The following is a 144,179-nucleotide window of genomic DNA, read 5'->3' on the forward strand; positions in this document are numbered from 1 at the left end:
TTGGATTGAGTGTTCTAGCCTCATAGCACCTTGCATGCACGTAAAGTTAGCAACTTTACGTGCAATGCTAGCATTAGGAGTCCAGATCTATGAGTTGGAAGTGTTGGAATGGACTATAATCGACAGAATAGAGATGTCACAAGGTGGACTCGACGGGTCCGTTCATGGACTCGGCGAGTCGGGTCGTAAACCCAAACCCTTCTGTTATGATTCAGATCAGTGGGTGGAGTAGTGAAGGATTCAGCCAGACTGGGTCCGTAATGGACATGAAGATCATAGTACTCGACGAGTTCGAAGAGGAACTCGGCGAGTCCAAGACAATCTTCTTAGTTATGAAGATGAACTCGACGAGTTGTTCATACAACTCGGCGAGTCATGGCCTAGATATTCATACAATGATGATGAACTCGACGAGTTCAAGGATGAACTCGGCGAGTCGGTTGAAGATAGTCCCGAAGTGTTAGATGAAGGAGAACTCGTCGAGTTCTCGCTAGACTCGACGAGTGGAGTCGGGGTTGTTTTGGGATTTGAAGAGCATGGACTCGACGAGTTGGCAGAATAACTCGACGAGTCGAGTCAACTGGAAGGTTGACTTTGACCAGGACCTTGACCTTGAGAGGGACTTTGACCAGAGTTGACTTAGTTGACTTCTTGAGGACAGTTAGGCTAAGTGTTTCTTTTATTGGTATCGGTAGCTCGGGGAGCTAGAGGAGCAGCAGTTCGTAGAGTTGTTGGATAGCAGTCAGAGGGTTATCAGCAGCTTCAGCAGTACGAGGTGAGTCTCCTCACTGTTTGTATGGGTCTACGGCCACAATGCTGGCCCATTTAGTTTATGTATGGTAGGAAGACCCGGGGGTTAGCCCTAGGCATTATGCATGAAAGACCAGGAGGAGGCTCCTGGCACACAGTATGTTATTATGTATGGTAGGAAGACCCGGGGGTTGGCCCTAGGCAACATGTATGAAAGACCAGGAGGAGGCTCCTGACACACTGTATACTATTAGGAATGAAAGACCAGGATGTGGCTCCTGGCACACTGTATGCTGAGTAGCCTAGTACAGTAGTATGTATAGTTGTCTTTGTGATGCTTGCATGGAAGACCAGGGGGTGGCCCTTGGCACTTGTCTGTAAGACCCGGGGAGTGGCCCCCAGGCTTGACAAGAAAGACCACGTGCGGCCCGTGGCAATACTGATGGGTTTTGAGCATTCTAACACTTCCTAAGTGTACATGCAACCCTAATAACCTTGGATCTATGTTTGTCTAATTATCATGCAAAGTTGAATTCCAAGGTTATATTCCTATCTAGCATACATGGGGAACAAATTTTAACTTGCATGAAAGATAGAATAACTTACCTTGTTGTTGCTTATGATCCTTGAAACCTTGTGAGCCTAGCACCCCAAGTGTGATGCCTCAAATGTTTCACACAACACCAAATGCTTTTGGAATGACTTTAGAGAGAATACACACTTCTAAAATCGGCCTAGCCCTCTTGTTTCTTATTGTCGCCGATTTTGGTGGAGAACATGTTGCTTATATAGTGTGTCACATCTAGGGTTACACCATGTAAACCCTAATGTGGCATGACTCTTCATTTCCATGACCCATGGGTTTGTAACTCCCATTGAGCCTCCATGGAGCATTCAATGGGTTTAACCCAACTTGATAATCCATGGAGCCTTTTAGCCCACTATACAAGTTATGGATGATTTACATGATCAACCCATATATTTAATTAGTCATCTTTTGATCACTTAATTAATCCTAGATTAATTCTTGATCAATACTAATTAAATAATACTATTAATATATTAGAACTTATAATATATTAATAAACCACAAGTGTTATTTCTCTCATTTAGTCTATCCAAATGCATGATGCCATGCAACCCAAATGGACCACGCCGGGTCGGGTCAAGTACATACCAGAAATAGTTATGGACTTAGACACCTTATCCAACAGTCTCCCACTTGGATAAGTCTAATAACTATAACTGCAAGTATGACTTCAGGAACCGATCAGCAATCGTAGCTCTTTCAAGGTCTCTCGGAACTGAGAAGATGATGATACGCCATTTAAGATAAGTGATCATATAATCCTCTGTTCTAGATATCAGCCGGACAAATACATGGAACAATGTCTTACTTATTGTCCAGCAGTTTGTTTCCCGATTTCCGATTTGTTTGACAAAGAACTTAATTGAACACATCAACTTAGTTCTGACCGGGCCCGGTACATAGGTCAAAACAAAATCATCGAGGGGCCCATATATCAGCTTCTAATCCAAGAAGGAATAGATAAACTTCGACTCATATGTTTGTTCTACTACTCATTGAATTATACACAAGAGCACGTTTTATAACATCGAGTTACCAATGCGTTTTCGTACAATCAATGCATAACCAACTCATAAGTAACAAATCATATATCTAGGTTTGAAGACTTATATGATATTACCGTCTCACGATCACTCGAGATAAATTCCATGAAGTGATTCTAGTGAGCGTGGGTTGAGTCCAATGCTCAGAACTTATGAGCACTCATGAATATTGTAGCCATGTCCAACAACTTAGACCTCTGCAACCAATCATGACAGTCTTGATTCATACCTACTTCCGACATATGACCGACTGTGGAGGTTCGAATAATATGATATACCAAACATAATTATTCTGGAAGTCAAAACATGCAAAAGAAATATAGTAAACGATCAACAAGAGATAGCAACACTTTAGTCATAAATAAAACACCTTTTATTCATCATCTAATGTCAATTACACTTTACAAATTTCAAGGTTATCTAACTACTAAATCTAATATCATCCTTCAGCCCTATGCTCCGAGCATGCTGGAGATGCTTAACCCGAGTCAATCCCTTCGTGAGGGGATCTGCTGGATTCTCTTCCGATGATACCCTCTTTGCCACGAGGAGTCCTTCTTCTATTCGATGTCTGATGAAATGGTATTTTCTGTCGATGTGTCTGGATCTCCCGTGATCCCTTGGTTCCTTGGCTAAGGCAACTGCACTTTCACTATCACAGAAAATTTCCATTGGCTCTTTAATAGCTGGTACAACTCCAAGGTCTCCAATGAAGTTCTTCAGCCATATCGCCTCCTTTGCTGCCTCGCTAGCTGCTATATACTCTGATTCGCAAGTTGAATCAGCCACTGTCTCTTGCTTGGAACTCTTCCAAGAAATTGCTCCTCCATTTAAGGTAAAGACCCAGCCTGACTGAGAGCGGAAATTATCCCTATCAGTCTGAAAGCTAGCATCACTATACCCTACAACTCTCAAGTCTTCACTCCCACCGAGGGTAAGGACCCAGTCCTTAGTCCTCCGTAGGTACTTGAGGATATTCTTTACCGCAGTCCAGTGTGCCTTGCCAGGGTTCCCCTGATACCTTCTAACCATGCTCAAAGCAAAGGCTACATCAGGTCGAGTACACGTCATAGCATACATGATCGATCCTACAGCCGAAGCATAAGGTATTCGACTCATTTCTGCTATCTCAGCCTCAGTACTAGGGCTTTGTGTTTTACTCAATCTGGCATTACTCTGGATGGGTAACTCTCCTTTCTTGGAGTCCTGCATGCCGAATCTCTTCAACACCTTATCCAAGTAAGTACTCTGACTAAGTCCAATTAGTCTTTTACTCCGGTCTCTCAAGATCCTTATCCCTAGAATATAGGCAGCTTCTCCTAGGTCCTTCATAGAGAAACACTTCCCAAGCCAGGACTTAACTTCCTGCAGAGTTGGGATGTCATTTCCTATGAGTAGTATGTCATCCACATACAATACCAAAAAGCTAACTATACTCCCACTAGCCTTGACATATACACAAGAAAAGCCAAATTCCTTGACTTTCTCCTAGTATGTCATCTTCACTCCTAGAAAAGCCAAATTCCTTGACTTTCTCATCAAAGCAAAGATTCCATCTGCGAGGTGCTTGCTTTAACCCATAAATGGATTTCTCAAGCTTACACACTCTATTAGGGTACTCTGTGTTGACAAAACCCTCTGGCTGACTCATGTAAACATCCTCAGCCAACTTTCCATTAAGGAAAGCGGTTTTGACATCCATTTGCCATATTTCATAGTCATGAAATGCGGCTATGGCTAACAGAACCCTAATAGACTTAATCTTGGCCACTGGAGAAAAGGTCTCATCATAATCAACTCCCGGAGTTTGTGAGAACCCTTTGCAACCAGTCGTGCCTTATAAGTGTGTACATTACCATCCATTTCGGTCTTCTTCTTGAAGATCCATTTGCACCCTACAGTCTTACGACCTGGTACATTCTCAACCAAGTTCCAAACTTGATTGTCATACATGGACTGTATCTCGTTGTCCATTGCCTCTTTCCACTTGGCTGACTCAGGGCCTGCCATGGCTTCCGTGTAACTGTTAGGTTCATCCAGACCTATCAGTGTCTCATCACTGATAAGTGTATCACCTTCCGCAGTAATATGGAATCCATAGTAATGCTCAGGTGCATTCCTAACCCTTGTGGAACGCCTTAGAGGTACAGACTTGTCAATTGGCTCAACAGAAGTTTCCTCCTCAAGTTGAGTGCTAGGGTTTGAAGTTCCTTCACCACTTGACTCTTGAATTTCTTCAAGGTCAGCTTGCCTCCCACTGTCTCCTTGGCTTATGAACTCTCTCTCTCTCGAAAGAAAGCCCTCCTAGCTACAAAGACCACATTCTCACTAGGTCTGTAGAAGAGGTAACCAAAGGATTTCTGTGGGTAGCCGATGAAAATACACCTCTCACTTCGAGGTTCGAGCTTATCATGAGTCTCGCATCTCACGAAAGCCTCGCAACCCCAAATCTTAATGTGGTCTAGTTTGGGTACTTTACCAGTCCACATCTCATGAGGAGTTTTGGCAACTTTCTTTGTGGGAACTAGATTAAGGATATGGGCGGCAGTCTCTAAGGCATACCCCCAAAATGAGATTGGTAGCAAAGCTCGACTCATCATGGAATGAACCATATCCAACAAGGTTCGATTACGCCTCTCAGTTACACCATTCAACTGCGGTGTCCTGGGAGGTGTCAATTGTGAGACAATCCCACATTCCCTAAGATAGTCGAGGAACTCTGAACTAAGATACTCACCACCTCGATCGGATCGAAGCATCTTAATGTTCCTTCCCAATTGATTCTCGACTTCCTGTTTAAACTCTTTAAACCTCTCAAAAGTCTCTGACTTATGCTTGATTAAGTAGACATATCCATATCTACTGTAATCATCAGTAAAAGTCAAATAATAACGATTAGCATCCCTTGTGGCATGTTTGAAGGGCCCACACACATCCGTGTGTATAAGATCCAACAAACCTTCACCCCTCTCACAAGAACCTGTGAAGGGTGACTTTGTCATTTTTCCAAGTAAGCATGATTCGCAACTATCATCTGACTTTAGGTCAAATGACTCCAAGACTCCATCCTTTTGGAGTTGGCCTATGCGTTTCTTGCTTATATGTCCAAGACGACAATGCCATAATGATGCTTTATCCAAGTTATTATCATTAACATAATCAATACACAATACATTATTTCCTAAGTTATCAACCACAGATACAGTTTCATACACACCATCACAAGGTAATGCTTTAAAATAAAGAACATTATTAAAGAAAGCATTAATCGAACCAACTTCATTATCAAATGAAAAGGTGAAACCTTGTTTATACAATGCATGAAAGGAAATAATATTTCTTGCCATTTCTGGCGAATAACAACATTTATTCAAATCTAAACTAAACCCACTACTTAGCGATAAAGTATAAACTCCAATCTTGGTGACAGGTAAAGCTTTCCTATTCCCCATGATTAAGTTTATTCTTCCATGCTCCACATTCTCACATCTTCTTAGTCCCTGCAAATCAGAACAGATATGAATACCACAACCGGTATCAAGGACCCAAGAGTTAGAATGGGGTGAGTTATTAGATAAGATAGTGTAAATACCTGCATGGTTGGGTTTAACTTTCCCATCCTTCACATCTTGCTGGTACTTTGGGCAGTTCCGCTTCCAATGTGACTTTTCATGGCAATAGAAGCATTCAGCCTCTTTAGGGTTAGAAGAAGGAGTGACAAAACCTTTCTTGGTTCCACTTGAAGAAGAGCCATCAAGGGTCCTAGCCTTGGTACCCTTCGAAGAGCTCTTCCTCTTCTTCCCTCTACCTTTCCCGATTGCCAAAACCGGGGCGGAGTTTGGAGTAGGAGTGTTAACAACCGACTTACCCTTAAGACCTGTTTCTGCGGTCTTGAGGAGTCCCTGAAGTTTGCTGAGTGTGACCTCTTCCTTATTCATGTGATATGTCATGCGGAATTGATCATAGCACGATGGTAAGGAGTGCAAAATGATATCTATTGCAAGCTCCTCAGGGAAGTTCACATTAAGCTTCAGCAACCGATCCACATACCTTTGCATTTTCTGCATGTGGCTCGTGACGGATTCCCCGTCCTTCATCATGGTTGTTATGATAGAGCATATGATTTCATACCTCTCCTGTCGTGCACTTTGATGGTATCTTTCCATCAGATCTTGGTGCATTTCAAAAGGGTAAAAGTCCTCATAGGACTTTTGGAGTTCCGCTGTCATGGTGGCCAACATGATGCATGCCACTTTTGTAGCATCCCTTTCATGTGCCCGGAAGTCAGCGATCTCCTGGGGAGTTGCAGTGGTCTCATCAATCTCCTTAAGCTCCTTGTCAAGGACATATTCTTTTTCCTCGTAGCGGGTAATCATCCTGATGTTTCTGATCCATTCATTGAAGTTGGATCCATCAAAAGTGACTTTCCCACACAAGTTCATAAGGGTAAAGGAGCCATTAGGATTAGAGCCAGAAGCATCATTGTTTGAAGACATCTGAAAGAAGAGAACAAGATTAGTTTAGATATTAAGAGAGTCCTTAATAAAACACCCAAATGTAATATTAAGGCTAGAATCCAATCACAATATATTATAACTTAGAAGAGGTATGCCGTAATCCAAGCTATAACATATTTGAAAGGTAGGTGAATGATGATTCACCAATTTCCACCATGAAAAACGAAATATAGATATTAGGTTTTTAATTGGTTCTTAGAAATTCCTAGATTCTTTTGAGATTCAATGAACTTTTCAAAGGCATGTTTCAATCTCGAGTGTGCCCTCCAAGTTTTGTGACTGGGATACCGAGCATCACAAAACGAGGTGTGAAGTAACCATGCAAATCACTTGGTACCCTCAAGGTTTATCACTCAATCGATGTGCCGGTAAACCACACACGCTCCACCGATGCTATGGTAAACCTTAAGTCACCCTTTACCTACCTTGTTAAGTCCAAGTTAGTGTGCCGGTTAACCACACACGCTCCACCAACGACTTAAACAAAGTGTAAAGTGTAATTTCATGGATTAGCACCTTATTCACATTTTCCTAAAGTAACTAAGATTGGGAATTTAATAAAAGCATTTAGTTACTTTATAATATTCATCATACTTTTAATGAGAATTTATAAGTCCTTGTCTTACCCGTTCGGCTAACGACCCTCTACCGATCAAGGAAGCGGTGGGTGAGAGTGGACACCCATTAAGTTGCCATTTTTATAGACAACAACCTTATACCCCCCTTATAGACCGGCTTCGTGAATGAGGCGTACTAGCGGTAAGACGACTTGACGTTATACATATATATATATTAGTAACTTATAATATTATAAAGTATAAGGGTTGAATTTTAACTTTTAAAATTCTAAGGGTTGGAGCTAAAGTTTTAATCAAGACTTTACATGTTCCAAAACTTGAGGGCAAGTTTTGTAAACTTCCAAAACTTTTCATTTCTTATAACTTATGAATTAATTGAGTACTAAAAATGAAGACTCTTCATTTTTATAACTCTTGTGTTCTTTTAATGGCTTTAATAAAAGTGAGACTTTTGGTTTTCCTTGAGGACAAGTTATGGACTCCATTAAAACACATTATGATCATGAATTAAACTACCATGAAGGTTACAAACAATTCCTATGATCATCTAATCTACATAAGTTCAAGAACATGAATATGAACACTTTCAAGAATAAAAAATTACACTTAAAAAAAACTTGTAATTTTAATAATTGCCATTGTAAATGGATTAGCATAAACATTACACCATCTAAAACAAGCTTTAAAACATCAAAACAGTTTAGGGTAATGTTTCTAGTCCATTTCCAGCAACAAATGTGCAAACTTTCATACGAGCAGAAAACAGAAAAAACGAGTTTTTTTCAAGCTGTTTGCACAAAAAAAACAACAAACAAACCTAGGCTCTGGTACCACTGATGGGTTTTGAGCATTCTAACACTTCCTAAGTGTACATGCAACCCTAATAACCTTGGATCTATGTTTGTCTAATTATCATGCAAAGTTGAATTCCAAGGTTATATTCCTATCTAGCATACATGGGGAACAAATTTTAACTTGCATGAAAGATAGAATAACTTACCTTGTTGTTGCTTATGATCCTTGAAACCTTGTGAGCCTAGCACCCCAAGTGTGATGCCTCAAATGCTTCACACAACACCAAATGCTTTTGGAATGACTTTAGAGAGAATACACACTTCTAAAATCGGCCTAGCCCTCTTGTTTCTTATTGTCGCCGATTTTGGTGGAGAACATGTTGCTTATATAGTGTGTCACATCTAGGGTTACACCATGTAAACCCTAATGTGGCATGACTCTTCATTTCCATGACCCATGGGTTTGTAACTCCCATGGAGCCTCCATGGAGCATTCAATGGGTTTAACCCAACTTGATTATCCATGGAGCCTTTTAGCCCACTATACAAGTTATGGATGATTTACATGATCAACCCATATATTTAATTAGTCATCTTTTGATCACTTAATTAATCCTAGATTAATTCTTGATCAATACTAATTAAATAATACTATTAATATATTAGAACTTATAATATATTAATAAACCACAAGTGTTATTTCTCTCATTTAGTCTATCCAAATGCACGATGCCATGCAACCCAAATGGACCATGCCGGGTCGGGTCAAGTACATACCAGAAATAGTTATGGACTTAGACACCTTATCCAACAAATACATGAAGACTATGTTTGGCACATAACACCTTACTTGATTATGGATATGTTTGTTATGTATGGCTCATGGTTACGTATGGCATGTATGGATCAGTTGATATGTATGGTATGTGGTATCTGGGGGAACTCACTAAGCTTCGTGCTTACGGTTTTCAGTTATTTGTTTAAGGTGTTAACGTTTTTCCAAGGAAGGAGCTCGGGGCGATCGCAGCGCATTACACCATGTTTTCCGCACTAGATGATCTTTGGGATTTAAAACTCTCATAATTGTTTTATTAAGAATGTTATTAAATGATTGAGCAAGATTTATTAAGCGGTTTTTAATTAATCAAAACGAAATTTTTGGTCTTAAATGTTGGGATGTTACCATAAAGCTAGGTTGGTTGCAAAGGCTTTACTCAAACCCAAGGGATTGACTGTGATGAGACATTCTCACCAGTAGCTAAGATAAAGTCTATCAGGATCATGCTTGCCATAGTTGCGTTTCATGATTATGAAATATGGCAGATGGATGTTAAAATCGTTTTTCTTAATGGGAAGTTATACGAGGACGTTTACATGAGTCAGCCAGAGGGTTTTGTACATGCCAAATTTCCTGATAGGGCGTGTAAGCGTGAAAAATTCATTTATTGATTGAAACAAGCATCTGGCAATTGGAATCTTTGCTTCCATAGGAAAGCCAAAGAGTTTGAGTTCTCTTCAATTGAAGATGATTCATGTGTATCTGTCAAATATAGTAGGAGTATAGTGAATTTCCTAGTCTTGTACGATGATGACATACTCCTTATAGGAAACAACATTCCAACTTTGCAAGAAGTTAAGTCTTGGCTTGGAAAGTGGTTCGCTATTAAGGGTCTAGGGGAAACTTCCTATATTCTAGGAATAAGGATTCATTGGGATAGAAAAAATTGTCTTATTGGTCTTAGCCAGAGTACATATTTGGATAAAATACTGAAGCGTTCCAATATGGAGAATTCAAAGAAAGGGGAATTGTATATTCATAGTGTTGGATTAATGTCTAAGCCCGTAACTATATTTGGTATGTACTTGACCCGGTTGTGCATGGTCCTTTTGGGTTGCCTTCACCAGAGCAACTTGACAGAGTGATTTATGAAGAGAGAGGTTATTATGGTTTATTAATATATTATATGAATAATATATTAAAGGATAAATCATATAGTTTAATTAATATTAGACAATAATTAATTAGGAATTAATTCTGTGGCTAAAAGACATTAATTAAATAAAGGGGACTTAAACTGTCAAATGTGTGATAGTTGAATATTGGGCTGGGGAGCCTTATGGACTAGGCATGGACGAAATTAAGGATGTGTCCATCTTAATTTCGGCCATAAGGGCCCTATTCCAGAAGCTTCCTTGGATTGCTTAAGGTCTAAGTTGTCCATTAGGGTTTTGACTAAAACCCTAGCAGCACAAGTATAAATAGAACCCCTAGGGCATCTGTTTTCGACCACTTGAAACCATAGAAGAGTTCATAGCCGAAAATTGTGTCTCCCCCTCTCTCCAATATCATCCTCTTGCTTGTGTGGTGTTTGTAAGCCATTAGAGGAGTGACATTTGTGACTCTAAGCTTCAAGACAAGAAGATTCAAGCCATTGCTGAAGAGGTAATCATCTAGATCTGTTTTCATATGTTATTTTCGAAATATACATGCTAGATCTAGGGTTCTTAAGTCTTGGATGAATTGCATGTACAATAGAGAAACCTAGATCCAAGCTTTAGGGTTTGCATGAGCATATAGGATGTTCTTTTGTATAAAACCCATCAGTGGTATCAGAGCCTTGATTGGTTTCTATTGTATTGATGCTTTGTGTTTTCATTCTTGCTTTAAAATCGATTTTTTGGCCCCCTGACTGACAGACTCGGCGAGTCCCAAAGTGGGCTCGACGAGTAGGATGAACTCGACGAGTCCATAAGGGGACTCGATGAGTCGGGACGTCAGACAGAGGGATTCTCGGGATTTCTTACTGTTTTGCTGAAGGATAATTACCTAAACTGTTTTTGACTAATAAAATCCGAATTTTATTATTATTATGTGATTATCCTTACCAAAACAAAAGATAATTACCAATTATTTGAATAATAAATTCCTTATATGATAAAATTTGATTATTTGAATTATTTATTGAATTATCTTGTGAATAAAATGGAATATGTCAAATTTAGATAATCATTTAATTAAATGTTTAATTTATATTATTTGCTATTTGATCCTATGTGTTTTGAAAAGTTCAAAACTTGCCTTCAAGTTTTTAAATTTAAATTTTTAATTAAAAGTTTAATTTGAATTATTTAAATTTCAAACCCTAGAATTTTACAAGTTTAAAATTCAACCTTATACTTTATAATATTATAAGGATAACTATTATATATGTATAACTTAGATGCTAGTCTTACCGTTAGTAGGCCTCATTCATGAAGCCGATCTATGAGGGGGGGTATAAGGTTATGGCCTATAAAATGGCCGTTTAATGGGTGTCCACTCTCACCCACCGCTTCCTTGATTGGTGGAGGGCCGTTAGCCAAACGGGTAGGATAGGGCAAAACCCTTCCTCATTAAAAGTATAATGAATTTATAAAGTAACTAAATATTTTTCAAAAATTCCCAATCTTAGTTACTTTAGGCAAAAGTGAATTGATGCAAATTCCATGAAATTATACTTTGTACCATTGCTAAGACGTTAGTGGAGCGTGTGTGGTTAACCGGCACACTAATTGGGCTCTAAGCAAAGGTGGCAAAGGGTGACTCGATGTTTTGTCATAGTTCGATGAAGCGTGTGTGGTTAACTGGCACATCAAATAGGCGACTGTAACATTGGGGGCACCATGTATATTTGCATGGTTATTCACACCCGCTTTGTGATCCTCGGCATCCCAATCACAAACTTGAGGGGCATATCGAGATTTAAACATGCCATTGAAAAGTTCAATGAATCTCAAAAGATCTAGGAGTTTTCAATACATTTAAAATGTAGCTTTAATTTGTTTTTCATGGTGGAAATTAGTGAATCGTCATTCACTTACCTTCAAATTATTTACATGTTAGATTATGGCATCCCTCTTCTAATTTGTAAATAATGTTGTTGGGTCCTAGCCCTAATTTCTTATTTGGGTGTTTAATTTGGGATTCATTTCTAATCAAACTTGTCTTTTTTCTATTTCAGATGTCGAACGTCAACAACAACGCTTCCGGCTCAAATTCCTCTGGCTCGTTCTCACTCATGAACTTGTGTGGGAGAGTGATATTTGACGGGTCCAAATTCAATGATTGGATCCGCAACATCCGAATGGTCACTCGTTACGAGGACGAATATTTATGTCCTCGATGAGAAGCTGAAGGAAATCAACATCAACACTGCCTCTGTTGAAGAGATCGCTGCCTTTGAGGCCCATGAGCGTGATGTCACGAAAGTCCATTGCATCATGCTGGCGACTATGACTGCAGAACTCCAGAAGTCCTATGAGGACATGTATCCCTATGAGATGCATCAAGATCTGCTGGACCGATACCACCAAAGCGCTAGGAAAGAAAGGTACGAGATCATCACTTCGATGATCACTGCCAAAATGGGTAATGGAGAGTCCCTTACTGCTCATCTGCAAAAGATGCAGAGATATGTCGATCGCCTGCTAAATTTGAATGTGAACTTGGATGAAGAGCTGGCAATTGACATCATCCTTCACTCCTTGCCTCCCTGCTACAACCAATTCTGCATGACCTACCACATGAATAAGGAGGAGGTTACCTTGAGCAAGCTTCAAGGCTTGTTGAGGATTGCTGAGAGCAACCTCAAAGAAAAATCTGTTGCATCAACTCCTACTCCTACTGTTGCCCCAGTCTTGGCAATTGGGCAAGGGAAAGGTAAGAAGAGGAAGGCTCCCTCAAAGAGCCACCATAAGGGAAAGTCCCATGATGGCACCTCTTCTAGTGGAACCAAAGTTGGTTCTGCTAAACCCAACTCCAACCCCAAGGAGGCAGAGTGTTACTACTGCCATGAAATAAGGCATTGGAAACGAAGCTGCCCGAAATATCTGCAAGATATCAAGGATGGGAAGATCAAGCCGTCCTACGCAGGTATTTACACTATTAAATCTAATGATTCATCACATGCTATTTCTTGGGTTCTTGATACAGGATGTGGTTTTCACAGGGCCTAAGAAGAAATAGGGATGTGGAGCATGGGAAGATAAACTTGGTCATGGGGAACAGAAGATCGTCGCATGTCACCAAGATTGGAGTTTACTCTTTAGTGCTTAGTAATGTATTAGGATTAGATTTAAATAATTGTTGCTATTCGCCAAATATGGCAAGAAACATCATTTCTTTTCGTGGTTTGTATAAACAAGGGTTTAGATATTCATTTGATAATGAAAAGGGTTCTATTGATGCTTATCTTAATGGTGTTTTCTATTTTGAAGCATTGCCTTGTAATGGAATATATGAAACTGTGATGGTTGTAGACAATTTAGGAAATGATGTGTTGTGTATTGATTCTTCCAATGATTTGGATAAAGCATGCTTGTGGCATTGTCGTCTTGGACATGTCAACAAGAAACACATAGCCCAACTCCAAAAGGATGGAGTATTGGAGTCATTCGACCTTAGGGACGATGACGTGTGCGAGTCTTGTTTACTTGGAAAGATGACCAAGTCACCCTTCACTGGCACTTGTGCGAGGGGTGAGGGTTTATTGGATCTCATACATACAGATGTATGTGGACCCTTTAGATCCACCACAAGGTATGCAAGCCGCTTCTATGTGACTTTTACCGATGATTATAGAATACATGGCTATATCTACTTAATCAGGCACAAGTCAGAAACCTTTGAAAAGCTCAAAGAGTTTAAACAAGAAGTGGAAAATCAGTTGGGCAGGAAAATCAAGATGCTTCGATCCGATCGAGTTGGAGAGTACCTAAGTCTTGAATTCCACGACTACCTCAATAAATGCGGAATCGTTTCGCAATTGACGCCGCCTAGGACACCACAATTGAATGGTGTGGCTGAGAGGCGTAATCGAACCTTGCTAGACATGGTTTGTTCCATGATGAGTCATGCTTCGCTACCTATCTCATTATGGGGGTATGACTTAGAGACTGCCGCCCATATCCTTAACTTAGTTCCTACAAAGAAGGTTGCCAAAACACCTCACAAGATGTGGACATGGAAAGCTCCCTCGTTGCCATATATCAAGGTTTGGGGTTGCGAGGCTGTCGTAAGACGAAAGACTCACGACAAGCTCGAACCTCGTAGTGAGCGATGTATTTTCATCGGCTGCCCGCATAAGTACTTTGGATATCTCTTCTATAGACCGAGTGACAATGTTGTCTTCGTTGCGAGGAGAGGGGTATTCCGAGAGCGAGAACTCATAAGCCAAGGGGACAGTGGGAGGCATGTCGATCTTGAAGAGCTTTAAGAGTCGAGCGATGAAAGAACCTCTAACACTGGCGCTCAACCCGAGGAGGAAACTCCGGTTGAACCGATTGACGAATCCTTACCTCTTAGACGTTCCAGTAGAGTTACTGTTCCGCCCGTGTTGTATGGTTTTCATATAACAAGTGAGGGCGATACGTTTATTAGTGATAGTACACTAATAAATTTGGATGAACCTAACAGCTACAAGGAAGCCATGGCAGGCCCGGAGTCTGCAAAATGGAAAGAGGCTATGGACAGCGAGATTCAGTCCATGTATGACAACCAAGTTTGGAATTTGGTTGACAATGTGTCAGGTCGTAAGACGGTCGGGTGCAAATGGATATTCAAGAAGAAGACCGACATGGATGGGAACGTACACACCTATAAGGCGCGATTGGTTGCGAAGGGTTTCACTCAAACTCCAGGAGTTGACTATGATGAGACCTTCTCACAAGTTGCAAAGATAAAGTCTATCAGGGTGATGCTATCCATTGTTGCATTTCATGACTATGAAATATGGCAGATGGATGTCAAAACCGCTTTCCTTAACGGGAAGTTGGTTGAGGATGTTTACATGAGTCAGCCAGAGGGTTTTGTCAATGTGAAGCATCCCAATAGAGTGTGTAAGCTTGAGAAGTCCATTTATGGACTAAAACAAGCATCTCGCAGATGGAATCTTTGTTTCGATGAGAAAGTCAAAAAGTTTGGTTTTCTGCGAAGCAAGGATGAATCATGTGTATATGTCAAATCCAGTGGGAGTATAGTAAGCTTCCTCGTATTGTATGTCGATGACATACTACTCATAGGAAACGACATCCCAACCCTGAAGGAAGTTAAATCATGGCTTGGGAAGTGCTTCGCTATGAAGGACCTCGGAGAGGCTGCCTATATTTTGGGTATAAGGATAGTGAGAAACAGAAGTAAGAGACTAATAGGACTTAGTAAGAATACTTACTTGGACAAAGTACTAAAACGTTTTAGTATGTAGAATTCTAAGAAGGGAGAGTTACCAATCCAAAGTAATGCCAAGTTGAGTAAGACTTAAATCCCGAGTACCGAAGTCGAGATAGCAGAAATGAGCCGAGTACCATACGCTTCCGCAGTTGGCTCGATTATGTATGCTATGACTTGTACTCTCCCCGATGTGGCCTTCGCTTTGAGCATGGTCAGCAGATATCAAGGGAACCCAGGCAAAGCACATTGGACCGCAGTCAAGAATATTCTTAAGTACCTTCGGAGGACCAAGGAATGGTTTCTAGTCCTCGGTGGGAGTGATGACTTAAGGGTGCGAGGGTATAGTGACGCCAGTTTTCAGATCGACCGAGACAACTACCGTTCGCAGTCGGGATGGGTCTTTACCTTAAATGGAGGAGCAATGACTTGGAAGAGTTCCAAACAGGAGACCGTAGCTGATTCAACGTGCGAATCAGAGTACATTACGGAGAGCGAAGCGTAAAAGGAGGCAATATGGTTGAAGAACTTCATTGGAGACCTTGGAGTTGTGCCAACCATAAAGGAGCCCATGGAAATTTTCTGTGATACTGAAGGAGCGGTTGCCTTGACCAAGGAACCGAGGGATCATGACAGATCTCGACATATCGACAGAAAATATCATTTTATTTGACATCGGGTAGAAGAAGGACTCCTCGTAGTGAAGAGGGTATCGTCGGAGGATAACCCAGCAGATCCCCTTACGAAGGGACTAAGTAGGTTTAAGCACTTGCAGCACGCTAGGAGCATCGGGCTGAAGGACCATATTAGTTTAGATTAGATAGTTTAGAAACATGTAATAGATAAATGTAATTGACATTTGATGATTAAATAAAAGAGTATTATTTATAAGTAAAGTTACTGTCTTATGTTAATTATTTACCTATTGTTTCATTTTGCATGTTTTGACTTCCTGAATAATAAGATTATTCGAACTGTCCACAGTCGTTCATACGTTGGAAGTAGGTATGAAAGAAGACTGTCATGAATTGGTGTGTAGATTGTCTAAAGTGTATTAGACATAACCAAGGTTTGCTGCAACGTTCATGAGTGCTTATGAACAGGATTTGAGCATTGGATTAGACCCACGCTTACTGGTATCACTTCATGGAATTTATCTCGAGTGATCGCAAGACGATGATATCATATGGTCTTAAAACCTAGATATATGGTTTATTGTTTGCAAGTTGATTGTGTATTGATAATGCGTAAGCGTATTAGTAACTTGATGTTATAAAACACATTGTTGTGCATGGTTTGATGAGTGGATGATAAATGCATATAAGTCGAAGTTTATCTGTTCCTTTTATCCTAAGAGGGTAAAAGCGATATTTGGACCCCTCGATGATTTGGTTTGACTTATGTGTCGGGCCCGGTCAGGACTGAATTGATGTGTTCAATTAAGTTCTATGTCAGACGAATCAGAGATCGAGAAACAAACTGCTGGACAATAAGTATGATCATGTTCCATGTATTTGTCAGCACGATATATAGAACGGAGGACTATACGATCCCTTATCTAAAGGACAGGTTACTGATATGATTAGAGTTCGACAGCATCTTTGAGAGCTACGATTGCTAATCGGATTGTACTTACACTATAGTTACTAGACGTATCCAAGTGGGAGACTGTTGTATTAGTGTCTAATCTCGTAACTATATTTGGTATGTACTTGACCCGGTTGTGCATGGTCCTTTTGGGTTGCCTTCCCCAGAGCAACTTGACAGGGTGATTTATGAAGAGAGAGGTTATTATGGTTTCTTAATATATTATATGAATAATATATTAAAGGAGAAATCATATAGTTTAATTAATATTAGACAAGAATCAGTTAGGAATTAATTATGTGGCTAAAAGACATTAATTAAATAAAGGGGACTTAAACTGTCAAATGTGTGATAGTTGAATATTGGGGTGGGAAACCTTATGGACTAGGCATAGACAAAATTAAGGATGTGTCCATCTTAATTTCGGCCATAAGGGCCCTATTCCAGAAGCTTCCTTGGATTGCTTAAGGCCTAAGTTGTCCATTAGGGTTTTGACTAAAACCCTAGCAACACAAGTATAAATAGAACCCCTAGGGCATCAGTTTTCGGCCACTTGAAACCCTAAAAGAGTTCATAGCCAAAAATTGTGCCTCTCCCCTCTATCCAATATCATCCTCTTGCGTGTGTGGTGTTTGTAAGCCATTAGAGGAGTGCCATTTGTGACTCTAAGATTCAAGACAAGAAGATTCAAGCCATTGTTGAAGAGGTAATCATCTATATCAGTTTTCATATGTTATTTTCAAAATATACATGCTAGATCTAGGGTTCTTAAGTCTTGGATGAATTGCATGTACAATAGAGAAAACTAGATCCAAGCGTTAGGGTTTGCATGAGCACATAGGATGTTCTTTTGTATAAAACCCATCACATAGTACTATCAAGTTGAGTAAGACTCAAAGTCTAAGTACTGATGAAGAGATACCTGACATGAATTGAGTCCCATATGCTTCGACTGTAGGATCGATCATGTATGCAATGACATTGACTTGTGAGTCGGAGTACATTGTAGTGAGTGAAGCATCTAAGGAAGCGGCTTGACCGAATAACTTTATCGGGGATCTCAGAGTCATTCCAACTATTCAAGAACCAACGGAAGTGTTCTATGATAATGAGGGTGTGGTTGCTTTGATGAGAGAACCAAAGGATCATGGTAGATCCAAACATATCGACTGTAAGTACCATTATATTCTACATCGGGTAGAAGAAGGACACCTTCTGGTGAAGCGAGTATCATCAGAAGATAATGTTGCAGATCCTTTCACAAAGGCTTTGAGCATAGTCAAACACTACCAACATGCTAGGAGCATAGGCTTAAGAGACGATATTAGTTTTAGTAGTTAGGTGATATTTTGAAACTTGTAAAAAAATAAATGTAATTGATTGGTGAATGAATAATACATAATTATTTATGAGTATTATACTGCCTTATTATATCATTTATCATTGTGTTTCTTTTTGCATGTTTACACTTCCTGGGTAATTTTGAATTATACAAACTTCCATAGTCGTTCATACTTTTGGAAGTAAGTAGTGAATTAAGACTGTCATGAATGGATTGTAGATTGTCGATTGAGGTTATGACATTGCAATTTGAATTGCTACAATATTCATGAGTACTTTGAAAATAAGGATTTTAAGTATTGGATAAACCTACTCTTAAAGATTACTTCATGGATCTTGTCATGAGTAATTCTAAGATGATAATATCTACTATTCTTAAAGCGGAGATATATAGTTCATAGTTTACATATCAGTTATGCATTGGTTTGCTCAAACGCATCTCGTAATTGGATGTTATAAAGGGTTATTCCATGTGTTATTTGATATGTAAATTGTATTATTATATGGCCAAGGTAATTCGTTCCTTTTTCCCTAATAGGAAAAGCGATATCATTGGGCCCCTCGATGATTTGATGTTGACATTATAAGTGTTGGGCCCAACCAGGAATAATTGATGTGTTCAATTTGAAGTCCAATAAAGTCTTTACAAGTCGGGAAACCGAGAAACATAATCTTGGACGATGATATTGATTTCGATCCATGTCTCGTGTCCATACAATATCTTGTAGAACGAAGGAATAGTTGATCATTTATCTTATGGCCAATAACTGATTTGAATCAGAGTTTGGCAATGACTTTGGAAAACACTCTTTGCTGTTTACTTCAAGGTCTATACTTGCAATTGTAGTTACAAACTTATCCAAGTGGGAGACTGTTGGATTAAGGTGTCTAAGCCAATAACTAAATTAATATATTCTTGAATTAAGAGTAAAGTCCTTTTTGGGTTGCCCTCATAACTAGTAACTGAATATAATGACTTTTGGAGAGAGAGAGAGAGAGAGAGAGAGAGAGAGAGATACTGATTTATTAATTTGTTATATGATTGACAAATTAATTAGAAGTCAAAATGAATGATTTATTAATATATTATATGATTAATATATTAATTAAAAATTATACCTGTTAATTAAGAATCAATCGAAAATTAATGGGAATTAAGTTTGTGATTAATTAGATTAATTGATAGTGCAGAGACTAATGGTGACAATGTTTAAAAGTTGAGCATTGAAGGCTTTCAGAACCTTCCCATAAGGGGGATGGTTTTTTGGGAGACTTCTTAGGGTTTCTAGGAGCCTTAGGGAGGAAGAAAAATGATAAGAGTTATCTAGGGCTACTCGACTTATTTACACTTCCTTATTCACCTATAAATACCCCCTTAAGGGTTCTTTATTTTCCTCTCTCACCTCCCTCATACAAAAGCCGAAATTTTGCTCTACTCTCCCCTCTCTCAAGGTCTTCTAGTTGCTAGGTTTTTGGGTACAAGCCATTAGAGGCATCCAAGCTTTTAGTGCTTGCTTTCAAAGAAAGTCAAAAGAGATTTTGGTTGATTAATTGCTACATTAATCAAAAGGTATGTAACCCTAAACCTTTTTTAATTTCGATTATACTAGGGCTTCCTAAGGTTTCTTGATATTCATAGTTAGTTGCTATCATTAGAGAAAACATAGATTCTTTCTAGGTTGCATGTGAACTTAAGGGTTTAAGAGTTTTTCCGCCACATGAATTTTTATAACCTAGAAAACCCATCATTACCACCACGTTGTGGCAACCAAATTACCATGTTGTGGGAAGACAAGAATCCCAAAAATCAAAACTTGAACATAAGGGAACTTCAAAGAATAATACTTGGAAACAGGGTGTTACAATATGTGTAGTTTTCAATGAAAAAAAAACCGACAAGTCTTTTAAAGTTTTATAGATGTAGTTATGACGTTTTTTCCACATAAAATTTAGCATACCAAAAAAAATGTTTGATTTGGACCAACTTCAACGAGAAAGATGGAACGATCCATAAGTCAAAAAATCGTGTATCATACATGCTTGGAAAGATTTGATTGTGTAGTTTCCAATAAGAACGATAAGTTTTTTGGAATTATGTAGAGAAAGTTATGATATTTTTGTGACAACCTGTCCGGTGTCCAAAAAATATTTGGTGGTCTAAAAATATGTTATGTGGTATGAAAATATGTTCCAATTTTGTAAGATCAATACACTGTACTTGTGTTTATGCCACATTTCACTTAAGTTGCTTCAATTTTATTTAGAAAATTAATGAACTAACGATGACTTAACCATCACAACCAATAGAATATATATATATATATATATATATATATATATATTAATCACATTATTTTGTGTATGTACGGGTAGAACTATTTCAAAAATCAATATACTCTAGCCTATATTAATATGGGCTATCACTTAATTAGTGCATAAATTAGTAAAAATTAAACATCATTACATAAAATTAATTAAAGTTAAAAATATAACTATATAAATAAATATAAAAAATGATAAACCACGTCATTAGGGCATGTTTGGGTTAGCTTTTTTAGCACAAAAGTGATTTTTAAGAAAAAGTGCTTATTAACTTATGGCTTTTAGGAAAATCTGATTTTAAAAAGTGTTTGGATAAGAAAAACTGCTTTTTAGGAGTAAAATGACTTAAAAAACTAGGATTTTCCAACTTTTTGAAAGCTTTACTTTTTCCTATCAAAAAAACTGTTTTAAAAAGCGTTTTTTAATTACACAAACACTTTTTTAGCATATTAGCTTTTTGAAAAGCTAAAAAGCTAATAAGCTATTTTAAAAAAGGGATAATGACTTGATAGGGTAAGATACTTTTTGAAATGTACACATTTAGTCCTTATTCTTTTTTTTTTTGTAAAATAAACCCTTATACTTTATTTTTTGTAACAATGCAATCCTTGTGACCGGCTATACCCGGTATACCGGTCATATACAAATTTTCTTTTAGGGAAAATGACTTGATAGGGTAAGATACTTTTTGAATTGTACACATTTAGTCCTTATTCTTTTTTTTAGTAAAATAAACCCTTAAACTTTATTAATATGTACACATTAGGTCCTTTTCACCGGATTCTACAGGTTTTGCTGATGTAGAAGCACAAGTGGCACTAAATAGCAATTAATTAGCTTAGTTATCGGAGGTGGGTGATCCTCCAGCAACAAGAAAAGGGCGACGACCCTTCTCTTTCTCGTCTCTCTTCCTTCCGGTCGAACAGCAACAGCCAAACACCCTTTACCTGTTGTGTTTCTCCGATCTGTCTCTCTTTGCCTCCATCTTTGAGATATGTTGCCAGAAAAAGAAGAAAGAATCGACGAGGGGGCTACCAGAGCAGCTCCTCGCCGCCAACTACCGTCTCTACTTCCTCCTGCCTCCCCCTTTGACCTTGTTGTTTTTGCCATCATTCCTCCTTGCTACCAGTGATGTGTAGGAACACACAAAGGAGTCGCCGGAGATCGGGGTTCTCCTCTTTTTCATGATGAATAAAAGTTGGAAAAATCTCGTTGTGGATATGTGGATGCCACCTGGGAATTTCATTTCAACAAAATAAAAGAAAGGGAAAATAACTTGATAGGGTAAGATACTTTTTGAAATGTACACATTTAGTCCTTATTCTTTTTTTTGTAAAATAAACCCTTCCACGTTAGCAAAACCTGTAGAATCCGGTGAAAAGGACCTAATGTGTACATATTAATAAAGTATAAAGGTTTATTTTACAAAAAAAAAAAGAATAAGGACTAAATGTGTACATTTCAAAAAATATCTTACCCTATCAAGTTATTATCCCTTTAAAAAGTTATCCCAAACACCCCTAAATGACTAACATCGAATCCATCCCAAGACCCATCATATCAATGGGAGAGCCGTAATGATATTTTAACTTGTCAATGTTTAAATTCTAAATATTCTGTTTGGAATTTGGCACCTTACCAATAGACTGCTATAAAAAAAACATAAATTTAAATAAGATTGAATTACAATTTTATATTATGTTGAAAAGTATTTTCTTACATAAATTTGAAAAAAATGCATAATACATAAACAAACATTCTTAACCTAAAATAAGCTTTTAGTTTTTGTCAGTTTGATAAATTCAATTTTCTATATATTAGTATTAATTATTGATTACTTTATTCCCGTTGAAATAATGTTACAATGACTATATATTATTTATATACAATATTAAATGTGAAATTGCATTATAATGAAAAATTGTGAAATTTTATTTTGAAAACAGTCTCGTGACCCCCAGCAATCTCTTTACCTCCCTCCATCTCTCTCTCTCTCTCTCTCTCTCTCTCATCAGTGCCGGCAACAAACGACTGGTACAGATCTTCATTTCTACGGCATCGATTCTATACCTATCTTCATCTCCACTTATCGTTTCTCAAGCTTGCACAAGGGTACATTTTCATTTCTATTTTACTTTGAAACTTTCTTGAGATATTCACCAATCAATTTCAAACCATTTCTTCTTCTCCTGATTTCTGCAAATGGGTGTTCCACAAGAATCTGTCTTTGTATGTTTCGCGTCTGTTTCTCGATTTAAAATACGTGCTTTCCTGTGGATCTTAGCGTAGATTTAATCGCCTTACGATTATAGTTAGCTATATGTTCGTTTCCACTACTACTAGCTCATGGTTTCCCTTCACAGTAATGTCAAGATCCCCCTTTTAGCTTCTTCATCACCTCAGCTTCGAATGCCTGATTTTTCGGCATTTTTGTATTTTTTTCTAGATCTTTCTAATTTGGGGTTTTGACTGTGGAGAAGCTGCCGTCAAACTCTTCTTCAGAATTTAGACCTAATGATTTTTGTAGCTTAAAATTGTTAACATGTTCTGAAATCATTAAATTTGCAGGATTTGTAGCAACATAAAAGGGATTGGTGTCGATCTTTTGGAAAGGGGAGAAATTTGATGAAAATATAAAAGCAACTCATCGGAAATTGCGATCTTTTTAGAGGAAAAATGGCTTCCGATGTTCCATCTATAATGTCTCAAAGTGTGAGAACAAACAGATCTTCATTCAGCTCAAGTAATGGATATGAAACTCAATCTCACTATTCCGCCATTACAAACGGAGATGATTATGATAGCGATGGTTCAAATTTTGCACCACCGTAAGTTTTTCTCCCCCCCTTTTAGTTTCAAGATTATTATTTTGAAAGCCAAATTATCCTCTGATTCCAATGGTTCTTGCAGTACGCCAATGACCCTTTCCAATTCCATTCCAGCCGAGCTTGCTGGTGCAATTCCTTTGATTGATAAATTCCAGGTCGAGGGTTTTCTAAGGTCCATGCAAAAACAGATAAATTCAGGTGGAAAACGTGGGTTTTTCTCAAAAAGATCCGTAGGTCCCCAAGATCGTGAGAAGTTTACATTTGAAGACATGTTGTGTTTCCAGAAGGTAATCACTCATTCCGACGTTCTGGTTCCGATTCCGACCTTTTTGACATTATGTTTTGTGTTTCCCCAAATGGCTTTCTAACATGATGTGTCACAGGATCCTATTCCAACCTCGCTCTTGAAAATAAATGGTGATTTGGTTAGCCGAGCTGTAAAATTATTCCAAACCATCTTGAAATACACTGGAATTGATTCATCTGAAAAAGGGAATCAGATTGGCATAGAAGAAAGAATTGAACTTGTTGGAAAGTTATATAAACAAGCATTGAAACGCTCTGAGCTTCGAGATGAACTTTTTGCACAAATTTCAAAACAAACCAGAAATTGTCCTGATAGGTATGCACTTATTCCATTACTTTGTTCATTCTATTTTCGATTTTTTTTCTGATTCCATTCAATCACACCAAACAAACTCTTATGATGTTTTCTTCATTTACCTTTGTGTTATATATAGGCAACATTTGATAAGAGCATGGGAGCTAATGTACTTATGTGCATCATGCATGCCACCTAGCAAAGACATTGGTGGATATTTATCTGAGTACATTCATGATGTTGCACATAATTCCAATACTGACCCTGATGTGCAAGTCTATGCATTGAACACACTAAATGCACTAAAGTGTTCAGTAAAGGCTGGCCCACGACACACTATCCCTGGGCGTGAAGAAATTGAAGCTCTTTTAATTGGTAAAAAGCTCACCACAATCGTGTTTTTCTTGGATGAAACTTTTGAAGAAATAGCATATGACATGGCAACAACTGTTGCTAATGCTGTTGAGGAGCTTGCTGGAATAATCAAATTGTCTGCATATTCAAGTTTTAGTTTATACGAGTGTCGCAAAGTTGTTACAGCTTCTAAATCACCAGAACCCGGAAATGGTATTCATTTTATCATGAGTAATTTACTAAAATGGTCCTTGTGTTTTCTGATTTATACTGGTTTTAGTCCAAAAATTGAATCTTTTTTCAGCTTTGGTTCTTATTATCGATTTTGGTCCATGAAAAAAGATTCAATTTTGGACCAAACACTGTAAAGATCCAAAAGTATAGGGACCATTTTTGTTATTTCTCTTTAAGTTTTTATTAGAGTAGATTACATTTTGGTTCTAAAAATATAGTCATTTTACTTGAAACAACGACAAAAAGAAATTACAAAAACCTCAAATGTAGACCAAATTTCAAGATAAAAACTTTTGGGAACAAAATTGAAAAAAATCAGTTATATTCAAGGACCAAAAATGTAACTTGCTCTAAATTCTTAGTATATTTTCCAGCATAGTAATTTGAGAAATGGTTTTGGTGTAACAGAGGAGTATATTGGATTAGATGATAACAAGTACATTGGAGATCTTTTAGCAGAATTTAAGTCAGCAAAAGATCGAAGTAAAGGAGAAATTTCCCAATGCAAATTGACTTTTAAAAAGAAGTTATTTCGCGAGTCAGATGAAGCCATTGCAGACCCAATGTTTGTTCAGTTGTCATACGTTCAAGTACGCATTATGCAATTTACTTTTATTTAGTGTATTATTGTCTTTTTATTTTATTTTATAAATACATGTATTCTTACATATGTTATTTGGCAGTTACAACATGATTATATCTTAGGTAACTATCCGGTTGGGAAGGATGATGCTGCACAACTGTCAGCATTGCAAATTTTAGTTGAAATAGGATTTGTTATTAAACCAGAGTCATGCACGTTAGTTATCTCTCTATTTCTTTATATTTTTTTTACTTTTACTTTTACTGTTTTTCCATTCAAGTATTTTAACAATCTTTAATTTTTGTGCAGTGATTGGACTCTGCTTTTGGAGCGATTTCTACCCAGACAAATTGCAATTACCCGTGCTAAAAGAGACTGGGAGTTGGATATACTTGGTCGTTATCGTTCCATGGTAAAACCGACCTATTCATCAATACTACGTAATTTTGAAGATCCTATCTAGTGCAAATGTTTCATCATAATAATCAATTCTTTCATCTGTTTGTAAAGGAAAATCTAACAAAAGAGGATGCAAGACAACAATTTTTGAGGATTTTAAGGATGCTTCCATACGGGTATTCAGTTTTCTTTAGTGTTCGTAAGATTGATGACCCCATTGGACTTTTACCTGGAAGAATCATATTAGGCATTAACAAACGTGGGGTAAGTCTTAAATTTTCATTTTGATTAAAATATAGTTATTTATAATTTTTTTTATATATGTATTTATCTTGAAAACGATTTTTTGTTTGTGCATAGGTTCACTTTTTTCGACCGGTTCCCAAAGAGTATTTACACTCCGCTGAATTAAGAGATATAATGCAATTTGGTAGCAGTAACACTGCTGTGTTTTTCAAGATGAGAGTTGCGGGTGTCTTGCATATATTTCAGTTTGAAACTAAACAGGTTTGACCATTTTGATTGACTTTTCTTATTTCTTTATTTTGAGCCTTCTAACTATAATCTATATATATATATTTTCAAATAAAGGGTGAAGAAATATGTGTTGCACTTCAAACACATATAAATGATGTTATGCTACGTCGATACTCTAAAGCACGAACTGCTTCTAATACAAGCTCTATTAATGGTGATATTCCTACAAATTCAAAGCCTCCAATTGCTGATGTTGGTGAAAAACGTGTACAAGATTTGTCAAAAGCTCTTGAGGAATGTGAAAAAACTGCAAAGCAAGTGAGTAATTTGGTTTCTCTATTTTTTTTTAAAATAATAAAGCACATTACAAATTTGGTCCCTATGCTTTGAAATGTTACTGAAGTTGTCCTTAAGTTTTCATTTTGTTGCTGATGTAGTCCTTCTGACAAGACATGCAAACTTAAGATGAGAGAAGATTTCAAAAAGTGGACCAAACTTGTGATTTTTTATAAACTATAGGGACTGAATTTGAAGTTAAATTTTGTTAATATATCGGTAATTTACTTGTATTTTATTTACTGTGGTAATTTAGCTATCAGACGAGTTGAATGAGAAGCAGAAGAAAGAAATGAACATGCAAGAAGAAATGGAGACATTGAAAGATATGTTGAGATCAGAAAAGAAGAGTTTGGAAGAACTATCATCTGAATATAATGAGATTAGATCTTTGTGTGAAGAAAAAGAATCTAACCTTCAGGTAATCATCTTAAGTTTTAAAAAAAAATCATATTTTGAGAATTATATTTCTTGATTTTAATTTTGAGTTATTTTTTTAGGCTGTATTGATTGAGAAGAGGAACATGGAAGCAAGGCTTTCACAGCTTAGTAAAGGGGAGTTGGAAAATAATACCAAAAAGGAATTAGTTGAGGCAACTAATCAGGTCTGTATAATTTTAAATTCTTATATATGTTTTTGATTTTAGAGTAAGTTACAATAATTTTAAATTCTTACAGGTGTTACAAAAGATCCAAGATGAGTTAAGAACACGTAACTCAGAGTTGCATGCAGCTGAAGAAACCAAGAAGAAATTGTTAAATGAGAAAATGTTACTGGAAGAAAGAATTTCAAGACTTGAAAAGAAGAAAGTTGATGAGGTAATAATCTAAGTTTTATTTTATTTTCTTTGATTATTCATATTTAGTTATGCATTTATGTATATTATAAAGTTTTACATTATTAATTAGATACGGATGCTTGAGAAAGATTTAGAACAAGAAAGAAAGATGACAAAGCCTCGAATTTCTGAACTTGAGAAGAAAGTAGCAGAGCTCACACAAAAATTGGCCAATGCAGAGTCTACTCTTGCAATCAAAGATAATGATTTATCAAATATGCATATAAATCTTAAAGAATTGGAAGATTTAAGAGAAATGAAAGAGGTAATTTATTTATATAATCTTCGATATAAGAGTAAATTACATTTATGGTCCCTTATTTTAGCTGATTTTGCACTTTTAGTCCCAACAATTGTTTTCTTGCAATTTTTGTAACGTCCCAAATGACTATTTTTGGTCTCCAAATGTAACTGACTTTTACAAATTTGGCCTCAAAAATAGTCATTTACTTGAAAAGGGACCAAAAACGTTACAAAACCTCAAATAAGGACCGAAATTGCAAAAAAAAACCTTTTCCGGACCAAAATTGAAAAATCAGCTACAATCGGTAAAAAAATGTAAGTTAATTATGATATAAATTATAAAATAGTGATATCGTTTTTTTTTTTTTTAGGATATCGATAGGAAAAATGAGCAAACTGCTGCGATATTGAAGATGCAAGCGACACAATTGGCTGAATATCAAGCTCTCTATAAAGAGGAATTGGTTTTAAGAAAACGATACTTTAACATTATTGAAGGTACAAACTGAAATTTTTTTTTTTGTTTTGTTTACGATGTTTTATTTAGTAAATATAATTTTAACATTTTTCTATCACAGATATGAAAGGCAAGATCCGAGTTTATTGTCGATTAAGGCCTTTGACACCAAAAGAGATGAACGACAAAGAAAAAGACGTGCTTACAAGTGTTGATGAGTTCACAGTTCAACATTTAGGAAGAGATGAAAAGATTAAACAACATTGTTATGATCGTGTGTTTGATGGAAATGCAACTCAAGAAGATGTTTTTAATGACACTAGGGTACGTTCAAAGAATAAAAAATTTATCAATTTCATTACATTTTTTTTTTTATAAAATGTTGATAGTATTTATTTTAATTGTTTGTGTAATGCAGTATTTGGTGCAATCGGCTGTTGATGGTTACAATGTGTGTATATTTGCATATGGTCAAACGGGAAGTGGGAAGACTTTTACTATTTATGGATCTGAAAATAACCCTGGGCTTACCCCACTTGCCACTTCAGAGTTATTCAAAATTCTGAAAAAAGATCGCAACAAATTCAATTTCTCTTTGAAGGTAACAATTATTTTTGTAACATAAACTTATTTTCATAACTAAAAAAATATTATTTTCTGATTATTGTTTAATGTTTATGTAGGCATACATGTTGGAGTTATACCAAGATACGTTAGTGGATCTTCTAATTCCAAAACAAGCAAAACGTGCAAAATTAGAAATCAAAAAAGACTCCAAGGTTAATTCAACACTTAACACTTAATCTAGACAAATATTGTGGATTTGTTTTTTGGAATGTAAGGGTAAAACGGTCATTTAACCGAAAATTTGATTTACGTAGGGAATGGTGACGGTTGAAAATGCGACAGTTATACCGATTTCAACTTATGAAGATTTGAAAAATATTATTCAAAGAGGAACAGATCAACGCCACACAACTGAGACATTAATGAATGAAGCAAGTTCAAGGTCTCATTTGATTTTGTCAATCATTATTGAAAGTACAAATTTACAAACTCAATCAATCGCTAGAGGAAAGGTAAAAATTTCATTTTTTGTTCCATAACTTTTTATTATTATTGATTAGTGGTTTAACTTTTTTTTTTTTTTTTTTTTTTTTTTTTGAATGCAGTTAAGTTTTGTTGATCTTGCTGGATCTGAAAGGGTGAAAAAGTCGGGTTCTGCTGGAAATCAATTAAAGGAAGCACAAAGTATAAATAAATCACTTTCAGCACTTGGTGATGTTATTAGTGCTTTATCTTCTGGGAATCAACACATACCTTATAGGAATCATAAGCTCACTATGTTAATGAGTGATTCTCTTGGTGGAAATGCAAAGACTTTGATGTTTGTTAATATTTCTCCAGCTGAATCAAACTTGGATGAAACATATAACTCTCTTACGTAAGTTCATTATTATTCAAATTACATTTTTGTTCTTATCATTATATGAAATCAATAACTTTTTGCTTTTGTTTTTGTATTTTAAAGGTATGCATCAAGGGTGCGTTCAATTGTGAATGATCCTAGCAAGAATGTTTCATCAAAAGAAGTTGCAAGATTGAAGAAGCTATTGGCTTATTGGAAAGAACAAGCAGGGAAAAGAGGGGATGATGAAGAACTTGTGGAGATTCAAGATGAAAGGACACCAAAAGAGAAAGGTGATAATAGGCATTCAATGTAAAATTGAAGCATGATCTTTTGGGATTTGAAGAGAGTTTGTGTTCTTCACACTAATTTTACTAACATGAAAGATGGGAAAAACAAAAACAATGCATGAATTGTGTCACTAACCATGTAGCCTTTTAGTCCATAGTCTTTATATTCATGGTTTGAAAGTGGTTGGTTTTGGTTGATGGTGGGGTGGGTTGGGGGTGGGGGGAGGGTAGGGATAATGGTGGGGCATGGTTACAAATGGTTTATGTGTTTTGTATAGTATGGTATACTTAATGTGTATATTATGGATATGAAATCCATATCTAGTTCTTATGAATGCAACAAGTCATATTTCTATCAAGTTTAATTTCTTGTATTTACCTGTGGAAAACTGGAAATGGCATTTTTTTGATGAGTTTTCAACAATTTTGTAATTCAGATTCAAATGGTTTAAAAAAATAACGCTCACATTTCATAAATTTAAGTTCATGCGAAATATATTGCATAAATCTATTTGAGACATGTTTGATTCATTACAGTTCAATATATTAAATATGTGGATCGTGGAATTATCATTTATTGTATCGTTATTTAATCATATTTTTTAAAATCTTGTTCGTTCACATGTTTTTTTATCCCATAAAACTCTTTCTACGAATAGATATTATTTTATCCAGTCACCCCTCATTCCTTTAACTTGTACTATTCACATGCTCACTTCTTTCCTTGGTCTTAATGAGCTGCATTCCGAAAAGACTTGGTATGATGATGATGATCCAATGTTATTTATGAACTCCATCCTTATCACGTGACTTTATATGCATCTCTTGAAACAATAGTTGCATGCATGAGTGGTTGTTTTTAATGTAGTTATGGGTACGTGTACATGATATTGAATGTAAGAAATGTCAAGGAATGTTCAATCAGTTACTTTAAAACTCTATTATAGTTCATTCTATCTTTTATCAAACAAGGCCTAAAACATAGAATGAACCATTTTTATTGAGGTTCTTGTCATCAATTTAAGACATCAAAGTTAATAGATTCTTCTTCCATCATAACATATATATGATTCATGTGGCATAACTATATACCACTCTAAAATCGCTGATAAATTTGATTCTTTTTTACTTGTAAAATTTGAAAACCAACTAACATTATTTTTATTATTTTGACAATGGTTATGACCAACACACACTATCGGATGATGATACAGAAACCAACTCACATTATTTTCAAATCTCAGTTTGTAAATGGTAAGAAAAAAAAAGGAAAATCATACCCACTGGATGACTCAGGTTGAACCCATCACACGATGTTAAATTGCAGAATACTAACAATATTTTAGTCGTGCCAAAAATATTTATGGTCGGACTTAATTTTGCTACACTTAGATAGTATGACAACCCTTTAAAATATTTAATTAATTTGAGATATTATATATTATACACATCAATATATGACCAACGACATGAAAAAATGTGTATATAACTTTTGAACAATGACATAAATAAAACCTTTGAAACAATTGCTATTACATATGTATATGATAAATATGCAATTATTTAATTATAATTTTCTTTTTCCATGTAAATAGTTTAAATTGTCTCGATCGTTCATGTTAATATTTATTTGGTCATTATGATAAACATATTCTTTATAAAAGTCTATTAATATATCATTTTGTCGTAAAACACGACCATTCATCAAATATGTAGAATTTCATCTGATATATGCGTCGAATTGCATTTCAAAAAAGTATCATTTCTAAATTTGACATTTTTTATACTTTTGAGAGTAGTTGGTCTATCGGTAAATATTAGATGCGTCGTTACTTCAATTTTTTTTTAATATATGTATGAGTCCGTTTGGTTCGGTTATTGGTCAAAACCGAACCATAACCATTACAATTGGTTAATGTATTTCGATAGCCACTGGATGACGATTAACATTGGTTTTGGTTAATGATTTTAATCGGTTAATGGTTAATATCGGTTAACCATAATGGTTTACAATGACATAAAGATAAAAATATTTTTCTATAAATTTGAAAAACATAAAGTACATTGCTATAAAAAGTGATTGTGTATATATAATTGTATTGATAGAAGATTACTTATCCTATCTAATTTCAAATAATTACCCTTTAAAATTCTAAATCCTAATATAATTACATACTATATATTTAATATTATATTATATATTTTTATTAAAACATTTATTAATATTATTGGTTCGGTTCAGTTTTAAGTGGTTCGATTTTAAATGAAAACAATAACTGAACCATATGTATTCGGTTAATCAAAATTAGAAGCCGCACCATATCTTTTAGTAATGGTTAAGTTAAAATGGTTCGATTATATCCGTTAATTTGGTTTTGGTTCGGTTTTTTGGTTAATCTGCTCACCCCTACTTTGTTATATATTTTAAAAACTTGTTGGATTGTTGAATAAAAATAATGACGACAACAATGAATGTGAAATACATTAGCCGTTACACAATATATTTAAGTGCTGTTCACAAAAATGATGATATAAATTGTGAGAAAGGGATAATGCTTGAAAAGGGTAATATAATTTAAATTGTGTACATATTTAATCATTTATGCATATTTAGTCATTATATATATATATATATATATATATATATATATATATATATATATATATATATATATATATATATATTACTTTGTACACATATGACCACCAAATGTAATGGTCATATGTATACAAAATAAAAAACATAAGTGACTAATGTGTATAAAAAACATAAATAACTAAATATGTACAAAAATAAAATAAATGACTAGGCATATACACAATCTAAACTATGTTACCCTTTTAAATCGTTATTTATTTCATAAAACCACTCAAACCGAAACTTAAAAAAAATACTACAAAAAAACAGTTGGAAAGTAAGAGTTGGCTTACTTGACAGTTGACATCCCTCCTTCGCCTCCTCAACAACTTTTATAAGTCAAAAATTTCAATCCGGCTCGAAAGCCCGATCCGGATAAAGCTTGGTCGATGGCCAAAGGCCCGGGTAAACCCCAATATATGGTTCAAAAATAGGCATGCTAAAACCTATTGGCCAAATTTGGCCAAATTTTGGTCGTAAAATCCCCGATCAAAGGCTTGACGAGAATGCTTAGTAGTCATATGCCTCTTAACTAATTTACAATTTCTATACATACAAGAGGCCCTATAGCTTTGAATTTGCATAAATAAAATCAGATAGAAGGCATAACAACCTAAATCCAAATAAAATCAGATAGAAGTTGTTGGTGATTTTAGTGTTACCATGTCATTTTATGTAATTGGAACTAATATGTGAGCTAACGGGCTTCATAATTTGTACTTTAATATATGTACGGGGTATGTGCGGAGTGCACGTATGTATAAGATCGAATTAGAAGTCGGTTCAACGACAAGTCGAGGGTCCGGAAGCAGCGCCCCTTTGGCGGGGTCTAGGGGCAGCGCCCCTAGCGGGGTCCAAGGGGCAGAGACCTTGGCTGGGGTTCCGCTGCTTCCAAAGAAACCCATGACGGTTAACCCTAACCTCATTTATTATCAGTAAAACGGCTCTTCTCTTTGAGAAGATACACGAAAATGATTAGCTCTCTTTTTCTTCAGACGGACATAGAATCCTTCTAGCAATTTGGCTTACAATTTCTGTGCCTAGATTCGTAAGCGTCCTCTTGGATTATCCTAGGCTGAATTTCTTGCAACCTAGACATAGAGTAGAAATATCAGTTCGAAAAATATTTACACGATCCAAAGGGTATCCAGATATTAGGGGTGACAAATCGTGCTATCGTTTCGTGTTTCTGTCTGACACGACACGACACAACAATGTTTATGTAACACGGACACGACACAATGTCGTGTTTTTTCTAACTAACACGAAAACGAACGAATTATAAAACGACAAACACGACACGACACGACAATATAACATTTACTAAAAACTAGTTTATTTAATGAATACTTTATTAAATATAACACGAAAAACACGATAAAGAACTTCTAAATCGTGTCAATTTCATGTCGAATTTTGAACACGAACACGACACGACGTCATGTTTTTTACTGCTAACACGAACACGAATTCAAATTTCAGTTTCGTCCCAATTTCGTTTCTTTTCGTGTATTTTTGTTGTGTCGTGTTATAAATTAACACTCGTACCAGATCTCCAACATAAACCATACAGAAGGTGCACTAATAAACTTACAAATAGAAAGTAAGCATAAATGGTATAAAGTTTAAACCTTTTAACACTAGAGTTTAGTTCAATACCTAAACACTTATAGTTATGTTTTATCCTCCTCTATGTTAATTTTCATTTGAAAGACGTATCAAGTAATCTAATGTCATATCATTCACGTATTCCACACTTTGCACAATTGCACTTATGCCTAAAATTTATCGGGTATTGTTATTTGGACGAATTCTTTCGTCAATACGTCTGAAAATTGTAAAATGTATTATCTTGAACACTTTTCAGTGGCCAATTTTCTTAAATTTACAGCTTTAGCCCTTTTTATTATAGTATACTTTCAGTTTTCATCCTTTAGTTTCAAAAATTACTTTTATTCCTTTTATATATATATATATATATATATATATATATATATATATATATATATATATATATATATATATATATATATTAAAAAACGTTCGACGTTAGTTAGTCGGTTGATTGGGATCGAAGGATTAATAAAAGATTAATAGGAGACCTTAAATTATAAAAAAAAATATTATCTTAAAAAATAAATATTATCAATATTATAACAAAATAAATAAATAACGATAAAAATATACTAATCTAGTGTTTTTAAAATAACGGTGTTCTTTTATAAAAACCATGTTCTTTTATAAACACATCCCTTCTAATACTCCTAAATTTTATACATTTTGTTTCAAACAAGATTTGGACCCTTAATTCTCAGTTATGACTATCGAATTTAAAACAAAAGTTATTCAATATTTATTCTAGAATTATGTTGTTTACTTGGTTTTTATATTGGGATAATGATTTAACATGGTAATGTATTTTTCTATTTGTATATATTTGGTCACTGAGTTTTTTTTCGTCCATATTTACCCCTTTAACTGTTAAACTGTACACATTCAGTCCTTATGACCGGTTACTTCAGGTTAGCCGGGAAAAATGTCTTAATAGAGTAATATATTTTTCATTTTGTACACATTTAGTCCTTAATAATTTTGTACATATTTGGTCCTTAACATTTTTTTGTTTCAAATAAGTCTTTTTTTTTGTACTCATTCAGTACTTATGAATGATTTCTTTAGGTTTTTTTTTCACGACATCTTACGTGAGACAATTATTGATGAGTTGTTTTGGATTGTTGATATTTATGTCCAACATGATCTCGACTGCTTGATTGCGTAGGTCTTGTGGTTTGGCTTATGACTTGTATTCTGAACGTCATAACTTCTTCATGCGATATCAGATTTTAACGATCTTTATATCCACATGTTCATTTTTTCATTAAGATTACTCCCGTTAAAATGTAATATATTTTTAGTTATGATTTTATAAAAAAAACATCCATACATGCATTCATAGAAAAAGTATGGACAGGGGAAGACGCAGAAATACATAGTAGGTGTTGCCGAGATGAAATAGGTGTTGCTAATACATGAAAAATAGCTATAAAGGAAAAATAATCGAAATTTTTTCTACTGCGGACAGAAAAAACAGGTGTTGACGGTGCAACACCCGGACCAGGTTAAATCCGCCCCTGCGTATGGATATAAAAATCGTAAGTAAAAATATATTATTTTTTAATGGGAGTAATCTAAATAAAAGTTGCAGTAGACTAAAATACGAACACATGGATATAAAGATCATTCGCATGGATATAAAGATCGTTAAAATCTAAGATCGTATGAGGAAGTTATGACGTTCAAAATACATGACCTAAGCAACCAAGTAGTTGAGATCGTGATGGACATAAGCATCAAGAGGCCCAAACACTTCATTAATGAATTTCCCACGTAAGATTTCGTGAGAAAAAACTAAAGAAATCATTCATAAGTATTTAATGAGTACAAAAACAAAAATGACTTATTTTGCAAAAAAATATATTAAGGTCTAAATGTGTACAAAAATATTAAGGACTAAATGTGTACAAAGTGAGAAATATATTACCCTATTAAGTCATTTTTACCGGCTAACCTGGAGTAGCCGATCATAAGGACTGAATGTGTACAGTTTAACAAGTTGAAGGGGTAAATGTAGACGGAAAAAAAAATTCAGTGACTAAATGTGTACAAATCGAAAAATACATTACCCTTTTAAGTCATTATCCATTTTATATTTTTATGATATTGATTTTCAAATATTTTTTAACTATTCGATTTGCGACGTTATTTATTGGTCAAATGTATATTACAAATTATGATATAATTTTACACGACAAAAAAATATACTTTGGTCTCTGCCTCTCTCTCTCTCTCTATATATATATATATATATATATATATATATATATATATATATATATATATATATATATATATATATATATATATATATATATATATACTAGCCGTTTACCCGCGCTAAGCGTCGGACGGCAAATAGTTTCTTTCGGAAGATAGTAATGATATGATTAGTTTCCTTTAGACGTAAGCTATTCATTGTGGCCTTTTGGTAGACTATTTTGTGTCGAATAGTTCATTTCAATGGATAGTTTCTTGCTAGATGCATAGTCATACAATACGACAGAAGCTGAGTATACATTTGGAATTTCATCTAATAGTTCATACTTGATTTTACAATATATAAATAACAACAATCTGTAATCATGTAGTTTTGTACATTTATAATGTCCAATATATAAACTACACCAAAACAGTGTAAGTACAAACATTCGGTTGGTTGACCGTCTGTGATGCTTGTTGACTATACCACTCTTCTCCTGTGAGAACCTAAAAAAGGCAATCTACTTATAATCCTATAAAATAAAAAAATATATAAATTTAAGTGAGTTTGACTTTGTTGACCAAAATTAATTACATTGGATCCTTTTTGGGAGAGTACATGTTGGTCTAAAAACTCACGTTTTAAATGGATTTTTGGATCATTCCTCATTGCAAATGGAATTCCAATCACAATTACAGCTCCTCCAGCTTGATCAGCAAAATCTAATCCTTCACTTTCCTATTTATATAAAAATTTAAACTTTTTAATAAAATGTCATAAGGAGAAAATAGTCAAATACTATATAAAATTATAAATTACCTTTCCACGACATACAACAAAAAACACTACACCATAAGTTGAGTTGTCTCTTAGCTTAGCCCATGTAGTCCTGTTCAAATTTTAAAATGAATTAAAGAAAATAATTTTTTTTTAATTGAAAGTGAATAAATAATTTACTCTTACATCAATTGCTTTAGGAAAAAGTGAAGATTGTCTAGGTTCCACTAAAGCCTTGAACAATGTTTGTTAAATCTCACAAAAAAAATGGTTAATTTTATATGAACGGTTTGTGTTTTAATGACTTTACATAAATGGTTAATTATAAGAAATTATGCTAATCTTTACAAACCAAATTTCTTCAAACAAACATAAAGAAGCAGCAAACAAACATAAAGAAGCAGTAAAACAACAATAGTCCAAAAAAGTAATACATAATTTGAATGTTTTGGCGAAACAGTTGACCATTGTAATCGATTTCAAACAAAATAAACATAAAATTGGTGAAGTTCTTTATATGGTTTACCAAATTTCATACAGTTTAGGTGCAACAGAAATGGTAAATGTTGACAGCTAATTTGCAAAATTATTTGTTTTTTCAAAAAATTGTAACATTAGAATAGTTTTTAACTATTTTTGTTTTATAATCACATACATATATAATCAATACTCCGGTCAACAGCAACGAACCTTGTTCTTAATTTAACAAATAATGTGATATTTTAGCATTATGAAGAGAGACATAGAAGAAAAAGTGAAAAAAAATCATAATTGTCACAAACACACACTAACTCAAATACACAAAACATACACATGTACAGATAGTCAAAGACACAAATACATACTATCACAAATGTATATAGAAGAAGTTTGTTACTTCAGATGAAAGAAATAAAAAGAAAATAGTATACATACACACTTCAAGTTATATCAAATGTAACATCAAGCCGAAACAAAGTTTATTACTTGAGAATTAATAGCATTCATATATCTAATTAAACATCATAGCAAGTAGTTCTTACCTGGTAGAAAATAAATTGTAGTAGGAAGATAAGGAAAACAGTGGTGCCCTTCTTTTCTTTTGTTCCGATCGCACATTCTTCTTCTTTTCTTCAGTTCACATGCAAAAAAATAATGCAATTAATATCATATCAAAGTATATGCAAAATCATGCCAAAAATAAGTCAATTATAATTATAATTTCAATTAAATAAATAATACTAAAAATTAACAGCTAAAATCATAGATTATTTAATATATCTTTATTGTAATTTTACTATATATTAATTAAAAAAATAAAACACGTTTTTAATTATATTGAAAGAATTTGGTAAATTTAAAAATAAAAAAGTGAACTTCATACAAAAGCCAACTAAAATGATTTCTTTTTCTTATTATACCAAAATATGTTGTTTTGTAAAAATTGCTTCATGTATTGGTAGCCAAACGTTGAGATCTGTTAAACATACTGAAAAAAAACATAAACAGATACAAGCCTGCCTGTTACACAAATTTTTATTATTTTTAAAGCTCACATGTTCTTGGAAAAATAGTTTTTATAACCAACTGGAAATCTGGTGTGAATATACAATTAGAAATAAAATTAACGAACCTGAGGGTGACATCTGGAGAGAAGTTAATGTTGTCTGAAATGCCTGAAATCTTGTTACTTTTCACATCCCTGGAAGATACCAAAGAAGGCATATGAGCTCAGAGAAAGAATTAGAGCATAAGAGAGACAAAATGGGAGAGGGGTCTTCATGTTTGAGGTCTTACACTATAAGTTTTTTGGTTGAATTGAAAATTTACAACCATTATATACATGTATATTTTAACAGGTTAAATAATTCTTACAATCTTTGAAGGTTAGGAAGGCTTGAAAAGTTGGGAGGAATTGTACCAGTAAGCTAATATATTGACAGATCATTGCATAGCTTATCATATAAAAGTATAAGAATCCAAACTCCAAACACGAAGACACAAAGTAGATCAAGAATAAACTGTGTAAAAGCATATCAAGATTAAGGATTGGTCCTTCTAAGGTGCAGTTCCTTAAACTACTGCATCACCCAAAATAATATTGGATTAGAATGCTATGTGTTGAAATTTATTATTACTAAAGTTTATTAAAACTTAAGCTACCCTTACAAGTTGGCCCTTCCTAGCATATTTCAATAAGAGGATGGTGTACTTCCTTCAAAGTGATTGTTGTTAAATTTACTGTCAAACAAAGAGCATTTAACCCCTTAATTTTAAGATTTGACAAAAACAAAAATATTTATAAAAGCACTATAGTATTGAAATAAAGAATATAGTATAATCAAGTATGGGGGTTTACTGAGCTCGAGAGGAAGATAGCCAGATAAGTTGTTATTGTCAAGAAGCCTGCACCATTCGTCCATGTCAGTAAAACCCAATGCACTCAAAACTTGAGTAACTCTCCTCTAATTAATAGCAGGAAAAAAAACTAACTTACCAGATGTGAAAATTTATAGAGCTCCATATTGAGCCATCATATTGAATTAACTCTTGATCCAAACCCAAATCTTTAAGATTCTGAATAAACGAAAAGAAGGGATCGTCTGTGTGGTGGTTTTTTCGACAGATCAAGGGTGGGGGTTCATCGCCAGAGAAGTGGTGTGAGGGCAGATAATTTGAAGCACAAACCTTAAAGTAATTTGAAGCACAAACAGATGCAAACAAATAAAAACAAATGTCAGAAACAACTTCTAAAATTTGAATTGTGAAACACATAAAAGTTACCTTAAAGTAATTTGAAGCACTGGCACCAGAGTTGATAAACTTCCCTTTCTGGCCCTTCACAAAGCCAACCCATTAATCAGAATCAAGAATCCACAAAAGGACACTATTTTAACATAATAAGCTAAATCAGGTTCTAAAAGTGATGAAAAAACCTAGGTAGTGTATGCACAGTTCATCAGTAGTTTCAGGGATCAACTATTTCACAGAAGTAGATCAACAGGAGAATATATATAGTACACAATGGAACTACATTACCCAGTGAAGAAGCAGATCAACAGGAGAATCTAAAGGGATGCCTCTCCATTCATAAAACTCATTCCAACTACTTAATTTGTTTGTTGATATGGACAAAGGCCCTGCATTTTTGCAGTTTGTGTAGAGTAGCTTTCAGAAGTAAGTATAAATGATCTGAAACTACGCCAATGAAAATTTAAAACAGTACCTTTACAAGGGCATAATTTACTAAAGATTCCAGCCCTTGTCATACCTTCCAATTAAATAAATAAACAATGAGATCCCATGTGTATTTAATCACAGGTGTATTGAAACATCAGGAGAAAAGAAGGATCAAAAAGGAACATCAAATGATCCAAGAAAGTAACTGAAGCCCCACAACTACATTCGCATATCCAGAATCCTACACAGTGGATCCCCTGTTTATCCAAGAATGAGCATCTAGTCTCCACCTTTCCACAAACCTACAACACTTCAGTCAAGTAAAATTATATAGAAAATATATATAGATTGTGAAATTATAAACAATAAAGAATTAAACAGGGAACCAATGAAACTGATGAGACACAATTGAACCATCCTTGCCAGCTGGACTCAAATAGCTTCGGTTTTGACCCATGGTGGGCCTGGTGGCTTCATCATTTGCAACCACTATTAGCAACGGATGTAATGGTAGGAACTTCTCATTGCCATCAGGGTTTGCAGGAATATGCAGCAACTGTAGGAAAGTGACAGGGCCATCACGCTTTGAAACAAGCTCACTAAAATCAGATGCATCCTCCAAATCAATCAGTTGAAAACCAGTTTGATCCCCCAAAAAGACGAAATGATCCCCCATAATAACACCATTTGGATTGGAATATATTTTATTATCATGAACAAAGAAACCCCTCAAGATTATTCATTATAAGTCGCATATCCAACAACATCAGTTTTAATTTTACAGAAGATCGACAAGAAATTATGAAAAATGCGATCGATTTTTGCATACCTTAATGGTTCCTAGGGCAAAAAGTGCGATTTGGTCGATTGTCGTCTATCTTGGAAAAGGATCTTCTCAATGGCCAGCGGGTTACCGTCGTGCGCACTGAAGAGATCTGCCTCTCCGGTAGTCTTGTTCTTCAGAAAATGAAGTACCTTCATTATCTCCGTAAGCATATGAACACCAAGCCGTCTCATGGTCCCATTCACTTCCGTGCTCCTTCGAAGATCCTGTGGCGTACCATCCGAGGTCAGGTCGCGACGGTGGAGGCGTTGATACATTCAACAACGACGCCAAGAGAGAGACGGAAAGAAGAGGGTTTCGATTTCGTTCCGATGGCGGCTGTTGTGTGTGTAGTGTTGTGTTTAGAGCAGATTAGGGTAACATCTTCGATTTGGTAACACTATGTATACCTATACGATAAGTAATACCGTGTATACCTATACATGTGATTGTGATTATAAGCTTAATATTATTGTACATGTGGTAATAGGTATTGTACCTCTTAATTTTCAAGAAAGAGGCAATATGTTTAATAATATATATATATATATATATATATATATATATATATATATATATATATATATATATATATATATACCCATCATCCTCCAAAAATAATAAATAAAGAGATTGTTGTTATTTTTTTAAGATGTGATTTTAATAAGTTTAATGTATTCTGGTATTTGGCATAGATTGAACACGTTAAGACGGTTAAATTATATAAAAAATAAATAAAAACATGTAGTAAGAATTTTAGAAACTAAAAATATATTTTGAAACATTGATTAAAAATGAAAGGGTGTAAATTGAAAATAAATATATATTAAAATTTTGATATTTTATTCACGATTGACAGTGAATTGAAAGATTATAGTTCGTGTATTTAAGTTATGATCCGTACATTTAAAATTAACCTTTTTATTTTGTAGACCACGCTTATTTTATTCATTGCTAGTTTGCTACCAATACTTTATTTTATTGTTTGGTTTCATATGATCCGGAATGGTTTGTAAATAAAAAATATGTATTCCCTAAATATGACAATCACTAGCATTCTGTTTGTTTTTTATGTTAATGATCTTTTAGTATATCCACTGTCATAATAAACATTTTATTTGGGTTCCTTGTTACCTTATTAGAATGTATTTCAGCTGGGTAATTATATCATAAGGGAGGAGGGAGCCATTCTCTCCCAACCCACTGAACCCACTACCACATCATTTTTTCTCTTTTGTTTTTCTTCATCTTTCTGAACCCACAACACACGAAAATCATATCTTTTTGAACTCACTCAACACACTCAATTAAAAAAAAATACAAAACAATCAAATGTAAAATCTTAATTAGCAATAGAGTTATCGGCGGTACCACTCCCGCTTCAACGAGTGAGTTGATTGGTTTCACTAACCCACTTCATCATCTCTCTCTACTTTTTCTTTCTTATTTTCTTTTATACCATGTGTTTTAAAACTTGTACCTTAGTTGTTTTATATTTTTTTTAATTGAGTGGGTTGAGTGGGTTCAAAAAGATAGGATTTTCGTGTGTTGTGGGTTCGGAAAGATGAAGAAAAATAAAAGAGAAAAAGTAATGTGACAGTGGGTTCGGTGGGTTGGGAGGGAACGACTCCCTCCTCCCTAATCCCCTACTATAATAAAACAGTACAATTCATGTCACGTGTCTTCTCATACGCCAATCCCCAGCTTATTTTCCCGCCTATTTTATCAAAGTGATTTTACAAAATTGCTCTTCTTCTACTTTTTACCCCTTGGCCCTTCAATCTAGCATTACAAAATTTAAATTCTTCCCACTAAATAAGGAGAATATAATGCAGGTTATTTAAAATTTAAGAAGATATTTCAACTATAACAGATTATTTACCTCTATATATCAGGCCTATTAATTATTATTAATTTTTTTCTTATTTTCAGCACTTTACATTACAAACAATCCAATTATCTCCACTAAATCCGAAAGTAATACAATTTTTAGGCAATTATATGATCTTATATTCCACCTATAATAAGAGATTATCATTCAATTGCTTGAAAATAGGTAATCCTTATAATCTCCAGCAACATTTTTCAATAAAAACCTCTTAAAATTATAACCTGCAACAGAAAATATCATATCTCCTATTTTCAATGCGATTTGAATCGGTTTTCTTTCTCAATCCCATGTTTTTTCAAATTATAAATACATTAAACCTATATCAACATTTCATTCACACGTCCGATCTCTCATAAATCATCTGCATAAATTGAAGGAAAAAAACATCAACCTTCCATCAGTTTGATACTTCAAATCAGTGTATGTCGTTTTTAGTGTTTGCCTTTTACTCTATTTGTATGTGTGTATTCCAATAATACTCTATCATTATTAGTTCTAACATTTTCTACGATGACATCACAGTCAGTCTCCTAAATTGAAGGATCAATTTTCACGTGTTATTTTGATTTTTAGTTGTTGGTTTGAAGATTTTGTAAAAGAAATAATAATTTTATTTATTAAATATAAAGTTGATTTTTAGTTGTTGGTTTGAATATTATCATATAACTTTTTAGTGTAAGTATGTTTTAGAAGCTACTTGAGGACAAAAACGGTTCAGAGAGTATGAGTGTAAGTATGTTGCTATATCTTCAACATTTAACCCTGCATAAAAGGAAAAATACAAGATATATCAACATAGTTTCTGTTATACCATATGTGTGTGTGTTATTTCTAAAAGTTGTTTTGATATAAAGGTAAAGCTTAGTTGGAATTAAAATGTTGTTTCTGGAAGTACCATGTTTTAAACTACAATGGATATATGCAAGAAAAAGAGATTTACTTTTGATTTTACTTTGAAGAATATATCGATTTGCAGCCCCATGTCTTCTTTTTTGAGGTTGACACATCAAAATCTTCAATTTTTCTTACAAGTAAGTTCCACATAATGAGTTAAAAGTTAATTGTGTTGTTTATAATAACTCCACTTTTTTTGTTTAATTTTTTTTTGCAATCTGATTTTTTAGGATTAAGTTTTCTTAATTGTCACTCTTTTTTAAACTTTAGATTTAAATGGTTGGTTTCATGTGTAGGAAAAGGACTACTGGCTGACATAATTTGCATTGTTTGGTGCTGCTTAACAGTTGAGGAAATGTAAGTTTTGAACAAATATGGTTATATTTGTTGCATTCTTTGTATTTGAAATGTGTAATTGCAGTATATTGACATTTGGTAAAAAAACTTTTACTTGATAGAAGCCCCTTTTATTGGGAACATTGTTATTAAAAGGGTAATTTGAGTGGTTGTGTTTGTTAAATTCTGTTATATTCTTTCGTATGTCTAAGTTCATGTCTGGTTTGGCTGGGGCTGGGATAGGAAGAAGTGAGATCACTATCAAAGGGTAACCTCTCCTTTTTGTATTTCATTTAAATGTATTGATGCATTTTTCTTTGAGAATGATGACCATGCTCATTTAGTCAACGTTCATGAAATTTTCTTTGAATTTCACTTAAGATGCCATTGTTGTTGGTGATAATGGAAACAATGGTATTGATGTTGTTAAAGATAAACATAAAGAAGCATTATATACGCTTAAGTAAATGTTTTTATATAACTTACTATGTAATAGTTATAGGTGTTTAAAAATTTATTAGTTTATAACTTACTGAGTTGTCTCACGACTATCACTTTTGACTTGTAATTGTTTTCAAGTTTTATTAGTTCATAGCTTAGTGCATCTTTGTTTAATTGCATATTTGTGTATTTGTCCCATAGAAGATTGCAGATTCATTTATCACTTTTAAACAATTAAAGAGAAGTTTTTGTTTGTAACAAATTCATTTTAGCACTCTGTATCGGCTATTGGCCATAATACTCACTGCACCACTATTCAAACAAATGCTTTTCTGTTTTACAAATGTTTTAAATTTAATGTTTCTATATTAATTTTTATTTGCATTTTCTCAAAGTTTAATATGTTTATTTTTTTCATGTTCAATTTTAATTGGTTTTCTGGTTAACCAAATTACTATTCCGAAACCAAATTACTCAAAATTGGATAAATCAACATTTACTTGGTTTAGTTACATTTATTTTTAAAAAATGTTATAAACACGATAAAACCATAAAATAAAATTGATTACATGGTACAACCAATAATAAATGTTAAATATTACTCATATTCTTTGCATTAGTTCTTTTTCCAAAGAGCCGTTAGTTTAATTTGTATATGTTAATTTAACTATGAGTTTATTAAAAATATCATGTGTAAACTCTTGTAAGTAGTGCCTTCCATTTAGGAAAATAAGAAGGAACGACCAGATTTAGGGTTGTCATTGGCATTACCTTTAATAAATATAATAATGTGACAATTAAATGAAAATAGAATACACAAGAACACGTAGAAAATTTAATGACATCTCTTGTATTAAAAATCATGTTTTTTTTCTTTTTGGAGCAAATTGATCTAAATTTATAGTCCTTTGTAATAACTGTTAAGCTAATTTTTGACCAATTACCGGTTGCGAGAGAAGTCTGGGGTTGGGTGATGAAGTGGTGTGGCATTCTAGTAGTACAGGTACCGACAATTGGAGATTTAGTTGAGTATTTGACATATTTTGGGAAGAATAAGGATAAAAAAATAACATAGTCGCTATATGCTACGGGACGCTATGGTGGATTTGGAAGGCGAGATACGACAGGGTACTTAAAAACATACGTTCGTCCCCAACAATGGTGGTAGATACTATTAAGTCACAGGTGTTCGTGTGGATCAAACGTAGGAGAAAGAATTGTAATTATAAATGGATTGATTGGTCCATATCTCCTTTTATCTATATATCTCCTTTTATTAAACTTTCACTTTAATGTCGATTATAGCATTTTAGTTTTACATATTTCAACTTTTTTATACACTACTACTTTGTGAGTAATGTATGTCTATCTTTTTCTTGATTCACATAATTTTATTAAATGTCTTAACAAAACTTATATTTTATTAGTTTAATAAAATTTTATATATCTTTGATTTTTCATTACTAATTTTAATTATCAATATTGTTTTTTTTTTACCCGTGGTTTCCACGGGTTGTAACCTAGTGATTGATATATCAATACTAGATAAATATAACTGAACAAATTATCTCATATATTCGATATTAGAATGTACGCCTTGTAGCCTATTAGGATTCAATCGCAGTTTACCCGGTTGAAAACACCCCAATAATTTAATGAGATCTCAATTTTTTTTATTAAATACAATTAAAATATGAACAACTTACATAACAAATAATATACTACTTGTTATAGTGTTATAAAGTAACCCAAATAAATATATCTAAACTTCTAGCCTTCATTTTTGAAACCTAATATACAAATAATTAATTATAATTTATAAAATCTCTTTCTGAAATATCTATTAAAGGATACATTTTGATTTTGCATAATAAATAAAACTTTAAATTCTAAACTAAAAGCTTGGTCGGTTGTAGAAGTTTAATGAGATCCTATTCTTTTTTGATAAAATTATTTGTTTGTTTATAATTCCTTTTTAAATAAATATTATTTTATTGTTAATATTATATTTATTTATAATAAAAAAAATAATCAAAATTTACTAAAATACGTAAAATCATTTTGTCTATAAATGAAGGTTAATATTGATGTATATATTTCTAATAAAACAGATTTTTATATTTTATATAATCTTAAAAATTGTAAACAAAATGAGTTATAAGTTGAAAACCTAATATGTAGTTTGCATAATATTAATTCCAAACTTACAAATATCTTCTAATGACCACCGACGTCCGACGGGCAACTCGATACATTCAAAGAACATCATTCTAAAAAGAATTATATATTTTTTAATTCAATCATAAATAAATAAATATATTTCAAAATGAAAAAAATCACGACAACCCAACACAAACAAATACCTACGACAAACTTTGTCTGCCTTCATATTGGAATGTCACATTCCATTTTGAACAAAGACAAAACTCATTTCACCTCCTGAATTTTATAAACCAATCAAAATTTAACATTCTAAATGAGCAAATGACTTCGCTTCTTCTTCTTATATAAATCTTTTAAATTGCACAATATTTTTTTTTAATATTTTTCTTTTGATAGATTAAATTAACTAGGTGTGAAATCCATGTATTATATGAGTTAATTTAAAAAAAAAAAGTTAAATATAAAAGTTAAACTATTTGAAAATTTTGAATTTATAAGAAAATAAAAAAAAATAATGATTTATTATAATGAAAATATTTTTTATCTTTTAAATTTAAACAAATAATTTAAATAAAGAAAAAGAAAGTAATGAGCTTTAATTTTGAGAATTTTGAAAATATTCATTTATTACTACATTTATTGCAATTATTACATTAAAATATCATGTCGAATTTAATAAAATAGAAAACTCATAAAATGACATGTGGAAAAAAAAATCAAAATAACCACAAAATGACATTTGACAAATTAAATTAGAGTGTGACAAGTGGCAAAAACAACCTTCATTTATTAGAGAGGATATATTAAAGAGTAAATTAGAAAACACGTGGCTATGGTATATACAAATTCACACTCAGGATTCAAATTTCAAATATTTGACACAGTTAGTCCTTAATGTTTCAATATTTTGTACCAGATGTACTTCAACTAACACTGTTAGAAAATCGTCATTAAAGACATGAAAATGACAATCTCCCATCAAACCTGATTCGATACCATATGGTACCGGTTCAGTATCGGTACCTAATTCGGGTTTAGGTTTTAAGTACTAATTCCATGTTATTCGCGAAAATGCACATGACTTCACTTTTAAGTATTAAACAACAATGTAGTTCTAAATTAAAGCAAAAATCAATGTACTTATTTTTGGCAAAAACAACAGTATACTTCACTTTTAAGCAAAAAATAGCAATGTACTTTTAATTTAATTTCATGATAATATGTTGTTCGTTTCTAAAAACATACTCAAACTTAAAAGAGGAGCACCAATTATGCGAATATGAAACCGAGTTTTTAACCAAAATTGGGTTATTGAAAAAAAATATTTACCAATCTAGTATAGTTTGAAAAATATTTACCAAACTAGTGTTTTTCTTCATTTTTTTTATTTTTCAATATTTCTTATTGTTTTTCTATTTATTTAAAATATCAGCTTTTTTACTTTTTTTTATTTCAGTTTTTTTACTATTTATTTTAAATATCAATTTATTATTATTATTATTATTATTATTATTATTATTATTTACTATGCATTTAACATAAATATCTAACATACAAAAGAGCTTTATTATTTTGGTTCATTACATGCCTATTTGATTAATTTTTTTCTACCGTTTATATAGTGATTACGAGTTTACTTTAATTTTCTTACCATTTATTTATACATATATTTTAAAAACTTAACCCTTTTACAAATTCAAGTTTTTTCTCATGTCTTTATTTATACAACCTTTGCATGCTTTTTAATTGAGTGTCTTTACATTATAAAATATAAAAAGCAAAAGTTTACATATTTTTTGTCTTTACATAAAAACAAATATGTAAAAACATAGAAAACAAATTTTAAAAAAAATCTAATTTGTAACACGAAAGAAATCATAAAATACATGCATAAAACGAAATATGTAAAAAATATTTAGAAAACAAATTTCCAAATCAATAAAAACTATTATTTCAAAAGACGTGAAAACAAAATTGTAAAAAAAAATATACGGACAAAATTTTATAACACAACTATTACTTTTGCTTTTTATATTTTATTTTCAATGTAAAGAAACTCAATTAAAAAGCATGCAAATGTTGTATAAATAAAGACATGAGAAAAAACTTCTTTTTGTAAAGGGTTAAGTTTTTAAAATATATATATAAATAAATGATACGAAAATTAAAGTAAACTCGTAATCACTATATAAACGGTAGAAAAAAATTAATCAAATAGGCATATAATGAACCAAAATAATAAAACTTTTTTGTATGTTAGATATTTATGTTAAATGTATAGTAAATAAAAGTATATAAAATTTAATAAAAAAAAACTAAAACAAAAATAAAATAAAAAAATAAACTGATATTTAAAAACAATAAATAGTAAAAAAAACTGAATTAAAAAAAGTAAAAAAGCTGATTTTTTAATAAATAGAAAAACAATAAGAAATATTGAAAAATAAAAAAAAAATGAAGAAAAACACTAGTTTGGTAAATAATTTTCATACTCTACTAGATTGGTAAATATTTTTTTCATTTTGGTTAAAAACTCATATGAAACCTTATATGAAACCTTAATCAAGTCGCATGACAATGCAACCATACAAGGTTGCACATAACAAAACTTGGAAACGATGCAACTACACATGTTGCAACTACCTCTAACTATTTGGTTTGCAATGGCAATCAACTAAATGACAATGACTACTTATGTTTGGTATATATCCACCAAAGCAAATTTTCGTTGGAATATTTAAAAAAATTATTTAAGCACTATGCCATACTAATATTAAATATGTAATATGTAATATTCATGTTTTCTAACATATATTGCAACATTTTCTCAATAAAATGCGACTGATGTGAAGTTTTGAACCATGGTTCATCACTCGGAGCTTGATGTGTACAAGAGTGCAAGAGCTTCGCCTGCCTGCAGCTTCGTCGAGAACCTCAGCTTCCTGTACTCTTCGTAGGTGGTGGCCACGTACACACGGGGGTGCTCATCATCCACAAGCTCCGGCAGCGGTTCCACCGCCGCTCTCGGCCCTAAAAGGAACGACGCAATCGAAACACGTATCTTCGCTTCTTTACACTGCACCCTATGCTTCACGTTACAAAATCTTCCATTGCTCCAAACCTTCAAGTAACATCGATCAATTCACCATTGCGTCAAATCTAAATTGAATGAAAAAAACCCTAATTTGGTGGTTTAGGGAGTAGGGACGCACCGTTGCCATGTCGCCGAGGTTAACGAGAAGGGTGCCTGGCCAGGGATCGACGGCGATGAACTCGCCGGAGCTGTTCATGACTTCTAAACCGCCGACGCCTTCATCGTCTTGGAGGATGGTGAGGAAACCGGAGTCTGTGTGTATTTGGACACCAGGGGAACCAACACTTTCAGGGGTGAAGTGGTATTTGTTTATCCTGAATTGACATGGCCAATTCTCGAATCCGATATTTTCACTTTTGGCCCCTAGACCTTCGGCTAATTTCCCTACGATCCCCATAAATAGGTCATGTACTGCTCCAGCATATCTCATGATTGTCTCTCTGTCAAAATTGAAACTTCTATACAGTTAAATCACATGTGTTCATCAATTATTTCAGGATCAGTTACTTGTAAGAAAATCAATCTCTTTCAAACACCATGAAAGCGACCGAGTTCCTGTTATTTCTCGTTATCTACATATCATACGGAAAATGGAGGCCGTTGACTGATTCTCAGTGATGATCATGAAATATGTATGTAAAGTTACAGAAAGAGGGATGAAGTACCTTTGATGTGGTGAAGCATCCAATTGAGAGCAAAAGGAATCGACGTCTTGAGGAGATGACATGTCATACAATCCGAGTGCTTCGTAGAGCGGATTTTTTGCTGATGGAGCCATATATCCGCTTCCGGTGATGACGTCGGTGTTCTGGCGCTTGATCTCCACCGGTAAATCGAAGAGTGATCTGACCACCGCCTTCATCTCCGACATCAGCGTCGATGGGAGGACTTCGTGGTGGTTGAGTAGCCGGAAACAGCCCCATTCTTCGCATGCTGAGATCAATTTGGATAATTGGTTGGGGGAATCTAAATCTTGTAGATCGATCACCGGGATACTGCATTTGGTGGCCATTTCGTGTAGCTGAAATTTGCGTAGTAAATTGGGGAATTTATAAAGGGGAGTTGCAGAGAGGGATTTGTTTTTTGCTTCAAGTAGACAAATTGCCAAAAATACCGCCGAATTTTGTCTTTACTTTCTATTTTATGTAAATTTTCATTTTTAAAAGTATCCAGCTAACTTGATGAACACTTTTATATATATATGTAAAAACTACAGTTTCTAACTTCCACATAAAAATTAATTAAACTAACCAAAACTCTACACTTAATCAAGCATGTCCAATCAGAAAGATCAAGAATTGATCCTATTTATCATCTTGAAACAAGGTTTCAACACAACAAGCAATGAACAAGATAAAAAATGAGATTGTAACCAATTAAACGAATTTATGTGATCTGTAACTTTATTTTGAATAGACAAATTGAAGAATAGAATTTCAAAATCAGTAACAAACAACAATCAATAACTATCCATACCTTAGTCTTCAGATTTTTTTTTTTAATATCCGGAATATAATGCCTATGCACATTACTTTGAAAAAAATTCCCTCTATTTTCCACTTCATTTTAGCCTTCTTTTTTGAAATATTTTGCTCATTTCTAATCATATACTCGAGCTTGAAACTGTGTTGTGAACCACCTACTCGACTTAAAGTAGGTGGACTAACTAGCTAATATGTATCTTTGATCAAGCCAAGGGTGATTGGACAACACAACGATACAAGGTTGCACATAACAAAGTTTGAAGGACAAGTGATGTCTAAAACACGTGATTAGAACAAAGTTAATATCCCTTGAATCATAATGGCTTTGAATGATTAAATATATGACCATTTGATTTGCAATGACAATCCACAAAAGTATTGGACAATCACTACTTACCATTGGTATATATCTACCAAAGCGAATAACAAGAAAAATAGTTCTTGATAATTCTAAATGCAAATGAATATGAGAGACAGGAGTTTGACAAAGACATTGTTTATGAAAAAACTTCTATTGGAATGTCGTAAATAATTATTTAGGCAATATGCCTATACTAATCTTAAATATGTAATTTTCATGTTTTCTATTTTTTCTGAACATAAACTCCAAACATATTGCCACATTTTTTCTCAACATATTGAGACTGATTAAAACCATTGTTAATCACTGGTCGGAGCTTGATGTGTACAAGAGTGCAAGAGTTTCGCCCGTCTGCAGCTTCGTCGAAAACCTCAACTTCCTGTACTCTTCGTAGGTGGTGGCCACATACACACGGGGATGCTCATCGTCCACAAGCTCCGGCAGCGGTTCCACCGCCTCTCTCGGCCCTGAAAGAAACGATGCAATCGAAACACGTATCTTCGCCTCTTTACATTGCACCCTATGCTTCACGTTACAAAATCTTCCATTGCTCCAAACCTTCAAGTATCATCGATGATCAACCAATATCGCGTTAAATTTAATCGAATGGAATTAGGAACGAAAACAAAAAGCCCTAAAATTAAAGGTTGCTTCGAATTTGGAGACGCACCGTTGCCATGTCACCGAGGTTAACGAAAAGGGTGCCTGGCCAGGGATCGACGGCGAAGAACTCGCCGGAGTTGGTCGTGACTTCTAAACCGCCGACGCCTTCATCGTCTTGGATGATGGTGAGGAAACCGGAGTCTGTGTGTTCGGACTCCAGGGGAACCAACAGTTTCAGGGGTGAAGTGGTATTTGTTTATCCTGCATCGAGATGGCCAGTTCTCAAATCCAATATTTTCACTTTTTACCCCTAGACCTTCGGCTAATTTCATTCCGATCCCTATAAATAGTTCCTGTACTGCTCCGCAATATTTCATGATAGTATCTCTGTTAAATATATACAAGTACACAAACAAAATTAGGGTATTGACATTAAAACTTTATTTTTTTTAAATAAAAATACGCATTTTTATATGTTTACAGGTTTCTTGAATTAAAATTCATAAAAATCATTAGATTTATAATTTTTTTACATTTTTGTTTATTTTTTCATATACATACTTATATTAGAAAAGGAATTTATATATGAAAGAATGTTTAATGTTTAAATAATCTTCGTATTTATATTTTTAAATGGTAGTTTTCTTTATAGACATGTTTTTTTACTTATATGGTTTAGAAAAAACATCATAAATGGTCCCTGTGGTTACCCAAAATCTGAAGTTTAGTCCCCGTGGTTTAAAAACCTCATAGATGGTCCCTGTGTTTTCAAAACTTTTGATGTTTGGTCCTTTTTGCTAACTCCGTTAAGTTTGTCCGTTAACTGAAGGGTATTTTCGTCATTTCACCACCACAGGGACCATTTATGATGTTTTCTCGTATTTTTTAAAAAAAAAGAAAAATTAAACATAATTAAATATATAAAAGGTCTCTCTCTCTCTCTCTCTCTCTCTCTCTCTCTTTCTCTCTCTCTCTCCAAGAATGTGGAAACTGGAAAGCATTGAATCAACCATCATAGCCTACATTTTGTGATTGACTTCTTACACACCACCTCCGACGAACGCCATATCTACCACCACCGACAACCACCTTCATACCCACTACCACCGGTGACCATTCTTACACACAAATCTCGAATCAAGGTCCATTGTCTACATCTACAACACCAAATCTAACCTTGAAATGATAGATCTGCAACATTAAATTCGAGAGAAGAGGGAAGGATTGCGATCAATTAGATAAGGAGGACCAATCCTTGTGTGATTTGGGAAATATAGAAATAGATGAGAGATCGATCGATTTAGGCGAAAAGAGATTGAAGGGAGCTGTGATTTTTGCTGCCTGATTTGTTTAAGAACAAGTCGTAGAAAAGGGCAGCGGTTTCTTCTTCTTGTCAGGACACGCATGAGACGCACACATCTAAGAAGCATAGTTGATTGTGACCTCATTTATGGATTGTGTTTTCTCCGGTGGCGGCAGAGGGGAAGTCTGAATCGGAGCCTTAAATTTGAATGAAACTGAAATCGGTTGTGTTTGTGTGAATGAAGAGAGGATAGAAGGGAAATAAAGTTTGAGTCAGGTAAAGAGACGAAAAGGGGTAGGTCTTTCATGTTCTTTGTGGTTCTTGGTTTCATGTTCTTCTCTGTTTTTTCTCTGTGTGTAACTTTGTAAACTTTGAAAACAAGGAAGAAAGGGAGAAAACATAAATTAAGGGAATAAAGAAGTAGAAAATACAATTTGTTTGAGGTCAATGGTTGCTCGTTTGAGTTGATCGGAAAATAGGTTGTAGGGAAGAGATAGAGTCTTTGTTAGGGGATTTGTGGTGGTTTCAGGTGGAGGTGGGTCTTCTTCTTTGATGAACTTTGACATTTTATTTGGATAGAAACGATCTGCCATTTTATGATTATTTATCTTATTGTCTGTTCGAGAGAGAGAGAGAGAGAGAGAGAGAGAGAGAGAGAGAGAGATTGGATATTAAATTTAATTATTTTTTTCTTTTTTAAAAAATAAAATAAAAGAAAACCTCATAAAAGGTCCCTTGATAGTTAAATGACGGAAATACCCTTCATTTAATGGTAGAAAGCTAACGGAGTTAGCAAAAAGGACCAAACATCAAAAGTTTTGAAAACACAGGGACCATCTATGAGGTTTTTAAACCACGGGGACTAAACTTCAGATTTTGGATAACCACAGGGACCATTTATGATGTTTTTTCTACGGTTTAAAAAGTAAAAATATATTTTATACAAATATAAATATATATTTTTACGTATTTAGAAAAAATATATATATTTCTTCATTATAAATAAACAACACCCACATTTTTATATCACAACATAAACACCAAAAACCTCTATACTTAAATATATTAAATTCAAAATGTAATCTTCACTTCGTCAGATACGTGGTATTTACGGCAATAGATTATGTCATTTTTTATTTTGATTATGTCATTTTTTTAACTAATGAAATATTTTTCTTTTTATTAGTTTTATATTATTACACGAATGGTCCCTATGGTTTATGTAAATCTGCATGCTTGGTCCCTAACAACTTTTTTTAACTCGGCTGGTCCCTTACACTTCATTTTGTTGCGTATTTGGTCCCTACCAGACATAAAAAGACTCTTTTACCCTTATCTATTTATTTTTAATATTTTTAATATTTATTTTTGTTATTATAATTAAATAAAGTAAATGGGCCCACCATCATTAGTTGTCGTAAATACTATCCTCTCATTATCTTCATCATCGTCATCTCCGGCAGCCATGACCACCATCATCTCCGGCAACGATCATCGTCTCTGGCAGCCACCATAATATTTTCTAACCATGGTTATTGCTTCTTCAATTTACACAACAATATAGGATCAACCAAATGAAAATCAAACTAAATGAAAATTCTGATTCAAAGATCCACGTTAATTCCTGTCAAACACCACCACTCATCACCTCAAAATAATATTCAGCGCTAAAATTAAATCTTAAGACAAAATTGAAAATCATATCTGAAATCTGAAATCAAACCTCATACCTAAAATCAAAACCACTTATGAAATAAAAATCAGATTCAAAATCTTGAGAAACCTCAAAATCAAACCCAAATTCGAAATCCATATGTGAATCCCCCTCTAAAATCGAATCCAAATCTTGTGTGTTTAAAGAAAATGAAATTGAAAAGTCTATCATATGAACCCGATCATGAACGCGGGTAAACTCTGAGCATATTGGATGAAGCAGATATCCAGTAGAACGATTATGTGAGGCGATATTGTGAATGCGTCTGCTAGCTCTTCATCGTTGATGACCTCAGGTGAAGAAGTCGGAGATTTACCTATGATGAAACCTCCGATCTAACCAACGACAATTTTTTTGTCAGAGAAGTTAGAGAGAGAGAGAGAGAGAGAGAGAGAGAAACCCGATGGACTATTAGTCGCCGAAGGTTTAGGGATCGCAGGTAGATCTTCCGATGATTGTGGATGTGGTTTTTGGTGATGTGGTTTCAAATGCAGATGATAGAATGAGAGATTATACAAGGCTGAGGCGTGAGGATAATGTTTTAGAATTTAGGTAGCGTCGGGAAGGGGATAAGGAGTAGGACCCACATGTATTTTTGTTAATTTTTTTATTAGATAATATTAATAAAAAGGTCAAAAGGGTATAAATGTCATTTTAGGTATGATAGGGACTAAACTAGCAACAAAAACAAACTGTAGAGACGGTCCGAGTTAAGAAAAGTTATTAGGGACCAAGCATGCAGATTACCATAAACCATAGGGACCATCCGTGTAATTTACCCTTTTTATATATTTGTATAAAGAGTAAAGATGGAGGGGGAGGCGGGGTGATAGATGACCATTTCTATTAGTGACGAGGGTGAACGAAAAATGAAATTACGACGATAAGGCAAGAAAAAAGGGAGGTTATATCCCACACCTTTTAAATTTACCGGTGTGTGGAAAACTTTCTTTACTTTTTGCCCACTTCATCAGTTCCTCAACTTTTTTTTCCCTTATCGAAAGTCAGGGTGTGTGTGGGAAGAATCTTTCATTTTTTTTTGTTTAAAAAATATATATTTCATACAAATATTATACTTATTTTGTAGGGAATCAAAAACCATAAATTTTGATATATATAATTTAATAAATATTAAAAAAGATGAAAAAAAAAACATTGACCAATCACACGAGGAGAGAGAATGAGGGGATGGACTCCCCTTATTTTTTTCCTACGGTATGGTGTTCTCGGGTGGGGAAGCTTTCCCTCATTCCTTTCCTCCAACATACCATCCAACCTTAGCTTATCAAATGAAAAAGTGATATTTCAATTAAAATTTAATTTTCTGGTTAGTCTGCAAACAAAACTTTAATTTAAAATACACAAATTGCATGATAATTATTAATATTTAGAACTTATATTAAATTATAAAATTCTGATAAATATATTGTATTTAAATCAATATGTTGACTATATTTAAAAAAATCTGGTTAAAAAAAATTACATTTAAAAAATTGTATATTGAATTCTTTTTCTAATTAAACACAAACTTTATTTTTTTCGATTTGGTTTTTATATTCTTTTTCATTTTTTTGAATCAAACCTATTTTTTTTTTCTAAAAATTGTTTAGAGCGAACGACGAACCGGTCAACCTGTTAATATGGTCTAATCGAACAAAATGTAAGAGATTTGTTTTGAAAAAGTAAAAATAAAACTAAAATTAAGTTTAATCCGAAAAAACATAATACATTAAACAAACTTTGTTTAATGTAATTAACCCTAAATCAGTTAACAAATAAATAAAAATGATACACTAGTTTTTACTAATGACTTTCTCTAAAGATTTCTTTAAACAAGGTTTTGAAATTGTTTTTCTTTATATTGCTAAATAACATGTTCATCACTATTAATAGTTCTTACTTCTGAAGATATAATATCTCTTAATTTAAGAAAAGAATAGAGAACCATCTTTTAAAATTGTTTTATTTTATTTTCCGGATCAATTACCTGTAAGAATATTCATGTCTTTGGAACACCATGAAAGCAACCAAGTTCCTACCAATCTAATGCATCTCGATGGTGATCGTGAAATATGTGTATACAGTTACAGTTACAGAAAGAGGGATGATGTACGTACCTTTGATGTGGTGAAGCATTCAATTGAGAGCAAAAAGAATCAACGTCATGAGGAGATGACATGTCATGAAATCCAAGTGCTTCGTAGACCGGATTATTTACCTTCGGACCCATATATCCGCTTCCGGTGATGACGTCGGTGTTCTGGCGCTTGGTCTCCGCCGGCAAATCGAAGAGTGATCTGACCACCGCTTTCATCTCTGACATCAGTGTCAACGGGAGGACTTCGTGGTGGCTGAGCAGCCGGAAACAGCCCCATTCTTCGCATGCTGAGATCAGTTTGGATAACTGGTTGGGGAAATCTTGTAGATCAATCACCGGGATGCTGCATTTGCTGTTGGTGGCCATTTCGTGTAGCTGAAATTGGGAGATAGATAAAAGGTAGTTGGAGAGAGGATTTCTTTTTGCTTCAAGTTGACAAATTGCCAAAAATACTGCCGCATTTTGTCATGTAATTATGTAATTTAAATAAAGGAAATTAAGTAATCTAACAGCAATTCAATGAGGATTTAAAGAGAATAATAAAAAAAATGTATTTAGCAAAAATAATCAGAAGAGACACCTACTAAGAAAAAAACATTTTCTATGACAAAAAATTACATTTTAGATCGACATTCCGGAATTCCTGGGCAAAATTTCAGATTTCGAAAAAAAAAACTCCTGAATTTTAGGAAAAAGTCTGAAATCAAATAAATAATTCCAAAATTTTTTAGAAAAAAAAATTCAACTTTTTATTTAAATCTAACAAAAAGGTAAAAAAAAACATAATAAATATGAAATATATGTGATATTAGTGTACAAAATCAAACATTTTATCGAAAAACGGTGACATTAAACACTACGAAATAAACATTTTTGACATAAGTATGAATATTTCTTTAAAAAAATCATAAAAAAAACTCCAAAGTTTGAAGATCAAATCCGAAATGAAGCATTCGGGAGTAAGTGCCAATTTAAACAGCTCGAAATAGACTTTTCAAATATAAATAGAGAGATTTTTTTGAAAAAAAAATACTGAAAATGAAAAAGAAAAACTTTAGAATATGAAGAGTATACAAGAATGAGCATTTGGAAGAAAGTTGTTATTTTTCAAAAACTAGAAAAAGAAATAGTTAAACACCGGGCCCCTTTTTGGTCTTTATGATGAGTGTAATAAAAATGACACATAGAAACAGTTAATGTTATGTCCTACGATGCAAGAAAAACATGACACATAGAAAAAAAATACACATTGTATTGTACAACATAGGCAATTATACAGAAATACGTATCAAATAACAAAAATGACATCCATATATTATAAAAAATCAAGCCCACAAAACTATAATATATTACATGCTCATTATTTTTTACACTCATCATCAAGACCGAAAGGGGTCGTGTTTAACTCATCTTCATGGTCTACAAAAAATTTCAATATGTTAAGACATTATATTTTTTAGTAAACATTTTCCATACAAAAAAGAAAAAACTATCCAAGCTATAAACAAAAGCATTTAATGTTATATCATACGATACAATAAAAACATGACAAATAGAAATAAAAAATACACATTGTATTCTACAACATAGGCAATTATAAAGAAATACATATCAAACGTTTAAAATTTTAACAAACGTTTACAATAATTCAAAGAGAGTATACTGATCATAACCGCATAACTAAAACAACACATTGAATATGAATATTGTTGTAGAAGATACATGTAAACACACAAATGGTATGGATTTCTATATGTATCATGTACGTATGGATGAGATATAGAGTTTAAGTCTACACCCCATATTTGTATGGTATCAAACTAATTCTATGTTAGAATATGCTTTCCTACAAGAATATGACGTTGTGTATGCAATTATACATATTTGTGCACTTCTCCTCAAGTTGTATTTTTTTGGCTATAGACATCAAAGAGCTTAGAAACCCACATGATCAAAAGAACTGACCCTCGCAATCTATCATTGGCCCCATTGGGCCCTAACCTATCCATTCCGATGATCACCTTCAAACCACGCAAAGGAATCAGAACCAAATCTATAGGAACCCTCTCCCCAAGCATATTCATAACACTCCTCCGAAATACCCTCGCAACACTCACGGTGCGGTCATCCGCAATCTCCACCTCGAGTGGGGAATCCAAAGTCCCCGGAGCATCTCGAAACTTCTTGCTAAGTGCAAGAGATACAAATGATCGGGTAGCCCCCCGAATCAAAAAGATTCTGAGCTGACAAACCATTGACCAGAAAGGTCCCTATATGAAATCATAACATCATAAGCATAACAATAAGATAAACAAGACATAAATAGATCACATACCAGTCACGACGTCTGACGCTGCTCGGGCCTCCTTGGTAGTCAATTGAAATGCGCGACTCTTCATCGCAGGAGCTTCCGCCTTGATCGGACGGCCATCAGTAATCCTCATCGTGGCGGGTGCAGGCGCCGCCACTGCTTCTCCTCCTCTATCCAACCTCGGACAATGGGCAATTTTATGACCGGTCTGGTTGCAGTGAAAACAAATCAAGCCATTCTTGGGGAAATCCCGACTCATGTGACCCAGCTGACCACATGCATAACATGTCAAGCCTGCAGCTCGACAAGCTCCACTGTGTGGCTTACCGCACTTGGCACATCGTCCACGGCCCTACTGGCCCCTGCTGGGAGGATCAGAGATCTTAGGCTTCTTAGCCTGACCCACAACTGCCTGAACCTACTCCGGCTTCCGCTTCGTGCGAAGCTCTAATTCAATTTCCCCTTCTTGGGCCTTCTCCACCATGTCATTCAGGGTCTTACACCCCGAAAAGCTCACAAACTCCCGAATATCATCCCTCAGCATGGAATGATACCTCGTCTTCTTTATCTCCTCATCCGCAGCATACTGTGGGACTAATACTCCCCTCTCCCGAAACTTGGCGGTGATCTCAGTCACCGTCTCGGTAGTTTGCTGTAAATCCTGTAACTCTCTCACCAAACGTTGCACCTCAATGGACGGTGCAAACTCCTGATCAAACCTCCTCACAAACTCCTCCCAAGAGATCTCAGCCACACCTCGCGGGTAACCTCCTCTCACCAGTCTCGTGCTCGATCCCTCAACATATAGGATACGAACCCTACCTTTGTCGCATCGGGGCAAAAGCTCGTGCGTTGGGCATTCTCCATGTCTGCCACCCAACGTCAACTAGTGATGGGATCCCTGACCCTGAAGAACTCAGGCGCTCCACACGCCTTGAACTTCCTAAACAAGGGGGATCGGGCCCCTACAACAATCTCGGCTCGAAAAGACTTGAGCCGCTCCTCCATGATCTCCATGATGCCCTCCTTGACGGTACTAAAGTTCACTGAGGTAGCGTCAAGGATGCCACGAGTAACCTCGACTGCGATAAGATCGCCCAGCCTCTCATCAACGGGCTCCGCACCAGAGCGTAAACCTGATCCCGATCCTGATCCAGAATCTCGCGTGATCATCACCATCCTCAACTGAAAACATCATAAATAACAATGATGAAGAATTCGAAAGGGATTCCTCCTCACCAGACTCCTAAGAGCTATCAGAATTGTCATTGATTCGGGTACAAGTCCTGTACTTTCAGTAGTATGGTCCCAATACTACCTTCCACACCTACATGTACCTTCCCCAAGGCCATACCTGATATTCCTAGACATGGTTCTAAAAAACGCGCCATGGCGCGCCTCAAGGCGTGCCATGGCGTGAGGCGTGGTGTAGCCGTTACGAAAACATTCAAGGCAGGTTTGTTAAGTGTGGCGCTCAAATAATGTGTCAAGGCGCGCCTTATCGCGATATGGCGCGAGTTTTTTTCAAGACGCGAGTTTTTTTTTGTTTTTTTATTTTTATTTTTTTATCGGGCCTAAAATAATTGAGTTTTTGTTAACTTTTATATTAAATACTAATATAACACTTCTAAAAACTTGATATACTTGATAAAAATCAATAATTATATGATTTATCTCTTTTAATATATAGAAAATAGTCACGCCTTGAAAAACGTCATGGCTCGCCAAGGCTTGTCATGGCTTAACTTTTACCTTGCCGCCAAGCCACGCCTCACGTTATTTAGAACCTTGTTCCTAGATCATCTAACCACAAATCATGACCCAAAAATACAACACTAACTCAAATCCTAAACTATTATAGGATTCTCAATCCTCATCAAATCAGAATTCAAATCAATCATAGCAGGTTGCCCTATGCATGCAAGTTCTACACAAAGAGAATCACATAGACTGTCAAATAAAGCTTCTACCCTAAACCACAACCAGATAAGGAACATGAATAAGGCAGATTCCCTCATTCTAGGGCTATGCAATCCTAAGCATGTACAACTTTGAAAGCATAAGTTGTGCAAATAATCCATTCAACATCAATTTCTCTCTCTCTCTCTCTCTCTCTATATATATATATATATATATATATATATATATATATATATATATATATATATATATATATATAGCATGGCTAAAACATTGGAAACACTTACTTGAGCTCGGACGGTTACGCGCATTGCACTCTCCCATTTTTCTTACAAAAATCTTTTTTAGAAAAATTTGAACTTTTGGTTTCTTGTTGTAAAACAATTTTTACCATTTCCTCAGTTTGAGTTCTAACACACCCAAGAGTGTGCCCGAACCTCTCAAACCAAGGCTCTGATACCAACTTGTAACATCCCAAATTTTACACAAAATTTTAACTTTTATACTTATAAAAACCAACCACAATTGTTTCCAAAATAATCCCATTACATAACCACAGTGTTTCAGAAGATTAGAGTATCAAAAATTAGATGCAGAAATATTGGAGAATGCATGCCGCGCCATCAAGCCGGACCCTTGCCCTTAGAACCAGAAGTACCTAAAACATCCAATAAAATTGTAAGCACACACTTAGCGAGTTTTCCAAAACATGCAAACATAAAATCACATAATACCATGCACACATACATATAAGTTTTCCATGGAATCCCTCCATGGTCTTCATTGGAATGTCATAGGCTACCCCCATGGTCTTATATCCCAGATCCATGGGCTCCTCCTATGGTCTTGCCAAATGCTATGGGCTCCTCCCATGGTCTACACATAAGTCCACATATAGATCAAATAGCAAACAATTACATACTCCAATACAAATCATCTCATAACCATTAATGGGTCGGCCTTGGTGCCTTCAACCCATGAGTGTAGTGAGAAGACATGCCTTGAATACTGAACGATAGCTGAATAGGTCCAGGATTCGAATATCAGCTCTACTCAACCCCTAAACAAAAACAATTCCTTAAATACAACTTAAAATGACCAAAAACCCCTTATAAGTCAAACTTGGTCAAAGACTAAAGTCAAAGGTCAAAGTCAACGTCCCGAGTTGACCCAACACACCGAGTTGTCCTTCAACTCATCTTGTTTCTCCATTAACTGCACGAATCGGTAAAAATCTTATCAACTTGCCGAGTTAGCCAGAAATCCAACAGCTTAATGCATTAAGTTGTTTCCCTCGAATCTAGGAACTGCAAATCTCAGATCTCCTCCAAAATGATGTCTACAAGGGTAAAGTTTCCAAATTTACCCTTAGGAACCATCAAAATGAGTCAAACTCGAACCCTAGACTCATTAGAGTGAGGCTTGACCCATCAAGCCCTTAAACTCCCAAGACATAGTCCTAAAATACAGATCTGGCATCCGAAGGCTGGAAAATCACGTAAAGTTTCCAACTTTACATCCATGCATGCTAAAAAGAAACCCTAGGGCTCAAGATGGACTAATAAAGGACTTATTGCATGAATGGGACCTAGAACTTAGTAAATCTTGCAACTTTAAGCCAAAATAGGCCATAAAATTGTCAGATCTAACATAACAACCCTTAGAACACTCAACTTCTTGGACAACCCAACCATGAGCCCAAAATCAAGATAAAACCCCAAAACAAAGAGATCTAAACGATAACAAAGCAAGGTATAAACTCAATACCTCCAGGAGACTGCAACAAGTGGGGAGATTCTGGATCTAAATCTTCTCTCCAAACTTTACACCTCCAACTTCAAAGCTTCTTCAAAAGAGCACAAAAGATCAACACTTAAGGCCCTCCACAAGGCCACACACTCACAAAAGAAGATGATACACGCTATTAGGGTTTCTGGACAGAAGAGGCTGGTAAGGGGGCCAACCAAGGGACTTAAGGCCTTTAAATAGGAAACAACACCCTAAAAATTAGGGTTTCCTTCTCAGCCGCCAACTCGCCGAGTTGAGACACCTCGACTCGCCAAGTTGGTTCATTAATTTCTGCGGCCAAATCCCTCTCGACACGCCGAGTGGAAGCTTCCAACTCGTCGAGTCCCAAAGGAAAATATAAACAATTGGAGAATTAAACTTATACCGGAACCAAGCGTTACATATTGGTGGACATGTTCCAATTTAGAGTTACATGCATAGTGCAATGGTTTCCAAAAAAAAAAATCAGCAAAACCTAAACCTCGATTTGTACTTAAACAGACATTGGTGATAACGGTGACCACATTGTCGGAAAGAAGATAAGAGGTGTAAGTAATGGCGTATCGATGGGAGGGAAAGTAGAAGACGTTGTGTATGATAGAGGCAGTGAAGCATCAAAGACGTGCATGTGTCCTGATGATACAGGAAGCAATGCTACCATCCGCTACCTACGGGTTAGAGGGAAGAACAGGGACCAAAATGGCTAACCTTCAAAATTATTGTGGCTAAATTTTGAAGTGCATAAAATATACTATTCATAAGAACTATGATTTTTAATATTATATATATAATATATAGGACCATAATGTTTTCGAATTATTATGTTTATGGATTAAAAAAAGATAACATATCAAATTTGTTTTGTTTATACTTTCAAGTAAGATGTTTAAGATAATTGAAACGAAGAGTAAAATAATAAATCAAAGAAACTATCTATATTTTTAGATTAAATGAACATACAATTTTTTTGGTGGTCTGCTTGTATTTAGATTCTTAATTCTAAAGCTTGATGGTTAATCATAAATTAAAGTAGTAATTTAATCTAAACTTTATTTTGTTGTTATTACTATTTATCTTTTTTCCCCAAAAAGAGTTATTATTATTATTTAGTTTGATAACATGTTTTTAAAAACTTTTAGTTTTTACGATTAAAGAAAAAACTTCATCCAATAATACGAGATTTTAGTTTTATTTTAACAAAAATCTCATAATAAAAAAACTATTTCTTTTTTAGGAGATTTTGAGAACTTTTAACTATTGATTTTTATATAATTTTACATTTTTAAAATCTTATAACTAATATTGATTTTTAAGTAATTTTACACTTTTAAAATCTTATAACTACAATTAAACATCTATATACAAATAAAAACTACTTTTTTAGATTCTACCCGTTAAATAGTTTTACCAAAGGCCCAATGTCTACTCAATTTATTATTTCCCCATCTCCTTCTTCAATTCTTGAAGTGAAAAAAAAATGGTGGGTGACTATGAATATGTTATCATTAGTATGAGGGTGACTGAGATTCACATGATAATTTCTATTTTCAATTTATGACATGAGAAATACTTTAGTAACATTTGAGAAATGAGAATTAAGAGGCCAAATCTGAAAAGGCCCAAATATATTTTAGCGAATACTGATGATGAAGCCCAATTTACCATTTTCTTTTTGTTAGTTATAGAACGAGGGAAAGTACTCCGGGAAGATCGAACAGCCTTCAACTCATCGTCTCAAATCTCATCCAAATCTATTCGACTCAGACTTACACTATTATACACGTACTACGCAGACGCCATTTGTTCCCTCTGATGCTCCGCCGATCGACGCTCCGATTGATTACGCCATCACTGCTTCCTTTGTCTGCTTAATTGCTGGTGAGTACCTTTCTCTTATGATTAAACTATCGTAATCATAATTCGTTACGAGATTCACTTACTTAGGGTTTATTGAAGGTTTTTCTTTTATGAATTTCACTGTTAAATAGTTAATCGTAGAAGAATTAGTTTCACCGAATTATAACTCGAGCCATGAACCGGATCCACAAAATAGTCCAACTGGTAGGGAAGGGGCAAGGAAAGCGCGACTGAAATGTAGAAACCTGAAAGAGGACTTTGAGGTTTTCTGATTCTTTCTTAGTTCTAAACAAAAAAACGCACAATTTCTGAGGTTTTATAGTTCTATCTTTGATCTTTTATACTGAGGGGGTAGGGGATCCAGATGATTCAAGGGTAAAATCGTCCACTTAGCACCTGCTACATATCCTGTTCCCATGGCTTCTACAATAACCAATGTTCTAGGTGGCTTTGAAGCTCCCATTATCAATGTAATTTAAATGTTGGTGTTCTTCATTAGAAGTTTTCCATTGTTAGGTAACCCAAAAGGTATACAAATTACAGTTAATGATAAATCTTTCAACGATTGAAACTCATTTTATCTTTGTGCTCAGATTGAAGAAATGCAAGACCATGAAATGGTTCCAATTGATGAAACAACACCACCAAAGTCAACAAAAAGAAAACCATCCACTACAAAGAAGCTAACACAAGAAAACAACACAAAAGGGGGTTCCAAAAGAAGCTCTAAAAATGAAGCACAAATCTTCCAACAACAAGAAAAGTCAACAACTTCTGATTCTCTACCTGACTCTTCTTCTACTGGTAATGATTATCGATCTCTGAGACGCAAATATTTACTTTTAGAAGAAGAAAGCTTTAATGTTGGAAGAGAAACAAAAGAGATTCAAGATGCTGTTAAATCTCTTGAAGAGGAAAAACTCTCACTTTTAGATGAACTTGTTGTGTTAGAAGGCTTAGTTGACCCTTCAGATCTCAATGCCAATGGTCAACGTTCACCATAACTTCTTTCTAATTTAGTTAACAGCAGAATTCTGTATTTCAAAAACTTTGAATATTTATTCTACTCTTGGTGCTTTTAACTTTTTTAGCTTGTTTTGCTAATATACACCTTCACTTTCTAAAGATAGCAAGGTATACAAAAACACACATAAACCTAAATAGATCACTAATTCACTGCTGAATTTCTTTAAAACATGTTTAATATATTATGATTCCTGATTTCATTTAAATTTATAGCATCATAATCAACATCGTCATTCTTCAGTATTTTCTATCATTCAACTTCACACCCACAACTCCTCAATTATCTGTCACTTCCTAATTAATAAATTAAGTCCACAATGCGATTGCTCCAAGTGTTTAATCATTAAGTCTCAAATGAAACGTATTCCATTTTCATCAAGCTAACTTCATTCAAGAACAAACTTATGCCACAAATATCAAAAGCACTTCAGATAAAAAAAAGATATTAACAACTTCATTAAATTTAGTCCAATAAACTTCATAATCAATATCTAATCTAAACCACAACAGCTCCCCTATAGATGAAAGTTGACCTTTGACTGGATGGATACAGCTCATGGGTCGATTTCAGGTTCTTGATTTGGCCTAGGAGTTTGACCGATGTTTGACCATAACAGATGCTTGGTTCATAACTTACAGCACATGAATTGACATTGAATTACATTTTTAACCCTTATGCATCCTCATGGCACACACGCTAAGATGCTACATGACGGAAGTGGTAAGGGTAAAATCGTCCAAACTGGGTAAAAATATGACTTAAGAACTCACTCACCACTTGGGATTATGATATGGCTCAATAATGCATCATTTCTTCTCTTCTACAATTTCACTTACATCTAAATCAGCTAAAGTATCCTTCCCAAACAATGTAAAACCAACAGTTACCTGAAAAAAAGAAATGAGGAAAATTTGTAAAGAAGTCTCCTTTCCATGACTTTCTATATTAAGTCGCATTAAGTGTAAGATTAAGTCAAAAAAGGAAATAATGCATACCAATCCTCTTTTTCTATCTAGCTTTTTTATGGTGCCTGAAAAGTCCAAAAATGGCCCTGACACAATCCGAACAGTTGACCCAAGAACAGGCCCTGAAGGTTTTCTTGATCGACTCTTGGATACTTTTTTATCTGAAAGTGAAAGTGATTTTTTCTCTAAAATCTCTAACTGTTGTTGTTCTTCAAAAGCTTTATCTGTTGCTTCTTGCTTTTCCTTCACTTCTTGAAATATTGCTTCCATGTCAGCTGCGGATACTGGCCTGGGTTTGTTAATTTGCTTTTTTCTGCAAATAGAAGTTTTATGTTAGATGTTTAGAGGAAGCAATTTCGACCCGTTTACCTAAAATGGGTCAATTTGGGTCATTCGGATCTAACAGGAGAATGGGGAAGGAGAAGTTGTTGCTTACGTATTTCCAACCATTCTTCCAACGAATCCTCCAACTCCTTCACATTCTTCTCTTATAAAATTGTGGAGTTCCCTGTTCAATATGCAATTCAAAAACACACATCCGGGATACAAAGGCTTGGGTTTGATTGAAATCTTCCCGTTCTTCAACTTAGTTTTCTCAGAAACAGCTGCAGTAAATACCTGCCATCAAATCGAAAATGTAGTATTCAATTAGGTTAGATTCAAATTGGGGTAAAATCCGATGTAACCCGAGAATTGTTGAAGCAAAATCTATGGTGATTATAGAACATCAAATGGAAGATAAATCAAACACAAGAGTTAATTAATTACCTGAAATTCAGCATCAGGAAAGTTCTTTGCGAGTGCCTGCATCATCCGGTCAACAGTATCCTTTCCTTTAGCCCTGGAGACCTTGACGATCCACCATTGCGGACCCATTACCGCGAGTTTGTCGAGGTTAAGCTCTTCCTTCCAAGAGTTAAACTGCTTCTTTGGTTTCTTCAATAGCCTTTCTTCCACGTCTTCCCTCCAATTATACGATTTGTTTTCCTCTCTTTTCACGTTCCTCAACTCTCTCTTCTCTTTCGCAGTTAGAATTTCCGCTTTTTCGTCGAACGATGTTTGAAGAGTTGCCCGGATTGGTTGAAAAACGACGGTGGTGGGTTTTGTGATGGTTGTGGGAAAGGGGAGACATGGACGACGCCATGAGAGAAGAAGCTCTTGGTTCATCGTGACGAACGTTATCGCTTCACTCTTCCAGCCTTCCACAAACGACAAAGGGGATTTGTTAAAACAGAGGGTATTTGTTCATCTTTCACACCCCGTTACCGAGTTGAAGTTAAAAGAAAAGGAAATGAGAAGAAAAAATAAAAGTAACTGGTGTTCCCGAATCTAATTTTCATTAAAGAGGGAAGCGGAGAGAAATGGAAGGATCAACTTTTCCTCCTAACTTTCCTTAACACCCCGTTCCAGAGTTCAACTTAACGAGAGAAAGGAAAGGAAATGAATGAAAATAAGAAGAAAATAAAAGAAATCCGTGTTCCCGAGTTTTATTAAAGGAGGGAAGTGGAAGAAAATGGAGGGAAATGGGAGGATCATTTTCCCTCCTAACTTTCTTTCCGATTTGGGAGGATTTGGAAAGAAAGAACAAAATGATTCATTTTCCTTTCACTTTTCTCCTACTCGGGAACACAAAAGAAAATTTTGTTTTCCTTTCCTTTCTCTTCTTTTCTCTCGTAATTTTCTTTTCTCTTCTCTTATTTTCTTTTGTTAAACTCAGGAACGAGGCGTAAGATTTGGGAGGATTTGGAAAGAAAAGAATAAAATGATTCATTTTCTTTCCACTTCTCTCCAATTCGGGAACACAAAAGAAAATTTTGTTTTTCTTTCATTTCTCTTCTTTTCTCTCGTGACTTTCTTTTCTCTTCTCTTTTTTTCTTTTGTTAAACTCGGGAACGAGGCGTCAAAGTTTCTAACGACAAAGTAAAAAAAAATCGATCTAGGTTAGGGATAAAAATATTATAATTTAGAACTACTTTGTATATTATCAATAATATTATCTTTATAAATATAAAAAACATTAATTTAATTATTAGTTATGATAATATTACCATAAATAAATATGAAGTTCATTAATTATAAAAAATATTCTTTATAATTAAAATATTTCATATTTGATTAAGATAACATTCTCGATAACTAATAACTAATAGTTTAATTAATGCTTTTTATGTATATTTTATGGCACATGTTTAAAAAATCTCAATAAACAAAAGGATTTGTTAAAACAGAAGATATTTGTTCATATTTGGTCACTAAGTTTTTTTTTCATCCATATTTATCCCTCAACTTGTTAAACTGTATACATTTAATCCTTATGACCGGTTACTCTAGGTAAACCAAAAAAAATGACTTAATAGAGTAGTATATTTTTCAATTTGTGCACATTTAGCCCTTAATATTTTTTTTGTACATTTAGTCCTTAATATTTGTTTTGTTGCAAAATACATCAATGTTGTTTTGTACACATTTAGTATTTATGACCGTTTTCTTTAGGTTTTTCTCACAGAATCTTATATGAGACAATCATTAATAAGGTGTTTGGAGTTGTTGGTGCTTATGACTACTGCAGCTTCGACTGCTTAAGTCTTGTGGTTTGACTTAAGTATTGTGTTCTGAACATCGTAACTTCTTTATGTGTTCGTATTTGAGTCTACTACAACATTCGTTTAGATTATTGCCGTTAAAAAGTAATATATTTTTACTTACGATCTTTATATCCATGCGTACTTTATGAATGTATGTATAAACATTTTTTTATAAAATCGCAAGTAAAAATATATTACTTTTTAACGAGAGTATCTAAACAAAAATTGTAGTAGACTTAAATACGAACGTGTGGATACAAATATCGTTAAACTCTGAGATCGTATGAAGAAGCTAAGACGCTCTGAACACAAGACATAAGTCAAACCACAAGACCTAACCAGCCGAGGTCATGGTGGTCATAAGCATCAACAACCCCTAACACTTTATTAATGATTGTCCTACGTAAGATGCTTTGAAAAAAAACCTAAAGAAATCGGCCATAAGCATTGAATGTGTACAAAAACAATAATGACTAATTTTGCAACAAAAAGAAAATTAAGAACTAAATGTGCAAAAATAATTAAGGACTACATGTATACAGAGTGAAATATATATTACTCTATTAAATCACTTTTTCCGGCTTACCTGAAATAGTCGGTCATAATGACTAAATGTGTACAGTTTAAACAAGTTGAAGGTGTAAATATGGACGAAAAAATTCAATGACCAAATGTGTACAAATGAAAAAATAAATTACCCTTTAAGTCATTATCCCATAAGTAAACCACTAAATGAACATTATATACTACTTTAATCATAACAAAAACTTATACTTTCTGGGGCTTAATTCGTTAACAGTGTAGTCACCGTTAGACGCAAAATGCTGGTTAATTATTTAATTCAAAGCATATTCCCTGGAAAGTGATGTGGTCTCTCTTATATAGCATACAATATTATTAAAAAAAGACAATAAAATCATTTCTTTGATTTTTATAAATCAATTAAAAAAACGAAATAAGTTTCATAAATCAAGTACAAATTAGTGATTGAGACTTGAGAGAATATATGAAGTTGAGTAAGCAGATTTATCGACTGAGATTAACGACAACCGGCCAGTAAAACTTCATAATCAATGCTACAACCAATTTGGCAATCAAGACAAAGGTATCAATCGACTTCATTCTTTGTACAATGTAGTTATATATTTATTTGTTGTTTAGTGTTAAATCAAACATATAAATTTTTTAACATGTTTAATGAAAAATTATTTCAACCAAAAATTCCATCTTCAAAGAAATAACCAAAAGCTGAAAGCATTAGAAATTCAAAGTTCAAGGTAATCATCCAAAACAACCATGAAATTATACTCATATTGAACTTATATATATATATATATATATATATATATATATATATATATATATATATATATATAGAGAGAGAGAGAGAGAGAGAGTGTGTGTGTGTGTGTGTAACATCCCATTTAAAATAGAATAATTAAATGATAAACCTAGAACCCCGAGAGATAATTTTTATTATTATTTATATTATTTTACCCCAAAATCAAATAATAATTAACGGAGTGTTGGTTTCGGGAAGCCAAATGACATGATTTAGAGTCTCGGGGGTTAGAGTGTAATTTTTGGATTTGTTTTGCAAAAGATTCTCAAAGTGGAGGGCCATTTGGTAACATAAGGACTTAATATGAAAGGATTTTGGAAAGGTAGGGTTTAAATGGTAAATATTGGATTAAGATTGGAAAAAAATGTTATGGGGAGGGGCCAATTATGCCATTATAGCAATAAGTTTGGAAGGGCAGGTATATAACCGTCGCCGCCCCGTAACCTAAACCCTAACACTAATGGTGTAAGCTCCAGCCGCCACCCTCTTTCCCTTTTGATCTTCGGCACCGTTACCTGCCACTGCCGAGTCGTAATCTACCGTTGGAGCTCCTGCTGCCGGCGACAAAGACCATCGGGTTTCCATCTTGCTGTTCGACCGCCACCAATCTCCATTCCATTCTGACGTGACGTTCGTGCTACCACCTTACCGGAGCCGCCACTCCCGCTGTAGAGGTCGTAAACCACCAACCATTGCCGCCGCGGGAGCTGCTGATGAAGACGAGGACCACCAGCAGGTCCGCTCCTCGGCTGTTGTTGCTATTGTTCGAAGTAGCCTTTGACGTGGGGGAGTTTTGCCGACACTGGCCGCTGCTAGCCGCCGCCTACCACCACAGAGTGGCTGTGAGGGGTGCGTGGTTCAGTTTAGATCGACGATTGGGTGCGTGTTTCAGGAGAGAGAAGTCATATGTGTGTGATGCTGGCCGGAGATCGAGGAAAGGAACCACCATGGCCGCCAGCCATGGTGGCCGCCGCTTGCTGCCATGTTTCCGTCGCCACCAGCCATCATTGAAGGTGGCTGTGTGTGTGTGATTTCTGTATACTTTAGGTGGGTGTAATGTAGTGTGTGTTGTAGTGTGTGGGTAGGAAACCCTTGGCCGGAATCTGAAAAGAAGTCACCACCACCACGTTCCACCGCCGGCCACCACTAGGGTGGTTGTGTGTGTGTTGAATTAGCGTGTGTGTGTGTTATTTGGGGTTTAGCATTGTAAATTGTGACAAATGGAATTATGAAAAGAAAAACCCAAACCACCACCGTAGAGTGGTGGATGCCGCCTCCTGCCGTCGTGTTGGGTGGCGGTGTGCCCCGTTTGCATTTTTGGACTCATTTGGGATGTTTGGTCAAAATAGGCCCAAAGAAAGCCTAGTGGGCCCAATAAGACCTTAGTGGGCCCAAAGAACCCTAATGGGCCCAATGAAGCCTAATGGACCTAAAAGCCCAACCAATTGATTAATGGGCTAGTAATTGGGTTGGAAACCCTAATTAGGGTTTGGAAAACCCTAATGCCATGAAACCCTAATTTTGGGAATTGATTGGGACACATGAGAATTATTTAATAAACTTAAAATATTAAATAATAATCATTGGCAAATTAACCTAAGGCAATATTGGACTTAATGGATTAAGTCCTTAGTGGGTTAAGTAAGAAACACTTAACCCTAATCGTCATTTCATGTGAAAACCCTAATTTCACTTGGGCCTTGATTTGGGCCTTCCTATTGGGCCTTGGTGGTTGGACTATTGATGGGCTATCCAAGAACAAGTAAATGGACCAAAATAACTGGATGAGTTTTATGGTAAGGCCCATGTGAAGGACTTGGGCCCAATTTGGAAAATTGGGTCGTAGGTGGGCCTAAACTGGGCCTTTATGATTATGAGATATTGGGCCATTGGTATACCAATAGGTTGGACTAGAATTAATGGATGAGCCTTAAGGAAATACCATGTAGAGGTCTGGGCCCAATTTGGAAAATTAGGTCATATGTTGGGCTTTGGCCTATTACTTGACTATTGGGCCTTTAGAGTGTGAGTTGGACCTTGGGCTTGGAACCCAATTATTAATTGGGTATTGTTTGATGTTGGCAGTTCAGGAATCTGTCAACCAGCAGCTGTAGTTTCTTCCGTGGGACTTCAGCAGTGCCAGGTGAGTTATCCTCACTATACTAAGGGGTCTAAGGCACCAAGGTCGGCCCATTGGATATGATTTCTGAGCAGTTGGTAGTATGTTGAGTATGAGTTAGTGTTGCATGTTAGTTGCTATGCCAGTTAGGTAGATCTGTAGGACTACCTTTAGTATTATGTGATTATCTGTATGTGCATTGGTTGTGTTATATGTCGACATGTTATGTGAGATGGGTTGAGGTGATACTGCTCCGTGCAGTAACCAACAAACCCGGGAGCATTCCAGATACGAGATGAGGGAGACTCGTACTGTGGGCTCGGTGGCAATCCAGATGTGAGCTGTGGGCCCGGAAGGCAATCCAGACTCACACTGTGGGCCCAGGGGGTAATCCAGTCTGTAAAGCTGTGGACCCAGTATATGTTGTTATTTGTATATGTGTTATGTGCAGTGTATCGGTATTTTGGGGGAACTCACTAAGCCTCGGGCTTACAGTTTCAGTTTATTGTTTCAGGTACATCAGATGACCGTAGGAAGGCAAAGGCGTGATCGTACAGCTCCTCACCTTTTATGACTATGAATCTGGGATACTCTGATATAGAACTGTTTTGAAAACAAATTGGTAATAATTGTTGGTTTCTAAATGTTTTGAAAAGTTTAAATTTGGCCTGATTTTTATGGATGTTACAAGTTGGTATCAGAGCTTTGGTTTGAGTGAATTGGAGGAACATTCGTGTGAATCCAGTCTCAAATCAAGGAAAGGTTTTTAAAATGATTTCTAAAATGGTTTTCAAAGTAAGTAAAGGAGGATGCAGAGTGTACGATCAGCCGAAGCCAGTAAGTACACCTCAAAATACCATACGGTTAATTGATATTGTGATATGTTAGAACAACATGCTAGTACTAGGCTAGGATCTTCAGAAATTGCATGATAGAATTGCCTGATTACATGATGCCTGCTAGCCTAGGGTTATCCTTATATGAGATTGACATCATTACTGTAGTTGCTTGTGTATGTATCACGGCTGTACATAATTAAGATCTTATAGCCTGAGAATGCTTGATTTAGCCTTATGTTCTGTTCTTGTTGATTAGGGACATAGGGTAGGATTAGATATTCAAAAGTCTATAGGGTCCAGCGTTATGTATGGCTAGTATACACTAGTGCTGCATGGTTGGTGGAAGTTTCATGGATGCGTGGGTTGTGTGGGACCGGTAGGTCAGTTGTGAGACAGTTAGCCTTCCTCTAGGAGTGAGGTTGAGCGACCACCATGAGCATGTATATTGTTAGGGTGTTGTGGTGATACTTGAGACAAATATGGGTAGGTGTGGAAGGTAGTATGGGCCCGTACTACTGAAAGCACATGACCCATACGTGTAGCAAGGAAGTCACAACCCCTGGGGTTTAGGTGGAAGTTGTTTCCCTGTTATGGTATGGATTATTCGAGACGTCTTGAGACCGGATCCGGGTTAGGATCGGAAGCTGGTAGCTAGGATAGGCAAGTATTGTCAGAGAATCGTGTCAGTGAGATCATCTGGGAGGAGGTGATCAAGATTGTCCGGGGACAGTTACCGGAGATGTTCGAGTCTATTAAGACCTCCATAGTTGAGTAATTCTACGAGCATTATGCAACCCTTGCGGAGACGGCTGCCTCAACAGCTACAACATCTGTAACGACGATAGGCGGAGGAGTTGGTCGAGCTTTCCAGTACCGAGACTTGTTATTGGGACACATATTCTGATGAGTAGAGGGCTGCAGTTACTTGGGATCAGGGGGATGTTTTGTACTCGTTACATTCCACGGGTTGAGCGGGAGAGGCTAGCACATGAGTTTCTAGATTTGAGGTTTCAGGGGTTTTGCTTGAGGCCGGAATGTGAGTTGAGGGGACTCCGGAAAGGAGTGATGATTATGTTAAGCTGGAGTTATGCAGTTGGGAGTAGAATGGTTAATTGATAGGATTGGAATGTCGTTTTCTAGGGAAAGAATTATGCCCTTTCAGTTTTTGATCTCGAAGAAGTGAGCAGACTTGGGACCCTAGGATCAGGTTGTATTCTAGCTCGGGGTCAGTTAGTCGCATGGGTTGGCGACAATATCTCAGTGCTAGTGAGCGCAGATGGGTCGATGTGGCATGAGTATCTTATGAGGCGTACGCGAGCACCGCTCCGACTCGTAGGAGCTAAGATCTGATTCGCCTTGGGCCTCTTGCAGCGTACAGTAAGGATGGGTTGTGCGATCTATTGCACTTTCGGGATTTGAGACTATGTCTTGGGAGTTGTTGTAGCCGGTTTAGGGCAGAGGTTGCTTCAGCTACTGCAGTTCAAATGAGTACGATTGAGCTAGTGAGTGATTCATGGTGCGAGACCCTGAATGATATGATTTCTAGAGCCCGATAGCGAGAGATTTGTTTGGAGCACGTTGGGAAGATGGGTATTATGTGGGAGGCCTGCGGACAGGGTGTCACACCCCGATCCTTGTCGGAATCGATCAAGACGTGATATATTGTTCAAAGTCTCATGACAACTATGTTATAATATGATTAGATTCAATTAAGTACTAAGTATGCAAACAAGATCCACAACATACAAATACAAATCCAAATACGAACAACATTTATTACATCAAATTTAAATAGTCTTGTGGATTTCTAAGGCACAACCTATTTTTCATCAACTTCATTCTTCAAATCTGCATCATGGGTAAAAACAGGTCAACTACGAGAGTTGGTGAGTAATCTAATTTTAGTAGAGAAAATTGTGAAGTTGAAACATTTATAATTTGAAATTTGTTTTCTTTTGAAGTCGGCAAACAATTGTATTTGAGATAACGGTTTATAAATCAAAAATTGATTAACAAATGATAACGACAACAATAAGTCCTCACCCTATATATACATATGTATATATATATATATATAAATATATATAGGATGGAGCATCTAATCATCATACACACTCAACCACGTGCGATCAATCACCTTAGCGTCCCAAGGCGGGGTGGTCAACCCAATAGCGCTATTATTGTCCATAACGTACCTCAAGAATACGGGCATAGTCATGGAGATTAGACTAAAAATGGTAATGCACTACAAGTACATGTAGCGTAAACAAACAGTAGTTATACAATTAATGACTCACGTATAAATGTCCCAACAATGTCTCAATTGTGATAAAACAATAAAATGAAGTTGGAACATATTAGAACCACATGATACACCCCAAAAGTATTGAAAATTATAAAATATGGGGTAGATTACTCACTTTAGTCCCAAAACGAAATGCGTGTGTCGTACGATAGACGGTTCGGGTCAAAATGGCGTAGAACCTAATATAATTAATATTTTTGGTTTAGGAACTGCTAAACGAGAATGGAGTATTAATACAAATAATTAAACACATATTCTTATATTAGATGAATTAACAATAATTCATTTTGATTAGAATATTAAGATATTCATTTGTTAAATGAATTTTAAATTGAATTAATTACTTTGCATAATTAATTTATATTTTCAATTTAGGCCAGATTTTAATAATTTCTTATTAAAATAATAATTTGCCCAATTATAATTATTTACAGATTTTAACAATTATTTATATGAAATAATCATTAAAATGCATTTTTACATGCTTAAATACTTAGGAAAATGGTTTTAAATAGTAAACAGTATTGAAAAATTATGAAATTATTAGGAAATCATTATTTCATACAATATTAATTACTGTAAAATTTTTATATTTTTCTGAACTGTTTTAGTATTTATTTAATACTTTAATGATTAAACAACAATAAAATCCAGGAAAAATAATAAATGATTCCCAAAAATTCTGTAAAATTAACCATAGTTTTATGACATGATATAGAGCCCATTGTATAAGTTTCGGATATTTGTAACTATGGGAAGTATTTTTTATATATTTCATTATTAATTAATCAATAAAATCATAAATAATAGTAAACAGTAATATAAATGCATGAAACTTCATAAATTATGTTTAATCAATATATTGGTCATCCCAGAATTTTCTCAGAATTTATTGAATGCAAAAAGTATTTTATGTGAATTATTGACCTACTTTATTGCAATAATTATAGTAATTCAATAAAAATAAGTTATTTTCTGAAAATTTCCAGAACTTCTTATTTTATTGATGGGATTCTGAGAAAAATTAGGTTTATGCATAAAATGAGTTTTAGATAGTTTGGTGGATTTAATTTGTTTCTTGTATGAATTTGAAACTTTTAACAACATACCTTGATGAATGCTTCAAGAGGGATGAAGATTGGAGTATAATAGATTGTTCTTGGCTGGAATATGAGTATTTCTTGGATGAATTTCGAGATTGAGAGTGAGAGAAAGAATAGAGAAGGTTTAAGTGGTGAAGAGAATAATATGTTGGGAGAAAAAGGAAAGGAAAGTGGATGGGAGGTGTGAGTGGGAGACCATGGGAATAATCTTTTTGCTTTTGGTGGTCTTCATAATTTCCCACTAACACAAGCATCTTTTACATAATTAATATAAGAGTTTTATAAAATTTAAAGTAAAGTTTATAAAAATAGAGTTTTATAAAATTTAATGTAAAGTTTAAAAAATGGAGTTTTATAAAAGATAGGTTATCATTTGATTATAACAATCTACTTTGATTTGAAGTTTAATTATAGCATTCAAGTTTGATTCTTTTAATTTAATTAGAGCATTATACTTTGATTTGATTTTAATATGGTATCATAATTTAATTGGATTATAGTTATAACGTTGTATTATACTATGTTGCTATTAACGTCAATTTATATCGTAGTGTATGGGTTTTGATCCTATTAGCGTCAAGTAATCTTGAGTAGGGTTTATTAAATTTCCAATGTCGTTTAGCACTGTAAAGGCTAAGGAAAATCAAACACACGAATTTTCCAAATGATGTTTTCTCATTAAAGTAGCGAATTGTACAGTTATTACATAACGTAAACCCTAACATACAAGGGTTAAGGGAGTTGACCGGTTTGACTTGTTGACTTAGTTTGACTTTGCCTTGACCGAAATTTGACGGTTGTCACATCATCCCCCCGTTAAAAGGAATTTCGTCCCGAAATTTTCATTTTGACTGGGATTTCGAGAGTTTGGGAAGAGATGTGGATACTTTTGTTTCATCTGATCCTCGCGTTCCCAGGTGAATTCGGGTCCTCGTTTAGCGTTCCAGCGGACCTTCACAATGGGAATACGACTTTGCTTTGTTCTTTTGATCTCTCGATCCATGATTTCTACCGGTTCTTCCACGAAGTGGAGACTCTCGTTGATTTCAATTTCGTCACGAGGTATCACGAGGGTCTCGTCAGATAGATTTTGCCAATCATATCTTCGGGGTTAAAATATAGTTTTATTAGTTACCTATAGCGACGACTTGTTGTCACCACAAGTTTAATCTATTACGATGACTTGTTGTCGCTATAGGTTTTTAACAAGGGCCAACGACATACCTATAGCGACACACAAGTCATAATTTGCATGCGTGAAGACTTGGAGTACTTTCTAATGAAAAGTGTGCTACTGGGGAAATTGGAAACTGGTACGTAGCTTCAAAGTCAAGAATATGCAGTAGGCATGTGATGCATTAAATGCATGAGGCACACAAGTCATAATTTTCAGCACCATATACGTATATGTGTGTGAATTGAAGAAGAAGGTTACGGCTCAAAGAATATATATATTCATTTTCTTCTTCATTTGTTAGATACACAATAACCATAACATCATAGACTATATATATTCAATTTCGTTTGTAATTTTCACTAGTTTATATTCCGCGAGTGTTACCGAAATCATTTATCAATTTTTCAGAAGTGCTTAACTTGTTTTGTTGCATTCCCACAACTTGCTATTAATTACTTCTCCCACTTCACTTATATAAATCATCACATTCTTATCGCGACTTTTAACTTCTCCCTCACAAATGGATCCACCTGCAGATCACCAAAACCCCATAGATGACCTCGATTGGTTTCAATACTTTGATCATCAAGATCTTTTCAGGTATATATATAAACGTTACTCATTACACCATCTTTCGCACAGAAAAGTGATTTTGTCGACATTGATCAAAACATGGTTTGGATTTGTAGTTATCAAAAAGAGTCTTTCATCGTGTTGGATTTGATTATCTTGAGTTTTTTTTTTTTTTTTTTTTTGGATTTTTGCAGTGGTGACATGCTCGACCATCATGATTACGAGTTGTCGGAAAAATTGCATGAAGTGCTCGATCAGAACGTTTCCACAGTACTTAACAAAGATCAAAACATCATTTCTAGAAATGAGTTTCACGATTTAGATCCCCTTAAAGACATAAGCTTATGGGATTGTTGGGAGGATGGTAATTTACCATTGGTTAGTTTCAGTGAAGACTGTAAATCCGGTGGTGAGGCTACATGTAGTTCTAGTACTGCCACCACTGATCACGGTGGCCGGAAGGTGGCAAAGAGATTGAGACCATTGGAGTTTGAAGAGATAGCGAAGTACTTTGAGATGCCGATAATCATGGCAGCAAAGGAACTAGGGATAGGGTTAACATTGTTGAAGAAAAGATGCAGAGAGCTAAACATAAACAGATGGCCTCATAGAAAACTTACGAGCCTACAATCCCTCATTCAAAATGCCAAGGTAAATTACGATAATAACCTTCTATACATTACTCATGCATGCATGCCTGCACTTGGTAACCAAAGTAGTTTTGGTATTTTCTAAAATTTTAATTATTAGTTTCTTTATAACATAAACAATGGCCCTAGGCATATTCCACATCAAATCAATTGATTTACTACGATTTCCTGATTTATATTTATATAAACTTAACTCATTGTAAATTTTGTGAACTCACACGAAAAATATATTGCATCTACCTTTTTTTAAAAAAAAAACTAGGAGTTGGGATTAAAGGAGGAGATAGAGACGTTAGAAGGGCATAAGAAGATGATGGAGAAATTGCCAGGTATGGAATTGACAGAAAGAACAAAGAAGCTTAGGCAAGCTTGCTTCAAAGCTATTTATAAGAAGAGAGGACTTAACAATCCTTAGTCCTTACCTTTTCTCTTTAACGTATTTTTGGATGTAATCAAGGGGTTTTTTTTTTAGTCATTTTGTTATGATCAGTGGATTTTAATCTACATTGTATGTGTTTTTCTCTTGATAGTTTGATACCCTTTTCAGTTTCATTGTGTTATTCTATTGATTTTTAATGCAGAAAATTTTGTATAATTTGGGTATTATAGTTTGTATTATGTATTTAGCCATATTCTTTTCGTAGATATGATCGAGCTTGAGTACATGACATAAGACTAAGCTTTTTCGAATGAGTCTCGCCATAAATACGAAGACTTTGACCGTCGGCGAGAGGAATACGAATGAACTTATCGTAACATACTATTTCAGTATGGTTTTGGGATAGCCAATCCATTCCTACGATGATGTCGAAGCTACCAAGTTCCATAGGAACTAAATTGACAGAAAATTTATGACCGCAAAAATCGAAAGTGCAATCTTGGATGACTGCATTGAGTGAAACGTATTTTCCATCGGCGACTTCTACGGTAAAGTACTCATCAAGAATCGTGCGAGATGTGTGAAGTATGGGCTCAATTTCCAAAGACACAAAACTTTTATCGGCACCTGAATCAAAAAGTACTGACGCGTAGCAGTCATTTATGAGAAACGTACCATTTACGACCTTGTTATCGGTCTTTGCTTGGGTTGCGGTAATGACAAAGGCTCGGCCTTTGGGAGCTGGAACCTGCATTGTTGGATTTGCCTGGGCTTGGGTGTTGATGATATTGACTAGCCTAGGACACACGTTTCTGAAATGGTGGGGTCACCACAGTTGAAGCATGTTCCAGTTGGATACCGGGTTTGTGTTTGCATGGTGGGATTCAGCATCGTGATGTTGGTTGGTGTTGTGAAGGGCATTGGTTAGGCCTTTTCTTGTGGACAATATTGATAGTTATCAGGAGCATTCTAGTCATGAGCTGAGGGCAAGGTAGGGCATACCAGATTTATGTTGTGGGCTCAGAGGCAATCCAGACCTATGCTGAGGGCCTTGTAGGGGTATTCTAGTCATAGGCTGTGGGCCTAGCGATCTTAGTAGTTCATTTCTTCTTTTTGAGCGTTTTCGGAATGGACACATTGTTGAGATTAGGGAGAGTCGTTATCAGAAGATCTTGGTGAGAAATACAAGGGCATGTCCCTGAACCTCAAATTATGAGTTTAGACCCGAGTTTCATATATAATGGTATTCTGATCTAGGGTATTCCATCCCGAGGATGACCGGACTCTATGATTGATTGGACCTGACGCGTTAGGTATTCCAACCTGAGGGTTGATCGGGCCAAACATGTACATGATACGAGGGTATTCCATCCTGAGGATGACTGGACCCGTCGTAGGCATGCCTGGTATTCCAGCCCGAGGCTGATTGGGCCATGTATGAGTGTTCGTGCTTATAAGCCGGTTGATATATGTATGTTGGTCCTGAGGATAAAGGAAACATTGTCTTGTTGATTCAAAAAGGTTTCATCTCCCAGTTTACATCCCGTTGTTCATTATATCCCTGGGAATTGGTTATCAAAACGAGTTTCTCCTGAAGGAGTACTTAATCTCTTGTCAAGAAAAGAATTACAGGTAGCAGTGTGGGATTTGTGATTCTGTTTTCTAGTGGGAACCCCAGGTTATTAGCAGTTGAGTAGCCAGTTGGGAGATAAGTGCAATGAATTCAGCAATGATTCAGTGTGGGCAGTCTGTCAGGGAGCCAGACCATCTTGACATTTCAGATTGCGGATTAAGTAAATGTGATTATATTGCAAGGAATTTGTTTATCTTCAGGTTTAAGAACCCTGCGAGGGTTGGTTACGGTTGCCTTGGAAAGACTGGGGTTATGCTCCTAGTTGTGGCCGTGTTGCTCAAGTTGTCTGCCATGTAAGGGATGATAAGAAACGATTTCGAAGGCGAAATCAAATTTAAGTGGGGGAGAGTTGTAACATCCCATTTAAAATAGAATAATTAAATGATAAACCCGGAACCCCGAGAGGTAATTTTTATTATTATTTATATTATTTTAGCCCAAAATCAAATAATAATTAACTGAGTGTTGGTTTCGGGAAGCCAAATGACATGATTTAGAGTCTCGGGGGTTAAAGTGTAATTTTTGGATTTGTTTTGCAAAAGATTCTCAAAGTGGAGGGCCATTTGGTAACTTAAGGACTTAATATGAAAGGATTTTGGGAAGGCAGGGTTTAAATGGTAAATATTGGATTAAGATTGGAAAAAAATGTTATGGGGAGGGACATATTCTGCCATTATGGTAATAAGTTTGGAAGGGCCAGGTATATAACCGTCGCCACCCCGTAACCTAAACCCTAACCCTAATGGTGTAAGCTCCAGCCGCCACCCTCTTTCCCTTTTGATCTCCGGCGCCGTTACCTACCACTACCGAGTCGTAATCCACCGTTGGAGCTCCTGCTGCCGGCGACAAAGACCATCGGGTTTCCATCTTGCTGTTTGACTGCCACCAATCTCCATTCCATTCCGACGTGACGTCCGTGCTACCACCTTACCGGAGCCGCCACTCCCGCTGTAGAGGTCGTAAACCACCAAGCATTTCCGCCGCGAGAGTTGTTGATGAAGACAAGGACCACCAGCAGGTCCGCTCCTCGGCTGTTGTTGTTATTGTTCGAAGTAGCCTTTGACGTGGGGGAGTTCTGCCGACACTGGCCGCTGCTAGCCGCCGCCTACTGCCACTGAGTGGCTGTGAGGGGTGCGTGGTTTAGTTTAGATCGACGATTGGGTGCGTGTTTCAGGAGAGAGAAGTCATATGTGTGTGATGCTGGCCGGAGATCGAGGAAAAGAACCACCATGGCCGCCAGCCATGGTGGCCGCCGCTTGCTGCCTCCTTTCCGTCGCCACCAGCCACCATGTAAGGTGGTTGTGTGTGTGTGATTTCTGTATACTTTAGGTGGGTGTAATGTAGTGTGTGTTGTAGTGTGTAAGTGGGAAACCCTTGGTTGGAATTTGAAAAGAAGTCACCACCACCACCATGAGGTGGTGGCTGCCGCCACGTGCCACCGTCGGCCACCACTAGGGTGGTTGTGTGTGTGTGTGTTGTATTAGTGTGTGTGTATGTGTTATTTGGGGTTTAGCATTGTAAATTGTAACAAATGGAATAATGAAAAGAAAAACCCAAACCACCACCGTAGAGTGGTGGCTGCCGCCACCGGCCGCCGTGTTGGGTGGCGGTGTGTCTCGTTTACAGTTTTGGACTCGTTTGAGATGTTTGGTCAAAATGGGCCCAAAGAAAGCCTAGTGGGCCCAATGAGACCTTAGTGGGCCCAAAGAACCCTAATGGGCCCAATGAAGCCTAATGGACCTAAAAGCCCAACCAATTGATTAATGGGCTAGTAATTGGGTTGGAAACCCTAATTAGGGTTTGGAAAACCCTAATGCCATGAAACCCTAATTTTGGGAATTGATTGGGACACACACGGGAATTATTTAATAAACTTAAAATATTAAATAATAATCATTGGCAAATTAACCTAAGGCAATATTGGACTTAATGGATTAAGTCCTTAGTGGGTTAAGTAAGAAACACTTAATCCTAATCGTCATTTCATATGAAAATCCTAATTTCACTTGGGCCTTGATTTGGGCCTTGGTGGTTGGACTATTGATGGGCTATCCAAGAACAAGTAAATGGACCAAAATAACTGGATGCGTTTTATGGTAAGGCCCATGTGAAGGACTTGGGCCCAATTTGGAAAATTGGGTCGTAGGTCGGCCTAAACTGGGCCTTTATGATTATGAGATATTCGGCCATTGGTATACCAATAGTTTGGACAAGAATTAATGGATGGGCCTTAAGGAAAGACCATGTAGAGGTCTGGGCCCAATTTGGAAAATCGGGCCATATGTTGGGCTTTGGCCCATCACTTGACTATTGGGCCTTTAGAGTGTGAGGTGGACCTTGGGCTTGGAACCCAATTATTAATTGGGTATTGTTTGATGTTGGCAGTTCGGGAATCTATCAACCAGCAATTGCAGTTTATTCCGCGGGACTTCAGCAGTGCCAGGTGAGTTATCCTCACTATACTAAGAGGTCTAAGGCACCAAGGTCGGCCAATTGGATATGATTTCCAAGCACTTGGTAGTATGTTGAGTATGAGTTAGTGTTGCATGTTAGTTGCTATGCCAGTTAGGTAGATCTGTAGGACTACCTTTAGTATTATGTGATTATCTGTATGTGCATTGGTTGTGTTATATGTCGACATGTTATGTGAGATGGGTTGAGGTGATACTGCTCCGTGCGGTAACCAACAAACCTGGGAGCATTCCAGATACGAGCTGAGGGAGACTCGTACTGTGGGCTCGGTGGCAATCCAGATGTGAGCTGTGGGCCCGGAAGGCAATCCAGACTCACACTGTGGGCCCAGGGGGTAATCCAGTCTGTAAAGTTGTGGACCCAGTATATGTTGTTATTTGTATATGTGTTATGTGCAGTGTATCGGTATTTTGGGGGAACTCACTAAGCCTCGGGCTTACAGTTTCAGTTTATTGTTTCAGGTACATCAGATGACCGTAGGAAGGCAAAGGCGTGATCGTACAGCTCCTCACCTTTTATGACTATGAATCTGGGATACTCTGATATAGAACTGTTTTGAAAACAAATTGGTAATAATTGTTGGTTTCTAAATGTTTTGAAAAGTTTAAATTTGGCCTGATTTTTATGGATGTTACAGAGAGCTAGGTTCAAATGTGGATTGACATCTATTGTACGGACGTGTGGACAGTGCTATTTAGTGAGAATGACAAAGAAAATATGTTTTTTAATAATATAAATACGTTCAATCTTCAATAACTATTGTCATTCCCATACATTCTCACTAATTAAATCGTCTATAAGGTTATTATAGACTTATTATTATTATTCTCATTCTGTCAGAACATTGTCAGAATGTTTATTGAGTCGTATTCTATAAAAATGAAAATGAGGGAAAAACGATGTGTAAGAACAAAAATGAATAACAATTAGTGAGAATGCATGAAAATGGCGTTAGTTGTATAACATTAAACGTAGTCAAATTACTAAACAACATATTCTCTTAGTAATTCTCATAGAATAGCACTGTCCACACGTCCATACAATAGTTGTCCATCCACATTATAATATATATATATATATATATATATATATATATATATATATATATATATATATATATATATATATATTCTGAAATCAGGAAATAACCATAAAACTATACATATATTGACCATATAATAGCTCATATTGAATATATAATTTTTGAAATCAAGAAACAACCATAAAATTGTTAACATACGTGAGAGGCTGAGAGGGATGCATGATGCTCAATGAACCAAAAACTAAAATACATAAAAAGGAGACAAGACGGGAGTGAAGGCTTGGAGGCAACATCGAGCAACGACACTTACTATGATTCACAGTGGAATGAATGAGGGAATGAATGAATAAAAAGACAAAGTGTGTTTGTGGCTTTCTACTTTGGGAAGCTGGAAAGTGAATGAAATTAGGTCAAACATGGTTAAATTCATTCCTTATCCAATCTATTTTTTAGACCAATTCAATATAAAATTATATATGATATATTTATAAAATATTAAATTTTTATAAAAACTTATATATAAATAAATGGGTTATGTACGATTCATTCTTGAGTTGAAAATCTTAATCTTAACCTTACATGTTTAATTTTCGTGTCGAGTCGTGTCAACTTGTTTACTTAAACCTGTCGAAATCTCTTACCCAACCTTGTTTATTTTGGGTCGTGTTAATTTTCCACGTCTAATATACACGCTTATCCTTGCTTATCTTTACTTTTAGCTTTATTGATTGCTTTTTTTTTTCATGCACCACTATTTGTTCTTCATAGTGGTCAGATGTTCTTTATATGTAAACCGACATTTTTTTCTTGAATGTTGCATACCTCTTGCATTCCTTACATCATTTGTTACACCAAAAATGGTGTATGTGAATAGTACAACACCAAATAGGGTGTTACACTATTTAAAGGTTTGTCATTTAACTTTGAATTTATGTATTTTTCTTTATTATTTTGTAACATCCCCAAAAGCAGTGATAAAGTTTTTCATTTAATATCAATAAATTCAATCGTCAAATAGTTCAAAGACAATCAAAAGGTATAATATCCAAAATATCAGAGTAAAAGTATCCAAAATGTGCGGAAATCATGAGGGTAGGATGTTGTGTCATCATGTCGGACCCTTCCTTTTTTTTACCGGAAGTACCTGAAACCATAAACAAAAATTGTAATCACATGGCTTAGTAAGTTCCCTAAAGTACCACATACCAAACATACAACTGGGCCTAGCCCTAGGGTGTATCCCAACCCAATATACAAATATAGGCCCAACCCCGAGGCTTATTTCAACCCGATCAAAAAAAAATATGGGCCCAACCCTAGGGCCCTGCCATGGGGTTTATTTTAACCCGGTCATACAATAATGGACCCAGCTCTGGGGTTTATTTCAATCCGATCAACAAATATGGGGCCAACCCTGAGGTTTATTTCAACTCGGTCATGCAAACATATGAAAGTCACATAACAACTAACATTCTACATAACAAAATAATAGGCCGACATTGGTGCCTTCGACCCACGAATATAGTGAGAATACTAACCTTTAACTGAATATAACAAAATTGCACACTCGAGCTGCTGTTAATACGACTCCTCACACTAAACATAACCTAATTACAATCCTAATTAATAATCAGAGTTTACCCACAATTACAATCCATATGTGCATATTCCAAACCTGATGTAATAACCATGGCTTTCCTGATCTACTAGTTAACATTGACGACCTCGAATCTCATAGATGTTATATAGTAACGCCTGACCATGCATCAACTCCCTCTTCTCATGTCGACCCTCTAGTTCGGACACTGGAATCATAAACTCAACATGTATCAGGAACACCCGCTCTTCTCAAAACTAGGTCGAAGGCTCAGCTCACATCATAGTCCCTACCACGACCATTAAATCTACTAGATGAACGAATCTCTGCCATCTCTTCGCTATAAGACGAAGACGATTCACATCAAATCGAACCTTGCCTCCTCCGGGCAACCACTGATGCAGAGATCATCTTCCTTTCCATTTATCATATGGTAAGAATCCGATATTCTCTCCTTTGAACACAAGATATAGGAAATAAAGTATAACCATGCCATAACAAACGTCAACACGAACCATCGGCTAACCGTACATATGCCAATCATCACAATTGCTTCTTTCATGATTCATATGACTCAAACTGGTACTACCTCTAACAAGGCCCTTGAGACCTTAAAATCGAACAACTCGACCATGTCTTCACTAATCAAATCCAATCTGGCTTGGCCACTAAGCTCTGAACAATTACCAACCTCGTCTTCATCCTGAACAACCATAACCGGAAAACCGATAAAGGCGGAAACACACTGCAACAAATCATGGTGTTGAACCATGCTATCTACTCTCAACCAGTTGCCTAGAAGCCTTTTCGACTCTTCTTGATCCTGTAACGCCCCGATTCTCAGGTATTGATTTTATAAGAATTTTCTTGTTTCCAAGGTCTACTCGACGAGTTGGTTTCCCTACTCGTCGAGTAGCAGCGGGTTGGTCCGCGTGATTTAGTGACCTGCTCGCCGAGTCCAAGAGGGGACTCGACGAGTAGGAGCTGACAGATGAAACCCTAAATTCCAGGGTGTTGCACCTTATTTAAAGGATCATTGGCCTACCCCAGCCTCCCCTTTACAGCTTCTTGGCACCCTTAAACCCTAAATCGTGTGTGTGTTTCTTTGGCGTGATAGAGCTTGGAAGAGAGATCTTGGTGAGGAACACTTGGAGGAAACAAGTAAAATCGAAGCTAGGAACTCATGGGAAGCAAAGATATACATCAATTGACACTCTCTGGAAGGTATTAAGCTGTCTCTTTGGCTCATCTCATCTTTAACCTCTTTTTGGGTGGGTTTTAGGAAAGGCTTTTGTGTTTGAGCCAAGATCTGAAGTTGCAACTTCAGATATGGACTCCTTTTGGTCTCTAGATCCATAAAGGTAGCAGCTTTGGCAAGTATGAGCCTTCCCTCAAGAGTTGGACTTCATTTCAAGCTTAGTTTTTTCATTTTAGGGCCTTAAAGCTTTGCATGCACGTAAAGTTTGCAACTTTACGTGATAAGCAGGCCTTGGAAGGTTGGATCTGCAATCTGGAGCCTTTGCATGGCTTAAAAAGCATTTGTATGGACAAAGGTCTGAATGGACTCGGCGAGTGTCATGGTCGACTCGGCGGGTCCGATGAATTTGGTCGTGGGCTCGACGAGTCGGATGAGTAACTCGGCGAGTCCAATGAAGATTTCCATGGACTCGGCGAGTCAGTGAGTGACTCGGCGAGTTGGTGAAATTAGGCAAGAACTCGGCGAGTAGTTGAGGGTGCTCGACGTGTTGAGGTTAACATGAACTGTTGACCTTTCCAGTTGACTTTGACTTTGACCAAGGGTTGACCACTTGACTTCTGGGGGTATCTCGGGAATTTATGAACTTTGGGATGTGTTGGATATAGGTGGTGGAGTTGGTGGCGGTGATCCGAGAGTTGAGCTTTCTATTTCCAGTCGGCAGTTGCGAGTTGAGTTATCCTCACTATACTCAAGGGTCTAAGGCACCAAGGCCGGCCCTTTGGATTTTTATCTGGTTATGTTATGCTGGTATGAACTGTTAGATCGGTATCCTAGAGGGTAGGATAATATTATGAGGTATGTGGTATGATCTGTTAGATCGATATCCTGGTAGATAGGATGGTATTATGTGCTATGTGGTATGATCTGTTAAATCAGTTGTTGTTTATAGACTGTTATGTGATTATCTGTTATATGTGCACATGTTTGTTTGGCAGTTGAGGCTTATCTGCTTTGTGCGAAAGCCAATAGACCTCGGCATTCCAACCTGTTGGTTGTGGGTCGTGAGTATTCCATCCCGAGGATGACTGGACTTATAATATGTGGGCATTCCAACCTATTGGTTGTGGGCCTGGGGTATTCCATCCCGAGGATGATTGGACCCATAGTATGTTGGCATTCCAACCAGAAGGTTGAGGGCGTGGGGTATTCCAACCCGATGGTTGACTGGACCCATAGTATGTTGTTTATGATTATATATGTATTGTTGCGGGTATGGGTATTTTGGGGGAACTCACTAAGCTTTCGGGCTTACAGTTTCAGTTTATTGTTTCAGGTACATCAGGGGATCGTGGCAAGGCTAAGGCGTGATCGTACAGCTCCTCATTTTTATGACTTTGTGATATGTGCATATTTAGCTATATATTTAGTATAGATTTTTATTATTTAGTAGCTAATTATTTGCAAATTATGGACAAAAGGTACTTAATAATGTTTAAATTGTATTTTCACTCCAAAAGATATGCTCGGAAGCAAAAAAGGAAGTAGGAGAGGCGATCGGAAGCTCGGGAACTAAAGAGAGAAGAAAAGAGTCAAATTCTGAAGCTACTCGGCGAGTAGGGACGTCTACTCGACGAGTACCCACGAAGGTTCGCGTAGCAATACGTAAAGTCCTTGTCATATACGGATTCAACAAGGGGGACTCGGGGAGTCGGTTATCTACTCGACGAGTAGACCCTGTTTTCCGAAAATTATAAATAGGAGTCACAATCCCGAATTGAGGAGCTCTGGAAAAACCCTTGAAGGCTAGGCTACGATTAAGGCACTGCTGGAACCCTAGAAACTCGAAGATCAAGACTAAGCATTTGATTTAAAGGCAATTCAAGTGTATTCTTACTTAACCTTTGATTGAATCATGTTTAAACTTATGAAGTTCGTTTTTGAGTTGATTGTTACTGTAATTATGAACTAAAACGATTGTCTTCTGTTTAGGGTAGACGATTTAAAGAACCTTATGCATTAACCATAACTATTTTCTGTTAATTGATAAGTAGTTAAGCTGCATGAACATCTCTTAATTGATTACCTCATGTGATTTATGTGACAACATAGTTATATGCCTAGGAATAGCGAATGTGAAACTAGGATTAATTAGAAAATAGGTAAATTAATGTGTGAGCTTGTGTGATAAACCATCAACAAGAGATTAAGTGAATTATTAATTCAATTAACCATTACAAGTCTTACTTAACCCGGATTAATTAACTAGGGAACTTATTAATTTAGACAACTGGTCACTGCTTGAATTAATCTGTTTTCTAAGGATTAGCAATAGCGAACGTGAACCTAAGCATCCTAATCGGTAGCCAATGAAAAGTTAATCCGATATATTTACCATAAAATCAACCATAGGATCAAATGATTCGAACCTAAATAGAAGTCCTCTTTATTATTGAATTTAGTTGCATTTTTGTTAAGTGTTAGTTAAGTTTCTAGTCTTGCAAAACTAGAGAAAACCCTTCTATTTTACTATTTGTTTTAGATAATTCTAGTAGTTAGATTAATTTCCGTTCCCTGAGTTCGATACCCTGCTTGCTAAATTATACCACCAATTGACAGGTTCACTGCCTTTTGTGTGTCAAATTCATAATTAAAAAGTAGGATAAAACTAGTGCATTCCACACACATCACTTTGTTTTTGGGATACTCTGATATAATATATTTTGAAAACAAGTTTGTAATGGTTAATAGATTTGAAATGTTTTTAAAAGTTTAAATTTGGCATGAATTTTATGGGTGTTACAGATCCTCGTATAGATGATGTGCTTTCAATAGTACGGACTCATACTACCTTCCACACCTATCCGTATTCGTCCCAAGAATTGTCTCAAGATTCCTAAGTCACTACTCGTGACCACTTCTGACCAATCTAATCACATATGCACGCTCTCAAATGAGTACACACTGTTAATATTTTAGTATTCTCCTTCTAGGATTCCTCTTACACAAGTATCCACACTAACACATTCTAACACTCTTCCTAATTCACTAGGAATTTCCACCCACCATGCTATTAGCTGCGGAAGAAAGTTCTACCAATGTCAACTAACTATCTTACGAATACAACCACATACAACAAAAACTAAACAATATTTTGACTGAAAGATCTTGCACTACAACGGTTGAACTCAAACAAAAGATGCACAATAGAGCAAAATCAAGCATTCTAAAACTATTTAATCTTTGTGGAATGCAACCTAACGTATTTGCTTAATAGTTAATTAACATCAACACATGTTTCACATAGTACAAAGCAAGCAACATTCGAACATCAAAACCAACATACAATAAGGCATAACCACGTACAACAAAAACTAAACAATCTTTTGACTGAAAGATCTTGCACTACAACGGTTGAACTCAAACAAGAGATGCACAATAGAGCAAAATCAAGCATTCTCAAAATTATTTAATCTTTGTGGAAAGCAAGCAACATTCGAACATCAAAACCAACATACAATAAGGCATAACCACGTACAACAAAAACTAAACAATCTTTTGACTGAAAGATCTTGCACTACAACGGTTGAACTCAAACAAGAGATGCACAATAGAGCAAAATTAAGCATTCTAAAATTATTTAATCTTTGTGGAATGCAACCTAACGTATTTGCTTAATAGTTAATTAACATCAATATATGTTTCACATAGCATAAAGCAAGCAACATTCGAACATCAAAACCAACATACAATAACGCATCATAAAGGTCAGGCAATCCTATCAGACAATTCCTGAAGATCCTTAGCCTACACACTATCATGCATCTCCAACAGTTCACATATCAGGCACGAAAAGGCATCTCCCTAAGAAGGCGTTCTAGCATGTAATCCTGAGCAGATCCTTATTCATATGTGCGCATGCAACCTTTAATAATCTAGGTTTAAACTTATTACTGCAACTACTAAGAAAGACAAAATGACATACCTCTTTTGCAGCTAGAGACTTTCTGGCTTGCGATATTATACTTGTCACCTTTCTTGGATGTGGAGGATCCAAAATAGAATCGTCCAAGGAGAGGAAGGAAGATAGGAGGCGAAAAGTCAAGCCAATGAGCAAAGAGGTTATGATCCCTAACACCCTATTTATATGCCTTAATATCCTTACCCCAAATGGATCGAAATAGGTCAACAAAGTCAAATCTGGTTTAGGCTAAAACCAGGAAATACTCGATCCTATACAAACCTGTTCAGATTGGATCAAACCCATGATTGCATGAAAGCAATTTGGAAAAAAAATGAAATATTTAGGCTTTTATTCTTTTGTATAACATTACAAAATTCATAAAATTTAAAACTTCTCAAAAACAACCATTAACCATCATTGTTTACAAAAAGAACCGTTGTTTCAAAAAGTAACATCATATCAGAGTGTCCCAAAAACCAATAACATAAAAATAAGGAGATGTACACGATCAGGCCTTCGCTTTCCCACAATCCTCTGAAGTACCTAAAACAATAAACTAAAATTGTAAGCCAAAGCTTAGTGAGTTCCCCCAAAGTACCAACACATATAACATATAACAACATATATTGGGTCCACAACTAACATGGATTACCCCTGAGCCCACAATATGAGTCTGACTTGCCTAACGAGCCCACAGCTCATATCCGAATTGCTCCCGAGCCCACAACATAATTCTGGCTTACCCTCCGGGCCCTCAGCTTATGTATGGCTTGCTCCCGGGTTTGTTGGCTACCACAAAAAGCAGTACTACCTCAACCTAACCATACTATGTCGACATATACAAAATAGATAAGATATATCCAACAAACAGATAATCATATAGACAGGAAACAAATAAACATGCAGATCTAACAGATCACTACAACATAGCAACATCCTCTATGCCAGGATACATAACCTAGTGGGCCGGCATTGGTGTCTTCGACCCACAAGTATAGTGAGAAAAACTCACCTCAATCAGAAGATAGCAAATCTCACTCCCAAGTCCGCTGCACAACGGCTCCTCACGCTGAACACAATCAATACCAACCCTAGTTACTTTCTAAGGTTAATCCCATAATCATGAGGCCCAATAATGGCCCAAGTCCAAACTAGGCCAACTAATGACCCAACCCATTTAGAGAACCCTAAGCCCCAAATGTTCCAAAATGGTCTCAAGTCAACGGTCCAAACTCCAACAGTTGACCCTCACGTCATGACCAGCTCATGGTCACGTCGTGAGCATCAACTTGACCCGGTCCTAACTCAGCGGATCAACTCAGTCAATCAACTCGCCCAGTCTTGATTCCAATCATCATCACGTCGTGACCACCTCCAGAGTCACGTCGTGACCTAATCTGGACAAAACAGTCGGAAAGGCAAACGTTCTCACAACGTGACAGGCTTATTCCTCACGTCGTGAGCGCTACATGGCCAGCTTTGAGCATTAAGCTCTTATTCCATCCAACGATTACTTGGGGCATTCCAGAGGGTTCTCCCTCACCGAAAGGATGATAAAAATCATAGCTTTTAGTCATGCATGTCCAATGCATGACTCAAACTCTCACTAGGTCAAAAGAAGGAAAATGAGATCAAGACTCATGCTTGGATTCTAAAACTACTCAAAAACTCAAATCCAAAGATTATACTACAAAGAATGCCTCAATGATCCATAAAGTTGCCAACTTTATGGATCCCATGCATGCAATCCTTCACAACCATGCAAAAAGGAGCTTAACACTTAGATCTAGCATGCAAGAGATAAAAAGGTCAGAGCTTTATGGCTTACAATGGTCCAAAAGCTCTGCAAGAAGGTGAGGTAGAAGCTGGATAGCCAAGATGTTGCTCCACCAAGGTCTTCTTCCACTTCAGTGAGACAAAAACCACCAAAGAGAGCTTCAATGAAACAAAAATGGCTAAGGACTCCAAGTAGGTCGAGATTAGGGTGTTCAGGAGGCAAGAGAGTGAGAGAGGCTAAGGATGGGCAACCCTAACCCTCTCATCCCATCAAATACCCGAAATATTAAGGTTTTGGTCATCAGACCGTCCTCACGTCGTGAGCACCAATAGACTCACGTCACGAGACTCAAAAACACGGGTCAGTTAGTCAATGGCCACTCATGACGTGACCACCATGTCTCACGTCGTGAGCCTCATCCAAAAGCTATAAATCAATAATAATTACCTCCATGACCCGGATGTTACACTTTGGTTCTTGTTTTCCTCCTTTTGACCTTTGTTCCCTTATTCATCAAACCATAACGAAAGAAACACAAGGCATTTTTTTTTTTGAAGAAATATTGGGGCACCAAATAAAGGTTGCAAACGGGTGGTGTTGTGTCAGGTCGAAAGTTAAACGGGTTGGAATTGCTTGACACGAACACGACATGTTTAATAAATGGGTCAGAAAGAAAGCCTCGACATGAACACGACATGTTTAAACTCGTGTAACCCGACACAACCCAGATAACCCATTTATTTTGAAACATTATCCTTTTAACTCGTATAAGTTTGTAACCCATATAATTTAACACAAGCCAAAAACCCAAATAACCAAAAGCCGAAAAACATTAGAAATTCAAAGTTTAAGGTTATAATCCAAAACAACCATAAAATTATATACTCAAATTGAACATAACTACTTAGATTATACTAGATTGTACTTATATATTTGAAATTGGAAAATAGCCATGAAACTACACACATATTGAACATATAAAAGCTCAGATTAAACACATAATTTTTGAAATCAGAAAACAACCATAAACTTATTAACATACCTAAAGTTAAGAGGGACGCAGAGAAATCAGTTGTGATGCTCAACGAACCAAAAACTGAATTGAGTGACAAAGACGAGACGAGATTAAATCGACAATGCCGAGAGGCGGATCTTACTATGATTCGCAGTGGAATGAAAGATAAAATGTGTGAAAAAGGAGACAAAGTGTGATTGTGGTTTTGGGGAAACTGAAAAGTGTAGGAAATTAGGTCAAACATGATCAAATACATTCCTTTTTTTTCCTATACCGCTTGAATACAAACAAAGCCAGCCCATTCCAGTATAAAATTATATATAATATATTTATAAAATATAAAAAAATTATATATAAATAAACGGGTTATCTTCGAGTTATTCTCGAGTTGAAAATCTTAGCCCTAACTTTACCCATTTAATTTTCGTGTTGTTTCGTAAGTTATTATAACAAGTCAAAGTTGTAAAATGCTACATATAAGGCTCTTTCTCATGTGAAAAATTATGTAAGGAGTATATCATATATAATTTTATATTGGATTGGCTAAAAAAATATTGAGTTAACTTTGTATTGAAAAGCTAATAAAAATATGCATTTAACCACGTTTGACCTAATTTCGTTCACTTTCTAGTTTCCCCGAAAGCATAAAGCCACAAACACACTCTGTCTTCTTCTTCACTCGTTTTGACCTTTGTTCCACTACAAATCATAGCAAGTGTTGCCGCTCTCCAAGCCTCCACCCCGACTCATCTCCTTTTTCAATCATTTTAGTTTTTTGTTCGTTGAGCATCACAGTTACAACCTCCACATCCCTCTCAGCCTTAACTATGTTAGTAATTTCATAGTTGTTTCCTAATTTTATAAATTTTATGTTCTTGAACTATTATATGTATAGTTACATCACTATTTCCTTATTTTAGAATATATATATATATATATATATATATATATATATATATATATAAAAGTTCCATCTGATTATAATAATCTTGTGCCCGGTCTTTTTCCTTTAGGCCGTGGTTTTAATAAATTCCGCCGGTTTCAAAAAAAAAAAAAAGATTATAATAAACTGAGTAGTTATGTTCAACGTTAGTATGAAACTTAATGGTTGTTTAGGATGAGTACTTGGAACTTTGAAATTATGATGTTTTTCAGCTTTTGGTCATTTATTTGGACATGCAAATTTGGGTTTTTGGTTTATGCTAAATTATACAGAGATTACACAGATATACGGATTAAACAAGTTAAAAGAATAATTTTTGAAAATAAACAACTTACACAAGTTTAAACGTCTCATTTTCAGGTCAAGGTTTTCTAACCCGTTTGTTAAACATGTCATGTTTGCCACCCTCGTGGTTTATAAACGGCAATCATTTCAGTCGGTTTCATAACACAATCTCAAAGTATCAAATATCACATCTTAAAATTACACCAACTTTTTTGTTTAGGTAAAATGTTGGTAGTTTAACACCACCATTCAAGATCATTATCATGTAAACGGTTAGATTTTTTTGCCAATAATCATATTTTTCGTCAATAACAAGATTTGAATAATCAACATTTGCCTTCCAACTCCTAAACTTGGCTTCAATCAACTCCTAATACTGAGTTATCATTTTAAAAAGACTTTAAAACCCAACCTATTGTGCGTATATTAATAATTGTTGCTTAAAGAAAATATATTATAATCTATAACTAGTTTGTATTTTATCATAACATGAATCGATGCATTGTTATCTTTATAAACTTTGTTTGACAGTTCAAAAAAATGTTAGAATTGTTTAAAATAGGCAAACCACATAATGAACATTAAAAATCAATGATAAAAACGAAACAAGTTTCATAAATCAAGTATGAACAAGTGATTGAGAGAATATATGAAATTCGGTAAGCAGATTTATCGACTGAGATTAACGACAACCGGCCAGTAAAACTTCAGACTAAATTTAGCTACAGCCGATTTGGCAATCAAGACAAAGGTATCAATGGACCTAATTCTTGGTACAATGCAGCTATATATTTATTTTTTGTTGAATGTTAAATCAAACAGATGAATTATTCAAACAGATGAACATACTTACTCTTAGATCTAAATGATGCTGGAATTCGAGTAACAACAAGATTTGTAGAAATCAGGGCGTCTTTGTGAGATTAGAAACCCTATGGTTAACCTTGGTTTATAGAGGCGTTTCGAGCGTATGAGTCTCGTTGTTTGATTAGATTACAACCCTACATATTTTGGGCTTACGGGCTTTTTAGTTATTTCAGTTTGGGCTTTATAATGTGCATTGATGAACTTCTAGCTCTAGATAGAGGTGCGCAAACCGGTTTTTTTGGTAAAACGGTTTCGGTTTTGAAACTGGATCGGATGAGGTCAAAAACGTCAAACCCGGTTTAGACTAAAACCGGGAAATACTCGATCTTATACAAACCGGTTCGGACCGAATCAAAACCGGATTGCATGAAATCGGTTTGTTAAAAAAACCCAAAACATTTGGACTTTTATTCCTTTGGTTCTTGATTTCCTTCCTTTTGATTTTTTGTTGCCTAATTTATCAGCCGATAAAGAAATGGAAGGCAAGGTTTATTTGAAAGAAATCTTCAAGCATGGGCACTAAATAAAGGTGTCAAACGGGTCGTGTCGTGTTACGTTGAATGTTAAATGGGTTGGAATTGTTTGACACAGACACAACCTATTTAATACACAGGGTCAGGTCATAACACGACACGTTTAAACTTGTGTAACCTGACACGACTGTTTATTTTCAAAATTTATTTTTTTAATCTGTTTAATCAATATAACCCGTGTAATCGGTATAATTTAGCATAAACCAATACCCAAATTTATATCTTTAAAGAAATAACCAAAAGCTGAAAAGCATTAGAAATTCAAACTGCAAGGTCGAGGGGCGATACTTATTATGATTCCCAGTGGAATGAAGGACGGAATGAGTGAAGAAGAAAGACGAAGTGTGTTTGTGGCTTTGTGCTTTGGGTGATATGGAAAGGGAAGGAAATTAGGTCAAACACTATTCCTTTTTTTTTTCTTTAATCTATCCCGCTTTAATACAAACAAGATTAGCCCAATCCATCATAAAATAATATATATGATATATATTTATGAAATATTAAAATTTTATACAAACTTATAATCTTATATATAAATAAGTGGGTTATATTCTAGTAGTTGAAAATCTTAATCTTAACTTTACCCGTTTAATTTATGTATTGTGTCATGTCAACCCTTTTAATTAAACGTGTCAAAATCTTTTACCCAAACCTGTTTATTTTTTGTCGATTTCGTGTCGGGTTTCAGATTGTGTCAATTTTTGTCACGTCTAATGTACAAGCTTACCTTTGCTTCTCTTTACTTTCAGCTTGCTCGATTATGTTTTTTTTTTCATGCACCACTAATTGTTCTTAATTGTGGTATGATGTTTCATATGCTAACTCATTTTTTTTCTTAAACGATGAATACATCTTGCCTTCCTTACATCATTTGTTACACCATTTTGGTGTTTGTTAATATTATAAAACCAAATAGGGTGTACTATTTATAGTTTGATCATTTAACTTTAAATTTATGTATTTTTAGTTTATTATTAATACTAATAATATTCTATATGTAATGTTACATTATAAATTAAATTGACATAAATCTATTATGTATATAAAGTTATATAACGAGTCAAAGTTGTAAAAAGCTAATAAATATAAATGTTCTCTCTCATGTTAAAAATGGTGTAATGAGTCAAATGGAAAGTACTTTTTGCACCAAATATTACACCATTTTTATCATTTTAGTGCGAAAAATGTTGTTTTTGTATTTGATAATTGATATAACCCCAAATAATGCAGCATTTACAATGTTTTTTGTGTCAATAGATACATAACCAAAACCAACCATATGTTCTAAAAAAAAACTGCACAAAACAAAACAGAATAAAGAAAACATATTCGTATACCCATTACCCACTACCACAAACTCTTGTAACCTAAATCTTTTTTCAATCCTAATTACACAACTACCCCCAAGTTAGAAGGCACAACTCGAACAACCAAAGGTGTAGTAACACGTGTCTTTCTATTCTTCCATTGCAAATAACCAAACACATAACCTTGAGAAGGTGCAGAATTTTTCCTGAAAGTTACAGTGAAGTTCATTTTCTGACCATATCTATTGAAGACCAATCTTCTCGGGTGCACATCGACTTCAATCCCAAGTGGGGTCGACACCACTGCTCTATAACTGTAACTCATTTTCTGTTTTAGGTTTCTAACATTGGTCAACGTTCTTGTCACTGAAAACGTTGACTTTAAATTGGGTACTAAAATTGCAGGGTAATTGAGGCTCGAGGGGTGATTTGAAAATGGTTTACTTTTACACGTAGTGTTGTCTCTCGTTATTGTGTGAAGCATTTTTTGATTGTAACCAATTGAGCAGAGAAACGATTTGTAATCTGTGGGATTTGAATCGTATACAAGGCCAGGATCAAGGACAGCTGTCGGGTCAAGAAAACCCGATCCATAGTCAAAGGCGTTCCCTCTTCTTGATTCCGGGTCAACTCTTATCGGGTTTCCTTTCTTGTCAAATACTGTAGCTGCAATTTTTGTTGTTTATATCAGATTCTTTGATTTTAATTTCACAATAAAAGTTTTTTAATTCTTTAAATTTACCTGTAGTCATGATTGCAGATTTGATAGCGGATGGAGACCATGAAGGATGAACGGCTTTGATCAAAGCTACAATTCCAGTTACATGTGGACACGCCATGGAAGTTCCTGATAAAATATTAAATTTCATTTTTCCAATTGCAGGTGACCATGCTGCAAGGATATTTAACCCTGGAGCTGTAACATCAGGCTACAATACAAAACAGATAATAAATTAATAATGAATCAGTTCCACTTTTATTAAAAAAAATAATAATAATAAAACGTTACCTTCAAAATTTCTGGGGTTAGAGCGTTAGGACCTTTAGAAGAGAATGACGCTACACGAGGGGCAGGTTGTGATCCTATTTTAGCCTTTGATGCGAAAATCCTTGTTGTCGCCTTGCTATAGGTAGATGAAAAATGTTAAAATTATATTTGGAATATAATAATTAAAAGATTAATAATAAGTAATTAAGTAAAGTAAAACTGTAAAAGTAACAAACCGTGTGTTATTAATGTAGGATAGAATTCTGTTTCCCATTCTTTTTCCAACAATAGCAGCTGGGAATTTAAATGGAATTGCAACATCTTTGTCAGATTCATCTATGAGGATCATTCCTACCCCACCCGCTGCTTTTACCACTTCGCCCTTTGCCAGCTTTGACTCTGTTGACCTTTCCGTGTGTCGACATAACAACACCTTTCCTTTAGTCTTTGTGTGGTTTAATGAGCTTTCTAAGCAATAGCTAAAACAAAAAAGACAATAATCAACACTTTGACACTAGAATAATGTCTACTTTGTAAAAGGGCTAAATGCCAGAAATATCAATACTTTTTTTATAAAAGTAAGTTGCTATTTCTTGCATTTAACCCTTTTGTAAATCACAAAACAAAAGTACCTGTTTTTCACCTGGATTGGTAAGGGGTGAAGAAACCCCTATTTGCTATTGAAGCCGATATGATCCTCGCAGGTGCCTTCATTTCATACACACCAAGACTCTCCCCCTATTTAATCCAAAAAAAAATATATTAAAAATTAAAATTCCGACATTTTTTTATATCAAAAATCAAAATAATTATATACCTTTAAAGTAACACCATTTCCCATTTGTAATTTAGAAGTGAACTCTCTATCAGTGGAGCTAGCAGCAACGGTAATTAACCAAGGAGCTAAATTAGTAGCCGACCCTTTTCCCCCTTCATTCCCAACAGAAGAAACAACCGTAATCCCACGGCTAACCGCATGGTAAGATCCGATGGAAATCGCATCACTGACATAATCCCCTTGAGGTGCATCGGGACCTAATGACAATGACACAATGTGGACCCCATCTCTAACTGCATCATCAAAAGCTGCTAAAATGTCGGCATCGTAACAACCGGAATCCCAACATGTTTTGTAGACAGCAATCCTGGCCATGGGCGCACCGCCTCTGGCTCCGCCGCCGGCCAGGCCGTTGTAGGACATGGCCACGTAGCGGCCGGCGGCGGTGGAGGCGGTGTGGGTCCCGTGACCATTGCTGTCTCTTGGTGACCTGAATGATAGTTTCTTTTTTGGGTCGTCTGTGTTTTCGAGATGTTTTTGGTTTAATTTGTTGTGTTGTTGTTGTTGTTGTTCGGCTTCGTAGCCCATGTGGTAGTATCTTGCTCCTATTAATTTCCTATTTCAAGTAAAAAAAAATGAGGATATTTTTTGTGAAATAGTTATATGCATATTTTGCAAGAAAAAAAATAAATTATAATTTTGTGCATAATTATTCATATGCGAAATAATTATTTGTATTCTATTTTGTGAAAAAGGAAATTATTATTTAGCAAAACAATTTATATTTTGTGGAAAAGAAAGAAACTATTATTTTTCCAAAAGAATCCATGTATTGCCAAATTATTCGTATTTTGCCAAATAGTAATTCGTATTTTGTGAAATGATTATTTATCTTGCGAAATAGATAGTAAATGAAATGTTTCTGCAAAAATAATTTAATTAAATCAAATGAATTTCGACAAAAACATTGATTTAGGGTTATCCGATTAAAAGTTAAAGCAACCCCATATGGAAATGATTGAAGAAAACCTGTTGCAATTTGTAGCGTTGAATGCTTCCCCAGATTGGCATATTCCTTTCCATTCCGGTGGCACAGGGGGCATGTCGGAATCGCCAAAACTTGGGGATTCCGGCCAAATTCCTATCATAAAATCCAACATCTTAATCTTAATTACAAAATAAATAAAAGGGATCATTTAATTTTATACGAAATCGGAAATCCCACCTGTATCAATGAAACCAATGATGACATCAACTTGCTCCTTTGTGGAAAATCCCGGGATTTCCATGGTTTCTTCTTCTCCAAGACCAATGAAATCCCATGAATGTGTTGTGTGTAGCTTCCTCTTTTTATTCTCAAACACCGATATCACATCTTCCATCTCTACAAAATAATAGTAGTAAGTAGTTATAAATATAATAAACAAATAAATAGAAGTGGGAAGTGCAAATGTGTAATGCCATTTCTTGAACTTACTCGAAATTTGAAGGGCTTGATCGTCATTTAACTTAGCCGCAAACCCTTTAAACCCATGTTTATAACTATACAAGTGAGAAGCCTTAGCTTCTTCAACACTGTAAAAAAAAAATCAAAAAATGCAAAACCTCCAAATTATTTCAAAAACCCTATTCGGGAAAAAGACGAGAGAAAGAAAGAAATAAAACGATTAAGACCACCTTTCGCTATGAACAGAAGTGAGGATTTGATGGTTTCGGGTCAAAATCTGATCCGGGTCTTGGTTGTCGGAGCTACCCATGTACACAACATACACCTGAAACAAAATGAAATTAAAGAAGAAGAAAAGTAGGAAATAAATTACAAGTGATATAAGTGAATAAATAACCTTATTAGCAGAAATGAAGGTTGTAAGGTGTGTGAGAGACAGATATACGAAAAAACCCAAAAAAATGGTGTTGCAAGAAGAAGAAGAAGATGCCATTTTGTTTCAGGTCAAAAAGTGTGTCTTCTGAAATTCTCTTTGTTTGTGAAACTAAAACAGGGGAAGTTTCAGGAAGAATTTATGAGAGAGAGAGAGAGAGGGAGGGGGAGATTGGTCACATATATACCGTGGGACATAGGCACAGTATAAGTAATGGGAACGGTGGGGATGAAGCTTATAACAGCTTTAATGTTTAAATGTGTTGGGGTGTTATTTAATTTTTTTTTATAAAACAGAAATCTCGCCTGAATTTATTTTATATTATTATATATTTTAAATTAAACTTTATTATGTAAAATATATAAGCTATTGAAACGGAAATTATAAATGGATAAAAACTAAAAGCAATTAATGCAAGCACAACTCAGGGATCCTGAAATTAAGCAAACCCGTGGGTGTGGTTAGTTCTTCTTACTTTACTTGACCCGGCAACTAAGGAGATGTGATCACAAATGTCAGAAATCAGAATATTACATCCACATTCAATGAAGTTTCATGTGTTTAAATCCAATTATTCACATGCTTCATTTTAATTTAAAGTGTGTTTGTTACGTTGTTCTATATTTTTGCTCGATTAAAGGAGTCTTGAAACTTCTAAGATTAATTAAAAGTATGTTAGTTGTCTATTAAAAGCTATGATTTTACTTGAGACTTCACGAGTAACCTAATTGGGGTTTCGTTTTCTATCGGTTGCCTTATTTTTGTTGTGAAATGTCATTTCAACCGGATCATGTGGGGATAAGAAACTTTGACTATAATATTATTGTATGTGGTCAAGGCTACATATATATTGATAATGCTAGTTCTAGTTCTATACAATACATATACGTAGGGGTGGAATTGGTACGGTACCAAATTTTTTTCCTCCAAACCATGTACCGTACCAATTATAGTTGACATAAAGTTTTATCTACCAATATCATACCAACGATACTTGGTACCAACTTAGTTGGCTACCAACAAATTTGGTTGGTACAGATTGGTATTGGTATATACCAAAATTTTTAAATAATATCTATATTTGAAGAGTTTGACACTTGATAATCTATATAAGCCTTCATGTTATAATCATCACTGAATGGTTAGAAAGTTTTCTAAACATGAATATGAGCTGAAGTTGTGGTCATCGTTTGTGTTAAGTAAATCATTTTAGTGTTATTGTACCTTCCTTAACCTTGTATTAGTAATTTCTTTTACCATCATTTCGTTCAAAAAAGAATCAATATCAATAGAATTATATTAGTAACTCCGACCATTACTTGTTAGTTGTTATTCCTAACTAAAACTTGAAAAATGGAATAATTGATATATATATATATATATATATATATATATATATATATATATATATGAATTGGTTGGTATGGTACAACCATGGTATTCAAAATTTTGTACCATTACCGTACCAAGACTACTTAATTGACATGGTATTACCGGCCAAACATATTGGCAACCAAACATGTTGGCTACCGATTTTATTAGTTCGGTTGGTAACATGTTGGTTGGTTTTCCGTGGTACATATTTGTCAGCCCTACATATACGTTGGAATCAACCTAAAAGCACCAAATTGATTTAACTAAGAAGACATTTGTGTATTACCACAGACATATGTTTTATGTAATAAAAGTTATGAAAAACAACAATCCGTGAACAATATGAGTTGCATCATTTGGATGTGAATTTTCAAATTTACATCTACAAAAATAGTTTTTATGATAATTATTAAATGGTATAACCAAATTATAGAAGACATAATTATGTTGGCCGTGTTTAGAAAAAGTAGTTGGAAGTTGTAATTTTTATTTATGTAGAATTGTTTGGCAAAAATAGATGTTAACTTTTATATATGTAAATTTGTTAAAAACTAAAAGCGAAAAAGCTTTGAAAAACTAAAAACTACTTGAAGTAGCTTATGGATTCAAGACTTTTTGTTTAAAATAAAAGCTAAATGATTATGTTGCGAAAAGAAATTTTTTTATTGAAGTTTTTTCTTAAAATCTCTCAAAAACCTTTTAAAAGCTTTGTGCTAAACGCATCCCTTAACAAAAGTTATCAATAATATAAGAACTATTATCAGAAAATTCTAATATTTTGGTGTAATTAAAGAGATATTCATATTTTTTACAAAAAAATAATAAAAATAATAACCAAAAAAAAGAAGTTTTTTCAAATTTTAACCTGATATCTTGTTATTTTCTGTAAAAAAAAAGAGAGAGATATATAACTTTACCGTAAGTTATTTCAAAATATTGTAAAATTTCAAACACTAACCGATAATATTATCCCTTAGACTACTAGGTGTGGGCAACATATTATTACATGTTATCACACCCAAATTGTTCACCTCATCATCCTAGTCACAATTTGGTGTTATAACACCCAATGTGGAAATGGGCAACATCTAATAACATGTGATAACACCAATTATTTTCTATTTTATTTTATTTTATTTTATGTTTTTTTTTCTATATTTCGAATTTGTTTTTTTTTTATTTATATTTGAAAAGTAAAAATAAAATTTTAATAAAACTTAAATTAAAAACAACATTAAAAAAATTACAACAAAACACAAAAACATTTAAAAACCTAAAAAGCCAAAAAAAAGATGATAAAACCTACATTTTTTGGCCTAAAACTATTCATCTTCTTCTTCGTGACCAACATAGATGTAATCCGCCAAGTCTTCACGGAGTTGCTTGTGTTTTCACTGATCTTGAATATCAACCACTCTATGTAAATATTCCGATGTCCCTGGTTGAAATTGCACATGTCTTGGCTCCGTAGGCGAATACGTTGCAATATTGCGTCCTTTATCTTCGACAACCATGTTATGCATTATGATACATGCATACATGATATATCGTAGAGTATCTAACTCATAAGGTCTCGCCGCATGTTCAACTATGTGCCATTTTGATTTCAAAAGCACGTTCAACGTCCTTACGAGCTCCTTCTTGTCGTCTCTTGAAATATTTGTCCCTTGGATCTATTGGGTGTCGAAACGCCTTCACAAACGTGGAATATTGTGGATATATTCCGTCTGTAAGGTAATACCCAAACTTATATTCATTTCCATTCACTGTGAAAGGAGCATCCGAGGCTTTTCCTGACAAAAGATCGTCAAATATTGGTGATTGATCGAGAACATTGACGTCGTTGTTAGAACCCGCAACCCCGAAAAAAGCATGCCAAATCCATAAATCTTGTGAAGCAACAGCCTCTAATACCAACGAAGGCGCTCCATGATGACCGCTCGAATACTGGCCTTTCCACGCCACGGGGCAATTTCTCCATTTCCAGTGTCTGCAGTCAATGCTCCCAAGCATACCCGGAAAACCATGTCTTTCTTCATGCGCCGCATATAGTTTTTGCATATCATGCAACGAAGGTTTGCGCAAGTATTGGTCACTGAAGGTTTCGACAACACCTCTTGCCAATAAATACAAACTTTCTCGTGCGGTCCTCTCAGAAATTCTCATATAATCGTCAACAGAATCGGGCGACTCCCCCATTGCCATAAGTTTAATTGCAGCAACACATTTTTGCAACCCTGTGAAGCCTCGTTTGCCTCTAGCATCATATCTCATTTGGAAAAATTCATACCTAAATAAATATTAAACATGTAAAAATTGTATTTATTTTATCTAAAAGTGACATTTTGTAAATTATAAAAGTTGAATCAAACGATGTCTTGCTTCCATAGCGTTGGCTATCCTTTCAAAGACATTTTTTCGCAAACGAAATCTTCTTTTGAAATCGCTTGGCTGGTAGACACAATTTTCCGCAAAGTAATCGTTAACTAGCCGTCTATGCCCTTCCTCACGATCTCTATTTAACGCCGCACGTCGCGTGAGTAGTGGAGCTGGATCTGGCTGTAGTAGGCTGTCTGTGTAATACCGGTACATCATACTCACGAACAAAGCGTCTTCGTCGTTATCATCATTGTACGGATGTGCCGGATCAAATTCATCCATAGTTGGTTGATTTTTGTGTTTGTGTTTTGAGTGATATAGAAATAGAGATATATATAGAGAAATATGTGTAGTAAAAAGAATGAGGTATATATAATAATGAAAATGTAATTAGTAAATTTTTTTTAATTAAAGTTACCGTTTTTAAACGGTTTGATTTTGCAAACGTTCGATTTTCTACAAGTTAACATACGTTACCACCATCACGCGAGATAACATAACGTGTAATAACGGGAGGGGGGGGGGTGTTCCCCGTTATGGCGCTGCCATATCGGATAACGCCATACGGGCGTTGCCTACACCCGCCCCTCTTAGTTTTATAATCACACTAATCGGATCATCTTCATTTAATTTTAATAAAACCATTTAACATGAATTGTCAATATTGAAACGATATGAGGATGTGCACAATTTACAAGAAATAATATTAAACATCTCGGTCTTTATAATTCGGTTGAAATGAAACATAATAATAATAATAATAATAATAATAAGATAATGTATGTGTTTATAAAGATGTTAATATCTAATTCACCGAGCTTTTGTTTTTTACGATTAAAAATTTTAGATGTGATAATATTATTTTATCAATTTCGTGGGCTCGGCCTTACCTCACCCATAATTCCTTTTTTAAATTATTGCTACTTTTTCATAACCTCGGTACATTAATTTAAGTTAATTTCATCTTTTTATGACTTAGCAGCAATTTTTTTTTTATTTGAACTGTTTTGAAGTAATTATTTAAAAATCGTGTCCATTCCTTTATGCTTTTCTTTATTTCAAGTTTCCATGGAGTTATATTGAACTTTACATGTTCACATTGAAAAAGAAAATCAAGCAATACTTAATACATTGTTGATATTTACTTTTATTTTATAGTTTTTATTTGGTAAATAATTTCTAGATCATTTGTTACCTAATACTCATTAATGTATATAATTACAGAAGACATATTATATGAAACATATGGCACCATCTTACGAATTAAAAATATTGTGTGAAAAAAATATTAAATTATTTTTATACATTGGGCGTTTTTGGCAACAATTTTTTTAAAACTTTTAAAACTTCATAATTTAAAATCTAAATTTGAGTATTTTTTTTAGAGTTTTTAAACCTTTTAATTCTTATGTTTGTAGTTTATATTTTTGAATACTTTCAACCATTTCATCAAATGCTTATATATGTATAAAAAAAATATATAGCTTTAAAAGAGTGTGTGTGTTTTATAAAGTTGGGATTTGACCGTTGGGAGGGAATGATAAGAAAGCATGCAACAACGGGTAAAACACATTTTCAGTGGCAGACATTCTTAACATCCCAAAAAATGGAGTCCCTTTTTGGTAATAAGAATCTTTATCACATGTTTCTCACTAAACCCCAAAAGATTACTCTCAACAAAAACAAAACTTTACTACTCCCTCTTTTTACTGATAAATCATCGATTGTATTAAAATTAATAATAAATACTTTTTAATAATCGAATGTCTACACATATTACCAAAATAAATAAAACAAGTTGACAAACGTACAAAAATGCTTGTAACCTACTAATATCAAGTGTTAGTAATAGTTGCTTTCGACCACGTGTTAAGGATTCAAGTCTTATTCGAGATAAAAAAAAAACAATTTTTAAGTAAATAAGAAGTGTGTGTTTGCTGGAAGTTGACCAATGTTTATCAACTATTTAAGAAATTGACAAAGTATATATTTTTCTATCGTGAACTGTGAACACAGGTCAAGATTTAACAAACTCATGGTTGCTATTAAAGGTATCTTGGGTTGAATAGGAATCACTGCTTAGTTAATTAAATCTAAAAATAAAATGAAGGAAAACGAAATATAATCAAGTATGAAAAGTAGTTAGATGAAATGTGATTTGCATGTGTAGTCACGTATTTACAACTAGTTTTTAGCTTTTGCACGTTTTCAACAAAAAAAATTGGAGATGAAAAAATTAATTGTTTATCTCTTATAATTTCCTTCCAAAATCTTTCAAATTTCAAAACACATGACAAGTAGGCAGCCCTACCGATATAAACGACATTTTAAAGAGGTAAATCTTTTGGTGACAATCAAGTAACACAGCTTTTAAAAATCCTAATATATCATCTAAGATCATTTGTTTTACTTTCACTTTTGGATATTCATTTATCAATACCAATTGAATTAGAGGCTCAAGATTTTCACTTTTCTATGTACTTCCTGACTTCTACGACTATGAAAAAACCTTATGAATATTCTTCACTTTGTAATTAACCTTCCAAACTCTACTTCTTCTTTGAAACATGATAGATATAATCATAAAGTACACTCTTAATTTATCCTTGAAGATATTGGTCTGACATGTTTTACATATTTCTATCTTATCTAGCTTGAGCTCAAAAAACATGCAACCATATATCCAAAATCACAACGACGAAGGTTGTGAAAAAAAACATATATGTATAATTGTTAAGGGTGAGCAAAAACCGAACCGAAAACCGAAAAACCGAAACCGAACATAAAACTGATTATGCGGTTTTTAATTTAAAAAAAAAACGCAAAACTCGGTGCGGTTCGGTTTTAGTCTGTATAACCGCACCAAAATCGTCGAAATAACCGCAATATATTTATTATATATATTGAAATTATATTTTATATAATATTTATGTTGAATTTATATATTATTTATTTAATCCAAATATTGCCGAAAAACAAAAAACCTTTTTGCAACACTTGAGTAACATTTTCGTTTGTTTCGGGGGTGGATTAGCTACTAGAATGTGAATTTACTAAACACTCCCCCTGATTTTGTTGTGTGTTATACAGTACACAAGAATCATGAATGTTTTATCCCCTATTTTCACCTCATTAATGTTTTACAGAATGTGTTATTCCCCTGTTTGCATCTCAGATTTACACATATTAGTTGTATCTTTCATTTTCATTCGAGCATGGCTACTAACCGCACCATTTTAACCGCAAAGCCGCATCATCTCATTTTGCGGTTAAAAAATAGAAACCACACCAAAATAACTACAAAACCACAAGAATAACTACAAAACCGAACCGAATCAAAACCGCATTTTTCAGTTTTTACTATAAATAACCGCAACTTGCGGTTGTGGTTGTGGTTTTGTCTAAAAACCGCACCGAACTGCACCGTGCTCAACCATAATAATTGTATACTTTCATATTCTCTCCTATCGATGTAAGATTCCGATGATGAGGTATTTACAATTTTAACCCTAAGTATGAAGAGTTATTGTATTTTAGCCCTTGTGCATGAGAAAACTTGCAAAATGACCCATAGTGACATCTTTGTAATTTTGGGGCGAGTTCACGTACGTTGGGCGTACCTAGCGTACGCGGGGCGTACGTGCCTGATCCACAAACCCTAATTTTTAGGGTTTTGAACCTATACAAACATCATTAACTCTCAAGTGCTCACTCCCTCACCAGCCTCCAACCCTCATTTCGTCCATTGCAACCCTAATCCCTTGTGTGTGTTCCTTTGAGCTCAAAAGTGTGTATTTGTGGTGCCTTTGAAGCAAGGTGAAGAAAGAAGCATCAATTTGGAAGACCAATACCTCATAGATCCAGGGACACCTCACCTCGAAGCTTTATTTTGAGGTATAAAGTTTTGAACATGATGATCCTATCATTAGATCTTGCTTATGTTCAAAGTTTATGTTTTTTAGCCCCATATTCTTGGTCCTTTTGGGTATGAGCTACCCTAGACCCAATGAGTTGTCCTTTTGGACATTTTAGGGTAGTTAGAGTGATAAAAATATGATATTGGCTCTTAGTTCTTCCCCATGCATGAGTTTGGTGGTCTTGATGGCGTAAGATGTTGGGGTTTTTAGTGTTAAGCACTTTTTGGCCATGCAAGACCATAAAGTTGGAAAGTTTATGGTCAAGGACAACATTTTGGACTTGGATCTAGTTTTGGACGAAAAGTATTAAGGTATTAAGCCCTTTTGAGAAGGGATTGCTGACTTGTAACGCCCGATTCTTGGTATGTACTTAATTAAAATTTATTCGTTTTTGTATAGAAACTAGACGAGTTGGAGGCCCTAAACTCGTCGAGTAGGGATGGAAATTGGACGCGGGATGGGAAGTCTACTCGACGAGTTGAGAGCCTCAACTCGACGAGTAGGACTGGCAGAATGAAACCCTAATTTTCAGGGTTTTGCACCCTATTTAAACACCTTAACCTCCAAAGGCTGGGCTCATTTACAGCCTCCATCATCCCAAACCCTAGCCACGAAACCCTAATACACTTTTGAGAGTTTTGAGCCATTCTTGGTGCATTCTTTGTGGTTTTGAATAAGAAGATGCTTGAAGAAGGAGCAAGGAAGTGTTAGAGAAGAGTAGAGATCCAGAAGTCTAGCTTCATTTCTGGTTCATCAGAGGTACAAAGCTCATATCTTGTCTATAATATGCTTAGATCTAGTTTTAGGACATTTTCTCCGTATTTTGGTCCAAGTAGCATGGTCCTTGGGAAATGGACGTCCCAAGTGAGTATACTTCCAGATCTAGGACTTTGAAGGGTTTTCATGGCATAAAGGTGCAAACATGGCCATTGAAGCCCCATGCAAGCTTTAGGATGTCATTTTGGCCTTTTAAGCTCCAAAAGACCATGCATGGAGAGAAAGTCAGAGACTTTACATGTTCATGTAGTGTCTAGGGTCTAGATCTCAGTTTGTATGCCTTAGCTTGAAGTATTAAGGGCTTTTGGATCAAGATCTAGGTCTTAAAGAGTTAGGGTTTGAGCTAAATCCATTAAGGAAGGGTATTAACGGGTAAAGTTGGAAACTTTACCCTTAAAGGGACTTTTTCAGTATGTATATGAAGTATGGAGCTTAGATCTGAAGGATTGGAGCATAATCCATTAAGAAGGGCTTAACAGACTAAAGAACTCGACGAGTTGGGTCGGGGTGTCCCGATTCCGTTGATAGGAGAAACTCGAAGAGTTCGTGAAAGAACTCGACGAGTTGGATCACGATTTCAGGGTTTATGATTTATGGAACTCGACGAGTTGATGGACCAACTCGGCGAGTTGAGTCAACCCATCATGTTGACTTTGACAAGAACGTTGACTTTGACCAGAATGTTGACTTTGACTTGGACTTTGACCAAAGCTGACCCTTAATGGGTTATGAATATGAAAAAGGAATTAAAGGAAATCTTCTATGTATAGGGCCTTGAGTCGGGTGATATGCGGAGCCGTAGTTTTTGCAGCTACTTCCAGTTATCGAGGTGAGTTACCTTCCTATAAGAGTGGGTCTAAGGCACTAATGTCGGCCCACTAGTAGGTTTATAGAGTAGAGATGATTGTCTTTGTGATAATTTTCTGGTTTGCCACTATTTGATGTGATTTATATGTTATATGCCATGTTATATGTGATAGTGGTAGGAGGGGTGGTTAGACCTCGTAACCGGTTGTGATAAATCAGAGGGTAGGTCGGGCACCCAAATATGTATGGTAGTATGTTTACGATATGATATTATGTGGTAGTGGTAGGGGTGAAATAGTCCCCGTAACCGGTTGAGATAAACCGGAGGGTAGGTCGGGCACCCATCTATGCCTGACAGGGGTAGGTCGGACACCCCGGTATGTCTGACAGGGGTAGGTTGGGCACCCCGGTATGCCTAACATGGATAGGTTGAGCACCTAGGTATGCTCAACAGGGTAGGTCGGGCAACCAGATATGCCTGTCAGTATTTATTTGTATGGTATGTGGTCTGATGGGGGAACTCACTAAGCTTCGTGCTTACGGCTTACAGTTTTGGTTTCAGGTACTTCTTCTCCGAAAGGAAAGGAGTCGGCATGACTGCAGCGCATCACACCACGATTTTCCGCATTATGATATTCTTGGGATTTGTACTCTGACATTATTATCCTATGACATGTTTTTAAGACATATGACTTATGGGTTTTTATGATATGAGATAGCCTTGATGATGTTTTCAATAATCTGTTTTATGAATTATGAAATTAAAAATGAAATTTTTGGTCTTGGTTTTTGGGATGTTACAAGTTGGTATCAGAGGCTTAGTTTGAGGGATTCGGACACACCTTCGGGGTGTCTGGACTCAAATCGAGGATTTGAAAAGTTTTTACAAAAATAAATTTTATAAGAATTAAAATTAAAAGTTTTGAGAAAGAACAAGGAGTGTGATGTGTGCAATCGGCCGAGCTCAAGTAAGTTTTCCCCAAGATACCCATACCCATACATGTTTGTTATGTTATATGATATGATTATGAGAATTGCATGCTAGATTAGGGCTAAGGATCTTAGGAAGGATGCCTTATATGACTACTGTATGTGTATGAGAACTACATGCTAGATTAGGGCTAAGGATCTAGGAATGATACCTTATATGTCTGTTGTATGAGCTTATTGAATTGTTTGCTAGTACTGATTCGTCTATAATATGACGGCCTGATTAGGATATGCTTGGTTTGGTTACTTAAAGCCCAAATGTTGCTTGCTTTATGCTTTTAGGAGTTCTAGTTATCTTTAACTAACTAGTAAACGAATATGTTAAGTTACATATTACGAGGACTAAATAATTTCAGAAGGTTAGGTTTAGCCCTATTTCCTAGCTCTTGTCTTTGTCAATCGTTGTAGGGTAGAACCTCTCATTCGAAGAATTATCTGGTCTTAGTAATATGTAATGGTATTCGTGAGCTAGTTAGGGAAAGGTAGCAGGGACTTCTTATGCAGCTGATGGCGGAGAGTGGGTCGGAGATTACCCTAGGGTAAGCCTAGGATGAGATTAGCATGGATAGAAATACTAGTATAAGGGACTTGGTGAAGTCAAGGCAATCCTTGAGGAAAGTACGGAGAAATGTGTAAGTTAGTATGGGCCCGTACTACTGAAAGCAGAGGATCCGTACTCGAGTCAAGGAAGGTTGAGATAGAACCAGGGAACTAGCAGTGTGTATGAGACCTCTCGAGGTTATGTATGACCCTAACAATTATGTGTTTTGTTTCAAAATGGTGGTGACACATCACGGAGCAATAGGTTCAACGTCTGGGTCAGGTTCGGGTACAGGTTTCGAGGCAGTTGATGACGAATTGCGTGAGTTCATTGCATCCGAGATTACGAGAGGCATCCTTGAGTCGACCCCGGTGATTTTCGGGTCGATCAAGGAAGGTATCATTGAGCTGATGGAGGATCACCTTAGGGCATTCGGGAGTGACATGGCATCTATCCAGTTAGGGACTCGCACACTCTCCTACAAGGATTTTAGGGGATGTGGTGCGCCGGACTTCTTCGGGGTGAAGGACCCCATTGTGGCTAGGAGATGGATTGCAGACATCGATTCTGCACAATTGACGAGCTTCTGCCATGAGGGATCGAAGGCCAGGTATGATGCTGGTTGTTTGAGAGAGAGAGAGAGAGAGAGAGAGAGAGAGAGAGATAGAGACTGGTGGGAGGCAGTCAGTGACACGTTGGGAGCCCCAACCGTTGAGGCTATGACCTGGTCGGACTTTGTGACCAGATTTCGGGCTGAGTTTGCGCCGGCTGTGGAGATTCAGTAGCTAGCCAGGGAGTTCTTGGATATGAGACAGACTACTGAGTCAGTGGCGAAGATTACCACAAAGTTCAGGGAGAGGGCCTTACTGGTGCCTCAGTATACGGATGATGAGGAGATGAAGAAAACCTGGTACCATGACATGTTGAGAGCTGACATTTGGAAACATGTCAGCTACTCGGCACGCCCGACTTTGGATGACATGATAGCCAAGGCGAGAGAGTGGGAGATTGATATAGAGCACACCAGGAAGAGGAAGGCAGAGGCTAGGCAGACGACTGGGGTTTCTAGGAAGAAACCCAAGGGATTCGACTCGAGGTCGAAGGGCGACCAGGGCCGGAGCCGCTGTGGGAAATGCGGCAAGCCAGACGAGGGAGTTTGTAGAGCTGGGGGATCGGGCTGCTATAAGTGCGGCAAGACTTGGCACTTTGGCAGGGATTGTACTGCCCCTACCCCCAACATCCAGACATCAGACCCGATTTGCTTTCATTGCAATCAGAAGGGCCATAAAAAAGGCCAACTGCCCGAGTTTGACATCAAGAGCACCAGTGGCAGCGCCAGCTCCAACGGCTCTGCGGATCACATATGGCCGATAGGGCAAGACAGATGCTCCAGTGGTGAGGAGCCGAGCCTTCCAGTTGACCGCCGAGGAGGCGCGTGCCGCACTGGATGTGGTGACAGGTATGCTTTCTTCTCCCTATCTCTTATTATATGTCAGTTTTGATATTTATGTTTCATGTATTCTGTTAGGATCGTTCCATGTGAACGGTATCCCGGTATTAATGTTATTTGATTCGGGAGCTACCCAATCTTTCGTTTCTCTTGCACTCAACAAGAGGTTTGTCGAGTGTACAAGATGGTTGGATTGTCCTTTAGAGGTCGAGATTGCGGACGAACGATCCGTCCGGGTGTCAGAGGTTTACAGAGATTGTGTCCTGAGGATGTATGACGAGCGGTATCTCGTGGATTTGGTTCCCATTCCTTTGAGGGGGAACAAGGTTATCATAGGCATGGATTGGTTGAGCCCTAATGGGGGCGGTGATCGACTGTGAGCAGCAGTTGGTTCGGGTCAGGACCCCAAGTGGGGGAGAGCTAGTGATTAAGGGCGAAAGGTCGTAGCGTAGGCCGACTTTGTGTTCAGCAGCGAGAGCTAGGCGCTACCTTCAGCAGGGTTGCGCAGGTTATGTCGCCTGTATCATGGATACTCGGTAGGAGGGTAAGGCAACCGTGGGCGATGTGCCAGTTGTGCGGGAGTACCCGGATGTGTTTCCAGAGGAGTTTCCTGGGATACCTCCGGAGAGACAGGTGAGGTTCAGGATTGACCTAGTTCTTGGTGCGGCACCGATAGCCAAGGCACCATATCAGTTGGCTCCTCCCGAAATGCAGGAGTTGTCTACACAGCTACAGGAGCTGTTAGACAAGGGATTTATCAGACCGAGTAGTTCGCCTTGGGGAGCCTCGATTCTGTTTGTGAAGAAGAAGGACGGGTCCTACCGGATGTGTATAGACTACCAGGAGTTGAATAAGGTAACGGTAAAGAACCGTTACCCATTCCCGAGGATCGATGATCTTTTTGACCAGCTTTAGGGAGCATCTTGGTTTTCCAAGATCGATTTGCGTTCAGGATATCATCAGATGAGAGTCAGAGATGAGGATGTACAGAAGACTGCTTTCTGGACTCGCTACGATCATTACAAGTTCGTGGTGATGCCCTTTGGGCTCACCAATGCTCCTGCCACGTTCATGGGCCTCATGAACCGCGTATGCAGACCCATGTTGGATCGGTCTTTGATAGTCTTTATTGATGACATCTTGGTTTACTCCAAGACGCAGGAGCAGCACAAGGAGCACGTGTGAGATGTGTTGGATACCCTGAGGAGAGAGAGCTTGTACGCCAAGTTCTCCAAGTGCGAGTTCTGGTTGCACGAGGTGCAGTTCCTGGGGCACCTTGTCAACCAGAATGGTATTCTGGTCGACCTGACCAAAGTGGAGGTCGTGATGAGATGGGAGGTTCCGAAGTCTCCATCTGAGATTCAGAGTTTCCTCGGTTAAGCAGGCTTTTATCGGAGATTCATTTAGGATTTCTCCAAGATAGCGGTACCCCTAACCCGGCTGATGAAGAAGGCTATTGTTTTTCGCTGGGGGCCTGAGCAGCATGCAATATTCGAGACTTTGAGGCAGAGGTTGTGCGTGGTGCCGATCTTAGCCCTGCCAGAGGGCGTTGATGATTTTGTGGTATACTGTGATGCGTCCATATCGGGTTTGGGCGCAGTGTTAATGTAGAGAGGGCACGTCATCGCCTACGCCTCGGGACAGTTGAAGCCTCACGAGGCGAACTACCCGACGTACGACCTAGAGTTGGGGGCAGTTGTTTTCTTTCTCAAGATTTGGCGACACTACCTCTATGGGGTCCGTTGTACCATTTACGCGGACCACAAGAGCCTGAGGTATCTGATGGATCCGCCAGATCTGAACATGAGACAACGGCGATGGCTGGACGTGGTGAAGAATTACGATTGTGAGATCCTCTACCACCCGGGGAAGGCCAATGTTGTGGCCGATGCACTTAGCCGCAAGGCATTCGCAGCCCCGATCAGAGACATCTGCCTGAGGGTGACAGTAGTGACTCCTCTTTTGAAGCAGATCCGAGAGGCCCAACAGGAGGCTATGAAGGAAGAACATCGGAAGAGCGAGCGTATTGTGGGTCAGATTTCCTCCTTCGACTATGATAGTCGCGGGCTATTGACAATCCATAGTAGAGTGTGGGTTCCATATCATGGAGGTGTGCGCCAGGTTCTGATGGAGGAGGCACAAAAATCCAGGTTCTCTATCCATCCCGGGGCGACGAAGATGTATAGAGATCTTTTTCCTGATTACTGGTGACCCTGTATGAAGCGGGATGTAGCCTGGTACGTTGAGAGGTGCTTGACCTGAAGGAAGGTCAAAGCCGAACACCAAAGACCTCACGACAAGACGCAGCTGTTGGATATACCTATGTGGAAATGGGAGGATATTACTATGGATTTCATCACGAAGCTTCCTAGGACCGCACGGGGAGTGGATTCGATTTGGGTCATTGTGGATCGTTTAACCAAGAGCGCCAATTTCATTCCGATTCAAGAGAGCATTTCGGCCGAGAAGCTGACCGACATCTACATCAGAAAGGTAGTATCTCATCACGGGGTGCCAGTTTCTGTGATTTCTGACCGAGTGTACGGTTCACTTCCAGATTCTGGAAGAAATTTCATGACGAGTTGGGTACTCGTCTGCACTTTAGCACTGCTTTTCACCCGCAGATGGATGGTCAGTGTAATGCCCGTGTTTCTGGGCTAAGAATTATTATAGTGATGTAATAGTCAGGTCAACCATTGTAACCTATTTTGAAGTAATAAAGATGAATTATTTGAGTAATACGTGAATTATGTGAATTTATGTGCTTATTACTTGTTTATAATGATATAATATATAAAGGATAAAAATAAGCGTCAAAAATAAAGTGTTAGATAAACCCAATATCGATGAATAAAGTTGTATTGGTCGTGACAAGGATTCCGGACATATAAATAACGCCGAAATCCGAGTTATAACGAAGAAGTTATGACGTATCGAAGTTTCACGACAAAACTGACACGACGCTATGTGACGTAAATAGTGAATTTACGATAGAGGACTTTTCTGCCTTAGTAATATAAACCAAACTTGTAGTATACGTTAAACCGAGAGCGTGCATAAAAAAACGCCCAAATCTGACTTCGTATGAGGAAGTTATGATTTTTCTAAGATTTGGCATAGCAGTTCACGGCCCGATATTCGAATTTTAGATCGAGCGGTTTTTGGCCAACGCGACCTAAATGAGAATTGAAGATATCATTAATAGGAACTCAACGACAAAAAGACAGATGAAAACGGAGTCCGTATGTACAAATTATGAATTTTACGCAGACATTTAACAGTGTAATCACCTCCTACTGTTAAATTTAAAGATCGGTCGAGAATTAGCCGACGGAGTCAAAAGGAAAGTTGTAGATCTTATTTTTACCTACGCGTGGATATAAGGAACGTCAAAAGTGAAAGTTACGGATTTTAGAAGTCGGAAGTGTGCTCTGCGAAAATGGGTGACGTGGCACAATCTTGGCCATTGCTTTCTCCCCAAGTCTTGCCACCAGATGGTGACATGTGGCACCAAGTTCAGCCATATTTCACCCTATAAATAGAACCTCTCCCACCCTCATTTTCTTCACACCTTTCCCATTCTTTCTTCTCTCTACTCTCTCTCTAAACCTCACAAACCGCCCCCCCTAAGCCCTAGGGAACTCCCCTAGCGCTAGAAGAAAGCCCCAGAGCGCTCGAGGGCTCCGAGAAGAAGAGATTTTCAGCTCGGAAACGCTGCTCTAGCGAAGCCCGACTTTTAATAAAAACCCGTTGTAAGTGAGATACGCCTACCATACTTTAAATATAACTTATATATAAATATAATATCGTCATTATGAACCTATAAATAAGATTTATCAGTGATTCAAAGTCGTTATACTGATTGATCTACTTACGGGAAGGATGTCTAGGCTGTGATTTAGTGAGGTGTTTAAAGTGAGATTTCTAAACAGTATACTTCGTATACCAAACGGACCCTACCTCCAATGATGATCCTTAGGCTAGGTCCCTTATGATAGGTGTTTTAGGGACGTAAAGTGAGGATAACGAGATACGGTAATCGGGTTATTGTTGGTTGATGAAATTAATAAACTTATTTAGTGTGGGTTGAAAACCCTATGTGCTCACCAGGCTCCCAAGCCTGACCCACTCAGTTTCTTGTATTACAGGTAGTGGCACTCGAGCATAGATATGATGTTTTGGATGAGGGATTACGGATTATAGGCCTGTAGATATGAATAAATGTTGTAAGGCTTATATTGTACTGTTTGTGCTTTTGATCTGTATCGAACATGACATCCCGAGGTTTTTAATGAAATACATTTATCCGGAAATGCTTTGATAAATCTTTATCATATTTTCTTTTGGGAAGAAATTCCGCAACACTTTTATTTAAAATATTACTCTGATTTTTAAACAAAGCATAAACAAAATCGGTCTTTTCTGGACGTGAAAATGGGGATGTCACAGTTGGTATTAGAGCATTAGTTTAAGCGAACTAGGAATTTGTAGGATTTCTAGACTTAAACTTGGAATGCTAAGCGATGATTGTGAGAGGAGTGTCTAGTATATTTTAGACGCAAGCACTAGTTTATTTTAGGAAAGATGCCTAAAATGCTTTTATGTGTTATATACTATTATTTGTTCGGATCTATGGTCTGTTGCCGACCGGATCTGGAAACCTTATGTGTTCAGGATTCTAAACGTATGACTACGATATTAGAACTAACATGTAAACGTTTCGGAGCGATAAGGATGATTTAAACGTCTATCCTAAATAAAGATCTAAATTCACCTTATTCGGTGTATAGATCAAAATGGCAAGAACTCGCAGTGGAGCTGGGAATGCAAATAGGAATAGGAATCAACCCCCAGTGATTCAGCAAATACCTGTTGTAGTAGAAGTTTCACCCGAGCCAATCACCATGGCTGGAGTACAAGCCATGATTCGGGCTATGTTAGCAGAACAAAGGGAGGAAATGAGGTAGATGTTGCACGAAAATAGGGACGAACATACCATGCCCATTGAACAACCCGAGCTGATTCCCGAGCAATCGGAGGAAGGGAACTATAGCCGCCATGTGAGTCAAGTTGGGACTCAAGGAGAACGAAGAAATGACCCGGAGAGGGGAAACGACAAGGATGGGCGGATGTATAAGAATTTCTTGGGTGCCAAGCCACCAAGTCTTTCAGGAAGCCCAAAGCCTGTTGAGATTATGGACTGGATCTCCAAAATGGAGATGGTGTTCGAGAGCTGCAGCTGTAGCGAGAAACAGAAGACTGTCTTTGCAGTTAGGCAACTGAAGACCGAAGTCTTGAGCTGGTGGAAGTTATTGGCAGATACGATGCCACGAGGAGAAGCCATGAAAATGTCATGGGAAGAATTCTTGGAACAACTGAAGATGCAGTACTGTTCAGAGATAGATCTGATTGATTTGAACAATGAGTTCCAAAACTTGAAGAAGGGGAGGATGAGCATTGACGACTATGCTACTGTATTCACTGAGAAGATGAAGTTATTTCCATACCTGGTGCCAACCGAACTCTCCAAAATTGAGAGGTTCGCAAATGGACTGCCAGCCGACTTTGGCCCGACGGTCAAGATGGCAACCACTCTGAAATCAGCGATTCGAGCAGCTAAGAATGTGGAGACCCAACAGAAGGAAAGGGGTCTGGAGAGGGCCGAGGTTGGTGAGAAAAGGAAATTTTATGGATCCTCGAGGTCCAGCAAGAAGAGTAAATTCTCGAAGTCTGGTTCGAGAGGAGGAGGAGCCGAAGCAAAATGGTGCAACAAATGCAAGAAGAAGCACCAAGGAAAATGTGACGGAGGGGTCACCTGTTTCAAGTGTGGAAAGCCCGGGTACTATGCCAACGAGTGCACGTTCACTAAGAAGGTCTGTTATGAGTGCAACGAGGAAGGGCACATTTTCGAGGGACTGCCCGAAGAAGAAGGAGGCAGGAAGACCCAACATTCCACCGAAGCCGAAGGCAAGAGCCTTCCAGATGACGCTCGAGGTTGCAAAGGAGGCACCAAATGTCGCTTCAGGTACCTTTCTTGTAAATGGTTTGCCTGCCAATATATTGTTTGATTCAAGAGCAAAATACTCCTTTGTGTCACATAAGTTTGGTAGGAAACTAACATTGCCCGTAGAAAAACTTGATAATGCCCTGATTGTAGAAGTTGCCAGTGGCAAGTTTGTACCTGTTAGTGATCGTATTAAGAACATAGTCATTGACTTAAACGGAAACGAATTCCACGAAGAACTGTTACCCATAGAATTGAACGGTTTCGACATCGTTCTGGGAATGGATTGGTTCAGTGCCAATGATGCCGAGATACTATGCCGAAAGAAGATAGTAAGAGTAAACCCACCCGGAAAAGAGTCATTCATGGTGTACGGGGACAAACGCAAAGTAAATTCTGGAATCATCTCCCTGATGAAAGCCAGAAAATGTTTGTCCAAAGGATGCACAACATATTTGGCATTCGTGATTGATGCAAAGAAGGAGAACAAGGAGGTGCAGAGTATACCAGTGGTGTGTGATTATCCGGAAGTCTTTCCCAAAGATCTTCCTGGATTACCTCCTGATAGACAAGTGGAGTTCTGAATAGACTTGTTACCAGGAACGACACCAATAGCGAAAGCACCGTACCGATTAGCACCGGCGGAGATGAAGGAGCTTATGACGCAACTTCAGGAGTTGTTGGACAACGGTTTCATTCGACCTAGTTCATCGCCCTGGGGAGCTCCGGTGTTATTCGTGAAAAAGAAGGACAGAAGCATGAGAATGTGTATAGACTACTGAGAGCTGAACAAGGCAACGGTGAAGAACAAGTATCCATTACCAAGGATTGATGACCTATACGATCAGCTGCAAGGTTCGAGCTATTTCTCAAAGATCGACCTTAGGTCAGGATATCATCAACTAAAGGTGAGAGAGCGGGATATTGAGAAAACTGCATTCAGAACAAGATATGGACACTAAGAGTTCTTGGTTATGTCGTTTGGACTAACCAATGCTCTAGCATCATTCATGGATTTGATGAACAGGGTTTGTAAACCATTCCTCGATAAATCCGTGATAGTGTTCATAGATGACATTCTGATTTACTCGAAAAGCCAGGAGGAGCATGGCAGACACTTGCGAGAAGTATTAGAAGTATTAAAGAAGGAGAAGCTGTATGCAAAGTTCTCCAAATGTGATTTTTGGATCCGAGAAGTCCAATTCTTGGGTCATGTGGTTAACCAAGAAGGGATAATGGTTGACCCAACAAAGATCGAAGTTGTGATGAAGTGTGAACGACCAAAAAGTACCACGGAGATTCGAAGCTTTCTGGGATTAGCTGGATATTACCGAAGGTTTATCCAAGGCTTCTCTTCGATAGCTGCTCCATTAACAGCTTTGACCCATAAGGGAGCTACTTATACATGGAGTGAGAAGCATGAAGAAGCATTCGAGAAGTTAAAGAAGAAATTATGTGAAGCACCGATTCTTTCTCTACCCGATGGAGTTGAAGACTTTGCAGTCTATAGTGACGTATCTGGAGTCGGGTTGGGTTGTGTTCTGACCCAAAGAGAGAAGGTGATAACATATGCATCTCGACAATTGAAAGAACATGAAAAGAACTACCCCACTCATGATTTAGAGTTGGCAGCGGTAGTATTTGCCCTAAAGATATGGAGGCATTATCTCTATGGCACGAAGTGCAAACTTTTCACTGATCATAAGAGTCTCCAGTATCTCTTTAATCAGAAGGAATTGAATATGAGGCAACGACGCTGACTAGAGTTATTCAAGGACTACGACTGTGAGATACTTTACCACCCTGGTAAAGCAAATGTTGTCGCTGATGCTCTCAGTCGGAAAGTAAAACTTGAAAAGAAGAGGCCAAGAGCGTTAAGAATAGAAGTTGTCTCGACGATTGTGGAAAGCATCAAGAAAGCTCAAGAAGAAGCTTCAGAGAAGAATGACGGAAAAGAAGAACGTTTGGGCAAAACGTTAGTGTTCGGTACAAACAGTCAAGGACTGAAGGTATTCCAAGATCGGATTTGGGTACCTAAGACGTGAGGAATAAGAGATCTTCTGATGGAAGAAGCTCACAAGACCATGTACTCGATTCATCCCGGTAGCACTAAAATGTATAGGGACCTAAAACCCTACTACTGGTGGCCGACGATGAAGCTCGATGTTGCAAAGTATGTGGCCGAGTGTGTAACTTGTGCAAGAGTTAAGGCACAACATCAAAAACCGTATGGGAGTTTAGAACCTTTACCTGTGCCCATGGGTAAATGGGAAGACATCACCATGGATTTTGTGACTAAACTGCCCAGAGCGAAGAATGGTCACGACATGATTTGGGTGGTCGTGGATCGGTTCACTAAGAGTGCACACTTCATAGCAGCCAACGAAAGGTGGTCTATGGATAAGATTGTAAATGCTTACGTGAAGGAAGTTGTAAGACTTCACGGTGTTCCTCTAACGATTGTATCGGATCGTGATAGTCGTTTCACGTTAAGGTTTTAGAGAAGTCTACAAGACGAATTGGGTACGAAGTTGTGTTTGAGTACAGCTTACCATCTGCATACTGATGGTCAGAGCGAAAGAACGATTCAAACACTGGAAGATATGATCAGAGCATGTACCCTGAAATTCCAAGGTAACTGGGATGAGCATTTACCTCTGGTAGAATTTTCCTACAACAACAGTTTCCACTCTAGCATCAAGATGGCACCTTATCAAGCTTTGTATGGACAGAAGTGTCGTACACCATCTTGTTGGCTTGAGGCTAGAGAAAAGCAGTTTATGGGCCCCGAGATAGCCCATCAAACGACCGATGAAATTCGAAGTTGGAGATTCGGTTTTGCTTAATGTCTCACCGTGGAAGGGACTTATAAGATTTGGGAAACGAGGAAAGTTGAGTCCAAGGTTTATTGGACCGTTCACAATTCTTCAGAGGATTGGGAACCAAGCTTACAAGCTCTAATTACCCGAAGAACTAGATGGTATTCATAACACATTCCATGTATGTTATTTAAGGAAGTTCACGGGAGAAGTTCCCGACATAATTCCAATCTCAGAGTTAAGGATGAATGAGAATAAGAGGCTAGTCGAAGAGCCCGAGGCAATTGATTACCGTAAGACTAAGAAGTTACGACGCAAGATGGTCGACTTAGTGCTAGTCCGTTGGAAACATACGAATGGGCCGAATCTCACCTGGGAAACATAAAGTGACATGATGAGTCGCTACCCACATCTGTTTGCTGATGCATGATTCCGGGACGGAATCATCCTAAGGGGGAGAGAATTGTAACGCCCGTGTTTCTGGGCTAAGCATTAGTATAGTGATGTAATAGTTAGGTCAACCATTGTAACCTATTTTGAAGTTATAAATATGAATTATTTGAGTAATACGTGAATTATGTGAATTTATGTGCTTATTACATGTTTATAATGATATAATATATAAAGGATAAAAATAAGCGTCAAAAATAAAGTGTTAGATAAACCCAATATCGATGAATAAAGTTGTATTGGTCGTGACAAGGATTTCGGACATATAAAGAACGCCGAAATCTGAGTTATAACGAAGAAGTTATGACTTGTCGAAGTTTCACGACAAAACCGGCACGATGCTGTGTGACGTAAATAGTGAATTTACGATAGAGGACTTCTTGGCCTTAGTAATCTAAACAAAAGTTGTAGTATACGTTAAACCAAGAGCGTGCATAAAAAGAACGCCCGAATCTGACTTCGTATGAGGACGTTATGATTTTTCTAAGATTTGGCATAGCAGTACACGACCCGAAACTCGAATTTTAGATCGAGCGGTTTTTGGCCAACGCGACCTAAATGAGAATTGAATATCTCATTAATAGGAACTCAACGACAAAAAGACAGACGAAAACGGAGTCCGTATGTAGAAGTTATGAATTTTACGCGGACATTTAACAGTGTAATCACCTCCTACTGTTAAATTTAAAGATCGGACGAGAATTAGCCGACGGAGTCTAAAAGAAAGTTGTAGATCTTATTTTTACCTATGCGTAGATATAAAGAACGTAAAAAACGGAGCTCGTATGTGAAAGTTATGGATTTTAGAAGTCGGAAGTGTGATGTGCAAAAATGGGTGACGTGGCACAATTTTGGTCATTGCTTTCTCCCCAAGTCTTGCCACCAGATGGTGACGTGTGGCACCAAGTTCAGCCATATTTCACCCTATAAATAGAACCTCTCCCACCCTCATTTTCTTCACACATTTTCCATTCTTTCTTCTCTCTACTCTCTTTCTAAACCTCCCAACCCCCCCCCCCTAAGCCCTAGGGAACTCCCCTAGGGCTAGAAGAATGCCCCAGAGCGCTCGAGGGCTCCGAGAAGAAGAGCTTTTCGGCTTGGAAACGCTGCTCCAGCGAAGCCCGACTTTTAATAAAAACACGTTGTAAGTGAGATACGCCTACCATACTTTAAATATAACTTATATATAAATATAATATCGTCATTATGAACCTATAAATAAGATTTATCAGTGATTCAAAGTCGTTATACTGATTGATCTACTTACAGGAATGATGTCTAGGCTGTGATTTAGTGAGGTGTTTAAAGTGGGATTTCCAAACAGTATACTTCGTATACCAAACAGAGCCTACCTCTGATATGATCCTACCTGGTTGTTCCTTACTTGATAGATCGTGAAGTAGACTCTGAGTTAATGACGAATCTAGACTAATAATTAGTCGCAATAAATATTAGACTAAAATCTAGTGGTAATAATACTAGGTTTCGTCGAAGGAAATCATATTCACTTTAACAAGTGAGTGCATAATTACTTTCATCTTACACATAGATACGAAGTATTTTATATAAATTACGTGCTATGTGTGCATATTATTTGTTTACTTGATATCTATGCTGGATGAACATTTTTATACAAGTTTTAAATGATTTAAACTGTATATGTATTTTATATCTACAAAAATGTTGGGGTAAAACATGGGTAGATGAAATAGACGATGTGCGATAAAATGATGAAAGGCCTCGATGTTTACGATGATCCAGTCATCTAGTGGAGTAGAGATGACGACCACAGACTATTCTAGACAGTCCAGTGGAACGCTAGCAGGCTTGCAACCTGTAGGTGTTTGTGAACGATGTGTTCACCGGTGTACTCCATCCCCCTCATGGTTGCCTTAAGGACATTTATTGCTAAGGAACCGCCTTAGCGTAGTGTCTATCCCGATGATGATCCTTAGGCTAGGTCCCTTATGATAGGTGTTTTAGGGACGTAAAGTGAGGATAACGGGATACGGTAATCGGGTTATTGTTGGTTGATGGAATTAATAAACTTATTTATTGTGGGTTGAAAACCATATGTGCTCTCCAGGCTCCCAAGCCTGACCCACTCAGTTTCTTGTATTACAGGTAGTTGCACTTGAGCATAGATATGATGTTTGGATGAGGGATTACGAATTATAGGCCTATAGATATGAATAAATGTTGTAAGGCTTATATTGTATTGTTTATGCTTTTGATCTGTATCGAACATGACATCCCGAGGTTTTTAATGAAATACATTTCTCCGGAAATGATTTGATAAATCTTTATCATATTTTCTTTTGGGGACAAATTCCGCAACACTTTTATTTAAAATATTAGTCTGATTTTTAAACAAAGCATAAACAAAATCGGTCTTTTCTGGCCGTGAAAATGGGGATGTCACAGCAGAGCGAGCGGACCATCCAGATCTTGGAGGATATGTTGTGGGTGTGCGTTTTAGACTTTGGTGGTAGCTGGGATACCTACCTTCCCTTGGCAGAGTTTTCCTACAATAGTAGCTACCACGCCAACATCAACCGTCCTCCCTTCGAGATGCTTTGCGTGAGGAAGTTCAGGACCCCGATATGTTGGAGCGAGGTTGGACAGAGGGTCATGAGGAGTACCGAAGTGGTACTCAAGAAGACAGAGAAGATCCAGTAGGTCCGGAGTAGACTCCAGACGGCCCAGAGTCGGCAGAAGAGCTACACCGACAGACGTCGATCAGACCTGGAGTGTCAGGTAGGAGATATGGTCCTCCTGAAGGTGTCACCTTGGAAAAGTGTCATCCGATTAAGGAAGCGAGGCAAGTTGGGCCGCCGATACATTGGTCCATTCAGGGTATTGGCCTGGGTGGGCCGGGTTGCGTATCGACTGGATCTGCCAGCCTAGCTTAGTTAGATCCACAACACCTTTCATGTCTCCCAGTTGCGGAAGTGCTTGGTAGATGACTCCGCAGTGGTGCCCTTAGAGGATATTCAGGTGGATGACAGCCTGAACTACATCGAGCGACCAGTCGCCATACTCGATAGGAAGACGAAGGATCTGAGGAACAAGAGGGTAGGGTTGGTGAACGTGCAGTGGCAGCACTGCAAGGGCTTGGAATGGACATGGGAGCCGGAGGATGAGATGAGGGAGCACTACCCGGAGCTATTTCCAAGCGCAACAGACTTCGAGGACGAAGTCTGAAATAAGTGGGTGAGATTTGTAACGTCCGGTTCCTGGTATGTACTTAATTAAAATCTATTCGTTTTTGTATAGAAACTCGACGAGTTGGAGGCCCTAAACTCGTCGAGTAGGGATGGAAATTAGACACGGGATGGGAAGTCTACTCGACGAGTTGAGAGCCTCAACTTGACGAGTAGCACTGGCAGAATGAAACCCTAATTTTCAGGGTTTTGCACCCTATTTAAACACCTTAACCTCCAAAGGCTGGGCTCATTTACAGCCTCCATCATCCCAAACCCTAGCCACGAAACCCTAATACACTTTTGAGAGTTTTGAGCCATTCTTGGTGCATTCTTTGTGGTTTTGAATAAGAAGATGCTTGAAGAAGGAGCAAGGAAGTGTTAGAGAAGAGTAGAGATCCAGAAGTCTAGCTTCATTTCTGGTTCATCAGAGGTACAAAGCTCATATCTTGTCTATAATATGCTTAGATCTAGTTTTAGGACATTTTCTCCGTATTTTGGTCCAAGTAGCATGGTCCTTGGGAAATGGACGTCCCAAGTGAGTATACTTCCAGATCTAGGACTTTGAAGGGTTTTCATGGCATAAAGGTGCAAACATGGCCATTGAAGCCCCATGCAAGCTTTAGGATGTCATTTTGGCCTTTTAAGCTCCAAAAGACCATGCATGGAGAGAAAGTCAGAGACTTTACATGTTCATGTAGTGTCTAGGGTCTAGATCTCAGTTTGTATGCCTTAGCTTGAAGTATTAAGGGCTTTTGGGTCAAGATATAGATCTTAAAGAGTTAGGGTTTGAGCTAAATCCATTAAGGAAGGGTATTAACGGGTAAAGTTAGAAAATTTACCCTTAAAGGGACATTTTCAGTATGTAAATGAAGTATGGAGCTTAGATCTGAAGGATTGGAGCTTAATCCATTAAGAAGGGCTTAACAGACTGAAGAACTCGACGAGTTCATAGCGGAACTCGACGAGTTGGGTCGGGGTGTCCCGATTCTGTTGATAGGAGAAACTCGACGAGTTCGTGAAAGAACTCGACGAGTTGGTTCGTGATTTCAGGGTTTATGATTTATGGAACTCGGCGAGTTGATGGACCAACTCGACGAGTTGAGTCAACCCAGCATGTTGACTTTGACCAGAACGTTGACTTTGACCAGAATGTTGACTTTGACTTGGACTTTGACCAAAGCTGACCCTTAAGGGGTTATGAGTATGAAAAGGGAATTAAAGGAAATCTTCTATGTATAGGGCCTTGAGTGGGGTGATATCCGGAGTCGGAGTTCTTGCAGCTACTTCAAGTTATCGAGGTGAGTTACCTTCCTATAGGAGTGGGTCTAAGGCACCAATGCCGGCCCACTAGTAGGCGTATAATTAAAGTAGAAATGATTGTCTTTGTGATAATTGTCTTGGTTGCCACTATTTGATGTGATTTATATGTTATATTCCATGTTATATGTGATAGTGGTAGGAGGGGTGGTTAGACCCCATAGCCAGTTGTTGTAAACCGGAGGGTAGGTCGGGCACCCAGATATGTCTGGCAGTATGTTTACGATATGATATTATGTGGTAGTGGTAGGGGTTAAATAGTCCCTGTAACCGGTTGAGATAAACCGAAGGGTAGGTCGGGCACCCAGATATGCCTGACAGGGGTAGGTCGGACACCCCGGTATGTCTGACAGGGGTAGGTTGGGCACCCCGGTATGCCTAACATGGGTAGGTTGAGCACCCATGTATGCTCAACAGGGTAGGTCGGGCACCCATATATGCCTGACAATATGTTATTTGTATGGTATGTGGTATAATGGGGGAACTCACTAAGCTTCGTGCTTACGGTTTATAGTTTTGGTTTCAGGTACTTCTTATTCGAAAGGAAAGGAGGCGGCATGACTACAGCGCATCACACTACGATTTTCCGCATTATGATATTCTTGGGATTTGTACTCTGACATTATTATCCTATGACATGTTTTTGAGACATATGACATATGGGTTTTTATGATATAAGATAACCTTGATGATGTTTTCAATAATCTGTTTTATGAATTATTAAATTAAAAATGAAATTTTTGGTCTTGGTTTTTGGGACGTTACATGGCTAGGTGTGTACGCTGTGTGTACCGAAGGGTACACTACGCGTACGCAGTCTTCACCCCCGACTCCTCGGTCAAACAGAGTACGCCCCGCGTACGAGGCTGGGTTAACTCGGTTGAGTTGACTCAGCTGGTGTGTTAGGTTTGACCAATCTTGACCTAAGGGTATTTTGGGTAGTTTGGTATTAATTTAAGTTGGGCAATATTTTGGATAATAGGTGTCGAGTAGAGCCGGTTTTTCGGAGCAGAGATTTATTTAGCTACTTGTTCCGACTGAGATGTAAGTTTTCCTTACTGTACTCGTGGGTCGGAGCCAGTAAGTAGACCCCAAATTACCACACTGTTATATGATATTGTGATATGTTAGAACAACATGTTAGTGATAGGCTATGGATCTTCAGGAATTGCATGATAGAATTGCCTGATTATATGATGCCTGGTAGCCTAGGGTTCTTTCTTATAAGGAATTAACATCATAACTGTAGTTGCTTAGTGTATGCATCATAGTTGTACATAACTAAGATTTTATAGCCTTAGAATGTTTTATTTAGCCTTATTTCCTGTTCTTGTTTGATGAAAGGCTTAGGGTAGAATAAGGTATTCGACTGTCCATAGAATCCAGTGTTATGTATGATTAGCATACACGAATGTTGCAGGGTTGGTGGAAGTTTCATGGATGAGTCGTGTGGGGTCTGCCGATTAGTCGCGTAATGTTTAGCCTTCCTCTAGGAAGCGAGGATAGAGTGTATGCGTATGATAGTGTGTATTATTAGGGTTGTTGTGATGTTCCTCTGAGACAAATACGGGAAGGTGTGGAAGGTAGTATGGTCCCGTACTACTGGAAGAACGGGACCCGTACGCGTAGCAGGGAAGTCATAACCCCTAGGGATTTGTTGGGAGTTGGTTCCCCTGGTATGATATGCGTTTTGTATGATATCGCCCTGGTTTATTTTCAATATGGTGATGACGAGACAATTTGAGGTAGGATCCGGATCAGGATCGGGAGCTGGTGGCCAGGATAGGCCAACTTTGACTGAGGAGCGGGTTAGGGAGATCATGCATGAGGAGGTTGTTTCCATCTTCCGGGTGCAGTTACAAGAGATGTTTGGGTCTATTAAGACCGCCATGGTGGAGTACTTTGACGAGTGTTACGTTGCACCGTCTGAGGCTGCTGCAGCCACCGCAACCGTTGCTGCTGTCGGGATTGGCGCTGGGAGAGCCTTCCAGTATCGGGACTTTGACAATATGAATCCCGTGACATCTGATGGAGTTCAGGATCCGATCATTGCCATGAGGTGGCTGTCTGACATCGAGGGATGTTTCTTCACTTGCTCTTGCCCAGCTGACCAAAGGGTCAAGTGCTCTTTGAACCTTTTGCGGTCTGGAGCGAAGGATTAGTGGAGACTTGCTACTAGCTCGTATTCTTCTGAGCAGAGAGCTATTGTGACTTGGGAGCAGTTCTTGGAGATGTTACGTTCTAGATATGTTCCGTGTGAGAGGTTGGCCTATGAGTACTTGGATTTGAGACAGGGGACTGAGTCGGTGACAGAGATGTTGGGTTTTAAGGTATTACAACATCCTATGGTGCACATACAACCCTAAAAGCTTTAGATTTATGTTTTCTCTAATTATACATGCAATATTGTTTCCAAAGCTTTAAGCCTACAACTAGCATACAATATGACAATTTAAACAATTCAACTAGTTAGATGACCTACCTCTTATTAGGACTTGTAGTTCCAGGCCATTGAAAGCTTTAGCACCTCAAGTGTGATGCCTCTAATGTGTCACAAACACCATATGCAAGAGGAGGCTTGAGAGAATAAGTTATCATGCACCAAAATCGTTTTTCTCTTTTTAAGAATGCATTAGGCAATGATTTTGGCTCTAAAGGAGTCTTTATATAGTTTTCAAAGGTTAGGGTTTCATCCATGAAACCCTAAAGCTCCATGACCTTCCATATCCCTTAGGCTCCATGGGTTAAAGCTCCATGGACTATCCATGAACTATTTAGCCCATCCTAATGGATCATTGGCCCACACTACAAGAATGATTGATTTACATAATCAACCCCTTATATTTAATTAGTCTCTTTTGATCACTAAATTAATTCCAAATTAATTATTGACCAATACTAATTAAATAATATGATTTCTCAATTAATATATTATACTTATAATATATTAATAAATCACCAATAACCTTATTCTCAAAAGTCCATCCTATCAAATTGCACTGGTGAAGGCAACTCAAAAGAACCATGTTACTATCGGGTCAAGTACATACCAATTATAGTTATGGGCTTAGACACCAAATCCAACAATCTCCCACTTGGATAAGTCTAATAACTATAACTGCAAGTACGACTTCAAGAACCGATTAGCAATCGTAAGCTTTCAAAAGCCGCTGTCGAACTCTAACCTAGTCAGTGACTGTCCTTACATAAGTGATCATATATTCCTCTGTTCTACAAGATATCAGCCGGAAAAATACATGGAACAATGTCATACTTGTTGTCCAGGAGTTTGTTTCCCGATTTCCGATTAGTTTGACATAGAACATAATTGAACACATCAATTTATTTCTGACCGGGCCCGACACATAAGTCAAAACAAATCATCGAGGGGCCCAAGATATCGCTTTTAATCCTCATGGGATAAAAGGAACATATAAACTTCGACATTATATGCTTGTACTAACTACTCGTTAAATCATGCACAACGATACGTTTTATAACTTCAAGTTACTGATGCGTTTTCGTATCATCAATGCACGACCAATTCATAGTCAACAACTCATATATCTTAGTTTGAAGATTATATGATATTATCATCTCACAATCACTCGTGATAAATTCCATGAAGTGATTCAGGTAAGCACGGGTTGAATCCAATACTCAAATCTTATTTCAGGAGCACTCATGAATGGTGTAGCAAACTGTTGCTATGCCTAACTCCTTAGACAATCTACAAGCCAACTCATGACAGTCTTATGTCATACTTACTTCCAACGTATGATCGACTGTGGATAGTTTGAATAATAATAATTTATCACAATGTTATTATTCTGGAAGTCAAAACATGCAAAGTGAAACACAAGAATAATACTAATCCTATATGGCCCCAAAACTTGTGAGTGTAAATAAAACACCTTTTATTTAATCGCTATATTGATTACTCATTTTTCATTGTACAATGTTTCGAATTATCAACTTTATACTTGAATTAAAACAATAGTTATCTCATGCTCCAAGCATGCACACTATTTTTATCTATGATCCTTTCTTTGTGAAATAGATCTATTGAAAACATTTCAATGATGCTCATTTCACAATTCCATATCCCTATAGTAAGTGTAAGAATACCAAATTCTTGCCTTTTACTATAATCTATTTGATTCTAAACTTAATCCTTTCGTAATGTCAATGCACAAAGTCACAAAACTATGCCAGTAACTTTACAAAGTATTCCCTTAGGACATTGGTTATTGAACCAATTCCATGGAAGCGAAGTCTCATATTCAAAGTACATTCCTTTGAACACCCTTCTTGCACGAAGGGACTGACTTGGGCTAAGCATCTCCAGCATGCTCGGAGCATAGGGCTGAAGGATGATATTAGTTTTAGTAGTTAGATAATCTTGAAATTTGTAAAATGTAATTGACATTTGATGATAAATAAAAGCTGTTATTTATGAGTAAAGTGTTGCTATCTCTTGTCAATCGTTTACTATTATTTCTTTTTGCATGTTTTGACTTCCAGAATAATTATGTTATGGTTTATATCATATTATTCAAACTCTCCACAGTCGGTCATATGTTGGAAGTAGATATGAATCAAGACTGTCATGGGTTGGCTTGTAGAGGTCTAAGATGTTAGACAAAGCGGGGCTACAACACTCATGAGTGCTCATAAGTTCTGAGTATTGGATTCAACCCACGCTCACTTGTATCACTTCATGGAATTTATCTCGAGTGATCGTGAGACGGTAATATCATATAAGTCTTCAAACCTAGAGATATGATTTGTTGCCTATGAGTTGGTTATGCATTGATTGCACGAAAACGCATTGGTAACTCGATGTTATAAACCGTGCTTTTGTGTGTAATTCAACAAGTGGTAGAGCAAACATATGAGTCGAAGTTTATCTGTTCCTTCTAGGATTAGAAGCGATATCTGGGCCCCTCGATGATTTTGTTTTGACCTATGTACCGGGCCCGGTCAGAACTAAATTGATGTGTTCAGTTAAGTTCTATGTCAAACAAATCGGAAATCGGGAAACAAATGCTGGACAATAAGCAAGACCATGTTCCATGTATTTGTCCGACTGATATCTAGAACAAAGGATTATATGATCACTTATCTAAAATGGCGCTTCATAGTTCAACATAGTTTTAAGAGCTACGATTGCTGATCGGTTCCTGAAGTCATACTTGCAACTATAGTTATTAGACTTATCCAAGTGGGAGACTGTTGGAGATAGTGTCTAAGTCCATAACTATATTTGGTATATAATTGACCCGACCCGGCATGGTCCATTTGGGTTGCACTTCACCCGAACAATTTACGGATAATCTTTTGAGAATAGTATAAGTTATGATTTATTAATATATTATAAGTTCTAATATATTAATATAAAATCATATTATTTAATTAGTGTTGATCTATAATTAATTTAGAATTAATTTAGAGATCAAAAGTATGACTAATTAAATATGGGCTCTTGTATTTATATAGTGTGGGCTAATGCTTATTTGGAATGGGCTAGGCTTGCATGGAAAGTCCATGGATACTCCATGGAGCTTTAACCCATGGATCTCATGGAAATGAAAAGACATGGGTATTAGGGTTTACATGGATGTAACCCTAATCCACCACACTATATAAAGGAGGCTTTGGTTCTTGAAATTACACTAGTTGATGTGTGTAAACTAAGAGGGCCGATTTCAAGAAGTTTGTGACTATTCTCTCAAGTTTCCAAGTTTGTGGTGATTTGTGACTTCCATTTGAGGCATCCACATTATTGGTGCTAGGCTCTCAAACTCCAAGCAATCAACTACTACTACAAGGTAAGTAATTCTACTAGTTTTATTTGATTCAAGTACCCCATGCCATGCTAGTTAGGATAAGAACCTTGGAAAAATAATTATTTGCATGTATCTTAGTCAAACATAGATCCAAGGTTTCTAGGGTTGCATGTACACCATAGGAGTGTTAGAATGCTCAAAACCCATCAGTGGTATCAGAGACTGGTTTGTTTATTTGATACTTGATGCAAAAAAAAAAAAAAAAAAACTTGAAAATCGAAGTTTTGTTCAAAAGCTCGTATCAAAATTTCAAGTTTTGTATATGTACTTACGATTCTTGAAATTTTTGATATGAACATTCATAAACATATGAGTTTAGAAGATCATAGAAATTATGTGCTAATAATTGATTAGATTAATTCTTGATCTTTATGTGTTTTAATGGAGTCCATAACTAGTTCTTAAGTTATGGATAACCAAAAGTCACATTTATAAAAAACATTAAAAGAACACATAGGTTATAAAAAATGAAGAGTCTTCATTTTTAATAACCATTAACTCATAAGTTATGAGAAATGAAAAGTTTTGAAAGTTTACAAAACTTGCCCTCAAGTTTTGGAACATGTAAAGTCATATTAAAAACTTTAGTTCCAACCCCTAGAATTTTAAAAGTTAAAATTCAACCCTTATACTTTATAATATTATAAGTTTAATAATATTTATATATGTATAAGATCAAGTCGTCTTACCGCTAGTACGCCTCATTCACGAAGCCGGTCTATAAGGGGGGTATAAGGTTGTTGCCTATAAAATGGCAACTTAATGGGTGTCCACTCTCACCCACCGCTTCCTTGATCGGTGGAGGGTCGTTAGCCGAACGGGTAGGACAATGACTTATAAATTCTCATTAAAAGTATAATGATAATACTAAAGTAACTAAACTTTATTGAATTCCCAATCTTAGTTATTTTAGGAAAATGTGAATAAGGTGCTAATCCATAAAATTACACTTTACACTTTGTTTAAGTCGTTAGTGGAGCGTGTGTGGTTAACCGGTACACTAACTTGAACTTAACAAGGTAGGTAAAGGGTGACTTAATGTTTATCATAATATCGATGGAGCGTGTGTGGTTAACCGGCACATCGATTGAGGGGTAATACATTAAGGGTACCAAGTAATTTGCATGGTTACTTCACACCTTGTTTTGTGATCCTCGTCATCCCAGTCACAAAACTTGAAGGGCACACACGAGATTGAAACATGCCATTGAAGAAAGTTCAATGAATCTCAAAGAATCTAGGAGTTTCTAAACCAATTAAAACCTAATTAAATATTTCGTTTTTCATGGTGGAAATTGGTGAATCGTCATTCACCTACCTTCAAATATCTTATAGCTTAGATTACGACATCCCTCTTCTAAGTTATAAAATATTGTGTTAGGTCCTAGCCTTAATATTACATTTGGGTGTTTTGTTAAGGACTATCTCTATATCTAATCTAATCTATTCCCTCTTCTTTTCAAATGTCTTCCAATAACAATGCTTCTGGCTCAAACCCTACTAGCTCCTTCTCTGTCATGAATCTTTGTGGGAGAGTCATCTTTGATGGGTCCAACTTTACAGATTGGATCAGAAACATCAGGATGGTCACTCGATATGAGAACAAAGAATATGTTCTCGACAAGGAGCTGAAGGTACCCGAGCCAACTGCTACTCCTGAAGAGCTTGCTGAATATGAGGTACATGAAAGAGATGCTACAAAAGTGGCATGCATCATGATGGCCACCATGACAGCCGAGCTCCAAAACTCCTATGAGGACTATTATCCTTTTGAGATGCACCAGGACTTGATGGACCGCTACCATCAAAGTGCTCGTCAAGAGCGATATGAAATAATCTCCTCCATGATAACAACCCGAATGAAGGATGGTGAACCCATCACGGGCCACATACAGAAAATGCAAAGGTATGTTGACCGTTTACTGAAGCTGAATGTGAACTTCCCTGAGGAGTTAGCAATAGACATCATTTTGCACTCCTTGCCATCGTGTTATGATCAATTCTGCATGACATATCACATGAACAAGGAAGAAGTCACCCTCAGCAAACTTCAAGGACTCTTGAAGACCGCCGAAAGTGGTCTAAAGGGTAAGTCGGTTGTTACTACTCCTACTCCTACTCCAACTGCGGCCAATGTCTTGGCAATCGGGCATGGCAAAGGGAAGAAGAGAAAGAACCCTTCTAAGGGTACCAAGGGTAAGACCCTTGAAGGCTCCTCTTCAAGCAAAACCAAGAAAGGTTTTGTCACTCCTTCTGCTAACCCTAATGAGGCTGAATGCTTCTATTGCCATGAAAAGTCGCACTGGAAGCGAAACTACCCAAAGTACCAACAAGATTTGAAGGATGGGAAAGTAAAACCCAACCATGCAGGTATATACACTATATTGTCTAATAACTCACCTCATTCTAAGTCTTGGGTCCTTGATACAGGTTGTGGTATTCACATATGTTGTGATTTGCAGGGACTAAAAAGAAGTGAGAATATGGAGCAGGGAAAGATAAACTTGATCATGGGAAACAGGAAAGCTTCACCTGTCACCAAGATAGGAGTTTATTCCTTAGTGCTAAATAGTGGGTTTACATTAGATTTGAATAAATGTTATTATTCGCCAGAAATGGCAAGAAATGTTATTTCCTTTCATGCATTGTATAAACAAGGTTTTACCTTTTATTTTGATAATAATAATGGTAGTATTGATGCTTTCTTTAATAATGTTCTTTATTTTAAAGCATTACCTTGTGATGGCGTGTATGAAACTGTATCTGTTGTAGATAATCTAGGAAATAATGTATTGTGTATTAACTCTTCCACTAGCTTAGATAAAGCATCCTTATGGCATTGTTGTCTTGGACATGTAAGCAAGAAACGCATAGGCCAACTCCAAAAGGATGGAGTCTTGGAGTCGTTTGACCTAAAGTCAGATGATAGTTGTGAATCTTGTTTGCTTGGTAAAATGACAAAGTCACCTTTTACTGGCACTTGTGCTAGGGGTGAAGGTTTGTTGGACCTCATACACACGGATGTGTGTGGACCCTTCAGAACCGCCACAAGAGATGCTAATCGGTTCTATGTGACTTTTACTGATGATTTTAGTAGATATGGATATGCTACCTAATCAAGCATAAGTCAGAAACCTTTGAGAAATTCAAAGAGTTTAAGCAAGAAGTGGAGAATCAGTTGGGTAGGAACATTAAGATGCTTCGATCCGATCGTGGTGGTGAGTATCTTAGTACTGAGTTCCTTGACTATCTTAAGGAATGTGGGATTGTCTCACAATTGACACCTCCTAGGACACCACAGTTGAATGGTGTAGCTGAGAGGCGCAATCGGACCTTGTTGGACATGGTTCGTTCCATGATGAGTCGAGCTTCGCTACCAATCTCATTTTGGGGGTATGCCTTAGAGACTGCCGCCCATATCCTTAATCTAGTCCCTACAAAGAAGGTTGCCAAAACACCTCACGAGGTGTGGACTGGAAAAGTTCCCAATCTAGACCACATCAAGATTTGGGGTTGCGAGGCTTTCGTGAGACGCGAGACTCACGATAAGCTCGAACCCCGAAGCGAAAGGTGTATTTTGATCGGCAACCCACAGAAATCCTTTGGTTACATCTTCTACAGACCCAGTGATAATGTGGTCTTTGTAGCAAGAAGAGGATTCTTTCGAGAGAGAGAATTCATGAGCCAAGGAGACAGTGGGAGGCAAATTGACCTTGAGGAAATTCAAGAGTCAAGTGGTGAAGGAACCTCAAACCCTAGCCCTCAACCTGAGGAGAAAACTCCTGTTGAGCCGACTGAAGAATCTATACCTCTGAGGTGTTCCACCAGAGTTAGGAATGCACCTGAGCATTATTATGGTTTTCATATTACTGCAGAAGGTGAGACACTTATCAGTGATAACACACTGGTAAATCTGGATGAGCCTAACAGCTACACGGAAGCCATGGCAGGCCCTGAGGCTGCTAAATGGAAAGAGGCTATGGATAGCGAGATACAGTCCATGTATGACAATCAAGTTTGGAACTTGGTTGACAATGTACCTGATCGTAAGATAGTTGGGTGCAAATGGATCTTCAAGAAGAAGACCGACATGGATGGTAATGTACACACTTATAAGGCACGACTGGTTGCAAAGGGTTATTCTCAAACTCCGGGAGTTGATTATGATGAGACCTTTTCACCAGTGGCCAAGATTAAGTCTATTAGGGTTCTGTTAGCCATTGCTGCATTTCATGATTATGAAATATGGCAAATGGATGTCAAAACCGCTTTCCTTAATGGAAAGTTGGCTGAAGATGTTTACATGGTTCAACCAGAGGGTTTTGTCAGTACAGAGTACCCCAGTAGAGTGTGTAAGCTCGAGAAATCCATTTATGGATTAAAACAGGCACCTCGCTGATGGAATCTTTGCTTTGATGAGAAAATCAAAGAATTTGGCTTTTCAAGGAGTGAAGATGAATCTTGTGTCTATATCAAGGCTAGTGGGAGTATAGTCAGCTTTTTGGTACTGTATGTGGATGACATACTACTCATAGGAAATGACATCCCAACCCTGCAGGAAGTAAAGTCCTGGCTTGGGAAGTGTTTCGCTATGAAGGACCTTGGAGAAGCTGCCTATATCCTAGGGATAAGGATTTTGAGAAACAGGAGTAAAAGACTAATTGGACTTAGTCAAAGCACCTATGTGGACAAAGTGTTGAAAAGGTTCAACATGCATAACTCCAAGAAAGGAGAGTTACCCATCCAGAGTAACGCCAGATTGAGTAAGACACAAAGCCCTAGTACTGAGGCTGAGATAGCAGAAATGAGTCGAATACCTTATGCTTCAGCTGTAGGATCGATCATGTATGCTATGACGTGTACTCGACCTGATGTAGCCTTTGCTTTGAGCATGGTTAGCAGGTATCAGGGGAACCCTGGCAAGGCACACTGGACTGCGGTAAAGAATATCCTCAAGTACCTACGGAGGACTAAGGACTGGGTCCTTACCCTCGGTGGCAGTGAGGACTTGAGAGTTGTAGGGTACAGTGATGCTAGCTTTCAGACTGACAGGGATAATTTCCGCTCTCAGTCGGGCTGGGTCTTTACTCTAAACAGAGGGGCAATTACTTGGAAAAGTTCCAAGCAGGAGACAGAGACTGATTCCACTTGTGAATCAGAGTATATAGCAGCAAGCGAGGCAGCAAAGGAGGCTATATGGCTAAATAACTTCATCGGAGACCTTGGAGTTGTAACAGCTATAAAGGAGCCAATGGAGATTTTCTGTGACAGCAATAGTGTGGTTGCTTTAGCCAAGGAACCAAGAGATCATGGGAGATCCAGACACATTGACAGAAAATATCACTTCATTAGACATCGAATAGAAGAAGGAATCCTCGTGGCAAAGAGGGTATCATCGGATGAGAACCCAACAGATCCCCTCACGAAGGGACTGACTCGGGCTAAGCATCTCCAGCATGCTCGGAGCATAGGGCTGAAGGATGATATTAGTTTTAGTAGTTAGATAATCTTGAAATTTGTAAAATGTAATTGACATTTGATGATAAATAAAAGCTGTTATTTATGAGTAAAGTGTTGCTATCTCTTGTCAATCGTTTACTATTATTTCTTTTTGCATGTTTTGACTTCCAGAATAATTATGTTATGGTTTATATCATATTATTCAAACTCTCCACAGTCGGTCATATGTTGGAAGTAGATATGAATCAAGACTGTCATGGGTTGGCTTGTAGAGGTCTAAGATGTTAGACAAAGCGGGGCTACAACACTCATGAGTGCTCATAAGTTCTGAGTATTGGATTCAACCCACGCTCACTTGTATCACTTCATGGAATTTATCTCGAGTGATCGTGAGACGGTAATATCATATAAGTCTTCAAACCTAGAGATATGATTTGTTGCCTATGAGTTGGTTATGCATTGATTGCACGAAAACGCATTGGTAACTCGATGTTATAAACCGTGCTTTTCTGTGTAATTCAACAAGTAGTAGAGCAAACATATGAGTCGAAGTTTATCTGTTCCTTCTAGGATTAGAAGCGATATATGGGCCCCTCGATGATTTTGTTTTGACCTATGTACCGGGCCCGGTCAGAACTAAATTGATGTGTTCAGTTAAGTTCTATGTCAAACAAATCGGAAATCGGGAAACAAATGCTAGACAATAAGCAAGACCATGTTCCATGTATTTGTCCGACTGATATCTAGAACAGAGGATTATATGATCACTTATCTAAAATGGCGCTTCATAGTTCAACAGAGTTTTAAGAGCTACGATTGCTGATCGGTTCCTGAAGTCATACTTGCAACTATAGTTATTAGACTTATCCAAGTGAGAGACTGTTGGAGATAGTGTCTAAGTCCATAACTATATTTGGTATATAATTGACCCGACCCGGCTTGGTCCATTTGGGTTGCACTTCACCCGAACAATTTACGGATAATCTTTTGAGAATAGTATAAGTTATGATTTATTAATATATTATAAGTTCTAATATATTAATATAAAATCATATTATTTAATTAGTGTTGATCTATAATTAATTTAGAATTAATTTAGAGATCAAAAGTATGACTAATTAAATATGGGCTCTTGTATTTATATAGTGTGGGCTAATGCTTATTTGGAATGGGCTAGGCTTGCATGGAAAGTCCATGGATACTCCATGGAGCTTTAACCCATGGATCTCATGGAAATGAAAAGACATGGGTATTAGGGTTTACATGGATGTAACCCTAATCCACCACACTATATAAAGGAGGCTTTGGTTCTTGAAATTACACTAGTTGATGTGTGTAAACTAAGAGGGCCGATTTCAAGAAGTTTGTGACTATTCTCTCAAGTTTCCAAGTTTGTGGTGATTTGTGACTTCCATTTGAGGCATCCACATTATTGGTGCTAGGCTCTCAAACTCCAAGCAATCAACTACTACTACAAGGTAAGTAATTCTACTAGTTTTATTTGATTCAAGTACCCCATGCCATGCTAGTTAGGATAAGAACCTTGGAAAAATAATTATTTGCATGTATCTTAGTCAAACATAGATCCAAGGTTTCTAGGGTTGCATGTACACCATAGGAGTGTTAGAATGCTCAAAACCCATCAACATTTTCGTACTGCCGGGATGAATCGAGTACATGGTTTTGTGAGCTTCTTCCATCAGAAGACCTCTTACTCCTCCCATCTTAGGTACCCAAATCCTATCTTTGAATACCTTCAATCCTTGACTGTTTGTATCAAACACCAACGTTTTACCCAAACGTTCCTCCTTCCGGTCATTTTTCTCCAAAGCTTCCTCCTGAGCTTTCTTTATACTTTCCACAATTGTAGAGACAACTTCAATCTTCAACGCTCTTGGCCTTCTCTTTTCAAGATTTACCTTCCGACTGAGAGTATCAGCAACAACATTTGCTTTACCAGGGTGGTAAAGTATCTCACAGTCGTAGTCCTTGAGTAGTTCCAGCCAGCGCCGCTGTCTCATGTTCAATTCCTTCTGATTAAAGAGATATTGAAGACTCTTATGATCAGTGAAAAGTTTACACTTAGTACCATAAAGATAATGCCTCCATATCTTTAAGGCGAATACTACCGCTGCCAACTCCAGATCATGAGTTGGGTAGTTCTTTTCATGCTCTTTCAACTGCCTCGATGCATACGCTATCACTTTATCCCTTTGGGTCAGAACACATCCTAACCCAACTCCAGAGGCATCACTATAGACTGCAAAGTCATCAACTCCTTCAGGTAACGAAAGAATCGGTGCTTCACACAATCTCTTCTTTAACTTCTCAAAGGCTTCCTTATGCTTCTCATTCCAAGATATCGTCTATGAATACTATTACGGATTTATCAAGGTATGGTTTACAAACCCTGTTCATCATATCCATGAAAGCTGCTGGGGCATTGGTTAATCCGAACGACATAACCAAAAATTCATAGTGTCCATATCTTGTTCTGAACGCGGTCTTCTCGATATCCTTCTCCCTCACCTTTAGTTGATGGTACCCCGACCTAAGATCGATCTTCGAAAAATAGCTCGATCCTTGCAACTGATCGAACAAGTCATCGATCCTCGGCAACGGGTACTTGTTCTTTATCGTCGCTTTATTCAGCTCTCTGTAATCGATGCACATTCTCATGCTCCCGTCTTTCTTCTTTACAAATAACACAGGGGCTCCCCAGGGTGATGAACTAGGTCGAATGAAACCTTTGTCCAATAACTCCTGAAGTTGTGTCATAAGTTCTTTCATTTCGGTTGGCACTAATCGATAAGGTGCTTTGGCTATTGGCGTCGTTCCTGGTAATAAGTCGATACGGAATTCTACTTGTCGATCAGGGGGCAATCCGGGAAGATCTTCGGGAAAGACTTCCGGATAATCACACACCACTGGAATATTCTGCACCTCCTTCTTTTCCTTCTGAGCATCGATCACGAATGCTAGATATGATGTACACCCCTTGGCCAAACACTTTCTGGCTTTAATTAAGGAAATGATTCCAGAATTTACTCTGCGTTTGTCTCCATACACCATAAACGACTCTTTCCCTGGCGGGTTTACTTTTACTATCTTCTTTCTACACAATATTTCGGCATCATTGGCGCTAAGCCAATCCATTCCTAAAACTATGTCGAAACCATTTAACTCGATAGGCAATAATTCCTCATGGAACTTATTCCCATCCAAGTCAATGATGATGTTTTTCATACGATAGCTAACAGGTACAAACTTGCCATTAGCAATTTCGACTAATAAAGCATTAGCTAGTCTATCAACAGGCAAAGCTAGTTTTCTACCAAATTCATGCGATATAAAGGAGTAATTGGCTCCAGAATCAAACAAAATTTGGGCAGGCAATTCGTTTACGAGAAAGGTACCTGAAGCGACATCGGCTTCTTCTTTCGCAGCTTCGAGTGTCATCTGAAAGGCTCTCGCCTTCGGCTTTGGTGGCAGATTGGGTTTCGCTGCGTCCTTCTTCTTCGGGCAATCCCTCAAAATATGCCCTTCTTCATGGCACCCATGACAGACGTTATTAGTGAAGGTGCAATTATTGGCATAATGCCCTGGCTTTCCACACTTGTAACAAGTGATTTCCACGCTGCACTTCCCAGCATGTTTCTTCTTGCACCTGTCACACCATTTGGCTTCGGCTCCTCCTCCGAATTTTCTCGAACCAGACTTCGAGAATTTGTTCTTTTTATTGGAACCTGACGTTCCTTCAAACTTTCTCTTTTCGCCAACTTCAACCTTGCTGGCGGCTCTCCCCTTGATCATATCTTCAACAGACTTGGCAGCCTAGATAGCTGCCTCCAAAGTAAGTGCCTGACGTACTGGCACCGCATACTCCCATGGAAGTCCCTTTGCGTACCTGTCAATTTTCGCCAGCTTATCTGGGACAATACGCATAGGAAACTCCATTTTGTCTGTGAAGTTATTCGTATACTCGTCAACGGTCATACTCTCCTTCTTCAACGTTAGAAATTGGTTTTCTAACTCAAGTACGTTTTAGGCCGAGCAGAACTTGCGCTTAAAGTGCACCAAGAACTCTGCCCAAGTCATTTGCAATGGCTCATTAGGGCTTAGGGTTTTCCCCAATGTGTTTCACCAACGAGCAGCACTACCCCTGAACTGACGTACTGCAAAGGTAGTTTGTAACTTGCCTTGGCAATCACAAGTCATGAAAGCCAACTCCATTTCCGAGATCCAGTCCATAA

The 144,179-nt window shown here is 36.7% G+C and overlaps 6 protein-coding genes, 2 long non-coding RNA genes, 2 other non-coding genes and 1 pseudogene across 16 annotated transcripts; 2 read left to right on the top strand and 9 right to left on the bottom strand.

The window, feature by feature from the left end:
- Window positions 1-22,653: 22,653 nt before the first annotated feature.
- On the top strand, window positions 22,654-30,148 carry ZWI (kinesin-like calmodulin-binding protein (ZWICHEL)). 2 transcript variants are annotated; one of them, XM_079079111.1, is made up of 22 exons: window positions 22,654-22,837; window positions 23,294-23,553; window positions 23,636-23,840; window positions 23,937-24,175; window positions 24,294-24,721; window positions 25,151-25,332; window positions 25,426-25,541; window positions 25,635-25,737; window positions 25,836-25,988; window positions 26,085-26,231; window positions 26,316-26,519; window positions 26,794-26,958; window positions 27,038-27,142; window positions 27,216-27,356; window positions 27,447-27,641; window positions 27,991-28,117; window positions 28,198-28,400; window positions 28,495-28,677; window positions 28,760-28,855; window positions 28,958-29,155; window positions 29,249-29,520; window positions 29,608-30,148. In XM_079079111.1, exons 2-22 carry the CDS (start codon window positions 23,402-23,404, stop codon window positions 29,798-29,800), a joined length of 3,807 nt encoding a protein of 1,268 aa, XP_078935237.1. In that variant the 5' UTR covers window positions 22,654-22,837; window positions 23,294-23,401; the 3' UTR covers window positions 29,801-30,148. The 2 variants fall into 2 exon arrangements, with proteins under 2 accessions (XP_078935237.1, XP_078935238.1); XM_079079112.1 differs by lacking the exon at window positions 22,654-22,837 and adding an exon at window positions 22,938-22,954.
- Window positions 30,149-49,405: 19,257 nt separating this feature from the next.
- LOC145160051 (2-oxoglutarate-dependent dioxygenase DAO-like) lies at window positions 49,406-50,819 on the bottom strand. Its single transcript, XM_079079113.1, has 3 exons — window positions 50,473-50,819; window positions 49,926-50,247; window positions 49,406-49,834 (listed from the first exon to the last, which is right to left on the bottom strand). Exons 1-3 carry the CDS (start codon window positions 50,817-50,819, stop codon window positions 49,583-49,585), a joined length of 921 nt encoding a protein of 306 aa, XP_078935239.1. The 3' UTR covers window positions 49,406-49,582.
- A 952-nt stretch (window positions 50,820-51,771) lies between these two features.
- Window positions 51,772-57,799, bottom strand: LOC145156735 (2-oxoglutarate-dependent dioxygenase DAO-like; annotated as a pseudogene). Its single transcript, XR_013736890.1, has 3 exons — window positions 57,390-57,799; window positions 52,323-52,642; window positions 51,772-52,210 (listed from the first exon to the last, which is right to left on the bottom strand). The product of XR_013736890.1 is annotated as a 2-oxoglutarate-dependent dioxygenase DAO-like (transcript).
- Window positions 57,800-65,057: 7,258 nt separating this feature from the next.
- On the top strand, window positions 65,058-66,330 carry LOC145160052 (uncharacterized). Of its 2 annotated transcripts, XM_079079116.1 has the most exons (4): window positions 65,058-65,267; window positions 65,378-65,509; window positions 65,602-65,716; window positions 65,840-66,330. In XM_079079116.1, the coding sequence occupies exons 3-4, from the start codon at window positions 65,663-65,665 to the stop codon at window positions 66,248-66,250; spliced, it is 465 nt and encodes a 154-aa protein (XP_078935242.1). In that variant the 5' UTR covers window positions 65,058-65,267; window positions 65,378-65,509; window positions 65,602-65,662; the 3' UTR covers window positions 66,251-66,330. The 2 variants fall into 2 exon arrangements, with proteins under 2 accessions (XP_078935242.1, XP_078935241.1); XM_079079115.1 differs by having other exon boundaries at window positions 65,378-65,716.
- A 374-nt stretch (window positions 66,331-66,704) lies between these two features.
- PTAC13 (plastid transcriptionally active 13) lies at window positions 66,705-68,496 on the bottom strand. The gene is made up of 4 exons (XM_079079117.1): window positions 68,007-68,496; window positions 67,675-67,856; window positions 67,269-67,551; window positions 66,705-67,160 (listed from the first exon to the last, which is right to left on the bottom strand). The coding sequence occupies exons 1-4, from the start codon at window positions 68,403-68,405 to the stop codon at window positions 67,080-67,082; spliced, it is 945 nt and encodes a 314-aa protein (XP_078935243.1). The 5' UTR covers window positions 68,406-68,496; the 3' UTR covers window positions 66,705-67,079.
- Window positions 68,497-70,823: 2,327 nt separating this feature from the next.
- LOC145161832 (small nucleolar RNA snoR109) lies at window positions 70,824-70,908 on the bottom strand. The gene has a single exon (XR_013738705.1). It is a non-coding gene; the product is annotated as a small nucleolar RNA snoR109 (small nucleolar RNA).
- Window positions 70,909-86,429: 15,521 nt separating this feature from the next.
- On the bottom strand, window positions 86,430-97,198 carry LOC145156738 (uncharacterized). Its single transcript, XR_013736895.1, has 2 exons — window positions 97,087-97,198; window positions 86,430-86,601 (listed from the first exon to the last, which is right to left on the bottom strand). It is a non-coding gene; the product is annotated as an uncharacterized LOC145156738 (long non-coding RNA).
- Window positions 92,621-94,840, bottom strand: LOC145156737 (uncharacterized). 4 transcript variants are annotated; one of them, XR_013736894.1, is made up of 5 exons: window positions 94,438-94,840; window positions 94,042-94,148; window positions 93,226-93,282; window positions 92,866-93,002; window positions 92,621-92,756 (listed from the first exon to the last, which is right to left on the bottom strand). It is a non-coding gene; the product is annotated as an uncharacterized LOC145156737 (long non-coding RNA). The 4 variants fall into 4 exon arrangements; XR_013736893.1 differs by having other exon boundaries at window positions 92,866-93,039; XR_013736891.1 differs by having other exon boundaries at window positions 92,866-93,282.
- On the bottom strand, window positions 96,877-96,964 carry LOC145161831 (small nucleolar RNA snoR109). Its single transcript, XR_013738704.1, has one exon. It is a non-coding gene; the product is annotated as a small nucleolar RNA snoR109 (small nucleolar RNA).
- Window positions 97,199-98,803: 1,605 nt separating the features above from the next.
- LOC145160054 (subtilisin-like serine-protease S) lies at window positions 98,804-102,771 on the bottom strand. Its single transcript, XM_079079118.1, has 11 exons — window positions 102,551-102,771; window positions 102,384-102,478; window positions 102,184-102,281; window positions 101,932-102,090; window positions 101,736-101,847; window positions 100,746-101,322; window positions 100,572-100,666; window positions 100,165-100,407; window positions 99,950-100,064; window positions 99,683-99,869; window positions 98,804-99,606 (listed from the first exon to the last, which is right to left on the bottom strand). The coding sequence occupies exons 1-11, from the start codon at window positions 102,644-102,646 to the stop codon at window positions 99,023-99,025; spliced, it is 2,361 nt and encodes a 786-aa protein (XP_078935244.1). The 5' UTR covers window positions 102,647-102,771; the 3' UTR covers window positions 98,804-99,022.
- A 2,773-nt stretch (window positions 102,772-105,544) lies between these two features.
- On the bottom strand, window positions 105,545-106,621 carry LOC145158160 (uncharacterized). The gene is made up of 2 exons (XM_079077091.1): window positions 106,452-106,621; window positions 105,545-106,250 (listed from the first exon to the last, which is right to left on the bottom strand). The coding sequence occupies exons 1-2, from the start codon at window positions 106,619-106,621 to the stop codon at window positions 105,545-105,547; spliced, it is 876 nt and encodes a 291-aa protein (XP_078933217.1).
- Window positions 106,622-144,179: the final 37,558 nt, after the last annotated feature.

The sequence above is a fragment of the Lactuca virosa genome, chromosome 2, assembly GCF_052849685.1.
Source record: "Lactuca virosa cultivar CGN04683 chromosome 2, Lactuca_virosa_CGN04683_v6, whole genome shotgun sequence".
NCBI lineage: Eukaryota > Viridiplantae > Streptophyta > Magnoliopsida > Asterales > Asteraceae > Lactuca > Lactuca virosa.

Bases quoted from the DNA above. Each gene is read 5' to 3' on its own strand.
- ZWI (XM_079079111.1), top strand. From the start codon at position 23,402: ATGGCTTCCGATGTTCCATCTATAATGTCTCAAAGTGTGAGAACAAAC. The intron at 26,520-26,793 runs GTGAGTAATTTG...GTGGTAATTTAG, and splicing joins GTGAAAAAACTGCAAAGCAA to CTATCAGACGAGTTGAATGA. The intron at 29,156-29,248 runs GTAAAAATTTCA...TTTTGAATGCAG, and splicing joins AATCAATCGCTAGAGGAAAG to TTAAGTTTTGTTGATCTTGC.
- LOC145160051 (XM_079079113.1), bottom strand. From the start codon at position 50,819: ATGGCCACCAAATGCAGTATCCCGGTGATCGATCTACAAGATTTAGAT. The intron at 50,248-50,472 runs GTACTTCATCCC...CAATTTTGACAG, and splicing joins GATGCTTCACCACATCAAAG to AGAGACAATCATGAGATATG. The intron at 49,835-49,925 runs GTGCGTCCCTAC...TGTTACTTGAAG, and splicing joins ACCTCGGCGACATGGCAACG to GTTTGGAGCAATGGAAGATT.
- LOC145160052 (XM_079079115.1), top strand. From the start codon at position 65,663: ATGGCTTCTACAATAACCAATGTTCTAGGTGGCTTTGAAGCTCCCATT. The intron at 65,717-65,839 runs GTAATTTAAATG...CTTTGTGCTCAG, and splicing joins TTGAAGCTCCCATTATCAAT to ATTGAAGAAATGCAAGACCA.
- PTAC13 (XM_079079117.1), bottom strand. From the start codon at position 68,405: ATGAACCAAGAGCTTCTTCTCTCATGGCGTCGTCCATGTCTCCCCTTT. The intron at 67,857-68,006 runs GTAATTAATTAA...ATTTGATGGCAG, and splicing joins TTCCTGATGCTGAATTTCAG to GTATTTACTGCAGCTGTTTC. The intron at 67,161-67,268 runs GTATGCATTATT...TCTTTTTTTCAG, and splicing joins TAGATAGAAAAAGAGGATTG to GTAACTGTTGGTTTTACATT.
- LOC145160054 (XM_079079118.1), bottom strand. From the start codon at position 102,646: ATGGCATCTTCTTCTTCTTCTTGCAACACCATTTTTTTGGGTTTTTTC. The intron at 102,091-102,183 runs GTAAGTTCAAGA...ATTATTTTGTAG, and splicing joins TCAAGCCCTTCAAATTTCGA to AGATGGAAGATGTGATATCG. The intron at 100,065-100,164 runs GTTTGTTACTTT...ATCTACCTATAG, and splicing joins TCCTACATTAATAACACACG to CAAGGCGACAACAAGGATTT.
- LOC145158160 (XM_079077091.1), bottom strand. From the start codon at position 106,621: ATGGATGAATTTGATCCGGCACATCCGTACAATGATGATAACGACGAA. The intron at 106,251-106,451 runs GCTAGTTAACGA...ATATTTATTTAG, and splicing joins CGTGAGGAAGGGCATAGACG to GTATGAATTTTTCCAAATGA.